The following is a 144,179-nucleotide window of genomic DNA, read 5'->3' on the forward strand; positions in this document are numbered from 1 at the left end:
TTATTCGACTAAATTGTGTTATTATGAGCTTTGATAATTTGTGAAATGGAGTTTAAATTCTTATTGACATTCACTGTCTTTTGAATTTAACTACGTTTTGATTACTGAGATTTATTGTGATATTGTGTTAAATTCCTTATGACATTCATTGTCTTGAATTTAACTATTGTTTACATATCCATCATTTATATGATTTATGAACTGTGATTTAAAGTTGTATTTGGTTAATGTTGTGCACCACTGAGACATTGTCTCAGCGATAGCTTTTCATTGCTGTCGCAGGTAGACAGATTGACAGAGCAACAGACTAGGCTGCTAGTACATTTAGCGAGAAATCATCGAATATATTGAGTATACCACATTTTGCATTTTGTACTGTAATGTATGTTCACTGTATGTATATATTGTTCTTGATTTTGAGCAGTTGTAAATTAAAATTGTACATTGAAGTTGTAAAGTAAATTATGAGATATTTTGACTTGTAAAATTTGTATTATATTTCTTGTATCTCAGTTTTTGAGAAATCACTGTGGATTTGAGTTGAGATTTGGAAATATATTGAAGTGCTTTTTACAGGTTTTCTGAAGAACTGTTTTATCCAAAATACAGATGGCACTCTGCCAAAATTTTTACAGAAATTCCAAATAATTTAAATGTGTTAGTTCTGTCACTTCAGTTCAAAAGGGTTTTTAACACCTGTAAATAGTGCTCACCACTGTAAAAGAAGTCAGAAAAGTTTTAAAATCCCTTGTAGTGTATTTAATGGGTTATCAGTAGACGAAGTTCGTAATTCATTAGGTATACTACGGGATCATGTTATGCCTTACAGAGGGTTAGGGTGTGACATGTTTTAGTGGTATCAGAGCTACTTTTTAAATTCTGTTTTCACCTGTAATTTGAATATTCTTTCTTCATAGTACAACTGCTCAATATCATTGTTTGATACATACAGTACATTACATTATAAATATGCACTAACGGGAGGAAATCTCCTTGTGTTATTTGTTCTGGAGATCTAAAATCCTCGCATTTCCATGGAAGAGGGTGATCGTTCAGTCGATAAATCTATTGAGGCTGAGGTGCAAGGGGATGCCCCAAGCCTACACAATGTCAGTGGTTCAGCAGCACCAGCCCCTGCGATACCGCAGTTTCCTGCTCAGTTCGCTCAGCAGATGGCTGCAATGTTCCAACAAATGGCTGGTAATGTGCCTACTTAAGTCCCAATACAGACACCAGTGGTACAACCACCCAGCAGAGGTAGAGGCAGGGGTGGAGGTAGCCCAGCAGACAGCCAAAGCACAGTGAAACATTCAAAGCAAGATAGTGCTCCAGTCAGAATCTATGCAATGAGACAGAGAGAAGAGGCTGAGACATCTGATGTTGTGGCTGGTACCTTCTCAACTTTTAATCAAGATGTGTTTGTATTATTTGATCCGGGTTCTACCCATTCTTATATGAGTGCTAGCATCATTGATTGCATTACTGTTCCATGTACAAAAATGGACTTTGAGGTGCTAGTAATAAGTCCGCTAGGACAGGAGGTCAAGGTTAATAGAATGTATAGAGATTGTCCTTTGGTGATCCAAGGACACACTTTCCTGTCTGATTTCATTGAAATGCCCTTCAGAGATTATGATATCATCTTGGGCATGGATTGGTTAGCTAGGCATCATGCCATGATTGACTGTAGGCTGAAGACAGTCACTTTTGGTCTCCCTCAGTACAGTGATGTGGTAATACATGGGGAGAGGCAGTTATTGCCATCAAACATCATTTCGGCTGCACTAGCCAGAAAAATGATCAGAAAGGGGTGTGAAGCATACTTGGCACATGTGGTAGACACCCAAGTGGGGAGTCCAGCATTGAAGGACATCCCTACAGTATATGACTTTCCAGATGTGTTTCCTGATGAATTGCCAGGATTACCTCTAGAAAGAGAAGTGCAGTTTGAAATTAATGTTATGCTTGGTGTGGATCCAATCTCCATAACACCATATAGAATGGCACCAGCAGAGTTGAAGGAGTTGAAGGTACAGTTGCAAGAACTACTTGAAAAGGCTTCATCCACCCTAGTGTGTCACCACGAGAGCGCCAGTATTGTTTGTTAAGAAGAAGAATGATACTCTTCGTTTATGTATTGTTTGACCTGGAGTCTGAATGCTTTTATGTTAGTGTTAGAATTATATGTTCTGTTGTTATTCCTTTACAGGGAAATAAATTTTGATGCATTAGTGATTAGTCCTTTAGGATAAGGATTGTGATAATAAGTGAAATTAGTTTTGGAAGAGTTTATCAGCGAAAAGTATTTTCTGACACACCATAAATTATAAAGCTAATTGGCGAGCCTACTTAATGTAAGGCAAGAGGACGTAAAAGTAAGATGCAGTAATGGAATTGCCCTAGATGAGGGCAAGGATGTTACTGTTAGTAATTGCTAATGGATATTGTAATCAGAATAAGTTCGGATATCAGTGAATTCGAAAAGGATAAAAGATAGGAAAGTTTGATCTATTGGAATGTATCGTAGTAACTATGCAATGTTCTTGATGTTTATACTGTAAGCTGCAGATTATAGTACTAACTTGAGATTATTGTGTAAAGCTACATACTACCCGATAGTACACCTAGATGAGAATAGTTGCCAACGGCATCTGTTTTGGTATAGTTATGCCAGGACAGAATTTAATTGTTAGGAATAAGTTTGAAAATCCTAATTAGGGATCTAAAACTCAAAAGTTAGAATATCGAAAGGTTATAATTCAGTACAAAAGGAAGTAAGTTATAGAATATTGACAGATAAAAAGAGTTATGGAAGTAGAGATTTGAACAGTTGATTCATATATAACAAAGAAATATTACGAATGTGAGGAAGACTATGGACTAGAATGGTCAGAGGACCAATGACTAGATAAATGATTCTAACATGACCTCAAGGGTCATTCAAAAAGGAACATGAACCGAAATATTAGACAGCACAATAGTAAGAGGAGATTGGTGTTATCCAAACAAATTAAACGTTGTATTAGATTGTTAAAAGTCTTATACAAATTTGAGGAAAAGAAGATTATACGATCATATAGAAAGGAGAAAATAAACGTATGACTATTGTAAGATGGCTATTGGGTAAAATTTCATGGACGAAATTTATTTTAAGGGGGGGAGAATTGTAACACCCCTAAGTTCGGTAGTGCGTTCTACCGTTCCGGTAACCAGTGTTGTCCGGACAGCTAGGATGCCTAAAAATACACTTCAATATGATTGAGGAGACATAAAATAATGAAATACAAGAAAATAATATACAAGAAAAACAAAGGAAAAATAATAGCAAAGAAATGTAACCAAGTTAAGCGAGCCGAGAACCCTAGCGGTGGGTGATCTTGAGGAAGTCACGGCGTGGACCGTTGACTAGCCCTGGACCGTGGGAAACCCTGAAAAATATTTTTAGGACTTAAAGAGACATCAATTGAAGTATAAATATCATTAGAAATATCAAAGAAAAATTAATAATTAGTACAAAGAAAAGTGAGAAATCGAAAAACGGACAAAACCCGGTGTTACCGAAAAATCGAGAATGCAACCCGAACAGGGGCATTGTGGTCATTTGACACCCCGAGTTGTCTTTTGACCTAAATGTCCATTGAAAATACATGATATTATATTTGGAAAATGTCATGAAAAATTAATTTAGTGGTACCTAATGTAAATAGCAAAAATGGAGTGTAAATGGAGTAATTAACACATTTAAAACATATAATATACTTTAATTGGTGAGTGGACCACTATGGAGTAAATTAAACACAAAAAGGGCAGGTGTAAAGCCACTACACAATCTGCAAACTTCATCTTCTTCATTTGTTTCATCCATGCCGAAATAAACTCCCAAAAAACCTCCATGGCTGAAACTTGAAGGAACCCCATCATCTCCTCCATTTTCACCTCCAAACACCAAAGCTTCTTCATTAATTTTGATCCCCACCTCACAAGGAAGAAGTAGATACCAAAATCAAGAAGTTTAGTGAAGATTTAGCAAGTCCCAACAATAGGTAAGTTTGAGTTTTTAATTGTTGCTTTGATAAAGTTTGTAAGGATGTTATGGGTGTTTGATTTATGGAGAAATTTTTGAGGTTTGATGTTGAATGGGAATGTGTACTTTTGACAGCCATGGAAACACTTTGAAGGTAGTATATTTTTTCTTGTAAATGGTGAATTAAATGATTGATTAAATGTATATTGTGTAGAAAATTGTTTGGGTGATGTATACTTAGTATATGTAAATGTGAAATAAAATTTAAAGCTTGGAAATTAATGGAATGTAAATGTACCATTGTGGCAGTTTGTTAGCTCTTGAAGAATGCTGGAATTCATGCTTGGTTTATGGAATAATGATGTTAATTTGTGATAGGGGTTATGGCAGTTTGAGTCCGTGTATAATGGTGTGAAGTTGGACATGTAAATGAGCATGAATTGGTGATTGAATTGTTGTAAATTGAGTTGGACAAATTCTGCACTTGTTGGTGCACATTGAATGTAATTGTAAGCTGCCAAAATGACCTATAATATGTTGTAAATTATGTTTAGGTTGTAGTACAACCAGAATTAGTTTGAATGTTGAGTTTGGTGAGTGTTAAAAGTGATCCTTGATGTGTATGCAAGAATTACAATAAGGCAGTTTGAGTTTTAGGCCTATAACTTTAAGTGTGTGGATCCAATTGGTATGAGACCAATTGGAGGTGAAACTAGGCACAAAATGTGCCAACTTTCATGAAGGAAGCTTGCCAAAATTCTGCTTACAAGGTAGCTTGAAAAATGACCAAATCCGGATTAAGTGCAATTGAGGCCTGAAAATTGACCATTTGGGCAGCAGTTAGTGTTTAGGCCATAACTCACTCAAAACAGGTCCAATTGACCTGAAATTTTGACCATGAATATTTAAGACCCATATCTACAAGTCTTATGAAGACACCAAAGCCCAGAAATAACCATAAGCAAGTCAAACAGCTTTCACAAGTTCGGGTCGAAAAACTGGCCGAACCTAAAATGACTTAAAGTGACCAATTTTGATGCATTTTGACCAGCAATAGTAAAATGACCATAACTTGGTCTACATAACTCAGAATGATCTGAAATTTTTCCCCGTGTGCAATAAGACATAGATCTACAAGTTTGTAGTTTTGACTGAAACCCGAAAACCGAGGGAACTAGGTCGTTAGACTAGGTCAAACTAGTATTCCGGAATCCAACAAATTGCAAGAAAATGCAGTATACACGAAAATAAACTTGGTAACATGTACCAACCCTAAAAGACTATCGAATGTGACATATTGGTAACCTTAAAACCTAATTTACCTAGAACGTATCGAGGGTCGATATATTAGGTTGATTAAGCAAATAATAGCATTTAGTGAATTACTTATCAAGCATTATCGTTAGAGACAGTTTAATTAAGTACTGAAACACTTCAAATTATGTTTCTCAGTTAGCAAAGACTTAGGAAAAGGGAAGGAAACACTGAGTCAAGGCCAGGAGACAGTTATCAGAGGTTTGTGCACAACAATTATTTCTTTTGAATTTTTCAATTGAAATAAATTATGACTATTTGTATATTATTGTTTTCAATTATGGAAATGTGTTTGAATGGATACTTGTTGCTTGAAAAGCATTGTAAATAGTTTGAAACTGTGAAAAAATTGATTTAGTGTGATTTGTGAAATTTTGAAGTTAATTATGAATTGTGTTGCCATTTTGTGAATGAATTTATGACTTTAGAAATTTATTGGATTCTCACGAATCATTTGAATAAAATGTTTGGAATTGATTTTGTGTTCACACTTAGCATGACAGTATCATATCATTCCTTCTCTATTTATGGGGTTGTGATCGTTTATTTTCCTTCTCCATTTATGGAATCGTGATTATTTATTTTTCTCCCTCTCTGGTTTACCAGTTGAAGTGATCGGATGAGTACTCATTATATAGCTAGCTCCCTTCCTCATTGATTTCGAGTAGTGGGGTCGTGATTGCTTTGTCGTGGTGTACAACACGGCATTGATCAGAAATTTGTGTCAAGGCTTAAGTTGTGAATGAATTGGCAACACTGTGTTCTTAAATTATTCGACTAAATTGTGTTATTATGAGCTTTGATAATTTGTGAAATGGAGTTTAAATTCTTATTGACATTCACTGTATTTTGAATTTAACTACGTTTTGATTACTGAGATTTATTGTGATATTGTATTAAATTCTTTATGACATTCATTGTCTTGAATTTAACTATGGTTTTACGTATCCATCATTTATATGATTTATGAACTGTGATTTAAAGTTATATTTGGTTAATGTTGTGCACCACTGAGACATTGTCTCAGCGATAGCTTTTCATTGCTGTCGCAGGTAGACAGATTGACAGGGCAACAGACTAGGCTGCTAGTACATTTAGCGAGAAATCATCGGGTATATTGAGTATACCACATTTTGCATTTTGTACTGTAATGTATGTTCACTGTATGTATATATTGTTCTTGATTTTGAGCAGTTGTAAATTAAAATTGTACATTAAAGTTGTAAAGTAAATTATGAGATATTTTGACTTGTAAAATTTGTATTATATTTCTTGTATCTCAGTCTTTGAGAAATCACTGTGGATTTGAGTTGAGATTTGGAAATATAGTGAAGTGCTTTTTACAGGTTTTCTGAAGAACTGTTTTATCCAAAATACAGATGGCACTCTGCCAAAATTTTTACAGAAATTCCAAATAATTTAAATGTGTTGGTTCTATCACTTCAGTTCAAAAGGGTTTTTAACACCTATAAATAGTACTCACCACTGTAAAAGAAGTAAGAAAAGTTTTAAAATCCCTTGTAGTGTATTTAATGGGTTATCAGTAGACGAAGTTCGTAATTCATTAGGTATACTACGGGATCATGTTATGCCTTACAGAGGGGTAGGGTGTGACAAATTTAGCTTGATAGTCCATATATGAATTGTTCTCCTGTGTCTCAGGATTACATAAGTTCAAGAATTACTCAATTTGAAGTTTTATAGGGTGAGTTATGCTCAATTAAGTACGTACTGTTCATTTAATCAGTTTCCCATATTCTAGTTTTGCATTGCCAGATTCTAGCCTTAATTGAGGTATCTTCCTGCCATTTTCAAGTCAAGTGTTCTCTATAAAAGTTTAGAATTTTGTCTTAGTTTTCATTTTCCATTGGTTTCACATCAATTGGAGTTATGTAGCTCAAGTTATAAGCAAATAACCTCACTGGATTCAAGCTATTCAAAATTCACCCTTAGGGCACAACATCAATTCACTTAATTTTCCCTCCAAATCTTTAATGTTTCTTAACAAATGCACCTCCAATAGTCATAATATAACCATAAATGCATTAAATATGTTTCCTACTGTGAAAACCCTAATTACATAAAAACCCTAATAGCCATCTTTCAATTTCAATCAAGTTTAATTTCCTAATCATGCTTACTACTTCATTCAAGCCAAGGAATCAAATTAATTGCATCAAAATACAAAAATCCCTAACTCCATAACCTTGATCGAATTTCCCTCTTCACTATCATACCCAATTTCAAGCAATTTCCATCATTTTCCATAACAATTTCTACAATAAAACTTGAATTTATAACTAGCTAAGTTCAATTTACAACTTACCTCACTTTCAATCTTCACAAATCTCCCAAATCACTTTGATTTCTTGTTAGCTTTCTTCAAATCAAGGCTTGATTTAGGGTTTTCTCTTGATTTTCTATGGAAATTGTGGAAGAATTCAAGGGTTTGGAAGCTTGGTTTAAAACAAAAATGGAGGTCTTAGAGAGAGAAGGGTGGACAGCATGAAGGGAAGGAAGAAGAAGATGAATTTGATGAGTGTTTAATAAATTTTGTCTTATTTATAAATATCTCAATTTATTATAATTATAATTATAATTATTACAATTTCCATAATTTCTCATATGTCCCTCATTAATTTTTATACTTCTTTTCATTAATTAAATTCCATTCTAATGCATCAATCCTACTTACTTTAAGTGACATGTAGATCAAAAGTTAACTCTTCAAGTAAATTGATCAAAATGTCCTTTATCGAGTTATAGTCCATTTTTTTTTTAATAATACCAATTAAGTTCATAATTCGATGGTCACTTCGATTTTTATTTTATTTATCTCAATTAATTTTTATTTTATTTTTAATTCTCAAATTGAATTTGAATAATACTATTTATAGGTCAAAATTAGCACTATTCAGAGCTCAAAATTTTCGGGACGCTACATCTTGATCTCCTAAAGTATCTATATCAGGGCTTTATGTGAGCGGAAGTTCCTAGAGCTTCAAGGTATTAAATGTGCTCAGTCAGCTATTTAATATCCTAGTCAACCAGAGTTCACTTGGGATAACAAGACACTTGAGTTGGGTCCTTTAGTACTAATGGATGTACTTAGGTTTCCTAAGGGAATTAGTAAAGCTGTATGTGAAGGGTCATGGTTGTAAAAAAAACGGACCATGGGTGTGTTGGGCTTGGCCTTCCCCCTTTAAAGGCCCAATCAAAATTCTATGATCATCCATGATGTCTCAATTCTGACACTGAGATTGTGATCGTTTCCTAAAATAAATGGCTTGATTTGAAGGGAAATATATTTTCCTTATATCAAAAATAATAAAGCCAAAACCTACATATATATTAAAATCATTTATAGAATTGAGAACTTTTGGGATTAAATTTCAGTCGAAAATCAATTAAAATAATTTTTATAATTTTTTTTTATTTTATTACTTTAAAAAGAGGAAAATGAGAAACTATGCAAACATTACAAATTTATTCTGTGTCCTTACACGCAAATTGACATGAAATCTAAAGAGTAACTATATATACGTTAGATTCAAAGACTTTAGCCTCTGGCCCTTGAAGAGCTTTAACCTTCAACTTAAACCTAAGATTCTGCAACAAAAAATAATAGTAACAACAATTAAGGCAAAAATAAATGATTTTTCATCAAAGTGAAAAAAATGTTAGCGGCAACTTTGAGAAGAAGAGAAGAGGCAAATGCATCAAATGACAAGTGATTGACACATGGAAAATTTTGGCATAGAAAGGTTTAATTATCCTTTACTTTGGAATAGGAGTTGTAAAAATAACTCATTTTATCCCCCTCAAAACATGCGGCCGTAGTTAGCTTAGGGCACATAACTTTCAACCAAAGAACTGCACGAGGAAGAGAAATGCAACAAAAAAAAGTAGTTGTAATTTTGAATCTCACTTCACCTTTGGACCGAGTCTTCGCTTCTCGAACCGTTCAAAATCACACCAAAAGAGAAGCAAAGAAAGTGAAAAGAAAAGAAAAAGTGAAAGAAAAAGTAGTGAACAGGGATAAGCTCCATGCTTTGTTTTGGCCCTAGGCTTGAGCGGAGGTAGAAAGAGAGAGAGACTATCAATTCAAGACAATTATTGCATCTTTTAAGTAAAATAGCCTTCCGAATGCTAAGACATTTCAATTACTAGATTAAAAGTAATTTTTAATAATGTTGTCCAATCTAATGTTTATTTTATGGTAATAAAATATCATGAGTTCAAATCTTGCAAATTTTTATATAACATAAATACAAAATTCCAATATTTTGCGAATTATTTGCTAACATGAGTATGAAAATCAGACTTCATTGAATTTTTTTTTTTTTTTTACAGTAGGAGTCCATTTATTTATGAAAAACAATTATTTGTTTAAAAACTATAACTTTTATTTTTCAATAAAAAATTATAAAAATGTATTCACCTATAAATAATAGAATATAATTCTCTAATTAAGAATTCTAAAATTATTTACATCTTTCACGATTAAAAAAATTATTATAAAATATATTTAAAAAATTATTTTACTTTTTTAAAATTTTTTGTTATATGTCATTTTTTTACTATGATTAATTTTTTTTATCATTATAAATTAATATTTTTAAAAATTATATTTAATTTTAGTTGTAAAAAGTTATAGTATAATTTTGATTGTAGAAAAATTTATTTTTTTTTTTAAAAAAAGTTAGAAATGGAATTTTTTTTATCCCTAGAAGAAAGAATTTTATTATAAAGAAAAATATAGAAAATAATTTAAAGTTATTTTTCTAAATCTTATTTAAAATTTAAAAAGTTAAAATTATTTTTTTAATTTTTTATTTTAAAAATTGGTACTCTGTTTTTTTTTAATTTTTTTAAATAATTTCCAGAAAACTTCTCAAATTTTTCACAAGTAAAACTTAAGTCATGATTTTAACTTGAAACTTCATTCATCATCTTAAAAATTACTATAATATAAATGAAAATCAAAATTCATTAGTTTATGTTGGTGTGATATCTATTAATTCTGAAGAATTGGGCTTGGGACCATCATATCAATCATGCATGATTCCAGCAATTATTGTGTACAATTTTACATTACCATTGCACCATTCAAGGAGGGGAAAACATTATGTTTCGACTAAAGAGCAACTTTAGCTAATGGGCAAATACTTTAGTTGGGGAGCACAAAGCAACTTTGAAAGGAGAAAAATCAATCCAACAAAAGGACGATATCTGAATACTATAATGTTACAAGCCCCTACTAATAACGTACGGATACTAGAACCTTTCTTGGACTCTGTTCCATTTTTTTTTTTCTCTTTTTTCCTTGAAAACTACAGCCCTATCCACGATCCTTCTTATCCTTCACAAAATATGATTAAGCAAGGCACACCCACATATCCCAAAACTTCAATCCTTCTAATAGTTTTCGTTCTGATTCTTGCAAAACCAATGAATCCTTGGAACCCTGATGTATAGTATAATAGATGATGCTTATTAAGTATATAGCGTATGCCTAGTTGAGAAATCAAGGGACGATCAACAAAATTTATATCAAAGTAATAATCACTCCACAAACTCCACAATATAAATATATGTGCACTCAAGAGTACCAAATCAGCCTCAGTCTCAGCCTCTGGCCATGCCAATTACAACAATTTCTGCTGAGAATATACACCTGATTTATATCTGATATATATCTTGTCTTGCACATAGTTCAAAGACTTTCAGTGATTCAGGATCGACCAGGTGGTTGCCGAGATTGAGATGCTCTCCTGAATAAACACACAAAAGAAGATATAAATATGAGAGAGAGAGAGAGAAAGAACTTAATATAGATAAAAATCCTGAATGATGATGCAGAGACTTCATCCAATTAAGCAAATAAATTAATATCTTATTCAAAGGACAAAATACAATATATGATAATTGTTGGTTACAATTACAGAACAAGGCATTTTATTCAATACTAAAACTGAATTAAAAGGCAAAAAAAGGGTTTGAGACCTATAGGAAAGAAAATGTTGCAAAATTTATTGAAGCTTATGTATAGGAGGGGGAAAAAAGGAGCTATATATGTTCCCTACACAAATGTAAGTGGTCTAGTACTTCCCCCAATGTCTTTCCTATTTCTTCCTCATAAAAATAAGAGAAAGATTGGTATTTTAAAGAAGCTTTTGTTAAAGAGCAACAATATCATCAGCTTACATTTATCAAAAAATATATATATATCATCAGCTTGCATGCATCTCAAATATGAGGTCATGAGTTATGATCTCTCTTTTACATGTCCAGAAATCATATTATATTGAAAAGGATACATAAATATGTTTTTCCTTTTCAACCCACCATCACACAGCCCTGCAAACCCACCCACCCCCACCCCCCCCTTCCAAAAAAAAAAAAAAGAAAAAAAGGGAGAAAGAAAAAGGATTTTATTTTCTTTTATTCTTAATGTGTAGAGCAATGCAGTTCACAACCAGGGTAAAAACTGAGATTGATAAAAAGATTGGTTGTATTTTCAATACAATTGTCATTAGCCAATTATCACATTTATAGGTTCACATAAAATTATAGTTCAAAATCCTTCAATGTGGCTTAAAAAATAAGTATTATGAGGTAGAACACCATTGTGAAGTTGAGGAATAAGAGTACCTGTTATGAATGGGATCAGGTCCATTAGGCACTCTTCTCTTGATCACATAATTGAGATCCAAGTCCTTATGACGAGGATGCCTTCCTCTTCCAATCAATATTGAATGCTCGAAAGTTCCAGTTGAAACAACTGTAGCTCTTCTTGTCATTCTTGTAGCATGGTTAGCCGAAATTCCAACACATAAGAACCAAATAACCCCCACAAACAAAATAGCTCCCAATAGAGCCCTCAAAGCTCTTCTGCCACTCCCCATGTTTTTGTACCCTCTTTGCACTAACACTTTACAACACAGAATAACTGCTCACCATTCAGAATGTAGACTAATGGGGAAATCAAGAATAAAACCATGCTGGTTTTAAGTGGATGAATGAAGCTCGACAGAACGCAGAAAAAAGAAAGGAAGGGGAAGCAAAGTAAGGCAAGAAAAGTATTTTCCTGGCCCTTAACTTGGCGGGTAAGAGGTGAGCGCAGTTGTATTTAAAAGAATGTAAAGCAAAACTATGTGTGTGTGTGTATGAGAGAGAGAGAGAGAGAGAGAGAGAGAGAGAGAGAGAGAGAGAGATAAAAATAAAATAGATTGATTACACTTAATAGAATGGGTCCTCCAGGCAAGCTCCCACTCTTTGCTTTGTTTTGTGCATGTTTCTTCATGCAGTAAACAAAGGGGACCTCACTAACTCTTATGTTTCCTTGGCATAAAAGATATAGGGGCTTGCGCACATCCACAACAATAAGGATGAAGTACCTATATTACTGTTGTAATCCAAGGCATGATCTTGGGGAATTTACCGTATAAGGGTGAGTTAGAAATAAAAATTACTAAAAATGGGTACGGTATGAAAAATTTACGAGATCAGGGTGAGAAAAGTCAAGAGCCCTAAAAACGCTAGTATCAATAGCGTTTTAATGTCCAAAACGCTATTAATAATAGCGTTTTGTGCGGATGGCATCCAAATTAAAAAAAAAATAAAAAAAAAGCTGGAAGCTACTATAAGTAGCGTCGACTTTTTTTAATATTTTAAATAAAATATAAATATTATTTTAGTAAATAATATTATAATAATTAATAATATATATTATAATATTTTTATTATAAAAAATTATTTTTTAATTTAAAATTAAATTAAATTTTAATTAAATAAAAAATTAAAAATATAAAATATTATTATAATAAAAAAATTTTAAAAATTTAAATGAAAACCTGGACACTACTGTAAGTAGCGTCCAGCTTCTTATTTAATTTTTAATTATTTTATTTTTACATTTTAAATAAAAATATAAATATTATTTTAATAAATAATAGTATAATAATTAAAATCATATATTATAATTTTTTATTATAAAAAATTATTTTTCAATTTAAAATTAAATTAAAAAAATATAAAAAATTTGTAATGTAATTTAATTTTAATTTTTAATTTAATTTAATTTTTAATTGAAAAATAATTTTAATTTTTTATTTAATTAAAAATATTATTTTAATAAATAAAATCATAATATTTAATATTATACATTATAATATTTTTATTATTATAAAATATTATTTTTTAATTTAAAATTAAATTAAAATTTAATAAAATAAAAAATTTAAGAAAAATTGGACGCTACTATAGGTAGCGTCCAATTTTTCTTTCAATTTTTAATTATTTTATTTTATATTTTAAATAAAATATAAATATTATTTTAATAAATAAAATTATAATATTTAATAATATATATTATAATATTTTTATTATAAATATTATTTTTAATTTAAAATTAAATTAAAATTTAATAAAATAAAAAAATAATTAAAAAATTTAAAAAAAATTGGACGCTACAGTAAGTAGCGTCTAATTTTTTTTTTAATTTTTAATTATTTTATTTTTTATTTTAAATAAAATATAAATATTATTTTAATAAATAAAATTATAATATTTAATAATATATATTATAATATTTTTATTATAAATATTATTTTTTAATTTAAGATTAAATTGAAATTTAATAAAATAAAAAATAATGGACGCTACAGTAAGTAGCGTCCAATTTTTCTTTTAATTTTTAATTATTTTATTTTATATTTTAAATAAAATATAAATATTATTTTAATAAATAAAATTATAATATTTAATAATATATATTATAATATTTTTATTATAAATATTAATTTTTAATTTAAAATTAAATTAAAATTTAATAACATAAAAAATAAAAAAAATAAATAAAAAGTTTAAGAAAAATTGGACGCTAGTAGCGTTCAATTTTTCTTTTAATTTTTAATTATTTTATTTTATTTTATATTTTAAATAAAATATAAATATTATTTTAATAAATAAAATTATAATATTTAATAATATATATTATAATATTTTTATTATAAATATTATTTTTTAATTTAAAATTAAATTAAAATGTAATAAAATAAAAAATAAAAGAAAAATAATTAAAAAGTTTAAGAAAAATTGGAAGCTATTGTAAGTAGTGTCTGTCACGACCCAACCTATGGGCCGGACCGGCACTAGGACCTGGGCCAGCTTAAAGCCCCCGAGGCCCGTAGTAAGCCTAACTATTCCTCAAATCCATAACCAGGCCCACAATTTAAGCCCAATATGCACATAAAATAATTTAAATTACACTGTTAAAATTATATTTCGGGCCAACTTAACCCAGAAATTATCAGAAACAAAAATTAGGGGAGCCCAGCTCAACCCTGTTACCTCATTTATAACCATTTAAAACTCATAAAATTTTTCTTTTCATTTATTAATACAAAAACTTGAATTCATACAGTCCCTGACAAGCTTAATGCTACTACTAGCACATGCGGAGTCCTAAATTACAAATTTAGAGAATAATAATACAATTAAGTAATCTTTTCATAACCTGAGAGGAAAGGGACAGGTTATTCTGAAAAATGTCTCCTCCTGTAGCCTGGAAAAATATGGTGAACAGGAGTGAGCGTTCGACTCAGAGAGTAAAATATCAATTTTAACCATAATCTCTATAACTATCTAAAACTAATGCACCCTGTAGAGTGAAATACAACATCAACATCGTTTTCACATCATAACATCAAAAAGGTAATTTGGAGCACTCACACACCCTGTAGTATCAATCATAACATATGGGAGCTGATCCCCTATACAGCTCTCTTAAATCCAACCTGGTGCAATTACTCAAGCTCGGACTTCCACTTAATAACCAAATCGAGTTTCCCTTCTAATTACTCAAGCCGTGACTACCCCTCGAAGGATCGGGTCCCAGCGAATTACTCAAGCCGTGACTACCCCGTCCTATCCATAGTCCACACCACATCATACGCACGCCAACGCACGCACACTGCTCCAAATTACCACAACAACATCCATGGCACATCAACAGTTATGAGTGCAACATAAATCGTGCCTAGAGTTTAACTACATAAATATATGCATATAAGTGATGCATGGGCATGCTTGAACATATAATAATATCGAAATTACAATTAAAATTAATATTCTACTCACAGACTTGACGACAATCACTGTGGCGGCTGGGCGGAGGAAGAAGGCTGTCCCGGCTCACCTGACAATTTTATTACAATCATTTAATAAATTTGACTCAATACAAACAAAGAAAAAAGACCAAATACGTCCTAAGTCGTGCCGAAAATCCGGCAGAGTCTCCCCTATACCTAGGACCTACCCAACCTGCAAAAAGGCTCAAATAGCACTTCTAAATTCTCAATTTCCACAACCACATCTCATCAATATCACATGGCCCCTCCTGGGCCCTCCAAATCAGACAATACTCAAAATATCAAAAATTACGTTTTAGTCCCTATAATTGACATTTTTCAAAAATCCACTCAAACAAGCTCTAAAAATTCTAAAATTTTGCCCTGCGGTCCTTAATAATATTATAAGACTATTGCAAAATGAATTGTAATTTTCTAGTCACCCATGAATATTTTATTCAAGAATTTTACTCAATGCCATAAGTTTCCAACAGCTAATATATTCTTAATTCAACCCGATTAAATATTCACATATTTAAACCTCCATCCTCAAGCTTCAACCAATTATATAAAATTTAATTATCTAAATTTCAAACAATCTTATATGCCCATATGCTAAAAATCTAATTAAAATCCATCCATATTTCTCAAAAATATTCTATAATCACTCAAAAATTCAACTAACACCGTAGAATATCTCCAAATAATTTTACTTTCATCATATATTTTTCTTAGAATTTTTCTCCAATTTTTCCTGTTTAAGAAACACTTTATTTATGCTCCACAGACAGAGAAATAATAGAAATTGTCTTACCCGAAGTTTATCTGTGTCTCAAAAATTCCAAAAATTTGCGAGGAAGCCTCTGGAAGTTGAACCATCTCCATAGCTCACCGGAGCCACCGCCGGCACCACCGCGCACGGTGGCCGGCCGCCGGTCGCCGGCAACATTTTCCGAATCTGATCATACCCCCATGTTCCTCTCCTCTTCCTCAGTCCATATGTGGTCTCGGATCGTCGATCCAACGGTCGGATCGTCGTAGATCTGACGAAAAAGCTTAAAAAAACCCGAAACTTCTCTCCTCCATATCTCACTCATCCGACCTCCATTTGCTTCAAAATTGGTATCAAAAGAAAGCTCTCGGAACAAGCTTTCCAACGCCACCGGAATCGCCTCGATCGGACGTCGGATGAAGCCGGAATCGCGCCGGAAAGCCGCTGCCCACTGTGCGCGCGTTTTCTCTCTCCTCTCCCTCTCTTGCCGCCGTTTCTGGTGGTCGCCGGAGGGTCGCCGGCCGGTGGGGAGCTGCTTGGGACGTCGCCGGCCGGTCACCGGAGAAAGGAAGAAGAAGAAGAGAGGGAAGGAAAGGGAGAGAAGAGAAATGGGGGGGGGGGGAGTTCCTCCTCCCGTTTTTGAAAAATTTTTTTTTTTTTTTTTTTTTTTTTTAATAAATGTTGGCAGTGACAGTGGGAAACCCACTGTCACACGCCAACAGTCAGATCACTTTCATTTTTTTTTTTTTTTCTTCAGGGTTGTTACATTCTTCCCCCCTTAAGAAAAATTCGTCCTCGAATTTTCGAATAAACAAGAAATATGGAAAAGAAGATTATCGGAACAAGTGCAATCATTACTCCTCCAGCTATGCAGAGATGGGTAAAACATTTATTCTTCAAACTCTTCGTATATTATATATGGCATTCTACCGCTCTCTGATTCTACTATAGTGTCCTATTTGTCATCATCTCTTTCTAGAGATGCTCTTATCTCGTAACTATTCATTGACCATTTTTCTGACATTTCAAGTATTCGCTATACCTCACTGTTCTTGACTTAATGTCTCATAACTTCAATCAACTTTGGTGCTTACCTCACTTTTATTACGCCCTAACGTGTCTCTTGGTGATTTCAGTCCTCATCCCTTTATTTCAATAATCTCTGTTTTCCCCAATGACATAACTTATGCTCCTTGTTTCATGGTATCCTATGAGTAGCTTTCCTGTAGCACCTAATCTAGGCATCTTGTTCGAGATCTTCACTCGTCTTATGACCTCAGTGGTCAATACCTATAAATCTTCTCACTCCCATGATATTTCAAATTTTTTAATCTCCTTTTGTGTCATTACTAAGGTACTTAGACCAACCTCTGTCCATTTTATGTAACTAGTCAGGTAGAGTCTCCTCCAGGGGCCAAGTGTATCATTTATCAACATTGGAAAGCAACCGGGTCCCTCCTTCCAGGTAACAAAAGTGTTTATATTCCCTGACAACTCAATCCATGCGACTTTATCGATTCTCACTCCTTCTCTGGAATGGAAATATCTAGACTTCTTCCTTTAGCTTCTTAGTATGTGGCCTACTTCTGACACATTGACACTCAGATCGAGGCTCCATTACTCCCTTAATCTATTATCTTATAATAACTTACTTTAAACATCTCTTAGTGTGGTCCTAGCATACCTATTCCTCCTTATCCTCGTCATTATAACTAGCTTTACAAGCTTTCTTCCTAACCTTTGAATCTCATCCACTTCCTTTTTCCTATTTCTGCTATTGTTGATATCCTTTCAACCTACTGCATTTATTCCTAAATCTTAATTCCATTTCACCCTTACACCTTTTTCCTTCAAGGATGTCCATCCCATCATCAACTTTAACTTTCATTTTATTTCTTAGTTTTATCTTAATTATCAGTTCTATTACTTTGAGAATTCCAACCTTACGATTTACTCCTACCAGCACATTCTTCACCTTATGTAACACTTATAATTAACCACAGAAAATTCTTTTTGTATTCCCTTTTTCCAACTTAACTATCAGAACATTATCATTCCCCACTAACCTCAGTAGGAAATTGCTCATCCTGGATGGATAGGAGCCCCTAAAACTATAAGTTCCATCTGAACTAACACGGCTGTGGGAAATGTGTACCATGCCTTAATTCTAAATAAAATACTTCATGTGTTCGTTCTCCTTAATATAATCACATATACTGCCTATAGCTTTCTAAACTTCAACCTCAAATTATCCATCAGCAACAATTTCATCTATTGAAACTCATCCATAAATAGTACTTCATCTAGCTCATGGTTTAAAACAGTCGTAAGCCTTAGTAGCTAACTCAATTTAACTCCTGCCATTACTCTGAACGTCCTTTCATACTTAACATTAGGTATGCACTTACTGTCATTCTCATATCAGGAAATTGTATATGAATTGGTGCCTACCAAACTCTCAAATAACTCGGTCTCCTTGACTCAGTCTCTGTTCCTTATATAACCTTCTAGAACCAAAAGCACAAGCTAAACTTGAAAAGAAAGAAAAATACCCTCTTATATTCAATTACGCCCAATTGTCCATATAACAACGTTTAACCTATGTTTCTTGGTCTTTCTCTTCAAATTTCGTCATCTCCTAGCATAATTGTCCTTTACCTATAAGATATCATCTGTATGAACCCTTTACTGTACCATCGTCCTTCCTGACATAATATTTTATAATTTATTAACTTTACTTATACTCGACCTATGATTCATATCTATCATCGTTTATATTGTGCCCTTAACCCTTGTTGAATCCTGAAAGATTTCTCTCGCTAATAGATTCTTCCAACACTAATTCCACCCTTATCTAGGGTCATTAATTTGATCCTTGAACTTTCTAGTGATTTATAATCACCCAGACTTGTCACTTTTCGTTCTACCCCTACTATTGTCCTATCGTTATTGCTTCACTACAAAGTGATTCTGTTGATCACACTAAAGACGTTTGCCTGACATTCATAACGAACCTCTAACTACCTTCTCACTATCTCAAAAGTCTAACCTAAAGCCTCTGTGTCATTATCTATCATTCTTTTCCTCTTATCATACCTATTTGATCTCTTAGATTGACTTTTATTCAACTTACTGCTTACTAACTTCTCTTTCTCTGCCTAATTAGATAGTCCGCAATATCATCGCACACCTTCTACTTTTTACTCATTATTATTGTATTCCATACCTCCATCACTATTCTTGCTAATATGGTCCCATTTTGGGTTCTCCATCCTTGTCATTCACCTTGCCAAAAATAACACTTAGCCTACCCTATATCTTAACTTTGTTCCTTTTTATTATGCGCTCTTTAGGTTGTCCTTTCATTTATTTCCTTCGTCTTACCCAAAATAGAACTTGACTATTCTATCCCTGGCTCCATTCTTCTTCCTAACATGACAGCTGTACCTGCTAACTATATCTTCCAGAGTCTCTATCATGTTATCACATATCTGTGTTACTCAGATTTGGTCCTTTGACCACTCTAGCTAGTACTCCCACTGGCATTTAGATTATATTGCATCTGCAATCAATTGTCCAAACTTTCATTCTGCACTTCCTCTATCCATTGGCTTTCTGTGATTTATCTTCGCTAATTTATTACTCTTAACACTATTATAATTAGATTATACTACTGTTTGAACAATATGAAGTCAGAAAGGAACTCAGGAAATTGCAGTCATACCTTTATCGTATGATTTCTATTCTTATCCTTTAGCTTACATAATACCCTTACTACCTCGAGAACTGATTCTGCAGTAATTTTATTTATTATTATTTTTATTATTATTATTATTATTTTCCATGTTTACTCAATTCAAAAACTTAAGATTTCGGGCACCCAAACCCGTCATCCAATTCAAAGGATTTACATCCATCGTGATATGATTATATATGATTCCTATAATGGAACTTGTATCCTCTCCAGGTACCCGAGCCAACTACTCTCTACCACACTCTACAGTCCCATCTAGGGCACTATTTTGTGGGTCACCATTATTAGTAATAACTTTCGATCCCTTCTGAAAAGATAGGACTATACCCTAACTTGCTGCAACAAAGGTACTACATTTACCACCTTGCCCAAAACCATGTCAAACTAATGTCTCTCTTATCATATCATAGCTCTGTAAATCATATATTCATAGTTTCGACCTTCTCTAGGTAGCAGGGTTGTACTTTATTCCATACTGATACACACAAGGTATACTATTCTCACTAAGCTCTAAGCAAAATGTTTGTCATACTGCAAAAACCATCCAAAATTCCATACCGAAGACTAGATGGTCTCACTCTATAGGTGTCACCTTTACTTTGCAACTCTTACTGTAACTCTAGCTCATGCTAGGGTAACCGAGTCACTGACTCTAGTTACCACCCAATTGTGACCTTCGATATTCTAGCTCTAAATCCCTAACCAGGAGTTCCCAACTCCTTTGCAGATATAGAACTCTGTTCTGGCATTACTGTACCAAAACAGAGACTGCCTGCAACATCCTCATCATAAGCACTATAGGAAAGTACGTAGCTCTACACAATAATCTCATGTCGGTACTGTAATCTGCAGCTTACAGAGCAGACATCGAGAACATTGTATAGTTACTACGATACGTCCTGACCGACTAGGTCTCCTAATTTCTTATCTCTCTTGAATCTTCTATTATCATAAACTTATTCTGACTGGGTCACCCACTGATGACTGCCAGCAGCGGTATCCTCATCTTTATCTAGGGCAACTGTACTTTCAAGACTCACTTTTATGTACTCGTGCCTTGCACGAAATGGGCACACCATTTAAACCCATACAGACAGAAACATAGCATTTCTTGGAGTACGTATCCTCATGAGGGACCTCACATGTCTACTAACTCTATTTCACATTTCTATGTACTCCACGAAAATCAAGACACTAATTGAGGCACTTTTACATTTCCTGAGGTATAACGCAGAATCTAGAAGTAAAGAATTACAGAAAAAGACAAAACAGAATCCTATACTCCGCATGTAACATCCTAACAAGACTCTTTTTACACTCCCAAGTATATTCTTTCCCATGAATCTAGAGCCTAAGCTCTGATACCAACTTTGTCACGACCCAACCTATGGTAGGACCGGACTAGGACACAGGCGACTTAAAGCCCCGAGGCCCGTAGTAAGACTAACTATTCCTCAAATCCATAACCAGGCCCACAATTTAAGCCCAATATGCACATAAAATAATTTAAATTACACTGTTAAAATTTTATTTCGGGCCAACTTAACCCAGAAATTATCAGAAACAAAAATTAGGGGAGCCCAGCTCAACCCTGTTACCTCATTTATAACCATTTAAAACTCATAAAATTTTTCTTTTCATTTATTAATACAAAAACTTGAATTCATACAGTCCCTGACAGGCTTAATGCTACTACTAGCACATGCGGAGTCCTAAATTACAAATTTAGAGAATAATAATACAATTAAGTAATCTTTTCATAACCTGAGAGGAAAGGGACAGGTTATTCTGAAAAATGTCTCCTCCTGTAGCCTGGAAAAATATGGTGAACAGGAGTGAGCGTTCGACTCAGAGAGTAAAATATCAATTTTAACCATAATCTCTATAACTATCTAAAACTAATGCACCCTGTAGAGTGAAATGCAACATCAACATCATTTTCACATCATAACATCAAAAAGGTAATTTGGAGCACTCACACACCCTGTAGTATCAATCATAACATATGGGAGCTGATCCCCTATACAGCTCTCTTAAATCCAACCTGGTGCCAGCGAATTACTCAAGCTCGGACTTCCACTTAATAACCAAATCGAGGGTCCCAGCGAATTACTCAAGCCGTGACCACCCCTCGAAGGATCGGGTCCCAGCGAATTACTCAAGCCGTGACTACCCCGTCCTATACATAGTCCACACCACATCATACGCACGCCAACGCACGCACACTGCTCCAAATTACCACAACAACATCCATGGCACATCAACAGTTATGAGTGCAACATAAATCGTGCCTAGAGTTTAACTACATAAATATATGCATATAAGTGATGCATGGGCATGCTTGAACATATAATAATATCGAAATTACAATTAAAATTAATATTCTACTCACAGACTTGACGACAATCACTGTGGCGGCTGGGCGGAGGAAGAAGGCTGTCCCGGCTCACCTGACAATTTTATTACAATCATTTAATAAATTTGACTCAATACAAACAAAGAAAAAAGACCAAATACGTCCTAAGTCGTGTCGAAAATCCGGCAGAGTCTCCCCTATACATAGGACCTACCCAACCTACAAAAAGGCTCAAATAGCACTTCTAAATTCTCAATTTCCACAACCACATCTCATCAATATCACATGGCCCCTCCAAATCAGACAATACTCAAAATATCAAAAATTACGTTTTAGTCCCTATAATTGACATTTTTCAAAAATCCACTCAAACAAGCTCTAAAAATTCTAAAATTTTGCCCTACGGTCCTTAATAATATTATAAGACTATTGCAAAATGAATTGTAATTTTCTAGTCACCCATGAATATTTTATTCAAGAATTTTACTCAATGCCATAAGTTTCCAACAGCTAATATATTCTTAATTCAACCCGATTAAATATTCACATATTTAAACCTCCATCCTCAAGCTTCAACCAATTATATAAAATTTAATTATCTAAATTTCAAACAATCTTATATGCCCATATGCTAAAAATCTAATTAAAATCCATCCATATTTCTCAAAAATATTCTATAATCACTCAAAAATTCAACTAACACCGTAGAATATCTCCAAATAATTTTACTTTCATCATATATTTTTCTTAGAATTTTTCTCCAATTTTTTCCTGTTTAAAAAACACTTTATTTATGCTCCACATACAGAGAAATAATAGAAATTGTCTTACCCGAAATTTATCTGTGTCTCAAAAATTCCAAAAATTTGCGAGGAAGCCTCTGGAAGTTGAACCATCTCCATAGCTCACCGGAGCCACCGCGCACGGTGGCCGGCCGCCGGTCGCCGGCAACATTTTTCGAATCTGATCATATCCCCATGTTCCTCTCCTCTTCCTCAGTCCATATGTGATCTCGGATCGTCGATCCAACGGTCGGATCGTCGTAGATCTGACGAAAAAGCTTAAAAAAACCCGAAACTTCTCTCCTCCATATCTCACTCATCCGACCTCCATTTGCTTCAAAATTGGTATCAAAAGAAAGCTCTTGGAACAAGCTTTCCAACGCCACCGGAATCGCCTCGATCGGACGTCGGATGAAGCCGGAATCGCGCCGGAAAGCCGCTGCCCACTGTGCGCGCGTTTTCTCTCTTCTCTCCCTCTCTTGCCGCCGTTTCTGGTGGTCCTGGTGGTCGCCGGTGGGGAGCTGCTTGGGACGTCGCCGGCCGGTCACCGGAGAAAGGAAGAAGAAGAAGAGAGGGAAGGAAAGGGAGAGAAGAGAAATGGGGGGGGGGGGGGGGGGGAACGTCCTCCGCCCGTTTTTGAAAATTTTTTTTTTTTTTTTTTTTTTAATAAATGTTGGCAGTGACAGTGGGAAACCCACTGTCACACGCCAACAGTCAGATCACTTTCATTTTTTTTTTTTTTTTTTCTTCAGGGTTGTTACAGTGTCTAATTTTTTTTTAATTTTTAATTATTTTATTTTATATTTTAAATAAAATATAAATATTATTTTAATAAATAAAATTATAATATTTAATAATATATATTATAATATTAATTATTATAATATTATTTATTAAAATAATATTTATATTTTATTTAAAATATTAAAAAAACTAAAACAAAAGCTGGACGCTACTTTTTTCTTTTTATTTTTTTTTTAATTTGGATGCCATCCGCACAAAACGCTATTATTAATAGCGTTTTGGATATTAAAACGCTACTGATACTAGCGTTTTTAGGGCTCTTGACTTTTCTCGCCCTGATCTCGTAAATTTTTCATACCGCACCCATTTTTAGTAATTTTTATTTCTAACTCACCCTTGTACGGTAAATTCCCCCATGATCTTACTCAACAAATGGTTAGTGTGGCCACTCTCTCTCTCTCTCGAGATGACACATCATTATAACTACAAATAAAGTGAACAAGTAAATTACCTTATATGAAAAGAAATTAAAAAGAAAAAGCTGCTTGTCTTAAGAAACATACACATGCAAATGATAGTAGGCGTGTATGTGTGTGTATGAGAAAGAGAAGGCCGTTTGGAAAAAAATAATATATATATATATATATATATATATATATATATATATATATATATATATATATATATATATAGAAAAGTCCATAAGTGAATTCCTCCCTCCCACTCCCTGAGAAAAGGAGCAGACTCAAAAGAAAAGCCATTTGTAAATAATTGTTTTGACCAGAGCCTTCATTTTCTTATTAGAGAATATTTCCATTCAACCCTTAATCATGTATCAGTTATGAAGTAGTGTGCAATTATCCATATAAATTAAAAAACATAAAATTTTAAAGTGATTTAACCTAAATCTATTCCACAATAAATTCATTAATAAAAAAATAATTTATATATACTAATTATTTTTCTCCTCGACAAATTACTCACAAAATAATACCTCACACGGCCTGGCTATTGCAGTGTTTCAATTGGTGGCACTAATGGGCTTCTACTGTCAAACTCTCACAAGTTTCAAAGGCAATTCACTCTCTTTGTGCCACTCACTGCTAATGTATTCCCCCTATATCTTTTTTTTTACTCATCATAATACTTCGTTTTTTATGGGCACACACGCAACAATCTAATCCAAGTCCCACATAGATTTGGACTTCAACACTTTCTATTTGAACAAATCATTACAATTTTCTCTCTTTTTTCTTTTTCTTTATATTTTCTTTTTCTTTATTTCTAACATAACTCTCTCTCTCTTTTCTTCTTTTATTTATTTTTAATAATATTCTCAATTTTCTTTTAAATATTTCATTGTACTCTTATTATTGATATTATCCTTTGCCTTCACTTATATTCTTTCAATCAAGTACTTCCTTTAATTTGTAGAAATTTTTTACATTAACTCACATTTTCCTGTCAAAAGAGCATATCGACTAACCCAAAACCAAATAATGCAACTTATCTAAGGAAATTAAGCTCTTTTTAAATTAAAAAACATATCTCACTTCATCAAATGATTTCACAAGATCTCAATGTAGTTTGATATTCACTCTACCAACACCTTTAATTTCCATCTTGTTGCTATTATCTAGCTTCTTTGTTCTCCTTTCTACTCTTCAATGGCATCAAAGCACCCATTTTTTGAGCAAAAATAAAATGGGCAAGTAAAATTCATCAACCACCCATCTTGCAATGGATATTTTGCCTTTTCCGTACCATCATCCATATTCAAAACATCATTGTCACTATTTTCATCACATGCAATTGCAACAGTTCCTTCTTTTTCATGACTCTTCTTGAATTATTTCAACTCTACAAGATTTCATTCATCTTCTTATAAATGTATTGAATGTGATTCTTCTCATGATAATATAATAGCATTTCTTATTTACAAGGTCTACTTGAGGTCTCAAGTTAAATCTACTATTTCTTCTCGAATTGTTTCATATGGATTGCTTCTGCCACAAACTAGTAATAAAAGTTCCACCATTATTGCCATTACACGGCTTCTTCATCTTCTCATCATCTAAAATAACTACAATAACTTTCTCCACCTTCATGTCTCATTATCAACTATTGGGGTCATCACCAAGTTTTTATAAGACTATGGGAGAGAGGTCAAAAGTCAAAGGAATTTATCTTCATCATCCACCTTTACAATGCTAACCAATTGGATAATTAGTTTATTTAAGGTATTGAGGTGATCTCTCACATCAATACATTCCTTCATTTTGAGTTGATACAGCTCATTCTTCAAGTACAAATGGTTTGTGAGTAACTTTGACATGTATAGGTTGTCCATTTTATTCTATAAAGCAATTAGCAAAATGCTTCACATTATTACCGTTATGTCAATCAAATCATATTCACTTCCTTTTGGTGAAGCTCATCCCAATTATCATTATTAATGATTGTCAGTTGCTTCTCATTCAAAACTTTGATTAATTCTAGTTGCACGAGAACATTCTTTACAGTACTTTGTCATAGACCGAAATTATTTTCATATCAAATTGTTCCACCTCAAACTTTTTATGCTCATCATTTTGAACCACAGTTCTGATACTAATTACCATGAAAATCATCCACACAAATTAAAGATACAAAATTTTAAAGCGATTCAACGTAAGCCTACTCCCCAATAAATCCACTAAAAAAGAAAAAAACACTAATTTATTTTCTTCCTCGCAAAATAATACCTCACATGGCTACACAATACTCAACACGGCACACCGATTTCATGCACTACACGCTATTGCAGTGTCTCAATTTGTCGCACTAATGGTCTTCTACTGCTAACTTTAACAAGCTTCAATGGCAATCCACTCTCTTTGTCCTACAGAACTTACTACTAATGCATTCCTTCTATATCTTTTTCACTCATCATAAAACATGGCCTTTCGAGAAATTATATAGTGAAACTGTAATACCATGTCAGCACCTTACATGAAATGGTAAAATAATGAGAGATGGACAAATATACAAATATAGTTACTAAAATTAAAAAATAAATAAATAATCACCTGATGGTTACAATTTTTGAGACCCACTTTACATATATATATATATATATATATATATATATATATATATATATATATATATATATATATATATATATATATATATATATTTGTTCATTATTGATTTGTCATTCCATATAAGTCATTCTACATAAATAACTGATGTATAATCCTTTCATGACACACACAACAACCTAATCCAAAGTCCCACGGGATTTGGAATTCAACACTTCCTATTTGGACAAATCAACGTGAATTTGAAACCATACAAATTTTCTTTTTTTATTTCTTCCTAATATAATTCTTCTTCCTATTTAATTTATTAACTCTTAATTCTATTTGATTTGGAATTCCAATGTAAAGCACTAAAATGGTACTTAGTTGTAATGAATATATAATGTATTCTACTAAGAGAAAATAAGAAAAATGATTGAACATAAAATAGCAAATAAACAAACTCTAAACTCTTCTTGCTTGCACAGTCGTTAGAATTTTTAACTGGACTTTTTTTTTTCCTTCTAATTGGCCAACCAAATAAAAAATAGACCAGATATAGAATTAAAACAGAACAAAATTTGATTTTAATCGAAAAATTGAATTAAAATATTTTAATTTAAATTTTTTATTTGATTCTGATTATCAATTTAAAAATAAATTATATTTTCAATTTGGTTTAGTTAATTCAGCAAAGAAAGGAAGTAAACAAATTTCAAACCCATTGACTATTTGCCAATATGTTGAATTAACTATGCCCATAGTTGTTTACCCTTAAGCCCCTACCCCAAGACTCAAGCCCACTACCTAAGAGGCCATGACCTATAGCTGCTTGAGTCAAATCCCTATCTCTCACAATTCAACCGAAACATAGGAAAATGAGTTTAGATAATATACAGCCAAGCTTGGTGCGAGTTTGTATTTAAAATTTAATATCTGTAATAGATTTAAATTTTTTATATAAATATTTTATTATTATAAAATATGTTTTTTATAATTATATTTATTAATTTTTATATTTTTATTTTATATAAAATAAAATTAAAATATTTTATGAAACTATTAAATTTTTAAAATATAAATTATTAATAAAAAATTATATAAATTATTAATTAAAATATATAAAATTAAATGAATTTAAGTATTTTTTAAATAATAATAATCGACTTTAAAACGGATTTGAGCAATTGAAAATAAATTTTAATCCAATTTAGAATTGAATATACTTTGAAAATATTAATAGAGTATTGTAATTTTTGCAATACGCTACCTGCTGCCATATTCATTTCATCTGTTCCTCTCTCACACTTTCCTCCTATTTTTCTCTCGTTTCTTTGCTTGCTTGTCATTTTCTCTCCCTCTTTGTCAACAAATTAAACTCTCAACGCCGCTCACAATGTCACCTATCCACACTCCATCAATTTGCCATTCACAAAATAACCGCTACAACCACCATTTCACCTCTACATCGCCGAGGAGAGCGATGTCGTCTACCTCTGAAGCTCGCCTCTCTCTCGTCTTTACTCTCATTGTAGTGTTGATTTCATGTAGCGACGCTTACTTTTTTTCAGTCATTTTAAAGCATTAATGGCTCTTTATCTCACACTTTTTGTTCAATTTAACAGATGAGACTATTGGAATCAATGAGATTTCCCCTTGATTCATATGATGTCTCGTATTACAAATGGTCGCGATTATGAGAAAATCATATATTTGATTAGTAAAATCAATGTTTAGGAGTGATTTATTGTTTATTGGTATCATGCCATATACATCTTATTTCTTCAATTATAAATGTGGACTCTCATATTCCTTGAATTTGAATTTTATTTTCATTGTGTTGCCTTTGATTGCGTTATCTCCTTTTAATTTCTTTGTTTTGACTTTATTGTTTAGTAATTCTTTGCATTGCTGTTTTTTATCGTTTACAATTGGAGAAAAATTCCGCATTATGTTCTGTAATTTTGGATTTGGGAGAAAATTTCTAGGTAAAGTTAATATACACAGAGACACACACAGAGACAGGTGTATATATATATATATATTGATGCATTAAATCCAAAAGTAATTATATTAGCAGGTTTTTTCCCCTCGAGAATGTCTTGCCAACTTTGAGGAACCTAATTTCCAAAGTCTCGTTGCCACAGTATCCAGATGGAAAGCATCAAACATTATCATTTTACAAGTATAAACGTCTTTTTTTATTAGCATAGACATAATCTTTAATCCAGCATTCCATTCAAAGAATTGTAGTTCAATGATTCTAGCGGGGCAATGCTTTCAATAATGTGGAGAATGTAAGGTCCACTAAAGGTTGCAGCTCTTTCTTCACCAGCTGCTTTCATATATTCTAAGTGATTCTGTCATGACAATTTTCTCCCTTTTTCCTTCAACAAGTTGAATTATGTGGTCCCTACTTATACAGTGATAAATAGTTCTTAAGAATATAAAAGAGGATATGAAGGGACAAAGAAAAAGAGAGTGAATCAACATAAGAGGTTAACAATAACAAGGCTCCAAAGTGTCTCATAACTGTGCATGAATTCAACTGACAAAATAAAAAAAAAAAAATCCTATCAAAGCCATTTAAAAAGACGTTTTGACATTACTCAGTTACTCAATTTCCCTGTCCAAACCAAAGTTTGAAGAGAACAAAGCAGTAATACTAGGTATCCAAATATTTTGAAACAAGAACCATAAACCAAACCTAAAACAATGAGTTTCAATACTAATACAAACTTGCTTAAATGTGAGACAAACGAGTAGGTCATCCATAACTGTATTTTCTTAATGAAATATGTGCAAACATCATTTCATATGCTTTCCTTAATTGATTACATAAATAAATAACACCGAAACAAATGGGGCACAATTCCTAGTATGCATACAGTACACAAGGATACCATGAGACCAATAAGAAGAATGATAAAATCAAATAGAAAAGATATATATATACTGTGTGAACAAAGTCCAAAAATGACTGAAGAGAGAGAAATAGAGAGGCCATGTAAAAAGACTCAAACTGCAAGTTTAATCTCAGACTGAGTGACTAACCCATAAATGATCAACAATTCCTCCTTGTTAACCGTTCATCACAGGGTGGAAGCATCCTCCACCTCCATGAATTGAGAGGAAATACTAGCAAACATATATGTCACACAAAAGAGCAAAATAAATCTACATAGAACCTAGTCGAAATTACTTTACAATCAAATAAGCATTCTAAGCTTTAAGGACATATTTGATGTCAATTGTATAGCTGAAATTCTTCCAGGTTTTCTTGTTCATCAGCAACCTTGTTATGTCTTCTAGAAGAATAGAAAAGTTAAAGGCTTTCTCCTACAATCTCAATATGATGGAAGGACAAAGGCAACCTACATGGGATGAGAGGACAAACACGTTGAGGGCATGCCACGTTCAATACATGTGTGTCTGTCAGTTTCATAATATAGCTATCCTTAATCCAATTGCAGTTTCGTTTTCTCTTTTTGCCTCCTAGGGTTTAACTCTTCATCTACTCTTTGCATTTGCAGCTTCAATTCTACCATTGAGCTTTAAAAACAGAGGTGAAAGAGCACTTACTAAAATGCATAAACAACAATTATTATGAAAAACAACCCACAGAGTAACTAAATGTATCTCATGCATGTGTGTTCAATTTTTTTCTTTCAAACCTTTTTGTTGGAAATGGCTTGACGTGCTGGGGGCATGTAAATGCATGTACTGAATGTCCAACACGGCATGCCCAATTAAACGCATTAGAGAGCTTCATAGACTAGAGATATCAATTGAGGCAGCCCTCCTTATATGGGAAAATAAAGATTGCATTCCCTTTTGTATGATTCTTACTATGGGCACTAACCTTAAATATGTCTCTTTCTAATTAAAGCACCAGCCAAAGCAATGACAAGTGATATATATAGTGTTCTCCAGGCACTATGTTTGCTTTATGCCATATAAACAAACAGATTGGAGGTACATTGCTCCTAGCATCAGAGATTACAACTGGGAAGGTCAGTTGAGATGCCTTTGACCTCCTTTCTACTACAGATAGGGATGTATAAGGTGGTCATACCCAATTATCTCTTAGCACAAAATGGGTTTAAGATTTTCTCTTTTTTTATATATATTAAAAAAAAAACCCTAAAAATCAAGATTTCAGCAGATCAACAAAAATTCCAAGTTGTTGAAATGTACATCTAATGATCAGACCATAATGTTGGTTCTCTTTTCAAGGTATAAGAATGTCCTTAATCAATGGAAGAATGTAAGTAGCATGGTTTTTCTCTCAGAGCTCTGAACACAATTACCTAGAAAATCAAATTGGGTATGAATTATTGTCTTCAAACATTAGCAATCTTTTCAAACAACTATAGAAGGAAGAGAGTAGAGAATCAGAGGTTCAACCAAAAGTGACCCTCTGTGAACCATATCGAAATTAATATATCATATTGCACACAGGAGCAAAAAAAATTTTTGAATAAGTAGTATGACTATTATTAGCTTCTTTGGAGCTGGAAGGAGGGCTTGATAAGAAATATGCCAGTTCTAGGGCCAAACTGCTCCTGCTTGCAAAACTTTGCGCTTTTTGGCTGGGTATACTAATTAACAATCCAACTGCTTGGTTTAACCAGTATTTGACCAGGTTTCTCATTTCCCATTCTCAATAAATAACCAAATCAGTAACCTACCCAGTTCCTAATTAATCCACTAGAACCAGCCTGCATAGTCTGGTTTGACAACAATAAGAACATAGTAATTAAGCATTTATGAAAACTTACAAGATAGAAAATAGGCAAGAAATTTGGAACATAACACATTTAGCATTGAAGAGTAGGACAAGAATAAATTATATCATTATAAACACTGTGCTTGATGCATAATAATAATAATAATAATAATAATAATAATAATAATAATAATAATAATAATAATAGAACAACAACAAAAAAATCAAGTATAGGAGTGTGTATAATGCACTTATAAGCTACAATTAGCAAGAGAAGCAAATAGACAATGAATACTGATATTCATATTTGACTTCAACAGCTGGCAATGATAGATAATAAATTGAATGCAATAAATTTATTCAATATAGAATTAGTTTAGGTCCTTACAATTATGAAACATCATCTTGATACACCAAGGCTTAGTATAAATATTATCGAACAAAATTTGAGCAGCCCATTATAAGAAAACAATGACAGCATGAACCTGTGATATAGAACAGAACACAAGTTTAGAAGGCAACGACATGCACAAAAGAAGTCAAAATTATACCATATGGCATTACCTAAGAACAATTATAGCTTGTTTCATATGGTCTGACGTAGACAAGGATGATACTGCAACATCTATTGATAGCAGACACAAAAGTGAAAACGCAAAACAGCTTTAAGCATCGGTTGCACCATTAGTGTTCAGCATGTAGACTTTTGGTCAAACTTCTACTATTCAAAGTGGCTTTTCTGACTTTCTTCTTCTGAGCCCACCTGGGTCCATAAATTGCTAAATGTGTCCGACCAAATCTTCGATCAGTTATCTGCTCTTTCATCATCATCATAATAATGATGATAATTAAAAAGAACATAAGAACTGTTAATATCATATACACATATATTACAAACTACAGGTTTTCTAAAATCTAAATAGAAATGTGTTTCTGAGTATGTGGAGAGCCAATTCAACATAAGAAAGCAACCCATAGTTCCTCGAGCATTTTACCAAATCTAAGTATAAAAATTAAAAAAAAAATTAAAAAAAAACACTATTTGCCAAATCAGGGTATATTTTGCCACTTAGGCAAAGTCTAGCATAAAATCAACATTATAACTATTGGTATTGAGTATAGACATTAATGGAATCGGTAACATAGTGGGAGAAATTAAAATAATCATATGCCAACTGTAATAGAATCAGTAAATCAGAGAATCTGTGTCAAGCTATGTAGCACGAAAACGGCAATACGGAAACGGACATGTGAAAACGGCATTTTCGAAAATATAGGGAACAAAAATGTGGGGAAAATGTGTGTGTGCATGTATGTGTGTGTGTGTGTATATATATATATATATATATATATATATATATATATATATATATATCCAACAATAAATAAAATCCAAATTTGAGAGGAATTTTTTAACCTTCCCTTTAAAAAAAAAAAATTATTTATGACAGCTCTTCAAATATGGTTTGAGAAAAACCTAATTATGGCATATATATTTAGAGAGAAAATTGCTATTAAATGTAACAAAATTGTGATTAATTCATGTAAATTTTTTGGTAATTTTATTTTAAAGAGAAACTGCAACAAGGAAAAAAATTAATAAAAAGGAAAATATTGAATTGAATGATACGCAAAAATATATATAATTCATATAAATCATTAACCAAATGTCCAAACCAGATTCAAAAACTCAAAACAATCAAAACCGATTCCAATATAAAATAATCAAACAATCAAGAAACAACTAGAGTATCACAATAGGCGAGACCACGAGGCAAGTAAGTCACTGCCAATGGAATGGACAAGGTGATGGAATAGAGAAGGTTAAAGGCGAGACCACAAGAGGCAGAGGAGAGATCCCTCACCTGCGTCGTCACTGCCACTGTTGTTGCCGTTGCTGCCATCTATCGCCGCTGCACTGCACTGCACTGCACTGCCAGGTAAGTCCTTTGATCCTCTCCTCCTTACGGGTGTTCGTCGCCAGAAATGCATGTTTGATTTCCCGTATTTTTGGAAATGGCCCAGAAACATCTCTAAGCCGTGTCATCTCGTTTCTATGTTGGAAACTTTTCAGACACTGGAAAAAGCTACCCAGTCCCATTTTCGTACATCACTTGTTACAAGTCATCTTATTGTTTGCGATTCTCTCTTGGCATATGTCAGTGTATATGCAAGTGGATACCATTAACTAAAGTATCAGCATTCTCTTTTAGAATCTCTAAAAAGAGAATCTCTGTGGTTTTTAGAGACTCGTCTAATCGGACTAGACATAATTGATATGACACCCAACCTTCTCTCACAAAATCTACTCACAGCCTCTAATCTCTTAGCATTTTATCGATTCTCATCCTTTCATCTCACATTTTACCCTTAATACCCTCAATTTATTTAAGGTAAGCAAATTAGATAGACAAATTTTTAATAGTATTTATTTAAACAAAAACCTTGATAATAGTATTATTTAAAAACAACATTGATAAAATTTTTATTTAATTAAGTATATTAATATGATAGATTTAGTAACAAATTTATTTAAGTTAAAAATAATAAAAATAAAATAATGTGATAAATTTCCAAATAAATGCCAAGTTTAAGATTTTTTTAAGTTATTAGACATTTTTATATTACACATTTTAATTAATAAAATTAAATTAATTAAGAGGAATGAAAAGCAAAAAATAATTACTTTAATTAAAGTAGCAAACATAAATAATAATTATCAATACAAGAACAATAAATTTATAACGTATTATAAATTAGTTAGATAAAAATAAATACGACTCTAATAATGATGCAAACGCCCTCTAGTGCTGCATACAGGACACCTCTTCTTATTTATTCGCCAGGTGTTGTATCGCTTCACCCCACCTTCATTATCCCACTGTTTTCAACTTGAGTAGTTTCCATCAATGTCATCGTTACGTTTAGATCCAATGGTTGGGATCTAACTCTTGATACTTCCCCAATATGATTGGGCATTACATAACTATTATTCATAGCAAAAAGTCCGAGCCATATAGGATAGATCCAAGATTTTAGTAATGGGACTAGAAAGGAACTCTAAAGCATTGCCAGAAAATATATTAGCTCTTGATTTGGAAAGAATATCTACAGAACATCTACAGAATGTCTACCAAATGCTTAGAACATTGCATCGCTTAGCGTCTGAGATTGTAGAATGTCTATAAAAACGTAAAAAGTCAAGTCCATGGCCAGAAGTCTGATCGCATACCCATTGCATTCGATGAAGATGACTGAAAAGGCATTGAAGAGGCAGGAGGACAACTGACCTTATTCAATATATGTGCAAAATGGGTAGTAAGAGACTGACAATGACACTGGATAGATTTCAGAGCTAATGCAAAGTATGGGAATCTCTTTCCATCTTTGTACTCTTAACTTCAGCGCTGTCGAGATGCATATTGTGCTACAGAAGCCTCATATGGATCAACAGGAATTGGTGTCAAATAGAGAAGCAAGTTATGGTTTTGGTTGTGGTGGTGGTGGTAACTGTGTAAATTACCCCTCTTCGTTTAGAGCAAATAAAACAACTCTTGCCCCTCCCTAAATTTAACTAGCAAATGGACCCTGAAGTTGCCCAACCTTAATAACTATGTCCTCTGCCTCGTCCACTTAAAAGCAATTAGTAGCACCACGGATCTCCATTCGTCCCATTCCTGCAAACAATAAACTTGAAAACCCTATATATCATTTTCCTAATATGATTCTCAAACTATCTGCGTGGTGTGTATAATAGTTGAATGACATATAAATTACATTCAATAATTAACAAAAAAAAAAATTAACCTCATTTTGGCTCATTCTGTTTATCTTGTATATGATTTCCACTAGCATGTGTTATCACATCAATTATTTGTTGTACTTGACTCCACCTGTAATGCCATATATTAATAATTTTTAATTAATGAAACAATTGAAAACCATTAACAATATAATAAGTCATTGTACGTACAAACTATCAAGTGGTGCACCTTCAAGCGGAGATCTAATAGTGATGGTGGAAGTGAGCTATTTAAATCGATCCAAGGTCCATATCTATAATATATGTAATACCCAACCAATTTATTGCATGTCTTGATTAGTCGCATGAAAAAACCCTTTATATAACCATCCGCAGCCTATGTAGCACGGAAACGGAAACGCGGACACGGGGAAACGCGGAAACGGACACTGGGAAACGGCATTTTTAAAAATATAGGAAACGGAAACGTAGGGGAAACGCGTAAATATAAAAAATATAGGGATATATTTATAAATAAATAATATATATATATATATATATATATATTTATTTATTTATTTGAAAGTTTTAGTTATAACAAATTTAAATATTAAAATAAGAAAAAAATAATGAAATTAATTAATTAATTTATTTATTTATTTATATATTTATAATTATAAATAATTGAAATAATAAATATATAGAATAATAAAATTAATATTAAAATGCTCAAAATAAAAGGTTGAGGGTTTTAATACAGTGAAAATTGAAAAAAAAAATTAAAAAAAAATCAAACAGAAGATTCGGGCAAGGAGCACTGGAGCAGAGCCATGAAGAAGGAGCAGCGCCATCAGGGGCAAGGGAGGCTGATTGGCAGAGCAGCATCGGACGGGGAAGGAAGCTCCCATCGCCGGCACGCTGCTCACCACCAGGTACTCCTTCTCCTCTTCTTCTTCTTCTTCTTCTTCTTTTTTCTTTGCCTTCTCCTTTCTTCCCGGAGGTGCGACTTTTTTTGTTTTTTTTTTTAAGAAACGCGTATCCGGCGAAGGAAACGCGTTTCCGATTTCAAGGAATTACGGAAATGGCCCGGAGACGTTTCCTCGCCGTGTCCTAACGTTTCCGGCAAGGAAACGTTTCCGGAACGGGGAAACGCTCCTGCCTCCCGTTTCCGTGCAACCTAGTCCGCAGCATGCTCCACCCAACTCTACTTGCCTGCTCTTTATAGATTAGCAAGTAGCGATAAGAACATCAATTTCACTCACAATGCATTCCTATCGGAAAATAATTTACCACCTATAATTCTAAGTATACAAGCTCTAGCATACCTTTGCACAGTAATATCCTTAGCATTTTGTGACAAATTTGAGAACTCTTGAGATAGGCATTGCAATTTAACAATGTTTCCCCTAATTATTTGAATTGGAGGTAATACTCTTAATAGTTCATTGTATACCAATTCCAAGTTAATTCGAGAATTTGCCACAATTGCTTTACTATCAATTGGTAAATCCAATATCAACCCCATATCCTAGAGTGAGATGGTAATCTCACCCTTAAGCATCATAAACGTGTGTCTCTAGGCGTCATTTCTCGATAAGTTCTGTGATAAGATGATGGCCAAGGGCTAGAGCATTTTACCAAAACAAAGTGAACTAAAAAAAAAATTCCATTTTATGTGTGTTGGGAGAACCCAAACCACGGGAAAAATTGGCACTGTTATGGAAAGTCAATCACTATATTATTTCTCTGTATGTTCTATATTCTGTATTCCTATTTAGGATTTCTTATTTAGGATTTCTTCCTAATTAGTAGAACACAATTATAGGAATCAATTGTATATATATACCCATATACAAATTAATTGAAATTAAAGAGAATCATCTCTTTCTACATGGTATCAAAGCAGGTCATCTATCTAGGGTGACTATTTGTTCTCACCACCCAGCTCAGGAGAGACCTTGGCCGCCGATGGGCCGTTTTGACTCCGATCAACATCGCCGGCGTCGCCTCAACCCCCTCATTCCACCACTGTGTGCTGTTACCTGATCCAATACATCATTAAAGGACTTCTCAGGGTTGGCTCTCAGATCCTATTTCGGTATTTGCTTGATTTGTGATTTTGGGTTATTTTACTGCTGTAAGCACTTTGGATTAGCGTTTAGGTCAGTTTTCTTTGTCTCAACAAATGGTAGACAATAAGAATGTTATTTCTGATGTGATTCCGATGATGACTAAGATCACGGAACACAAACTTAATGATTCGAATTACCTGAAGTGGAGTAAGACTGTTAGGGTCTATTTGCGTAGCATTGATAAGGATGATCACCTTACTAAAGATCCACCTACGGATGATACACTACAAACTTGGCTAAGGGATGATGCTCAGTTGTTTTTGCAGCTTTGGAACTCGATTCACAGTGAGGTAATTAGTTTAATTAATCACTGTGAATTTGTTAAGGAATTGATGGATTACTTAAATTTTTTGTATTCTGGTAAAGAGAATATCTCCCGTATTTATGATGTTTGTAAGGCATTCTACCGTGCTGAGAAAGAAGATAAATCTCTCACGACTTATTTTATAGATTTTAAACGGTATATGAGGAACTTAATGTATTGTTGCCTTTTAATTCTGATATGAAAGCTCAGCAGGCCCAACGGGAGCAACTGGCTGTTATGAGTTTTCTTGCAGGCCTTCCTTCAGAGTATGAAATTGATAAATCTCATATTCTCTCCAGTTCTGAGATTTCCTCTTTGCATGAAACATTCACACGGGTCCTTCGTACAGAGAGTACCCAATCTTCACAGCCTGCCAATAGTGCTCTTATTAGCCGTAATCCAAATGGACAACAGGGTAATAGAAAAGGAAGTAGAGAAGGAATTGCATGCAACAGAAGTAATCAGCGTAATGGAGAGACTAGTTCTAATCAGGACTCAAGAGGAGTCATTTGTTATTATTGAGCTTGACCATACAAAATATAATTTTCCGCAACTTTAGAGGAAAAATCAGCGATCACATGTGGCAAATATGGCAGCAGCGAATTCTACAGTATCTTCCTCTGAGAAAACTATTTTGGCATCTACAGAGGATTTTGTACAGTTTTCCCAGTATCAGGCATCTCTAAAGCCTACCAGTTCCCCTGTCACTGCGATCACCGAGTCAGGTAAATCTACTACATGCCTTGTGTCTTCCTCATCCAAATGGGTTATTAATTCTGGTGCGACAGATCACATGACAGGTAATTGTAGTCTTCTATTTGCTTTTCGTTATTTTGTTACTTTTATTGATGATTACTCTCGTGTTACCTGGTTATATTTAATGAAGAATCATTCTGAGTTGTTTTCTATCTTTTGTGCCTTTTGTAATGAAATCAAAACTCAATTTAATATTTCTGTGCGCATGTTAAGAAGTGACAATACCAAAGAATACTTTTCAGCACAATTTCAGTCTTATATGACACAAAATGGCATTCTTCATCAGTCTTCTTGTGTGGATACCCCATCCCAAAACGGCGTGGCCGAAAGAAAAAATCGGCATCTTCTTGAGGTAACTCGTACTCTTCTTTTTCAGATGAAAGTTCCTAAACACTTTTGGGCGGATGCAGTTTCTATAGCATGTTTTTTTATCAATCGTATGCCGTCTTCTGTCCTTAATGGAGATATTCCTTATACTGCTTTGTTTCGTACAAAATCTTTGTTCCCTGTTGAACCCCGCATTTTTTGTTGTACCTGTTTTGTGCGTGATGTTCGTCCACAGATTACTAAATTGGATCCAAAGTCTCTCAAATGTGTCTTCCTTAGGTACTCCTAGCTGCAAAAAGGGTACCGCTGTTTCTCTCCTACTCTTAATCGTTATCTTGTTTCTGCAGATGTCACATTTTTTGAGTCCACTCTATTTTTTTCGCAATCATCTGTGTATGAGAGTCAAGGGGAGAAAGATGATCTCTTAATATATACTGTCCAACCAATGTCTAGTCCTCTCCCACAGCCTATTCCTTTTGTCTCTAGACCTACTCAACCTCCCGTTATTCATGTTTATTCCAGGAGATTGGAGATTCCTGACTCAGATCCTCCACCAGCTACTTCGTTGGGAGATCCTGTACCTCATACTAATCATGATTCTGATCTAGACTTACCCATTGCTCTTCATAAAGGTAAACGTTCATGTACTTACCCTATCTCTTCTTTTATTTCTTATAATCAATTGTCTTCTTGATCTCGGTGTTTTGTTACTTCTTTAGACTCTGTTCCTATCCCTAATACTGTGGGTAAGGCATTGTCTCATCCTGGCTGGTGTGCTACTATGAAAGAGGAAATGGAGACTTTAGATGCTAATGGTACATAGGAACTGTTGCCTTTGCCCACTGGTAAGAAAGCTATTGGTTACAAATGGGTATTTACAGTAAAGGTAAATCCTAATGGTTCTGTGGCTAGGTTAAAAGCACGCCTTGTAGCAAAAGGATATACTTAGACATATGGAGTTGATTACTCTGACACTTTTTCTCCTATAGCTAAACTTACTTCTGTTCGCTTGTTTATCTTTTTAGCAGCTACATATGATTGGCCCATGCACCAATTGGTTATCAAGAATGCTTTCCTTCATGGTGATCTTCAGGAGGAGGTGTATATGGAGCAAGCACATGGGTTTGTTGCTCAAGGGGAGTTGGGTAAAGTTTGTAGGCTTCGGAAGTCTCTTTACGGCTTGAAACAAAGTCCTAGGGCCTGGTTTGGGAGATTCAGTGAAGCAGTACAGGAATTTGGTATGCAAAAGAGTAAGTGTGATCACTCAGTATTTTATAAGCAATCTGAGGCCGGTATAATTCTCTTTGTAGTCTATGTGGATGACATTGTCATCACTGAGAGTGACTCTGCAGGTATTTCATCTCTTAAAACCTTCCTCCAAACCCAGTTTCAGACCAAAGACTTGATATTGTTAAAATATTTCTTAGGTATTGAAGTTATGAGAAGTAAGAAGGGTGTTTTTTTGTCTCAAAAAAAATATGTCATTGATTTATTGATAGAGACAGGAAAATTAGGTGCTAAACCTTGTAGTGCACCAATGACTCCAAATTTACAACTGTTAGCAGGGGATAGTGAGTTGTTCGAAGATCCAGAGAAATACAGGAGATTAGTAGGAAAATTGAACTACCTTACAGTCACTCGTCCTGACATTGCTTATGTCGTTAGTGTGGTAAGTCAGTTTATGTCTTCCCCAACTGTTGCTCATTGGGAAGCCTTGAGATAAATCTTGTGTTATTTGAATGGCGCTCCAGGAAGAGGTTTGTTATATGGTAATCATGGACATTTGAATGTTGAATGTTTTTCATATGCCGACTGGGCTGGATTTAAGGTTGACAGGAGGTCAACTACTGAATATTGCGTTTTTGTTGGAGGAAATTTGGTGTCTTGGAGAAGTAAGAAGCAGAGTGTAGTTTCTAGATCTAGTGCTGAATCCGAATACAGAGCCATGGCACAATCAGTATGTGAGGTAATGTGGATACTTCAATTACTAGATGAGACAGGTTTTAAGACCATCCTGCCTGCGAAATTGTGGTGTGATAATCAAGCTACTCTCCATATTACTTCTAATCCGGTGTTTCATGAGCGGACCAAACATATTGAGATTGATTGTCACTTTATTCGTGAAAAGATTCAACAACAGATCATCTCAACAGGACACATCAAAACTGGAGAGCAGTTAGGAGATATTTTCACAAAAGCTCCGAATGGAATTAGGATTGACTACATTTGTAACAAGTTAAGCATGATTAACATCTATGCTCCAACTTGAGGGAGAGTGTTATGGAAAGTCAATCACTATATTATTTCTCTGTATATTCTATATTCTGTATTCCTATTTAGGATTTCTTATTTAGGATTTCTTCCTAATTAGTAGAACACAATTATAGGAATCAATTGTATATATATACCCATGTACAGATTAATTGAAATTAAGGAGAATCATCTCTTTCTACAGGCACAACGGATAAGCAAAGCACACAACCGATAGTATAGGTGTTGGCACCTAGGCACCTTATTAGTGTTGGCAAACAATAAAAAACTAGTTGAGAATCTCTTTGCCATGCCCACCACTCTGCCATGCCATGAAAAGAGGCATCGAAGAATTAGAATACTGACACTTTATGTATCCATACGGTAAGTTAGCGTGGGAATCTATCAGCTTGATGGAGACATGCCAACTTTATTAGAGTAGATTTATGTAAAATTTAAAAATCTCCTTGGTTGTCTTCCCACCTAAATACAAAAGAAAAACCCAATGGCAACCTCTATCAACACTCAAAACCCAGCACTCTCCCAACCCTCAACAAATCTCTACCTTCAACACCCTCAATCCTCAACCAGGTAAGCTACATTGTCAAGTTTTAAAATGGTCCTTGTTTTTTTTGTTTCAAATGAATATAACCCTATTTTTATTTTTTACATATTTTGCTAACTGTAAGAGGAAAAAAAATTCTATTGGAAAATAAGTGGGATAATCAATAAAAAGGTTTTTATCAAAAAAAAAAAAAAAAAAAAAAAACCTTAAGTTGCAGTGATTATTTTTATATAAGTAGATTTATTTTGTTAAAAATGAAAATGTCATTCATTTGATAGAAATAGTGAAATTCTATTAAAATTTATTTATATTATCAAAATTTGATTGTTGAATTATATTTTTATTATAATTAACATGAATATATATTTGAAACTATTTATATATTTTTACTCTCTAAAGTTTTTAAAAATTCATAACGTTAATCAATTAACACATCAAGAGTCGGTTGACACAATACAAAAGGAGAATTTCTCCCTTTTTTTAACCTTTTCTTATATTTATGGGAGAGGCTAATAACTATGTCTATTTGCAAGATTTTTTTATAAAAAAAATATTTTTTAAAAAAATAAGAATCTTGGTGAAGAACATTGGATTGCATTATAAATTCTTTACCTATACATGACTTTGGGCTTATTTGCTACATGTGTAGACAAACTTTAAATTATTAAAATATAAAAAAATAAAATAATAATTCAAGCCAATCTTGAAATATTTTTAACTATTAAGCTTTTTAATTAGTTCCCTATATATAAAATTTATAATTATCAGAATATATTAATTAATTAAAATAACAGAAAATAAAAATGAAATTAAAATGTGGGGCAATGTTTAGAAAGACGATCCAAAGCGGCATAGTAGTTAATTAATTATATGTATATAATTAAAAATGAAAATATGGACGGATGTTGTGATAATGCAAATTCTCTATTATAAAGTCATTATTCTTTCTACCTTAATTTGATATGATGAATGAATTCCTAGGGTTCCCGTACATCTATCAAAGCATTGAAAAGTTAATTGCATGCATGGCCAATGCCAATTTGAAATTAAAGAACGATCTCAAACAAATAAAAATCTAATTTGAATATCACTCGACCACTAAATCCTAAACAATAAATACACTAAATCCTAATACCCTAAATCCTAAATTCATAAACCATGACAGTGAAATATCAATTTTATTTATCTTTTTTTTTTTTGCATTACTACAAATATTTTATTATGTTAGTTGTATTATTTTTTATGCATCTTGTAGAAATGGCATTAGAAAGCTAGAGTTTTAGAGAAATACTCTAGAGTCAAAGGGATTTAAGTTAAGTAGAACGAAGACAAAATACATGCATTGCAAGTTTAGTGAATGCCGAATTGGTAGTAAGAAAGGAGTTAGTTTGGATGGAGTGGTACTGTCCCAAAGTAATCACTTTAAATATCTTGGTTCAGTCCTTCAAGTAGATGGGGAATGTGAGGAGGATGTTAATCATAGGATTAAAGCCGGATGGTTGAAGTGGAGACGTGCCATGGGACTTTTATGTGATCGTAAGATTCCCAATAAGTTGAAAGGAAAATTTTACCGTACAGCCATACGGCCGGCCATGTTATATGATAGTGAGTGTTGGGCATTGAAGGAGTCGTATGTGTCTAAGCTAAGAGTTGCGAAGATGAGAATGTTAAGGTGAATGAGTGGTCATACTAGACTAGATAAAGTCCGTAATGAGAATATTAGAGAAAAAGTAGGAATGGTGCCAATTGAGGATAAGTTGAGAGAAGGGAGATTGAGGTGGTTTGGTCATGTGAAGCGTAGACATACGGAGACTCCAGTTAGACAAGTAGAACACATTAGGTTAGAGGATAAAAAGAAAAGAAGGGGTAAACCTAAACTAACTTGGAGGAGAGTAGTACAACATGACCTAGAAGTATTACACATTTCTGAGAATTTAACCCAAAATCGTTTAGAGTGGAGAAAGAGAATCCATATGGCCGACCCCAAATTTTTTGAATAAAGGCTTAGTTGAGTTAAGTTGAGTTGTAGAAATGGCATCTAGACTATACATGAGAGAGTACATGCCACCTGATCAGTCAGTACTACGGCAACAATGAAGTCATAGATCAGAGGCGATTTGGTATGAGCAGGTGCAGGAGCAGGAACACGAAAAACGTCTTAAAATGCAAACATGTAAGATCATTTATGCACCATCAAGAGATTGATCACTACATCGAACCATTACTAAGAGCGAGTAGTTAGCAAGACTTGGATTTTGCCCTCAACCATCATCTTATCACAACACTTGTTGAGAGATGGTGCCCAAATACGCACACATTTATGATGCCTAAGGGTGAGATAACCATCACACTCTAGGATATGAGGTTAATATCAGGTTTACCGATTGACAATGAAGCAATTGTGGTAAATTCTCGAATTAAATTAGAATTTATATGCAATGAACTATTAGGAATACTGTCTTCAACCCAAATAATTAAGGAAAACACTATTAAATTGCATTGACAATGTCAAAAGTTTGAACATTTACTACACAAAATGATATTATTGTACAAAGACAAGTAAGAGCTTATATACTTAGAATAATCGGTGGTACATTATTTCCCAATATGAATGCATCGCGAGTAAACTTGATGTTCCTACCACTACTTGCTAATCTATATAGAATAAGCGAGTACAGTTTGGTTGGAGCATGCCTCAGATGGTTATATAAAGGGCTTTGTCGTGCAACTGATCTAAACGTGCAACAAATTGGTGGAATGCTACATATACTATAAATATGGGCTTAGAATTGATTTAAATCACTCGCTCTGACTATTGCTATCAGATCGCTACTTGAAAGTGCACCACTGAATAGCCGGTACATATGATGGATTATTATATTGTTAATGGTTTTTAAATATTTCATTAATTAAAAAATGTTAACATATAACATTGCAGGTAAGGTCAAGCATGACAAATAACTAATGTGGTAACACATGTGCTAGTATAAATTAGATACAAGATATACAGGATGGGCTAAAATGAGGTTAAAATTTTTTGTTGTTAATTATTGTCTATAATTTTTATTTCTTTCAACTAATATAAACACCATGTGTTCATCTCTTGTTGCCAATTGCAGATAGTTTAGGAACCATATTTGAACGATGATATACAGGATCTCCCAACTTATTGTTTGCAGGGAAGAACATGTGGAGATCCATGGTGCCACTCATTTGTTTTCATGTTACTAGGTAGCAGTAGTTGGACAGAGTCATGCGTCAATTTGAGCCTGAATAACCCATATCATATGACCCATTGCAAGACGATAAACTTTAATCCACGTCTTTACGAGAATCAAATACTAATTGGGGTATGGTGAATGCACGTTGAATCCAGTTCTAGAATTGTCACGCAAATAAGGTTATTTAAGAGATAATTAGCTCAACTTCACCAATTACCATTCACAGCATGTGCAGAGGAATCGGTGCATATCTCGCAAGTGGATACCACATAGAGGCGTGGTTGTTGATTTAGCGATAATCACTAGACAATACTATTTTTCTAATTAAATATTTTAATTACTATAACGATAATTTTACATCCTTCTAACTTTGCTTTCAGGTAGACGAGGCTAAGAATATAATTATTAAGACTAGGCAGCTTCAAGAACCACTGGCCAGTGAAATTCAGCGAAGGGCAAGAGCCACTTTATATGCTCAAATGAAAGGCGACTTACATAGTTACCAATACCACAACTTGCCCCTCTGCCAATACCTGATGATCCAGATGAGGTTTCTGCAGCACAACATGCATCTGGACAGCGTCACCAAAGGTCAAGGGCACAAAGACGGAGAGAGATTCTCATACCTTTCACTGCCTCTAAAATCTATTTAGTGCCACCGCCACTCTCCTACCACCCATTTGGCAAATACATTGAACATAGTCAGTCGTTGTCTATTCTAATGTAGGAAGCGATGTACATACACGGTAAACTGGTTGGATTGGTTGGACTCCTGGCCCTTTAATGCCTTTTCAATCATCTTCATCAATGCCATGGGTATTCGATCAAACTCCTAGCCATGGACTCACAAGAGCTTCGTAAGTTTTATGAACTCCATAATCCCAGACGCTAGATGATGCAATGTTCCAAGCATTTGGCAACCATTCTATAGCTATTCCTTCCAGATCGAGAACTAATCTATTTTTTGACGATGTTTCAAAGTTCCTTTCTTGTCCCATTACTCAGATCTTTATATTTATTCTATAAGGCCGAGGACTTTTTGCTAGGAATGATGATTTTATAATACCCAATCATGTTGGGGAAGCATCAAGAGTTGAATCTACCCACCGAATGTAAACATAATGATGACAACGATGGAAACTACCCAACTAAAAACATTGGGGGTAGCAAATATGGGTTGAGGCGATACAACACCTGGTAAACAAATGTGAGTTGGCTTCCTACATGCGACACTAGAGAACGTTTACATCATCATTAGAGTCGTATTCATTCTTATACAACTAATTTATAGCACGTTATAAATTTATTGTTCTTATATTGATAGCTAATATTTATATCTATTACTTTAATTAAATTAATTATTTGTGCCTTTTCATTTAATTTTAATAAATTAAAATGTATAATATAAAAATATAATAATTTGACACCAAAGTTAAAATATTTTTGCAATAATATTTTGATGAATAAATATATCTTACATATTTTTTTATTATTTTTATTAATGAAAAAAATGTTGTATAAGTACAAAATATAAATTTGCAAAATATAAATTTGGATTTCAAGTCTACTACTATATTTACTAGTCCTTACTGTTAACCATAAATATTATATAAAAACAAAACTTTAACAAGTCCAAACTTTTCTATAACAAAAATTATTTTATCATATAATTTTCCTCATTCAAATAATTTTCTTCAAACATACAAAACCATAAAAAATTAAAATTTATCACTATTTAAAAAAAAAAATTGATGACCAATATATGTGTTAAAAAATATATGTCCAATAACTTAAAAAATTTTAAACTTTGAATTTATTTGGAAATCTATCACATTATTTCATTTTTATCATTTTTAATTTTAATAAATTTATTACTAAATCTATCACATTAATATACTCAATTAAATAAAAATTTTATCAATATTGTTTTTTGATAATACGATTATCAACATTTTTTTTAAATAAATACCATTAAAATTTATCTAACTTGCTTACCTTAAATAAATTAAGGTGTTAAAGAGTAAAATGTGAGAGATGAAAGTATAAGAATCGGTAAAATGCTAAGAGGTTAAAGGGTGTGAGAAAATTTTTTGAGAGAATGTTAAATATCATAACAATTATATAACAGTTGATATGTTTAGTCCAATTAAACAAGTCTCTAAAAACCATAGAGATTCTCTTTTCAGATATTCCAACACTTTAGTTGGTTTTATCGACTTGCACATACACTGACACATGCCAAGAGGAAATCGCACACATACAATAAGCTGACTTTTCGGAGATTCTCTAACTAACCGATTGTATTACAATGGGCATATGATTATTATTTTTTTTTCCCCATTATGTTACTGATTCTATTGATGTCAGTACTCAATACCGATAGTTATATTGTTGGTTTTATGCTAGACTTTGCCGAGGTGGCAAAATTTGCCATGGTTTTGTTTTTAGACAATCTCTGCAATTAATTTTTTTTTACTTAGTTTTAGTAAAATGCCCCTAGTCTCAACTTCAGATCTGTTATGGACGATTTTATTCCTACTTAGTATAGGATTTATATTCCTAAATAGAAATAATATGTATTCCTAATTAGTAGAGCTACTTAATTAGGAATATAAATCTCTTATCTTAGGAGATTATATATATATGCAATCTTTTATTTTATAAAATTAATGCGAAAAAGGTATAGCCCTTTGAGTTATTTCTTTCTCTTCCCTTCTCTTTCTTTCTTCTACTTCCAATTCTTAAATATTAACAAGACCTAATATTCATCCCAAAGATTTCACAGTAATATGCTTAATAAAGCTTGGACTAGTAGCGATTGGCAAGGCTGGAACAGTGGGACATTATGCCTGATCCTTAATAATAGAAACAGAAATAATAAAAAGAAATTAAGAGGCTAGGGTTTGATGCTTTTAAACCTAATAATATAAATATGCTTACGAAGTTTAATGCAAGAAGACATATTCTTGTGAGACAGACCTTTACAAGGCATCCACACAAATCCATCATGTCAGTTCTTAGAGGATATTCCACCACCTAAGGCATGAAATTTCACAAGGCTGAAAAACTGTGGAAAAACTTAACCATATAAAATCAAATAAAGGAAAAAAAAAAGTGAATATATGATGTGATTGCTACTTACAATAAATGTATCTTCTCCAACTAGGGCTGATTTTGAAATTTGATCCATCAGTATCCCATAGTCAACTTCCGCATATGGAGGTGTGACGCTAATGAAATCAAATTTTCTATGCCTTCCTACAAACAACAACATTTATTATTCACAATAATGTTATGCAGTGAGGTCATCAATTTCTAAACTCTAGATTAACAGAATTTCATCACTTTTCAATGGTGTACAGCTCAAAGCCACTCAATTTGGATAACTCTGCCGTTTATGCTTGCAAGACATGAACAAATATGCAAGAATGGGCCCATTTTAGACAAAATCTCTAAATGCTTATCCTTTATTGATTTACTAGATGTACATGCTAAAATTATTAATAGTAGAATCAATGTATTTAGGCTTTGACCATTCACAAAATTGCGGCACATCTATTGCTTGGTTAGAAAGGGAACCTCAAATTTGCAACACTAAAACCATAAACCTTACACCAAAATGGGAAACATTATCCAAGAAACTCATCTAGAGCTTTTCCTTTTTTTACTCCTATATAGGAAGTCTCCAAACAAATTAGAGAATTTTTTAAGGAGTTTATTTATGGTTTCTTCCTATCTAGTGTGGTTTACAAATTCCACTGTTAGTGACAACTAATTATTATCCCTAATGGGACAAGGCATTATGATGTAGAACATGAAAAACACAAAGGGCAAAGAAACAAATTCTCAAAACTTTATTAATTTTCAATGTCAATAATAATAATAATAAATTCTGCCAAAATACCTCAAAGACAGATATTTATAGTAGTATTCGTAATCCTACTAGCACTAGGATTTGGAATCCAAAACAAGAAAACACTAAACAAATTCTAATTAGGAATCCAAAACCAACTTAACTTCCTAAATTAAATAAAATTGTACTTAAATAATAATTAAATCCTAAATTGTTGAAATATGTGCCTTGTGAGAGAGGACACGAGATTTTCCAATCTCAGTTGGATTACACCAAAAATCAGCTGTAAGCCCTTACCTTTTTACATTAGTTTTAGATGAATTGACGAAACATATACAAGAGAGTATCCCTTGGTGCATGATGTTTGCTGATGTTTGCTGATGATATAGTTCTGATAGACGAAACGCGAGAAGGAGTCAATAAAAAGCTAGAGCTTTGGAGAAGTACTCTAGAGTCAAAGAACTTTAAGTTAAGTAGAACGAAGACAGAACACATGCATTGCAAGTTCAGTGAATGTCGAACTAGTGATAGGGAAGGAGTTAGTTTGGATAGAGTGGTACTGTCCCAAAGTAATCACTTTAAATATCTAGGCTCAGTCCTTCAAGTATATGGGGGATGTGAGGAGGATGTTAGTCATAGGATTAAAGCCGGATGGCTGAAGTGGAGAATTTGCCACGGGAATTTTATGTGATCGCAAAATTCCCAATAAGTTGAAAGAAAAATTTTACCGTACAGCCATACGACCGGCCATGTTATATAATAGTAAGTGTTTGGACACTGAAAGAGTCGTATGTGTCTAAAATAAAAGTTGCGGAGATGAGAATATTAAGATGGATAGGTGGCCATACTAGACTAGATAAAGTCTGTAACGAGAGTATTAGAGAAAATGTAGGAGTGGTGCCAATTGAGGAAAAGTTGAGAGAAGGGAAATTGAGGTGGTTTGGTCATGTGAAACATAGACATACGGAGGCTCCAGTTAGACAAGTAGAACACATTAGGTTAAATGATAAAAAGAAAAGACGAGGTAGACCTAAACTGACCTGGAAGAGAGTAGTATAACATGACCTAGAAGCATTACACATTTCCGAAGATTTAACCCAAAATCGTTTAGAGTGGAGAAAGAATTCATATAGCCGACCCCAAATTTTTTGGACAAAGGCTTAGTTGAGTTGAGTTGAGTTGAGTTGTAAGTGGCTTGTGAGAACAAGTCTCACTTCAGTGGTATACAAGAAAATTAAAGGGCATATAAGTGTTGACAACCAACTGATGATGAGAGCCTAGTTCAGTATGGAGGCCTGACTGTTTATTATTTCACTCCTAGACCCTTGATTTCAACATCGTATCATAGCATCGAAGCCCAACGACCACATATGCAGCAGGGCCCAAAAGCATGGTGGACTGAGTCAATATGAGCCAAACTCCTAAGCTAAGTTAATCGAGCCAAATCTAAGCCAAACCCAGTTGCACTTTAATGGGAGGAATGTTGAAAATATATGGCTTGTGAGAATAAGTCCCACATTGACAATTTATAAGAAAATTAAAGGGCATATAAGTGGGGGCAAACCAAATGGAAAGCTCAATTCAGCATGGAGCCTGTTTATTAATCCACACTCAGCCCTCGATTTTAACATAAATATATAAACTTCCTAATTAATAGAAACCTGAAATTCCTAATTTTAAGATGAAAACTTAAATCAAAATAATACCTAAGTTGTCTTCTTGGATGCATCACATTGTGTTTGCTTCATTATACATGCTAATATAACATGGTTTATTTCTTAGGATTATGATTAGTGGGATGGGATATCAATTAATTAAAAGTATTTTATTCATAAAGACCAATGATTAGTGAATATGAGTCCATTATGAAAGGAATGCATGGCTACTGTATGATAAATCCTCTCACAAGCATATGAGTTCCACCCATGAAAAAAACTTATGAATATCACATCTTTATGAGAGGAAGGTGACAAGGAGTACTATTTCCTCCTCTTACAAATCCCGTTGGTTTCTAAATCATAATTTTGTTCTAGATAAACAAGAAAGTTAATGCCTAATCCATAAGAGTTTACTAGAAAACATCAGAATGATCAACCAATTCACAAAAAAATGTATATAATCCACACGAGTTAGTGTCTGGATTTGAAGCAGTTGCCAGAACATGCACTCTTTGGGCATGTAACCATGTGACAAGTCAAAGCATGAAATTAAGATGTTGATGCTGTACCAACAATCAGTTCCTTGTCATTGCTGACGGCATGCAACTATCCTTTTAGGACTTCTTATAGGAGTTAGAATGTTCTAAGCAGCTCTTTCTAAAATGATTAATGAGCAGGAAAAAATTGGCCTCATCTCTTACCATTCTGGATCAGACCTTGTCGTCCCAGCTTTGTTATGATACTTTGATGTAATGAAAGACCGATGTACCCAGATTATGTTAGAAGACGGCACAAATTCTCTCTCAAAAGGATTTGTCCCAATCTTTCATCTTAATGAGTATGCACTTCATGTTGTGCTATGAAAATGCTAACCCTGATAAATTCTCCTATTTTGTTTTAATTGACTATCAGTGTATGGTATTCTAAGAAGTGAGACAAATACTGATCTAAGCATATTGAGATTATAGTGATATTACTGTTAGCATGCAGACCTTGTGTCATCAGAACTCATTATTTAATTGAAACTCCTTCTAGCATTTTTGTACCGGACTTAAAAATGAAAGAAACAACATAAAAATGAAAGAAACAACATGGACAATTCTAGAGGAAACTCAATTATATTTTATAATATTCCCACTATAACTAAGTGTGTGCATATTTGTCACATCACAGGTCCTTGGGGCTAATATGACATTCAGATTGTGCGACACCTAGATTTCCCCAAATCTAGGCCAGCCCAATTCCAGCCAAGCCAGTATCATCCAAGCTTAGAGGTTTGCAATTATTTCAACCATCACCAACATAGACATCTCTCAAGAGACAAGATGTCACCTCTCATCACATCCAACCACAAGCCTCTTAGAGTATTGCTGAACAAAGCCAATACTCTATACTTCCTTCCTTTATGCCACACTACATAATCCTATATACTAATCTTGGGGACCAGAGTACACACAGAGTTTCTCAGGCCCTACTTCTTTTCCATAGGGAAAACAGACTCATCTTGCTAGAGAAAATGCTCATTTCTAATCTATTGAAATAGGGACCTCACTAGTCTATTGGCCTTAGTATGATGGAGAGCCAACGCCATGCTTTCCCCTATAATATATTATAAGGAAATTTCATCCTCTAGCAAGTGGAGACATAATATTTAAGCCATCACACACACCCCCTTAAGCTATTTCATATTTATGAAACTACTTGCCAAACCATACCATCTTATTATTGCCTCAATCATACATCCATTGGCCTACGGCTTGGCCTTACACCACCTGGGTCATAATTCCCACTACATCATTCTCTCCCACTTCGACTAATCTATGTCCTCACGGATTGAACCTCAACAAGACAACAGCCCTTGTTACCTCCACACATTCTCAAACTCTTTCATTATTTCTTCCGTATTCTCATAACGTATTATAATTTCATATCATAGTCTTCTCTTTTAATGCATTTATTGCATTCTTTCCAACTTTTGACTGCTATGTTTTCAGCAATAATACATCTGTCAGAGAGAGAGAGAGAGAGAGAGAGAGAGAAGGCACATGCCTATAAATTTTTCTGCCCGTTCTAGAAAGTTTTCAACTCGAACTATATGTATAACTGAAACGTCAAGGAACCCAGTTGACTCCAAATTTGGTTGTAGAACGTTTGAAACAACCCAGGGATCCATCTCAACAAAATGCACCTGGGAATTGACAAATACATACAACAGGATCTCAATGAAATATACAGAATTAAAGGCAAGGGCAGTAATGTTATCAAATTGAAGATCTTATTGGAGACTAGAAGTATTACTTTTAAATTCTAGCCATTACTTCATAGATCAAATTATATCAGGGAACATACGAAAAGTTAGTAAAAATACCTCAGAACATCCTCGGCTGATAGCTTCAATACCAACAGATCCTGTGCCACTGTACAAGTCCAACCAGCAACCTGGCCTTAAGGATGCAGGACAGCCACCAGCTGCCTATGGAAAGCCATGTAAATTATTGTTAGGAACATACTAGTCAATTAAAAAAACAAAGAAACAGGAGACACACACAGTAAAATTTACACATCAGATTGACAACTAATATCAGACATCAAATCACACCAATCTGCACATAGAACCACCAAAAAGTTTTAACCTGCTTATAAATACAAAATGACAGCATTTAGGCATAGGCATTACCTGCAAGATATCAAAGGCAGAACCTTTTACAACTTCCATCATTGGCCGCACATCCATTCCTGCTGGTGAAAGCAATTTCTTTCTTTTAGCCTTTCCTCCAAGCACCTAAAATTGCCAAACGTTTTTTCTTCATTAATCATGTATATAACTTTCTATACAAATAATAAAAAAAATTAAAAATAAAATAAAATAACACCATGTTATTTGATTGTGATAAGGCCAAAAATGCAGACTGCAGTACCAAACAGAAATGCAATCAGCCTATGTATGGTTTAAAAATATGATAACATCCCTATTGACTCCAATACCATGAATAAGGCCACCATGGCACATGGCAGAAATTGTTTAGAAGATCATAAAAATTTTTACATCAAATACTACCAAAAAAATATTTAATGAGCCCATTAAAAATGATGGGAATGGCAACCTGACATGTCATGTATGGATGCAATATTCCATCAGAATTCTAGACATGCCCCAATATAATCTCTCCCATCACCATCAGTCTATCATTAACAAGAAAAAGCCCCTGTTATTTGGGCACACTTCAATCAATTCCCAAGCTTTTCTAAATCTGAAAGTCTCCTGTGCTGCTTGCAACATTTACCTTGAATCATTCTCCTAAGATACGCACAAACTTAAGGAATCCAATGAAAGTGCTCTAGATTCAACATCATTTCTCAAACATTCTATTATATCAGCATTGGAGTAAAACAAAGTGTCAAATAATTCTTCATTTCTTTTCCCTAAAAATAGTAATAAACTTTTGAGTCAAAATTAAAAAGTACCATACGCCAAGTAGACTTCAAGCAAAAATGCATACCTGAAGCAACGTATGCGTGGTCCTCGGTGGCTTAGCCTCCTCTTCAGGGACCCTGACTTGTTTTCCTCTTCCTGTCTTTTGCACTTCCTTTTTTCTCCTCGACTATAAGAAGACCAATTCAAAACCCAACAAATTCAAAGGTTAAAACTAACCCAAAGTAAGGCTTAATTCAATTGAAAAACGAAATCCAAAAAAAATTACAAAATCTCAAACCTTTCATCACCCACAGCTCCTAAATTAATTTCTCACTTTCCAATTATCAAAAACAACATTAAAAAAAATTAAAACATTTTCCTTTGCTTCCTCAATTTTCTCAGCAAACACCCATAAAATTAGAGAAAGAAAGAGAGAGAACCTTAGGAGAGGGTTCTGATAAGAAGTCATTAGGATCGAGACCGTATCGTTCGAATAATGCTTTCTTATCTCCACTAGTCAATCCACTCCCTGATTCTGTAGAAATCACGAAAACTCTGGCCTTGGTTGAAGTACCGATGTCAAAAAAATAAACAAAAGAAAATCATTCAAATTAACGAGAAAATTCCGAGGATACTAACTCTGAGAGCAGACGATAATGGTTGAAAGGCGATTGGCAGAGTTGTAGGAGACGTTGAAGAGAGGGAGAATGGAAGAGGAAGCGGCAAGGTTGGAGTTGATGTTGATGCGTAGTGGAGAGGAAATTGGGGACGCTGAAATTGCCATTGTTAGAGACTTTAAGCTTTTTCAGTCAGTTGAAGGTTGAAGCCTGAAGCCTGGAACCTGGAAGTGGAAACGGGAGTCCGGAGAGTGAAGTCCGAAATAAAATGTATTTTTTTGTCCCCCTCCGGTTTAAGATTAAGACACGGTTTGTTTGGGAAAGTGAAAAAAGGCTATTCTGAAACCGGAATGAGAATATTTTGGTCAAATACTCTAGTCAACTTAACATTGTGTTTAAATAAGAGTCTCTCATTGTGATTATTAAAGTGAATAGACAATAATAAATTATTAAAAATATAATTTTAGAAAATAAATAAATTAAATATAATTATAAAAATAATAAATTAAATATAAAAGTAAATAAATCAATTATAAAGAAAAGGAAAAAATATTATAACTCGATAGCTGTTTATAATAGTGATTCATTATACCTAACAAAATTTTGGGTCTCGTACATTTGCTCTATGCTCAGAAATATCAATGAGCTTCAATGAAATTCTAAACTTGCAGCTTAATTTGATTAAATTATATGGCCTATGTGTTCGCATGGAAAACTGTTAATTTTTGGTGCAGGAAATATTTGAAAAGGGGAGGAAGAAAGTGCCGGGAGTTTTAGTTTGATACCTAAGCTAGAAACTGTGTAATGAGAGAGTATGCATAAGATCAAGTTGTGTGATACGATGTTGTAAGTCATGATTTTATGCATACTAGGAAGTGTATTCACTGTGGAATAGTTATAATCCTTGAGAGGACTTCCATTCCTAATTGAAGTATGCTATTACCCTTTAAGTGATTTATAATAATATATGGATATAAATGATTCAATTTAACTGGGGATTTTCAAGAAGAAAAGTTTTGTACATTGAAGGATTCCAACGTGTCAACATGCTAGGACTGTATTTTCAAATGTCCCTATTGTGTCAATTTTCAATTGATTGGGTCTCCTAAGGTGGTAGTCTTAGATAGACTGAGATTATGATTTCTCTGTTTAGCTATCATTACTAATATCGAGAATGGAGCACATATTATGCTCTTTTTTGTTGTGGTTGAAAATTGTACTGGATACCCTTGTATAGACTGTTGCTCAGGCATGTTGATTTCATTAGCCGAGGATCTTTGCGACATAAACAAGCTAATTCTGTGACTAAGGTTGCACTCGGCGTCTCCATTGTGTAGGCATGTTGATTTAATGACCAAAGCTTTGACTCAGCGTTATTTGCCGCGTAGGGTAAGCTTTGCATTGGTTGCTTAGGCATAGAGAATATAAAGCTAAGCATAATGTAACTAGGTTGCCATTAATGGGGCCATATGAGATGTAACCGAGTCTTTGTTTTGGTTTTTGTCATTTTAGAAAGTAATGCGCTATATGAGATGATGAAAAGCTTTCATAATATGACTTTCTTTGAAAGCTATTATATATTGGTTATGCAATTGATTCTTTTGGAAAACACACATAATTCTTGCCTCTTTTAAATTGTTTCTCTTGAGCTTAACATTGAGATCATTTATATATTAAGTTACAATCAGACCTTAATGCTCTTCATCTTCTATGGCTTGAGAATTTGGTTTGAGTATGGCATAATTCATATACTTGGAGAATTACTGCTTCGCAATCTTTAATGTGCCATGGTTGACCACCCTCTCTTGACTAGCTTGCAATATCATTGGTTACCTTGGATTATAAAGGAGATGTTTCCCTATACTTGGCAATAGAGACGATAGAATGGAGAAAAAAGCGGATTTGAGAGGTTTAATACATGTTTCATGTTATAAAGCGTAGATATTTTATCAAATCAAAGGACATGTGAGGAGAAGTGCTTTAAGATGAGGAGAGAGGCGTTAGTCCAATTTGATAAATAAATAATTTTTTAATTATTCAAAATTTATCTGGACATGCCACATAAAGCAAGTCAGTGGAAGCAAGCACAGGAAAACAAACCATAATGATAGAGATGGACCTATGTCGGGTTCAAGGGGAGCATTGGGCTCTCTAAAAATTAAAATTTTTAAAGGTATATTGGAAATTTTTCAAAAAAAAATTAACCTCTTTTATTACTCTAACAAATTTTTATGGGAGTTCTGGACTACTTGAGTATTTTGAAAATGATCAAAGTTTTCTAATATATTTTTACCAATTTAAAATTTTAGTAGTTCTTTTTCTCATAATTTCATTGTCATTGTTAGAATCTTTCCCTAGTTGAAATCTCTTTATATATATATATATATATTGCCTTTTGATTGTTTTGAAAAAGTTAAATTAGAGATAAATTGTAAAAGCTTTTAAATTTTAGGTCATTAATATATTTTAAGTTGAATAATTTATAATATTAAATATTCATTATATTTTTTTAATTAATAGTCATTGAATTTTTAGTAATTTAATTTTATTAAAAAAGAATTGAAGTGTTTATTTTTATTCCTATATTTATAGTTATATGATGATTTTATCAGCGTAGTCATTTCTGATTTTTATCTCACTCATCCTATACTTGAACTATTTTTCCTGATCTTATCCCGTCCAATATTTTACAGGGTTGGAAGAGCTTTATCCCGTCTCGAATCTCCAAAATTCATTTTGATAATAATATATTATTTTAATATATTTAAGTACTTACTCTATATATATATATATATATATATATATATATAATTTAAAATTTATATTTATAGTTTATGTACTTTTTTAATAAAAATTTTATGTTATATAATGATAAATTAAAATAAAAAATAAAAAAAGAAAACATTTATTGGAAAATTTTCTCCAATCCTATCCTGATCCTCCACTATATAACGATAGGAAAATTATTATAGTTTCCACTTCACTACATTGTTATCCCTAAAATTTAAATAGTTATATAATTATTATTGTAATATCCTCATATTAAATAGTTTGAACATTCTACTGTTCTAATGACTAAGGTCTGTTCGGGCAGCTAAATTGTCTAGAACTATACTTAGATCACATAGAGAAACCATAAATAAAATTGATAAAGATCAAATGTAGTAGGAAAAAAAATAAGAAAAATAAAGCCTAAATCGGTTAAATAAGTTAAGGTCCCGGCGATGGGTGACTGACCCGAGAAGTGATTGCGAGCTCAGTTACTACCCTAAATTCATATGGGATCCAATGACATCCTAGGCCAAGGAATAATTGCAAAACTATTGGGAACTAGAAAACCATATAAAAGAAAAGAGAATAAGTTCAAATAAGTGAATCATAATGTAAGGACTCATCGGACATTTTTAAAAATATGGATTATAACCGATGAGGGGTATTTTGGATAATTCACTCCTAGAAATGACTTTTGACCTAAGTGTCCGTTAAATTGTGTGAGATTAAAATATTGGAAAAAGGAATTAAAAATAGAGATGTGTATGGAAAAGGAAAGAAAAATAAATGAAATTTCAAAATTTTAAATGAATTATGACATTATAATGACATATTGATGACACAATTAAAATTATAATTTTTAATTTACTAAATGTAGAGATAATTATAAGCATAATAAGAGGACAAAATTAACAAAAATCAAAATCATTTTTCTCTCTTCTTCCTCACTAGGCCAAAACACACTCTCTCTCCACCTATCTCAAATTCCTCCATTGATGACCATTTTAAACTCTTGAAACCCTAGTTCTCTTCCATAAATTACCTAGCTACCAAAGTAAAGCCTTGTTATATGACCTTGGTAGAAAGTTTGGGAGCAAGAAAAAAATAAGAAAAGTGAAGATTGGGAGGACACAAAATCTGCTTAATAAGGTGAGTCCCTCTTTCAACTTAAGTTGAGGTATACTCATAGAAATAAGGTTGAATAAGTTGAAATAACATGAGAAATTGAAAAATTATGCATGATTGGAGGAGGAGAGAAATTCGGCCAGCATGAGGACTTGAGGGTTTGATGTGTTTTTAATTGAATTGATGAGGAATTTTAGTTTAAGTGATGATGTATGCTGGATTGGTGTATTGAAATTGTATGAGTTGCATGAAATTGGGAAGATGGAAGAATTAGGGTTTATGGAGAAGTGGTAGTGTTGAATTAGTATAGAATTGATGAATGGAATTAGTACATAATTGATTAATAGAATTGATGAATTGGTAGTGTGCAATATGCTGGAATTTTGGACAGCTTGGGTCCAGTCCACTTAGATGGTTATAAGTTGAGTTATATTGCTTTAATTAGTGTGAGGCCAATTAGAGATGAAACTTAAGACATAGGATTAGAATTTTCATGAAGAGACCTTATCTAAAAACTGATCATAAGTTATCCTAAAATTTGCTTGAATCTAGAATTAGTGTTCTGGACCTGACTAGAAATGACCAAATGAACAATACATCTTTAATTAGGCATAACTCACTCTAGACACCTCCATATTAGGTGATTCTTGAACCAATGGAAACTTGAAACATATTAGAACACTTCTTATGAAGATCATAAACCCAAATTATGACCCTAACTTGGTCAAATTGCTAAGCAAATTTAGTCCATCAAATCTGCCTGATTCTAGACTAACCTAGAAATCCTGAACAAATGGCCATCCGACTAGTTTTGGTAAAAATACCATAACTTGGGCTATAAAACTACAAATGTAGTGATTCCAAAGCTAAAATATTTATAACACATAGAACTATAATTTTTGTGTTTTGGCCAGAACCTATATCCTAAATTAACTTAGGGAAATTGTTAGGAGAAATTAGGACTTTCCAATCTAGAATTCCTACACTGGAATCATTTTAGCTATTTGACCCCAGGACAGTAATTAGATAATAACTTTCAATAGAAAATTCCAAATGGGATGAGCCAAAATGATCTGAAAACTTAAGAATTAGGGCTAAAACTTTTGTTCAGGAACCTTACTCAAATTCTAGATGTAAAATCCCTTAATGTTAAATGCAATAGCTGACCTAAACTTGAAATCCTGAATGTATAGGGTTTATGAGTCTAGGATAGTTAAACTGCCATAACTCACCCTATATAGCTTCAAATTTAGTGATTCTTGAACTTGTGTAACCATAAGACATAGGGGAACAATTCATATGAAGAACACCAAGCCAAATTATAACTATAACTAGACCAATTAGCTTGACAAATTTGAGTTCCAGAATTTACCCTAATCTAGAACAGTATTGGTCATTGGACTAATACTTGGTAAATTGACCATAACTAGAGCTACAAAACTCCAAATGGAGTGATTCAAATTGGAAAATAAAACTAAGACATAGAGAAACAAGTTTCAGGAAGAATATCTCACCAAATTATGACTAGAACTAAGTTGAAATTAGATTCTAAAGTCAAGGTTCAAAACTATCCAAAACCCAAAATTAACTAGAACTTGGGAAGTCATTAGAATTTTGTTTAGTTGACTATAAATGGGACTTAGAATGAGTATTAAAGTTTGGTAATTGTGTGATTTCAGTGGACAAAGAGACTTTCAAAGAAGGGAAGGCTTAGGACAAATAAAGAGATCTATTTGAGGTTTGTGTACAACTAATTCTTTGCTTTGTTTTTTTACTTTAAATTTGATTTAAATGAGCTATTATGAATGAGTTTGAATTTTCCCCTTGCATTTTGAGAATTTTGATTTTGTGAAATGAAATTTTGATCTTGGAAAGGTGAATGTTGGCCCTTTTATATTATTGTAGTATGGGAGTGGGCCGGTTTTGAATGAAATTTGAAGTGTTTTGAGAATTTGTATGTTGCTAACCCTTTTGGGTACTTGTTTTGAATGAAATGTGATTGTGAATATGGTTTGAAACCATAGTTGACATGACTATGTAATTTGTATTCCTTACTAGCTTGCCTAGTTAGATGAATTGGATTTGTTTTCCCTCTCTGGTTGAAGTATTGAGGTGTGTTGCCAGTTGAGGATGGATTGAATGAGTACTCATATTTGCTAGCTAGCCCTTGTATTCCCCATTAGCCTTTAGTTATTGGGATAAATTGGAAATTTGTGTCATGTTATAAACTGTGTGGTTTTCAACAAACTTGTGTTTTATGATTGTTTGGAGTAAAATGTGATTTTATTAAATGATTCTTTCGATTTGGAAAAATTGTAATATTTTACATGTATTTGAAATTATGATTGATTAAGTTTTGATAAATTATGATTTATATTGAGCTTTAAAATTTTAAGTTGTGCACTACTGAGTGTAATACTCAGCGATGGCTTGTTCATGGTGTCGCAGGTAAGGAGATAGACAAAGCAGGAGAGTGAGCTGCTTGTAACGGTGATTAGAGCTACATTTAGACTATCCTCGGGTATATCAGTTATACCCTTTGTAAATTTTCTTTTTGATGTAAATTGATCTGTATGTATATATAGATAGATGAGCAGTTGTACAAATGAAAGTGTAATGATATTGTATCCCTTTTGAGTTGTAAATTGAATATAAACTTTATTTTGATTTGTATATGAATTGAGCACATTTTATGAGAAATTGTGAAATGAAATGAAATGTTTGAGTTAAATTGAATTCAATTGTGTACAAGATATTTTATAAATTATTTTTAACAGGTTTAAAAGAACTGTTTTCTTGTATTTTTAGCCGTAACCACACAAAATTTTCATAGAATTTTAAAAATAATAAATTATTTCTAAAGAAATTCTGTGGCTTTTATTGGATTTAGAAATATCTTAATAACTATTTAATCACCACGCAATATTTAAAAATAAAATAGAATTTTTTAAAAATCCTTTGTAATATATTTAATGGGTTATCGGTGGATGAAACGCGATAATTCGTTAGGTGTACTACATGATCATGTTATACCTTACATAGGGGTAAAGTGTGATAATTATAATTAATAAAAAAAATTATAAATTATACTATTAGCACACAATAATTAACATTCAATTTTTTTTTAATAAATCATACAATTTATTAATTTTAAATAAACATATATAAATAGTGGGCCAAAAATCCATTTCTTTTAGGGTTTTGCATGATTTTTCTCGGGAGTTCTTCTTGTAACACCCCTATATTCAGTGGTGCATTCTACTATTCTGATGACCGGTGTCTATTTGGACAGTTAGAATATTGGGAATTTTACTTAAATGTTAGTGATGAGACATAAAATGATGAAATACAATAAAAAAAAATAAAGGAAAAATAAGAGTAATAAAATGTAATTAGGTTAAACGAGCCAAAAATCCTAGCGATGGGTGAACGCACAAGGAAGTTTCGGCGAAAATCGTTGACTAGCCCTGGACCGTAGGGAACCCTGTGAAATATTTTTGAGATTTAAATAAATATCTATTGAGGTATAATTGACTTAGAAAATGTCAAAAAAAAAAAAAGTAAGTCAATATAAATAAAAACGAAAATTTAAGAAATCGGCGGGTCAAGGATTTAATCGGTGTTACCGAAAAATTAGAAATGCAATCCGAAAAGGGGCATTTTGGTCATTTAACACCTAGAGTGGACTTTTGACCTAAATGTCCATGAAAAAATAAATAGTATTAAATGTTAAAAATGCCATAAAAATTAGAAGTCAAATATATAGAATAAATAAAGGAAATCTAAGGGGCATGATTGAAATTAACTAAAGTTGATTATTATAATGCTAATGAGGATTAGTGGAGCATAATGGGATTATATAAACCACTAAGTGGACATGTGTATAACCATTTCTCATCTTCTTCCTCATCACCTTCATTTAGTCGAAGTGAAATTCCCTTGAAAACTCCATTGTTGTCCCAAGCCAAAGCTCCATCTCCACCATGAATGAGCCATAACTTTCTCAAGTGCCTTCATTAAAAGTTGTTTATAAACCTTGGGCAGCATATTGGGAGCAAAAAGGGAAGGATTTGAAAAAGATTTAACAAGCTTCAAAAATAGGTAAGTACTCATTTCCTCTCCCTCTCTTCATTAATATTTGTCTTAGTGTTGAGATGAGTAATTTGGTGAAGAAAATTTGAAGTTTTAATGAGTTATTGTTATGTGCCATTTTCGGCATGTAACACCCCCATTTGCATAGCCTGGTATATTTCACTATTCTGGTGACCGGTGTCGGTCTGGACAATTAAGGGGATTAGAATCACACTTAAGACAACTAGATAAGCTATAAACATAAATAATTAGTAATTGTCAATTAGTTAAGTATGAATAAGAAAAACAGAACATAAGAAGTTAAATGAGCCGATAGTCACAGCGATGGGTGACCTTCTCGGGAACGACTGCGAAGTCGATTTAAACTCAAATTTCAAACCGTAAAATGTGACCCCGCGGTCCTTAGGACCATTATGAACACAGTGGAAAAGATAAAATCATGAAAAAGAATTGTTAAGTCAGTCAAATAATTAGGTCAGGGATCCAGAAGAAATATTGAATTATTTACAAACCGGGTTGAACTGGCGAGGGGCAATTTGGTCAATTGACCTTAGAGTGACTCTGAACTAATCACAAATAAAATCAGAGAAAAGAAAATTTCGGAATCAAGAATTAAATTAAAGAACTAATAGAAAAAAATTAAAAAAAATGAAAATGAAAATGAAAAAGGTGTAGGGAGATGACATCATGCATGACATCATGCATGATGCCATAAAGAGCATAATTAATAAATTTAATTAAATTGATTTTTGGGTCTTCCATAAGACAAAAGATATAAAGAAAGAAAAAAAAAATCCAAAGTCTTCTTTTTTTCCTAGTTGCCGTCTCCCATATCTCTCTCCCTCTCCATTGTTAAACCTCCATTAAAGCTTGAGTTCAAGCTTTTAAATCCCTACTAAACCCCAATTTCTTCCATAATTATTTCATAAAAACTTGTTTTAGTCACTTGAGAAGAGGATTGATCACCAAAGAAAGAAGAAAAGAAGAAGGAAATTAGAGAATTCATGTCCTAGTGGAGGTAAGCACCCTAATTTGAAAATTTGATATTTATTAGTTGTGTTTATAGCCTAATTAACTAAGAAATAAACTTAAAATGAAATAAAAACATTGTTGAGGGACCAAGCTGAATTTCAGCCAGCTAGGGTTACTATGCATATGTTTGAGTTTCGATTGAATTTAATATGGTAGGCAAGCTTGTATGGATGTGCTAATGAGATTGGCATGCTTATATGTGGTTAAATGCAATAATTTAATAAGTTAGGGTTTTGGGACACTTAAGGTTAGAGACAAAAATGTGAAAAAATTGGTAAAAGATGTCTTGGAACTAATTTGAAGTGGGAAATGGTCAATGGTGACCAAATGAAGTGTGTTGAAAGTGTTGGAGTTGAAACCAAATTCAGATTCAATGCCAGCAGCATGACCAAAGTCCCTTTGAGGGACCAAAAATGAAAATTTACAAGTCCAATTGATATGAGACCTATTGGGAATGAAAATAGACACTAAATGACACAATTTTCATTTAGGAAGCATGCCCAAAAAGTGACCAAAACCTAGTGAACAAATTGACCAAACTTGGAAAATCTCAGTCTGCCCTGTACAAACTGACCAAATGAGCAGTGCTTGTTCATTTGGTCATAACTCGAGCTAGGCAATCTAAATGACCTGAAATTTTACCAGTGGACAGTTGAGGAAAAGACCTAAAACTTTCATGAAGAACATAAACCCAAATTATGCCATTAACCAAGTCATTTGGCCACCCAAAGTTGGTGACCTAAAATTGCCAGAACCAAATTTTGCCCAGAAATCTGGGTTAAGTCCAATCTGGCAGCTATGGTTCAAATGGCTGTAACTTGAGCTACAAAACTCCAATTGGAGTGATTCAAAAAGGAGAATTTAGTTAAGATAATAGGGAACATTTTCTATGAAGGAAGTTCTGCTAAATTCTAACAGAAAAGTGACTAATAGAATAGTGCAACTTAAGACACTAAAACTGAAAATTTACAAATTTGCCTAAAAGACTTAGAATTTCAGTAAACAGCCAAAACTAACAAATTTAGTGACCAAAATGTAGTATGTGGGTGAAGTTGGAATTTCCATGCCTATTAAACTTTAAAAAGTCAACAATTTGACTTGAATAATATAGTGAATAGTAACCCCATTTTACTGAAACACTGTGAAATTGTGTGTTTCAGTTGAGAAGAACACCGGGAAAGAACTCGAGAAATCGAGTCAAAGCCAAGAGGCGACTCGCTTGAGGTTTGTACACAACTAACTCTTTTGTTATTTTTCAATTCCAAATTGATTTGAAATAAATTTATTGTATGATTTATGATTTTTGTTGTGTTGAGAATTTTAACTTATTGAATGAAATTGTATAATTTGAATATAAATTTTCTTATGCATTTAAGTATTTATTGCATTGTTTTGAGGATTGTAAATTTTAAGTTTGATGTATTGCCAACCTTGAGCATGAATTTATGATGATTAAATATATTGATGATTTGTAAACACTTTGTAAATAGAAATTTTTTTGAATATAATTTGAAATCACAGTTGACATGGAAAAATTTGTTGTAAATTCTCATTAGCTTGTCTAGTGAGATATCTCCTCCACTAGATGGGGCGAGTTACTTCCTCTCTAGCTTGCCAGTTGGGGAAGAATTTGAATGAGTACTCATATATACTAGCTAGTCTTTGTTTCTCCCTTTTAGCCTCGGTTATTGGGAGAATGTGAAATGTCGTGGTGTACAACACGGCACCTATTTGAATTTTGGGTCATGGGATCAACTGTGTGAATTGTTGGCAACACCCTTTAAATTATGCATAATTTGATAGATTGTGATTGAAATAAATAATTTGTTAGTGGTTCAAAATATTTTTTGTATTGTTTCGGAATTTAAAAGAAATGTAAATAAATAGTTATTAATTGATCAAAATGTTATTCAAATGAATAATTTGCATGAATAAAAATAATGATTTTTGTATGTCATGGATTTTGAAGAATTTAGAAATTTTAAATTTTTTTTCATTATGAATTGTTAAGAATAATTTGTATTAAGTTTTAAATTATTAGTTTGTGCACCACTGAGTTCACCACTCAGCGATAGCTTTGTATGCTGTCGCAGATATAGAGACTAGAGGAGCAGCAGATTGAGCTGCTGAGGACAGGGGTGCTACCTGCTTGAAGTTATCGGGTATAATTTATACCCTGACTGTAAATATTCATTTTTATGTATGTATTGCACGTAATTGTATGGACATGTAAAATCGGTCTTGAGCAGCTTGTACAAAGTTTGTATAAAGTTGTAATAAATTTTAGTTTGGATTTTCTTAATGTAAATTTCTAGTATGATGTATATATAAATTATTTTTTCATTAATGAAATATGATTGGTAGTATTTTATTTTAAATTGAATGAAATTCATTAATGATATTTTGATAATTGTTGGATATTAGAAATGGTGAATTTAAATTTTGAAAGTTGATAAATGTCTTGAAATTGATTGAGATGATTGTGACTTTTGAAGAAGTTGTTGAGAAAAAAATTATTGGAAGTGCTTTTTACAGGAATTTGAAGAACTGTTTTCTCAAAATACAAACAGCACTCTGCCGAAATTTTTATAAAATTTGCGTAAAAATAAAATAGGCCAAAAATTTTAACTAGTTTCAACTTCGAATAAATGATTTTAATACCTATTAGAAAATGCTCACCACTTATCAATAGTAAGAAAATTGTTTCAAAATCCCTTGTAGTATATTTAATAGGTTACCGGTAGACGAAGTACGGTAATTCATTAGGTGTACTACGGAAGTATGTTACATCTTACGAGGAGTAGGGTGTGACATGTTTTAGTGGTATCGGAGCAAAGGTTTTAAAGTAAATTTTGAACTGTGAATTTGAAATATTTTTTGATAAGTACAATTGCTCGAATGTTTCATACATACAGTACATTTACATCATAAATATGAACTAACGGGGAGAAATCTCCTTGTGTTGGGTGTACAGGAAATAAAAAAAAGAAAAAAAATCCTGTGAATAGATATGGACAAGAGGGATAAAATGGTAGAGTAGTCTGATACAGCTAACGTACAAAGAGAGGCCCCAGTTTCACAGAGCGTTGTAGGTCCAACTGCACCAGTCCCTCCTATACAAATTACCGCGCAAATGGCCCAACAGATAGCCATGTTCTTTTAGCAAATGGCTGATAATATGTCAACCCAGGCCTAAGTACAAACCCAACCCCCTCAAGAGCAGCATGAAAAAGAGAAAAGTGGGAAACCCATCGGTCAAAGTTCGAGTAGTAATTTGGGAAATAGAAAAGATTTTGAAGGACCCCGAGCTCCTAAGTATGACAGAGGCGGATCTTGAGGGCGGAAGCAATCAAGAACCATTCGTCAAAGAACCAAAAGTTCCTACCCTATCTGTATCTATGATGTTTGTGGAAAATTTCATGGGGGTATTTGCCATAGGGTCACTGGAGCCTGTTTCAATTGTGATGGAATTGGACATTTCGCCCGAGATTATACTAGCACATGTCGATTTATGCCACATACTACACCAGAGGAATCAGTTCAAGATTCTGATTTTAGAGGCTCATTAATAGTTAGTAGGGGCAGAGGTAGAAGTAGAGACAACACTTCGGGTAATCCTCGCAGAATGGACCAACCCGAGCAGAGGAATACATTAGAAAGAGGGAGCGCCATACATCGAAGGGAAGAGGCAGAGACTTCAGATGTAGTTGCCGGTATGTTCTTAACTTGTGAAAGGAATAATTATGTACCATTCGATTCCGGCTCTACTTGTTTATATGCTAATGCCAAAATTATATGTTCTACTGCTATTCCCTTACATGGAGATAAATTTTAATGTGTTAGTAATTAGTCTTTTAGGATAAGAATTACGATAATAAGCGTGATTGGAATTAATTTTGGAAAAGTTTCTAGTGAGAGACATCTCCTAGACTACGATAAATTATAAAGTTAATTAGTAAACCTAATTAGGTAAGGCAAGAGGACCAAAAAGTAAGTTATAGTAATATATCTACCCTAGATGGAAGTAAAGGTACTACTGTTGATAGATGTCAGTAAGTACCATAATCAAAATAAGTTTAAGATATTAGTGGATTTGAAAGAAATAAGACATGGGGAAGTTTGATCTATTGGGATGTATCGTAGTAATTATGCAATATTCTTGATGTTTGTGTTGTAAGCTGTAGATTACAGTACTGACTTGAGATTTATTATGTAGAGCTATATACTACCCAATAGTACATAAGGATAAGAATAGTTATAAATGACTTTCGCTCTGGTACAAATATACCAGAATAGAGTTTTATTACTAGAACTGAGTTTGAAAATCCTAATTCGGGATTTAAAACTCTATAATTAGAATATCAAAAGATTATGGTTGCAAGGTAGTGAGAGTTAAAGACTCCGTTACCCTAGCATGAATTACAGTACATTAAGAATTGTTATGGGACTAGAGATTTTAGCATGGTAAAAATTTAAAAATAACACCTATAGGGCTAAGCCATCCAGTCTCTGATATGGGGTTTATAGTTGTTTTGATATTGCAATGGATCTTTTGCTCAAAGTTTAGTAAGGAACAATATTCTATTTGTGTAGCAGTAAGACACAAAATATAATTTTGTTCCCCTAGAAGAAACAGGATGCTATGGATGATAATTATAACTTATAAAACAATTAAGAAATGATATTATACTGATAACAGTAATTCGATAGGAACTAGTTGGCTAGGTATTCTTTAGGAAGAGTGCAATTTTATTGTGCAGATCATAAGGATTAGATTAGAATTCAAGCGAAACTTTTGAATAGCATGGGAAACAGGAGAGTCTGGTAGACTCCCTTCTTAAGATTAAAGAATTGTTTATGGTTAAAAAAAAAAGGGTAATGATCGCAAACTAGCAGAAAATAAGCTATAGAATATCGGTAGATAAAAGAAAATATAGAAGTAAAAATTAGAATAGTTAGTGCGAATGTAATAAAGAAACGTTATGAATATTAGTTAAAGTGTTGAGAAAAATGGTCAGAGGACCAAATCAAAGTAATATTGAAGTATAGTGGATTTATTAGGGATGATAAGAGGTGTTAAATCATGACTCGACAGTCAAGTTAAGGAAGAAGATTAGATTAAGAAATAAAATAATTAAAGTTAAGTTGTGGAATGAAAGAAGGAAACAAATAAAACATTAAGAAATGAGAAAAACCCTAGATGAGGAATTGCCACCAAGGCAAACAACTTACTTAAGACGCGTAACGATATCCCGAACTATTTTATTAGGAAGAAAATAAGTTAAACAAAATCAAATAAGATAGTGCAAAATAGCACATAGGCCTTGGTCATAAATGGAGATGGTAAGATAATGGTTATAGACCTATGGCCAAGAAAGAGATAAGCAGTTCATATATGACCAACAAGGTCATTTAAAAAAAAAAAAAAAAGACTACGAAGGAAAATAATTGCTAAAACAATAGCAAGAAAAGACTAAAATAATATAAACTAAATTGAAGGCTACATCAAATGATCAAGAGATTTGATAAGAAAAGAGTAAAACTAAATTTTCACCCATAGGATCATATAAGGTTCTAGAAAGAGTGGATCCACTAGTACACAGATTTGCTTACCTCTAAAATTAAAATGAATTTCAATCTAACTTATGATAGAAGCACATAAGAAACTTGGCACACGAGGCGAGCAATCAATGAGTAAATAGTATTGGTTAAAATGCTAAGGAACCATCATTCAGGCCAGGAAGCTACTTAAAAACGTGAATAGGATATAAGGAGACAGAACCCATAACTGTTCAGAGACTGATACCAGGTAAAATTTTGAGGACGAAATTATTTTAAGGGGGGAGAATTGTAACACCCCCATTTGTATAACCTGGTATATTTTACTATTCTGGTGACCGGTGTCGGTCCGGACAATTAAGGGGATTAGAACCACACTTAAGACAACTAGATAAACTATAAACACAGATAATTAGTAATTGTCAATTAGTTAAGTATGAATAAGAAAAACAGAACATAAGAAGTTAAATGAGCCGAGAGTCACAGCGATGGGTGATCTTTTCAGGAACGACTGCGAAGTCGATTTAAACTCAAATTTCGAACTGTAAAATGTGATGCCGCGGTCCTTAGGACCATTACGAACACAGTGGAATAGAGAAAATCATGAAAAATAATTGTTAAGTCAGTCAAATAATTAGGTCAGAGATCCGGAAGAAATATTGAATTATTTGCAAACCGGATTGAATCGGTGAGGGGCAATTTGGTCAATTGACCCCGAGAGCTGACTCCTGACCTAACTGTCAAATAAAATCAGAGAAAAGAAAATTTCAGAATCGAGAATTAAATTAAAAAACTAATAGAAAAAAATTAAAAAAAAATGAAAATGAAAATGAAAAAGGTGTAGGGAGATGACATCATGCATGACATCATGCATGATGCCATAAAGAGTATAATTAATAAATTTAATTAAATTGATTTTTGGGTCTTCCATAAGACAAAAGACATAAAGAAAGAAAAAAAAATAAATCCAAAGTCTTCTTTTTTTCCTAGTTGCCGTCTCCCATTTCTCTCTCCCTCTCCATTGTTAAACCTCCATTAAAGCTTGAGTTCAAGCTTTTAAATCTACTAAACCCCAATTTCTTCCATAATTATTTCATAAAAACTTGTTTTAGTCACTTGAGAAGAGGATTGATCACCAAAGAAAGAAGAAAAGAAGAAGGAAATTAGAGAATTCAAGTCCTAGTGGAGGTAAGCACCCTAATTTGAAAATTTGAGATTTATTAGTTGTGTTTATAGCCTAATTAACTAAGAAATAATCTTAAAATGAAATAAAAACATTGTTGAGGGACCAAGCTGAATTTCGGCCACCTAGGTTTACTATGCATATGTTTGAGTTTTGATTGAATTTAATATGGTTGGCAAGTTTGTATGGATGTGCAAATGAGATTGGTATGCTTAGATGTGGTTAAATGCAATAATTTAATAAGTTAGGGTTTTGGGACACTTAGGGTTAGAGACAAAAATGTGAAAAAATTAGTAAAAGATGTCTTGGACCTAATTTGAAGTGGGAAATGGTCAATGGTGACCAAATGAAGTGTGTTGAAAGTGTTGGAGTTGAAACCAAATTCGAATTCAATGTGGTCATGCTTGAGGGACCAAAAATGAAAATTTACAAGTCCAATTGATATGAGACCAATTGGGAATGCAAATAGACACTAAATGACACAATTTTCATTTAGAAAGCATGCCCAAAAAGTGACCAAAACCTAGTGAACAAATTGACCAAACTTAGAAAATTTCAGTCTGCCCTGTACAAACTTACCAAATGAACAATGTTTGTTCATTTGGTCATAACTCGAGCTAGGCAGGTCTAAATGACCTAAAATTTTACCAGTGGACAGTTGAGGTATAGACCTAAAACTTTCATGAAGAATATAAAACTAAATTATGCCATTAACCAAGTCATTTGGCCACCCAAAGTTGGTGACCTAAAACTGCCAGAACCAAATTTTGCCCAGAAATCTGGGTTAAGTCCAATTCGACAGCCATGGTTCAAAGGGCAGTAACTTGAGCTACAAAACTCCAATTGGAGTGATTCAAAAAGAAGAATTTAGTTAAGACAATAGGGAACATTTTCTATGAAGGAAATTCTACCAAATTCTAACAGAAAAGTGACCAATGGAACAGTGCAACTTAAGACACCAAAACTGAAAATTTACAAATTTGCCTAAAACACTTAGAATTTGAGTAAACAACCAAAACCAACAAATTTAGTGACCAAAATGTGGTATGTGGGTGAAGTTGGAATTTCCATACCTATTAAGCTTTAAAAAGTCAACAATTTGACTTGAATAGTATAGTGAATAGTAACCCCGAAACACAAAATTTAAAGAACGCCAAGTTTAGCACATTAGAGCTAGGTAAAAGTGAAGTTAAATTTATTTTTGGATTTATGCTAAGTTATGGTACTGAAATACTGTGAAATTGTGTGTTTCAGTTAAAAAGAACACCGGGAAAGAACCCGAGGAATCAAGTCAAGGCCAAGAGGCGACTCGCTTGAGGTTTGTGCACAACTAACTCTTTTGTTATTTTTCAATTCCAAATTGATTTGAAATAAATTTATTGTATGATTTATGATTTTTGTTGTGTTAAGAATTTTAACTTATTGAATAAAATTGTATAATTTGAATATAAATTTTCTTATGCATTTAAGTATTTATTGCATTGTTTTGAGGATTGTAAATTTTAAGTTTGATGTGTTGCCAACCTTGAGCATGAATTTATGATGATTCAATATGTTGATGATTTGTAAACACTTTGTAAATAGAAATTATTTTGAATATGATTTGAAACCACAGTTGATATGGCAAAATTTATTGTGAATTCTCATTAGCTTGTCTAGTGAGATATCTCCTCCACTAGATGGGGCGAGTTACTTCCTCTCTGGCTTGCCAGTTGGGGAAGAATTTGAATGAGTACTCATATATACTAGCTAGTTTTTGTTTCTCCCTTTTAGCCTCGGTTATTGGGAGAATGTGAAATGTCATAGTGTCATAGTGTACAACACGGCATCTATTTGAATTTTGGGTCATGGGATCAACTGTGTGAATTGTTGGCAACGCCCTTTAAATTATGCATAATTTGATAAATTGTGATTGAAATAAATAATTTGTTAATGATTCAAAATATTTTTGTATTGTTTCGGAATTTAAAAGAAATGTAAATAAATAGTTATTAATTGATCAAAATATTATTCAAATGAATAACTTGCATGAATGAAAATAATGATTTTTGTATGTCATAGATTTTGAAGAATTTAGAAATTTTAAATTTTTATTCATTATGAATTGTTAAGAATAATTTGTATTAAGTTTTAAATTATTAGTTTGTGCACCATTGAGTTCACTACTCAGCGATAGCTTTGTATGCTGTCGCAGATATAGAGACTGGAGGAGCAGCAGATTGAGCTGCTGAGGACAGGGGTGCTACCTGCTTGAAGTTATCGGGTATAATTTATACTCTGACTGTAAATATTCATTTTGATGTATGTATTGCACGTAATTGTATGGACATGTAAAATTGGTCTTGAGCTGCTTGTACAAAGTTTGTATAAAGTTATAATAAATTTTATTTTGGATTTTCTTAATGTAAATTTCTAGTATGATGTATATATAAATTATTTTGTCATTAATGAAATATGATTGGTAGTATTTTATTTTAAATTGAATGAAATTCATTAATGGTATTTTGATAATTGTTGGATATTGGAAATGGTGAATTTGAATTTTGGAAGTTGATAAATGTCTTGAAAACTTTTGAAGAAGTTGTTGAGAAAAAAATTATTGGAAGTGCTTTTTACAGGAATTTGAAGAACTGTTTTCTCAAAATACAAACGGCACTCTGCCGAAATTTTTATAAAATTTGCGGAAAAATAAAATGGGCCAAAAATTTTAACTAGTTTCAACTTCGAATAAATGATTTTAATACCTATTAGAAAATGCTCACCACTTATCAATAGTAAGAAAATTGTTTCAAAATTCCTTGTAGTAGATTTAATGGGTTACCGGTAGACGAAGTACGGTAATTCATTAGGTGTACTACGGGAGCATGTTACATCTTACGAGGAGTATGGTGTGACACGGCAACCATGGATATTGAAGAAGTTTGAATTGTTTTCACTTGAAATTGATGGGTAATGAGGTTAATTAGAGTGATTAAATGTATAAGAGTTTGATTACCATGTGTATAGTTTGAATTGTGAGTTTATGAATTGATAATGGAAGCTTGATGTATATGTGTAAATTGGGTAGCCTTGATGTCCATAAGAAGACCTTAATTTTATGTATATTTAATGTTGATTTAAGAACAATGGGATGTATGTTATTGATCTTGGTTAGTTGGATTAGGTTTGAGCAATTGAATTGTGTATTGGAACCATTGAAATCTTAGGGTTTTTGGAAGAAATTATAAGGGCTTTGTGAATTGATCAATTCGGCAGCCTCGTGATGCATGGTAGAGTGTTTTAATTCATGTAATAGTCTAGTGAATTATGGTACCAAGGATGGCAGAATGTGTATATAATTATTGTTAGGAAATTAGATGTGTTAATGAGAGATATTCATATGTATGTATTGTTGAAATTGGACTTTGAAATTCTGAGTTGTAATAGGTGTATTGTGAATTGTTATATTCTGCCCAAGTTGACTAAAATGTGATGTGTTGAGTGGTTATAGTTTGGTACCAAATCAGAATTTAGTATGAGAGGTTTAAATTTAGCAAGTAAATGTGTATGTGATTGGTGTTTGAGAAAAGTATAAAAGGGCAGTATACAAATGAGCCTATAACCCTAAATGTGTGATCCCAATTGGTATGAGGCCAATTGGAGGTGAAACTGGGTACAAAATGTGCCCACTTTTATGTTAAAAGCCTACTAAAATTCTATCTGAAAAGTGACACTAAAACTGATCCAATCCAGAATTGCAACATTGTAAACCTAGAAATTGACCATATGAACAATAGTTAGTCTTTTAGCCATAACTCACTCAAAACATGTCCAAATGACCTGAAATTTATTCCATTGGAAAGATTAGACATAGGGCTACATCTTTTGTGAAGGTCACAGAACCCAAAAATGCCATTTACCAAGTCAAATTGCTTGCATAATTCAGTCACAAAATCTGCCAGAATTGACTTGACCTAAAATTGACCTAAAAATTGCAATAAGTAGGCAACCTGTCCAGCATTACTAAAATGACCATAACTTGGTCCAGAAAACTCTAAATAATATGAAATCAGTGCTAACATGTCACTAAGATATAAACCTACAATATTGCTCTTTAGACTAGGACCCAAAAATAAAGAAAAATAAGTCAATTAGCTAGGTCAAAGTAGTGCACCAAATCTGCAAAATTGCAATAAAATGCAATAAGCTTTAAAATGAAATTGGTAACATATACCAACACTTTAGGACTATAAAATGTGATATATCGGTAATATTAAAATTAATTCACCTAGTTTGTATTAAAGGTCAAGATTATAAGTTGACTAGTGAAATGAATGGAACTGAATAATACCAATAAAATTTAATTATTGAACTTTATTATTAGAAACAATTTAACTGAGCACTGAAACACTTTAAATTATGTGTTTTAGTTAGAAAAGACACTGGGAAGGGAAAAGAACCACTGAGTCAAGGCCAAGAGGTGACTCATCTGAGGACTGTGCACAATACTTTATATATTCACTGCTTTTATTAGAAAATTTATTTGGAAAAATGAGTTGTGAATTTATGGCTGCTTTTATTAGAAAATTTATTTGGAAAAATGAGTTGTGAATTTATGGCTTTAGAAAATTTATTTGAGAAAAGTTTATTGCCTATTTTAGAAATGGAGATTTGAAATGAGGTTTGTTTGATTGCTGCATGAATTACATTTGAACATTATAGTTTTAAATTTTGTTTGTGCACAACATTTTAAATTCATTGTTTTTACTGAAAAAGCTAATTGAATAAGAGTTATGAATAATTTTTTATTGTTTTGGCCTTAAGAATTTTATTTGAAAATTTGTGTGTTGCCTATGTTATAAATAGAAATTTTGAGATAAAATATGATTTGTGGTTTGTATAAAATATTTAAATATTGTGAATTGAAATTATTTTTTATTCACACTTGGCATGGCAATATCACTATGTTCCTCCTCCATTTATGGAGTGAGTATGACTATATTACTCCCTCTCTGACCTGCCAGTCTGAGGTGAGTATGGATGAGTATTCATTATCTAGCTAGCCACCTCCCTCATTGAATTCGATTAGTGGGGTGAGTATACCTTGTCGTGGTGTACAACATAGCATGTTTGGAAAATTTTGTGTCATGACCTAAGTTGTGTTTTGATTGGCAATACTGTATTTATTAAATTGTTTGTTCAAATTTATGTTATATGAGCTTTAAAAATTGTGACATAAAATTGTGAATTATTTGAATTGTGAATTAAATTGTCAATAAATATTTTATATACCACTTTTAAATTTTTATTGTGCACCACTAAGTAAATTTTACTCAGCGATAGCTTTTTCATTGCTGTCGCAGGTAGATAGACAGATAAAGATAGCTTTTTCATTACTGTCGCAGGTAGACAGACAGATAAAGTAGCAGAGTAGGCTGCTTGTGACTTCGCTTTGGGATTTTACTGGGTATATTGAGTATATCACTTTCTTGTAAATATTATTGTAATGTATGCGAACTGTATGTATATATTATACTTGGTCTTGAGCAGTTATAAAATAAAGTTGTAAATTATTTTACCCTATCAAAATGTTGTATTACAATTCTCTTATTTCAGCTTTTGAAATACTCAGTTATTTTGCATTTATTTTTTTGGAATTGCTGAATTTGAGTTTGACTTGTGTTGTGAAAATTGATTTGAGTTGAGCTATTATTAGAGTTGGGGATTGAAACAAATATATTGGAAGTGCTTTTTTATAGGTCTTTGAAGAACTATTTTCACAAAATACAGACAGTACTCTGCCGAAGTTTTTATAAAATTTATGGCTATTTCAGACCTAATGTGTGATTTAACTTCGATTAAAAAGTTTTAACACCTGTCAAAAGTGCTCACCACTTTAAAAAGAAGTAAGAAATTGTTTAAAATCCCTTGTAGTGTATTTAATGGGTTATCAGTAAGCGAAGTTTGATAATTTATTATGTATACTACGGGATCATGTTATGCCTTATGGAAGGGTAAGGTGTGACACTTCTTGTCTTATTGCATTTGTCGTCTTGAACTAGTTATAGGTTCATTGATTTGTCTTCCTTTTGTTATATATTGTTCTTAAATCCCTTCATTCCCAATAACCTCCTTTTACTACATTCTTTCAATCCAAATTCCTCACCCTAAATCACTGTTATTTCTCACTTCTTTCCACCTTAACTTCTACAATTACTTTGCCCTCGCTTCCATCTAACCTTATTTATGGCTAACTCAAATGCTATGGTTACTGAGCTAATTTCTAAAGCTCAAAATCTACTGTATGAAGATCAGGTCTTGCAACTCAACTCAGATAATCCTCGAGCTATGGAATAGAAGCAACGGGCGTTGGTTGGTAAGATCATTTCAATAAGAAAGTTTAGTCTATCAATAGTAAAAGTAATATTAGAGAAAGCCTGAAAAACTCATAAAGGGTTCAAAATTAGCATCAAAGGTGAACACTTTTCTCTTTAGCTTTGAACATGAAATTGATGTGAAAATTATTCTAGAAAACAGACCTTGGAATATACAAAATCAACACTTAGCCATCTAGGAATGGCCACCAGATTTGAGTTTTAAAGAAATAGTGTTTACACACTCACCCTTTTGGATGCAAGCACATGGCCTACCGCCTAACCAAGTTACTACTTCAAATGCTCATATAATCGGCAACACACTAGGGAAGGTATTGGAAGTGGACTTTAACTCAAGGGGGGTCTTATTGGTTACCCAAGTTTTCTGAGAATCAGAGTGGAAATTACAATTGATAAGCCTTTCCCTATCAGGTTTCATAACAAAAAGGAAGAGGGCAAAACTCAATGGGTCAGTTTCAAATTTGAGAAGCTTCCTGATATATGTTTCTCTTGTGGAATTGTGGGGCATATTAACAAAAATTGTTCTATGACCGAACAAAGGAATTAAAAAGGGAGCTCATTGAGTCTTAATAAAAAAATATGGACCTTGGCTATGGGCTCTTCCCATTAGCCTTAAACTTAGCTTGTCAAATGTTCCCTCTACCACTATCTCAACACAAATCAACAAGAACCTGCCAACTGAACCCAATCCAAGGCTTTTGCACAACACTTTAGTGTGTCCTTCCCAGCTAATGACTTCCACAACCATCTCCAAACCCATCCCACTCATAACCCACCCACAATCTATTTTACCATCGCAAATAGATACACCCTATCCAAGTCTAAACCAAGAAAAAAATCCCAACCTCAACATCATCCCCTTAGTCATAAGCAGAAAATTCAAGCTTTATCTTCAAAAGTAAACAGCCCATCTAGCCTTGACCACTACAACAATTTTTTTTGCTGGGATAACCTCGAGTAATGCAAATACCTTGAGCTATGAGCCCAAAAATGTAGACTCTTTGTCTCTTGACCAAACCCCTCATCATCTGCCAATATATCTTACCAAATGTGGAATCCATGATGTTAATACCACTGTCTCATTAGAAAATTTTCTTTTTTAACCTTACCTTTTTCAATCTGGAGCATTAATTGCTCTGCAAGACCGCCACAGTTCCTCTTATTCTTTCCCAGTTGATCATGATGACAGAGATGAACCTTTAAATTACCAAACTTTGGAAATTATACAAACCTCTAAGCCCATTAGTTACATGGTATTAGTTCCTCGCAAAACAGGCCCACCTTTGAGCTCCTATCCAATGCAAACTGATCCATCTACTTTAAGCCCATCTGGACCTCCTTCTAAATCCAACCTACTAAGCAAACTTACAATTTCGGAGCCTAACATTAAGCTAAAGAAGTTAACATCTCTTGATACTAAAATCCAGCTTATCATCAAGCTGTTTAAACCAGTTGCAAAAACCTAACCCAAAATTATAGCTGAGCCCCTTCTTTCATCAGTTACTGCATATCCTTCATCTCCTTGAATTGTTGTGCCACCCGAAGCCACTACAAAGGGAACATCAAAATGGAAAAGGCTTGCTATAACCAAGAATTCAATGGTGAGAATTGAGGAAATTCAGGCTTCAGCAGAAAAGGAGGAAGATGGGACTGAGCTTACAAGTGTTCTAGGTTCTGAGAAGAGGGTGAGACAAGAGGAGATGGAAGATGGGGAATCAAAGAAGATGTGTGTTAATGAACCAAATTATGAACATGTGGAGGTAGCCAGCTTAAAATGGCCCCAATTTGATCAATGAGGCTATTAAGTTGGAATTATTAGGGTGTGGGGAACCCCCTGATAATCCATACCCTTAAAGGAATTTGTAAATTCCACTCCCCTAATTTAGTTTTCTTAATGGAGACAAAGAATAAAGAGGTTTTTGTTAAGAAGTAAATGAGGAAATATAACCTTCACAACTTAGTTACAGTAAAACCATGTGGAACTTCGGGTGGTTTATGTTTGGCTTGGGATGACATTGCTGATGTGAAAATTATTTTGTCCGATGTTTTCTTCATCCATGTAAAAGTCAAAATTCCCAATCTTCCTATGAATTAGGATCTTTTGTTTTTGTACATTAGTTGTGAGGAAGATATTATGAAAGATCAATTTGCTTGTCTCCTAGACTACAGCTCTCATTTTCTGGATGCTTATTTATTAATTGGTGATTTCAATGCCATCTTATCTCCTCATGAAAAAAGGGGCAGTAATAGTAATACTTGTTCTAAAACTAAGGTGTTCCAGAATTTTGTTAATAGGATGGGAATTATGGACTTGGGATTTAATGGTCTTGCTATGACTTGGAACAATAGGAGGAATGGGCATGCTTATGTACATGAAAGAATAGATAGAGCCCTTGCTAGCATTTCATGGATTAATCTTTTCCTAACTCTATTGTTTCCCATTTGGAGGATAAAGGATCAAACCACAGGACTCTCCTTCTTCAATTACAGCATCCTGCTCCTAACTCGAAGAAGAATTTCTTCTTTGATGCTAGATGGTCTTTGCCCCAAAATGTATCTGACTTAATTTCTTCAGTTTGGGAAGGTAACCATCAAGCTAGTGATTTGTCTCAATTTTATTCCAAGCTAGAAATATGTAAGAAAGCTCTTTGGGAGTGGAACAGAAGACACACATATAACTCCAACATTTGTATTCAAGCCTTACAAGCTCAATTAGATGGAGTAAAGAAAAATATGTCAGTGTGGAATGGTAAGATAGTACGCCAGCTTGAAAAGGATTTAATTGAAGAACTTAAGAAGTAAGAAATGTTTTGGGCCCAAAAGGCTAGGCAAGATTAGCTTAGAGCAGGTGACAAGAACATAGCTTTCTTTCATGCAAAAGTTGTCCAAAGAAGAAAGAGATATACTATAACTGCTCTTCAAGATAAATTTGGCATTTGGAGAAATAATTTTAAAGACATTAAAGCAATTGCAATTTATTATTTTTAGGGTATTTATGCCTGATCCAATCCAAATAATAACAGTCTTCTTCAGGTGACTGATGAGTTCACTACCCGAGTAACTCCAGAGATGAACAACTAACTCGTTAAACCTTTCACCAGGGAGGAAATTCAATGAGCAGTGTTTTCCATCCATCCTAACAAATCCTCTAGTATTGATGATATTACTGGTCTACTTTTTCATAAATATTGGAATACTAGTGGTGATGATATGTAACATCTCGAAAATTTCCAAGCTTTGAATAGTACTAATTTTGGTCTGTGAATAGTATTATTCAAAGACTAAAAATGAGATAAAAATTAATTGGAATAAGCAAGATAAAAACCTAAGTGACCATCGGTTATGGACTTAAATGGTATTATTGAAAAAAGATGGACTATAACTCGATGAAGGGCATTAGTCAATTCACTTAAAAAGTTGACTTTTGACCTAAATATCAATAAAAATGAGTGAGATTAATATATTAAAATAGGATTTAATTAAGTGATAGGTGTACGAAAATTTAGAAGGGACATAGAAGGAATTACTAAGATTATAAAAATAATAATAATTAAAATTAAATTGGGATAATTATATATATAAGACAAAAGGAAACAAAAAAAAAATAAAACAAAATTCATCTTCATCTTCCTCTCTCTCTTTGCCGTCCCCATCCCCTCACCCAAACCTCCATTTTTGCTTCCTTCAAGCCCCCAAACCCTATAATTCCTCCACTAATTCTATATAAAATCACAAGAAAACCTTCATTTAGTTCTTGATTTGAAGAAAGTGAGCAAGAAAATCAAAGGAAATTGAAGGATTATGAAGATAGGAAAATTGGCTAAGTGAGGTAAGTAAAGAATTATGTTTACTTTGTTATGAATTTAAGGATTTCCAAGTTTATTTGTGAAAAATTGCTATAAAATTGATCAAATTGTGGTTGCTATGGAAGAAAGGAAATTTGGTCATGATGGTAGAAGTTAGGGTTTATAAGATTTGATATGATTAATGGGATTTGTAAGCTTGAATGAGGTAGTAGCATGATTTAGGAACTTGAATTGGTTGAGTTAGAAGATGAAAGTTAGGGTGTCACAAGTGATAAGGGTTCAAATCCTATTTAATTCCAATTGGTGAAGTGATAAGGGTTGAATCCATTAAATTCGAAGGCCACCCATAGTGAGGTGATATGGGTTCGAATCGGGATTAACTCCACCGATTTGAGTTGAAGGCTCACTAGAGGGGCTTGGGGTGTGACATAGGGTTTCTTATGAAATTAAGGTTTTTATAGTATGAAGCTTGTTTAATGCTCTTAAGGTTCTATTATGACTATTTGAGATGTATTTAGTGAGTTACAATGATCAATTGGTGAAGGAATTAATGAAATAGATAATGTGCCATAAATGCTGAATCTGGATAGCTTGAGTCCAGTAAGGTTATTAGCTCATAACTTGAGCTACATAACTTCAATTGAGGTGAAACTAACTGAAAATGAAACCTAATACAAAATGCTAAAACTTTATGTAGAATACTTGATTAGAAAATGGCCAGAAGGTACCTCAATTAGGGCTAGAATTTGGCAATACAAACTTGAAACCTGGAAAATTAATTAAATGAACAGTACAAAATTAATTGACAATAACTCACCCTACAAAACTCCAAATTGAGTGAATCTTTAACTTGTGTAATCTTGAGACATAGGAGAACAATTCATATAGAGACTATAATGCCAAATTATGGTTGTAACATATCCAAATTAGCTAGACAAAGTAAATCAAGAATTCTGCCCTGATTTTGGAACTAACCTGGAAACCTGACAAATTACCGCCTGAATAGTTTTGGCAAAATGACCATAACTGAAGTTACATAAATGAAAATTAGGTGATTCCAAAGCCAAATTACACATAAGACATAGAACTACAACTTTCATGTTTTGACCTAGACCCAGATATAAGGGCAAAGTGGTTAAAATGTTAGGGTAAGTCAGAACTTCAAAACTGAGAGCAACTCAGCAATTTTGCCCTGTGACCTCTGGGTAGTAAATAGAGCATAACTTTCTTTGTACATCTCCAATTGAGGTAATACAAAATGATTTAAAAACTTAAGACAAAGGCCTAAAACTTTATTTTAGAGATCTGGCTCAAATTCTGAGCATAGGGTAAGACAACCAGGAGCAGTACCTAATAATTTGACCACAACTGATGATCTAGACCTCCAAATTGAGTGATTCAAAATGGAAATTAAAGCTAAGACATAGAGGAACAACTTTCATAAAGATCAAATTATTAGATTATGGTTGTAGCTAGGTTGGAATTGAATTTTACAGTCACGTTCAAATGCTACCCTGAATCTGGAAAAGTTGGAACATGTAGTTAGTTTAGGAATTGTACTAAAGATTTATTTGATTTGGTATTGGGGACATTAGAATCAATATTGAGACATTTGAAATTGTATATTTCAATGGAAAAGGATACTTTGAAGTGAAGGGGAGAATTAAGCCCAAGAAAGAAGTTTAAGTTAAGGTTTGTGCACAACTTTGATTTTCTTCTGTTTTAAAATTAGCAAATGAAATGAATGGACTTTATATAAGTCAAATATGATTTTCTTTTGCATTTAAGAATTATTTATATTGTTTTGAGAATATTTGAATCTTGAAGTGAATTTACTATTGTGTTGAAAAGGCGGATGTTTGGCTAATATTTTTATTGGTCGGATTAAATGCATTTTAGAAGTGTTTTGAGAAATTGATGTGTTGTCAACCCTATATATGGATTTGTGATGATTTGAAATGTGATTATTTGATTTAAAATGTGATTATTTGAATGAAATTTGTTTTAAATTTGTTTTGAAACCACAGTTGGCATGGCAACTTTGATTGTCCCTCATTAATTATGGTTAATGGGGTTGAGATTGATTATATGAATTTCCTCTCTGGCTTGGTAGTTGAGGTTGAGATCGGATGAGTACTCATATTGCTAGTTAGCCTTTGTCCCCCAGTAGTAATTGCTATTGGGGTGAGATAGTTTTGTCGTGGTATACAACGAGGCGTTGATCGTAAAATTTTATGTCATGTCCTAAATTATGTGATTGATAGCAACACTAATGATTTGTGAATGTTTTGATAAATATGTTGTTGAAAACAAATGATTGGTTGATGATTGGAAAATGTATATTGGTTTCATGATTCATGGAAATTTGAATATCTCAAATCCTTTGGTATGGTTTGATAAATTGTCTTTTATATCGAGTTTTAAAATTTATAGTTGTACACCACTGAGTATTGTTACTCAGCGATAACTATTTTTATGCTGTCGCAGGTAAAGAAAAAGAGAAAATAGTTGAGTGAGCATACTAGAAGTTGAATTGAGTTGACACATGGGTATATTCTAGGTAGAGCCTTGTAAATTATATTTTGATGTAAATTATGGCTATATATATGTAAGAATATTTGAGCAGTTGTACAAAAGCATTGTAATATATATTTTTTGTGACTTTAAAATAATATAATTTTGTAATATTTTATTCTTTTGGTTGTGAATGAAAAAATGTATTTTATGAAATGTTGGTTTGATGATTTATTTATTTGATGAAAGTTTATGATCAATATATTTATTACTATAGGTTTTTTCACAAGTTTAAATTTTGAATAATTGAATCTTCAGTCGACACCACGCCAGTTTTTTGCAAAATTTTCTTTTAAAAAAATGCTTATTTTTCCTTGATTAATTTTCATAGCATTTTCTTAAACCTTTGTATTACAAAGTTAACTTAAAAAAAAAAGATTTGAATTCGTTTAAAATCCCTTATAGTATATTTAATGCATTATCGGTAGACGGAATGCAGTAATTCATTAGGTATATTATGGGATCGTGTCAAGTTTTACGGAAGGGTAAGGTGTGACATAACATATGCAGATCAATTCAACATTTCTTTTAATATGAGGAAATGCTAAGGGATGTCAATCACATTCTTATCTCCCTCATACCTAAGGTGGTTGAGGTAAAATCTATGAAAGACTTGAGACTTATTGGTCTTTGCTCAGTCTTTTATAACATTATTTCCAAAATGCTAACCTTCAGGTTACAACCAATCATGCCTTCTATCATTAGCAATGAACAAAATGTGTTTACTAAAGGAGATTGATTTCTGATAATATTTTAATTTGTCATGAGGTGATGCATCATCTTAAAATAATAACTAAAGGTAGAAAACATGGGATGTCTCTCAAATTAGACATTAGCAAGCATATGAATGTGTTGAATGGTCTTATTTGACTCATATTATGCAGAAATTTGGCTTTCATGAGCAATGGATTTCTTATGTTTTAAAGTGTATTACCACAGTTATATACACTTTGCAATTAAATGGCCATAGAGTGGGGTGCGTTCATCCTTCAAGGGGTCTTAAGCAGGGTGATCCCTTATCCCCTCACCTTTTTCTGATATGTGTTGAAGGGTTATCTCATTTGTTTACTTCTTCCAATTTGTAACGGATTTCAATAGCAAGACATGCTTCGCCAATCACCCACCTTTCATTTGCTGATGATTTAATGATTTTCTCTAAGGCTACCACTAGGGAAGCATACCAAATTTTGGCCATCCTTAATAATTGCACTCAAGCAAATGGGCAAACAATCAATTATGATAAATCTTCTTTGTTTTCCAGTAAAAACACTTCTCATGGGGTTAGAATGGCCATTTCTCAAGTGTTGCATGTTCAGAATGTGGGTGGATTAGATAAATTCCTAGGTCTTCCTTCTATTGTTTCCAAATCTAAAGCTCAAACCTTTTCAACCATCAAAGAAAAAGTCAAAAGCAAATTGGCAAGATGGAAAGAACCATTGTTGTCACAAGGTGGAAAAGAAACTTTAATTAAAGCTATTATTTCAGCAATTCCAGTCTATGTTATAGCTTGTTTCAAGCTTCCTCTCTCTCTGTGCCAAGAGATTAATAGAATGGTGTCCAACTTCTAGTGGGGTCAAAGAAAGGAGGAAAAGAAGCAACATTGGGTCTCTTGGCAGAATATGTGTATGGGTAAACAATTTGGAGGGTTGGGTTTCAGGGACCTTAATAGCTTTAACCAAGCACTCCTAGCAAAACAAGGATGGAGGATCTTAAATGAACCCAATTCTCTCCTGGCTAGGGTTCTTAAAGGGAAATAATTCCCTTATTCTTCCTTTTTGAAAGCTTCAACTGGAGGGAATGCTTCTTGGGGTTGGTAGAGTCTTCTGTGGGGTAGAGATATTCTTCTTCAAGGGACTAGATGGCAGATAAATAATGGCTCCTCAATCTTATGTAAGGAGGATAGTTAGATCCCAAAGTCCTTTCCTAATCTCCCAAGAGTCAAAGATAATGCAAATCTGAATTTTAATTGGGTTGTTCAATTGATTGACTGGATCAATTCCAATGGAATACTCAAGCTCTACGTTCAATCTTTCATGAGGAAGAGATTGATAACATCCTCTCAATCCCTATCTCTATGATTAACAGGGAAGACAGAATCATCTGGCACTTTTCTAGAGATAGAAAATATTCAGTAAAATCTGGATATCACTTGGCTTTGTCCAAAATAGCTCAAGCAACTGCCTCCCTTATAGGTCCAGGTCCAAATTCTATAGATAACAATGTGTTATTTTGGAAACAAATCTGGAAGCTCTAACTCCCACCTAAGTTAGTAGTATTCTTGTGGCATTTTCTCAAAGAAAAACTTCCAGCTAATGATCCCCTTAATAGGAGTTTTCTTGATATTCTGAATATCTGTACAGCTTGTGGGGATAAAGAATCCTTAAAACATTTGTTCTTTTCATGTCCAAGGGCAGTGGACGTGTGCTAGAACTCGCCCCTCATATTGCAATCATCCAATCTTAGTAGTAGTTCTATGATTGATTGCTGGTAGGAAATTTGCTTAGGCATTGGTTCTCACCCTCAGAAAAAGAAGCTTATTCAGTTGGTTGTTTTTCTTCTATGGCAAATTTGGAAGAACAGGAACAGACGTGTTTTCAATGGAGATCCAAACCTTCTTCTCAATGGATTGTATCTAATATTCATAATCATGTATGGACTCCCCTTCCTATGGGCATGGTTAAAATTAATTTTGATGCGGCTTCTTGCAATTAGAGGAATTATGAGACTATTGCCACCATTGCTAGAGACGAATTCGGCAGGCTAGCCAGTTGGAGTTGCAAGAAAATTCAAGGAATCATTGACCCTCTTGTTTTAGAATGCATGGCATGTCGAGAAGCTATCTTGCTAGCGAGAAGCTATCTTGCTAACGGGAAGCTATCTTGCTAGCACAAATGGTTCTTCTATCCCTCAAAGCATTAGTGAGATTGTAAGTGACATTTTGTTTTTAAGTAGGACTCTTAATTCAATCTCCTTTCATTTTATTAAAAGATCCGGAATCCTATTGCTCATTCCCTAGCAAGGAAATCTGTTGGTGATGATTCCTTTTTATGCAACCCAATGGCTTAAGTAGCCTTTGTCTCATCACTTTGGCCTTTTTAGGCTTTTAATGAAGTTTTTTATTGAAAAAAAATAATTTTAAATAAACAAGATAAATTTAATAAATAAGGTTCATACTACACCAAGTTGAAGCAACTAATTTTAATAATATACATATTTAAGCAATATTTTAATAATATTCATAAAAATAAACTACCACCTCGGCGTTTTAAGAGCCACCATCCATACTCGCTGATAAACATACTTTAAATTAAAAAACTTTTACAATATAATTATTCCCATATTAGACTAGTTATACTTCATCAATTAAGAACCTACTTTACATTATAAAAAAAAATACCATCAATTAATCACCTATGAATTTACTATCATAATTATTTAAAAAAAAAATGTTAAGGGACAGACCCACTTATTTATATCCCTAATTTTAGAACACTATTATAACATATATAATTTTTTTAAAAAAAAAAAAGGGGGATGGGGCATAATAACTTTTAAAATTGAGGGACCATTAGTATTATCGGCCATGTGTGGGATTTGTGTTGACTTCCATATGCTTTAACGTGTTCTTAGCAACGAATTGAATCATTCATCCACCACACTCAATCACAGGCTAAAAAAAATTGCAATGCAATTTTCTGTTTCCGCAGTAAATATGACCACTCATTCAACAATAAGGTGCTATGTGTATGCACATTTAATAGATGATTTTCTGCAAATAATGCATAGGAAGAATCTTTGTGTATCTCCTGAAAGTTTCTGTTTCTCGATACATACACACACACACACCCTTCAATATGTTTGCTAATAAACTATATAATCAAGAAAATAAGAATAAAATGGAGGAACTGATGAATATTGTTTGTATTGAATGTCCATATAAATTTTGTAGTATGGTAATAGAATCCCCAGGTCAGTGGCATACAATGACAGCTTGTTCAGCTAATTACAATGCTTCCAAATTAATACAAAGCGGCTGAACTCAAAAGAGGCAAAAAAAAAGAAAGTATGCTGATGATTTTACACGGACGATGATAGAGGAGGAAAAGGAAAGAAAAAAGAAAAACTAGGGTGTAGGAGATCCCATGCAACTCCTAAATAATGACAAGACATTGCACCTTTGATTCTTATTTTCTGGTTTAGAAGGTGCCATTGGAGATGTGGAGGAACTGGAATTACTAATATCCTCGTCTTCCTTTCCTAGGAAGGCTTCTTCTCGACCTTTTTCAATGTTTTTGAGATGCAACTCTTGGCTTTTATCAGTGGACATTCGTATAAGTGGTCCGCTAAGCGCTCCGCTAGCTTTCCGATCAATGTGAAGGTTGTCCCAGACACGGCCGGAGGAGCCCTGCCGCCGGAAAGAAACTGATGATCTCTGCAATGTACTAGTCATGGCGCGATCTTTCTTCCACCAATACTTTTTCTCCTTCCTGGTTGGTTTCCCCCTCCTTGATTTGCTTATCCTTTAAAGTATCAAAACGTTTTTCTGTTTGGGAGCCAAAAATTGTTTTGCTGGTTGGGTGACAGAATTTGGTTAATTCTCAACCACATTCATCACATTTAGTCCTATAAAAGAATAGCAAAAACAAATGTTGCATCTGATGGAAAAGAAGGTATATGTATAGGTAGACAATTTTGAAGACTCCATAAGATTAGTAGGTAATTAGTCAATCAATGGGTGGATAATGATAACATAGAATATATATATATATATATAGACAACGGTATTAAAATTATGATAGGCCACACATCTTCCATCTTGTCATTGCTATATTTAGGTGTTAACAGATCTAATCAGTTGATTTTAGGATGTTTCTTAATTTCCCATCCTTTATTTTTCTGGTATTAGAGTAGTTTTAGGATATTGTAATTCCTTTCTGTTAGTGGAAAACTCATAATTCCATGTATATCTCTCTCCATTTCTTTCACAATCCGTGTCATTATAAATTTTCTCACCAAATTCATAATCATACATGTCTGCAAGTCAAAATTAATCTTTCATTAAATCTCCTAAATCAGTACTTATTTCTGTGGTTAAAATTCTCAGTACTCAAAAGAAGGATATAAAAGTTCGGGAAATTGTGATCGCATTTCTCTGTCCTTATCCAAGATACCATCCACAAATGAACTTGCAGAAGATGAAGATGCATCAGTATAGTTGTTTGTTTGATTTCCATTTATTCCCCTTTGATCATATAATCCAAAATCCTCATTCCCACTAGTGAACTTGCCTTGGAATATATCATTCTGTGTCGAGATTGATGACATTACCCCATGAGAGTCTTGCTCTTGTTGCTGCTGTTGAAAGTCAGAGTACCCTAGAGGATCACTGTCACTGATGAGAAACTCACTCCACAAACAAGAAGAAGAGGGTTTTATTGGAGGTTGAGATTGTTGGCAGGTATAGGATCGTGGCGAGTTTAATTGTGTAACAGTAGTGGAAGAAGAAGACGAACAAGAAGAGCTAACCTCATTAAACAAATGTTGTTGCATAATCTCATGGTTAGTTACCTGAAACTGGGGCAGAAGTTCCCATGAACAGCTGTTACTAGCAAATGAATTTTCTTGAACTTGTTCAATGGGAGGCTTCAGGGTTACATTATTGGAACTTGAAGATCCAGTTAAGACAGGAGAGGATTCTGGTTTGGAAAAGAGATTTGAGTTCAAGTTTTTATTGAAAGAAGCAATTTGGTTTCCAGTATTTGATATCCAATTAATGTTACCATAATCAGAAAGCATCTGAGAGAAGGGTTTATGAGTTACAGGATCAATTCCCATCTTGGAAAGCTTCTTCCTAAGCTTAGTGTTCCAATAGTTCTTGACATCGTTGTCTGTTCTTCCTGGAAGCTCCCTTGCTATTAAAGACCACCTGTATCAAAGACAATGGAGTTTTATTGGGTTGGAGAGTTTCATTAAATTTGTGCATTAGTAACAGAAAACATCAAATGGGTAGTTGGACAGCTGCAAATGTGCAGTTGGTAGTTGGTTTGGTTAGGATTTCACGGGAAATTTTAGCACAAGTCCAAGAACTTGTCCACATGAAGAGAAGAGGAATATCTATCTAAGCTTGCATCATGATATGGTTAAGCAGATGCTTTCCTGTTAATGCCTATGAGACGTTTAAAAAATTATTACTGAAAGGAACTCTGCTTTTATAAAATTGATCTGTTTAGATTCACCAGCAATTGATAATTTGATACAGATGATTAAGTCACAAGTACTGTTTTGCCTTTCAAATCTTTCCTCATAATATATAATCCAATTTTTTTCCCTTTTTGTGTCGGTAAAATATTTCCCACTTCACACAAATTGTCCTTAAATAGATTTAAAAATAAAAATTCAAGGGTGACTCAAAATAAACTTAACAAGCTTTTGCTTTAAAGTTTTAGGGGTTTCTATATTATTCCTAATTAAAAAGAAAGAACTTGGCAAGGCAAGTCCTTGGAAGAATAGAAGATCAAAAGCTAAGCAGTTTCGTGATTGGCAAACATTGATGATGGGTGAAGATCAAAAAGCTGCAGGAAGATTTTGAATGAGTTCCTATTTGCTCACAGGGACATCTAAAACAGATAATGAAAAAAAAATAAAAAAGAGACAATTGAAATGGAAGGAAACAAAAATGGGAACTGCAAGAAACCAACCTGCTGCCTATAGCCTTGTGAAGATTAATAATAAGCTCTTCTTCTTGAGGGGCGAAGTTGTCATGCTTGAGGTCGGGCCTCAAGTAATTAGTCCATCTCAGCCTACAGCTCTTCCCACATCTATTGAGCCCTGCATTCAAAAACTCAAGCACAAAAGTTACTCTATCATATAGTGTTAAGAAACCACTCAATCTAAAACTTAACGTGCTTGCCACTGAGCAAGCGCAAAATCACTTTGCTTTATGTTAAAATATTTAATTAATAACTGAAGTTGTCAAGATACGAACTCTGTACCTTTTGCTCTAAGAAACTCATCAAAACAAGAGTTGACTCTAAATTATTAAACCTATAAGCTCAAGTTTGAAGGGGAGGGATTCAAAAATAGTTTTATATCTCTAACATATAATAAGTTCTGAAATTTCCGAGGAAAAAGGGAAAAAACAATTAAGCAAAAACCTGCTTTCTTAGGCACCATTGTCCAGTTGCCAATCCCATGGTTGGATACATGGGCAAGTATCTTTGCATCTTCCTCTGCAGTCCAGAGACCTCTTTTCACATTGGATTTATCGCAGCAAGGAGGTCTCCCCATTGGCGAAAATGGTAAAAGTAAAAGAGGAAGTATGCAATGGTGATGCAATTTCCAATCTTTTTTCTTGCAAGTACACAGTGTAATTAAGAAGAACTAGAAAAAGATTGAAGCAAACGTTTAACTAGTGATGGAGAGGCATGAAAAGCATGAAATTGCATCCAAATTAACAGCAATTGCATGATTATTTTCATCTTCTCAAAGAAAACGTTATTTTGACGTGAGCTTTCACCCCAATATCATGCATGCTTGGCTTCATCAACAGTTTATACAGGTTCATTTTAAGTGATTGAGTTTATTGAGCTAATATTGTTAATTTTTCTATTATTTGCTCCGCCAGTGCAAACGAATGAGAATCTCACATCATCTGCATGCGCCTGTTATTACTACCAGAGAGGTCTGCTTATTTTTTGACCTTGAATGACCTAGGTTCAAAATAGGTTTCCACTTGGGTTATAATTTTGAAGAACTTGTGGAATTCACCAAATATGCAGACTCCTTGCACAAGGTTCCCGCTGAATCTGAAGCAATTTTGCAACCACAAAGTTATCCTTACATGAATTTCAAAAAGTAGCAATGCGTAACTAATGATGACAAAAATGAAATAGAATAAAACCAAGTTAAAATTAGAAGAATAGGTAGATATAACTTAAATATTGACAATTAACTTTGACATTACCACTGATTGCTAACAAAGTTTTTATAAAGATGTTTAATAATTGTGCCACGGCAGCACAACCAGTTATCTACAGCTTTAGTGTATGAATCGTCACCCTGCAAAGAACTAGTAAGTGAAAAATGAGAAGAGAACATCCTATGATGTGCACACATTGCAGCTTTTCCTACAATAGCCATCAGCACTGTCACCCACCATATAGAGAGGGTTCTTCTCACACTCGCCCGCCTTTGCCCATAAAGGGCAGTTCTCATTCTCATCAACACAATCGCCATTTCTTGATTGCTTGAGAGATTTCTCAAAGGACCTGACATGGATCCATTTGGTTGCTGACCACTTCTCACCCTCAATAACTGGGCAGCTGCCATGCAAGCTGTCTGGGTCAGTAGTTGCATTAGGATGAAGACTGAAGAACAGCAAAGCATCACCCTTATAGGCTTTCACTGCAAGCACATAGAGTAGATGTTATCAGGCATCTATACAATGGGGATTAAAATCTAACAGTTGTTGGATGACAAAATGAAAATTCAGCAAGACAGTTGATTCCATAGAAGGCTTTGCAAAAGCATCTCACTTGTCCACCAAGTTCTCAGATTAGATAACTGGTGGATTTTGATAACAAGGTTTGAAACAATTTTATTTTCAGGGAATAACTTGCAAAATAATACTACGTGTGAAGTCAGGACAAAAACAGGAGACACCACAAATAATACAGAACCAAGTTCCAAAAGAAGAAGGCAAAAGTTGAGGAAAAAGCACAACAGAAAACTTCAGATCAGACAGTCCAAGATTGTCAAATCAAACAATCTATAACAATAACAACAACAACACCAACAATTAAACCTTAATCCCAAATTAGTTTGGGTTGGCTTTATCGATCATTTTTCGTCTAACTCTATTTGAGACCAATTTCACATCAATTCAAAAATTATAGACCTTTTGATATTACTTCCATCCATGTCATTTTAGGTCTTCAGATCAAATGATCTATACTAAATAAAAATCCACAGCACAAAAAAAAAAAAGATGGGTACAAGGCAACCTGTTTCCATCTTTAAAAAATATACGTGCTAAAAGCCATATAAAGAAGAGAACACAAATTGCTGTACCAGGGGGACGGGGAGGGGGGTAGAAGGTGGTGAAGGGAGAGAGAGAGAGAGAGAGAGAGAGAGAACAGCCTGAAATTATAAAAAATCCAATATTGAACCAGATCCGATTCATACATGATACATCTGATTCATATGATATGTTCATGCGAGTCTTGATCTTCCAACAAGAAAATATTGCAACAGGTCTGAATATATGGTGTTAAACATTATAATATATGTAGAGTTGTGAGACTACATCTGGAAAACAATACCTGCATAGCCATTTTTAGCACAGTCAGATATGCTATCATCCTTTGGCTGAGACATTTTTCCCTGAAGAAGACATGCAACATGCAGTTAGTTTGAGACAGAACAAAAAAGATAAAGTACCAAAACACATCAGGAATAACAGTATCTATTAATTGAGTACCTCTGAGTTTGGGAACACTGTTTCCCCACCCCTCTCAACATTTGACAAATACATCAGAACAGTTGCAACCCGGTGGCCACCCAGCTCTTGATTAGCCTTGTCATGAAAATAATCAAAATGGGGTTCGTACTTCTGACCATGCTCATAGTGCAGTATTTGGATGGATTCTCCATTTTCTGATCACAAAATTAGGTTCAAGAAAGATGAAACAAAAACTTTTTAGCACATGCATCATTAAGTCACAAACGGCAAAAAGCATTTTAAAAATTACCCTCCGGAAGGAAAGTCCATGCAGCAATCCTAGCCTCAATATCAGCAACAATTTTATCCTTCAAAATATTTGAGGGGGAAAACAGAACATTTATCAATGAATATTTCAGAACATAATAGATTTATTGCATTTATATACACAGTCATCACACAATGTTCCACTCCACCTTAAACATAAAGAGAAATAAACACAGCATGGAAAATGACAAAGTATTTTCTTTTTTTTTTTTTATGGTGCTCTTGTGGTGAAGAAAAGCCTTATGAGTTATATGAACTTGATATTTCATAAACAAGTTTGATACCCAACCAAGAGGGTCTTAGAAGTATAATACAGGCTCTTGGCTTGGGTATATGGTTTTTCTTCTCTTCACAGAGATGCAGACAACTCAGCGAATAAACAGCCTTTTATAATTGGACATAGATAAGAAGGAATCATAATAAAGTTGCAGCTGGGCCCTTTACTTTCTAAATTATTGAGGTAATCATTAGCAGCTACTTGGAAAAGGTAAACTAAGCTACAAAAGGCCATTCATCAGTAGTAGTACTGTGAGCAAGACAAGCTGGGCCACACTTTGGCTTATTCAATATTTGGCTTGCTAAAAGCTTATTGTGTCCAAACACATTAGCTGGTTAAGTCTAGCGAAGTAAGAGTTCATGAACTTCTAAGCCAAGGTCAGGGGAAAGTTCGAACAGTTTTGAGATACCTGTCTGAATACCTTGAGGGATATGTTGGCTAAGAATTTGGCTTATATGGAAATTTACTGTAGTAAGAGATTCAAAAAGGACAGAAATATTCATTATAATCATTCCTAAAGTTATTACATTATGTTAATGTTGATTATTAAAATTAAAAATTTTAGAACATTCATCAGAATATATCAAAAATGAAACATTTATAAGCCATATTAATTGTATTGGTCCAACTATAACTAATTAATAAAACCAGAAAAATGCAATGTTCATTTATCATAAAATTATGTTGGTACAGGTTACAATCTTACTTATGTCCCTGTAGACTTTTGTAAGAAGTTGAAAAAGATTTTTTTTTTTTTTTTTATTCCTTTCAAGGCAAATATCCTTCATGTTTAACCCAATTTAAATAAACAATAAAACAAATTCATAAACAAGCCTAATAACAAATACATTTATTATATTGTTTTAAAGCACATTCCCAAATCTAAAAAGTTAAAGTTTGGCTCATTTACTGGACAATTTTGAAAATTAAGCTAGAAATGGAATTCTTTTGATGCCATTAATAAACAGATACAATCAAGCTATCAAGCCAACCTTCAAATCATTCACATATTGCTTGAGCCAAAAGAATAGCACAAGAAATTTATATTTGAGAACAAAGATTTCTCATTTTTTGAAGTTGCACATAATGAATAAAGTTTCTCTAAAAAATATCAAAAAGAAACATCTATGAAAATATCACTTACTGTTTGCCAGAATTTCCAGATGAAAAATTAGTGAAAAAATGCATGATTCTACTGAAAAGTCCATTAATGAAGGATAGGTGAGGTGGGGACCCCTTCACCGCATGTCTCAGGATGAGAATTCACTTTCACAAATAACACATTCTTCTACAAACAGCATCAGCTTATCACTTCAGATTTTACAGAGAGAAGGCAAGCCTTCAGCCCTGCTGGATTTGGACTTGAAACAGTTAAGCTTGGTTTTTACCATATCTCATGCAAAAATAGCCAAAGTTTTCATTTCTGGAAGAGCATCACTAGAATGAAGATTGCATTTATTGTGCATTCTACATGGAGAGAGCACGCTAAAATTATTGACAATGGACTCTTTCCAATGTAATTGCAGCCATCAAGATTTGCCCAAATCAAGAACAGTAAGCATGACCAACCTAGTGAAATTCAATTAAAACCAATGTTGTCAAAGGCACACCAGGCACAAGCCTCAGTGCCTCCAGGAGAAAAAGGAAAGCAATGATCAAGAGGCATGTCTAGCACCAGGTTCACCTCAGGCACATTTAGCTCATCTGAGTGTGTTTGTGTTTATTATTATTTTTTTTTCTCAGTTTTAAGCTAAGTACCAGAGGGTAGCTTTGGTGTGAATGTAAAGTTACTCCATTTGTGATTTGGAGGTCATGAGTTCGCGCCATTGAAACAGCAACACACTCTTTGCAAAGCAAGGGTAAGGCAACGTAGATCAACTCTCTCTAGCCACAAGTGTGGGATGCTTTGGGGTCACCTTTTTTTAAGCTAAGTACAAACCACACCCAATTCACTCACTGTCTGCTGTCCATAGAGATGGACACACCACTTTTTTTTTTTTTTCTTGTTCTTTCCTTCTTCATTTCCTCCTTCTCTCTCTCTTTCTCTCTCTCTCTCTCTCTCTCTCTCTCTCTCTCTCTCCCCTCCCAGATGGGTTTTGCTTTGATTCTTTCCCATTCTATCGTTTCCCTTTCCTTCTGCTTTCATTCTCTACTCCTATCTCTCTCTCCCCATCAGCACTCAGTTTTTTGGTCTAGGGTGGACTGCTGCTGCCTGCTGTGGTACTGACTGTTTTAATTTCATAGTATAGTTTTATTTTATTTGGATTGCTAAAATACTGTTACTTGTCCATTTGAGTGTTAAATATTTTATGGTATATTGGTATTAACATAAACAATCGTCTTGAAAGATATATTATTCTTTGTTTGCCTCAAGTCATTTAGGTGCACGTCTGCGTTAGGAGTGACAATTTTGGACACGACCCGCGAACACGACACGAACACAATACGAAAATATAGGGTTTGGGTTAGGCTTATTCGTGTTCGTATCGAATTCGTGTCGACCCATTTATAATACGGTTATAATCGTGCCATGTCACGAGTTAACCCGCTAACTCGCCTTGACGCGTTTATGAGACGATTTAATATTCGTGTCATGTGTTGACGTGTTGACCCGTGACTCACTAAACCATTTGACCCACTATGATTCATGAACCCCCTTATATGTGTTAAATGGGTTAAGTCGTGTCAAACCGTATTAAATAGGTTATTTCATGTTAAATGGGTCGTGTCATATTGAATACATCTAATACAATTTAATATTAATTGTGTCGTATCGTGTAATCCGTATAATAAAAAGGTTGTATTCGTATTTAAATTTTTGACACGATTTGTTAATCTTGTCGTGTTTGTGTCGACTTTAATCGTATTTGTGTCGCGTGTTGACACGATACGAACACGACCCATCAACCAGAATTGCCATCCCTATTGTGCGCCTTGCACCTAGATTTGCACCTAGACCCAAGACCCCTTTGCACCTTTGTGCACCTTTCACCTATAATAACTAGGGTTGAAACACACACAATAACAGGTGTTATTGTCCCAATCCCATTAGAAAATTGTGTTGAGCAAAGGGTTGTTGCAGGCTTGCCATCAAAGCCGATCAACATTGAAGATCTATAACAAACAGTTGGAAGTTTTTAACTGAAGAGTTTCTTGACGACATATAATCTTCCCTGTTCAGTCAATACTAAGACCAACTTATTCAATTCTTAAATCCTTTCAGACCAGTATTAACTGCCAACAAAACCACTATTTACCATCATTAGAAATAATGCATGGAATTTTGCTACTTTTCACCCATCAATTCATCAATTTCACTGTAATTGTGTCACATTGAAGCTGAAGAAGCAATTTTCACATACCTGAGCTTTGCTAAGAAACATGCCAGAGCTTGTCCTTACTTCACTCTCCATACTCTTCCCAGATTCATTATCAGCCACCATTGATTTCTCAAGCTTATCCCTAGCCTACTCACCCAAAATCAACACAAAAGTGAAAAACATTAACAAAATAATAATCTAGACACAATTATCTCCAAAGTCATGCATAAACTCGCTTAAATCTCTAACATAAGTATAAGTTAGAAGTGTCAAACTCAAAAGTAAAACCCAAATTAAATTACACAATAAAAAATTGATACTGACCAAATTTATTAGATGATCACACTCGTCATTTGATAAAAATCCCTTGTAAATGAAAGCCCTGATAAGTTCAAAATTCACAATAACAAAATAAATAAATTATAAAAATTAATTAGCATATAGCGACACACAGTTTATATATTTAAAAAGATAGCTACCTGGGATGCCAAGATAGTTGAGTTACTCCAGTGGGATCAAACGCATTAGAAAATACACCTTTTTTCAATCTTTAACACCGACCCATGCCATCAAAACCCAACAAATCCATACATTATGAATACATATAATTTTAAATATATATATATATGTGTGTGAGTGTGTGTGTGTGTGTGAGAGAGAGAGAGAGAGAGAAAGAAATTGAGAAGGGAGACTTACATTCTGTTTTCACCGACCCATCTGGGGATTTGAACGGCAGAAAAGGAAAAACGAGGGAAAATTACGAGGAAACAAAAGAAAAGGACGATGAATTTACAAGATTTCATCGAGAGAGAGAGAGAGGGAGTGTGTATGGTAGTTTCTTTGCAAGGGAATGAAGTGTTTGGCCGGGAAGAAGAAGAAATCAAAAAAAAAATTGTGGAGAAATTGAATTGAAATCAACGCAAAATTTCGCATGGGTTTAAAAGTCTACGGAGAGAATTGCGAGAATTTGTTGGGGATTAAAGACAGAGTAAATGGGCGCCCACTGGATTTGGTAGCAGTCTGTTGTTATTCGTAAAATGTCAAAATCAAAGAAGAGGGGCATCTGCTGTTTTGGTTAGCAGAAGCTTCCTCAAAGGGACTTGAGACTAGTCCCGGGCCAGTCTGGTATGAAATTGGATCGAGTCGAGTTTGATTAAATTTACATTAAGATCTCATCAACGGTTTATAGCTCTGAATTAAATTAAAATCGAGATCATGAAAACTTAAATAGGATTGGAAATCGGTGATTTAATTCATCGATCCAATTTAGCCTGACAAAAAATATTAAAATAAAAAGATATTCTGTCTTCACCTGGGCATGTCATATGAGGGGTGTGCAGAGGTTTTAGAGATACCAAATTGAATTAAAAAACTGTATTAAATTGATAAAAATTATATCAAACAAAACTTATTTATTGTTTTTACTTTGATTTTGATTTTTTTTTATTAAGAATCAAACTAAAATTATATATAGAAGTTTTCGACTCTTGTTCTTTGTTAATAAATTTTTACAGTATAGCAAATGAAGTGGGATGATGATGGAGGTGGTTTAGTTTTCGATGATCCATTTGATGCTATTGACTTTGTGGGTTCTAATCCCAATTGGTGTTTAGTGGGCAAGTTTCTGACCACAAGGAAAATCAATTTTCTCCCAATGAAAAATACTCTTGCTTCCATTTGGAGATCAGTAAAGGGTGTTAGCATTTACAAGTTTGATCGAAATTAATTTATGTTCTAGTTTTTCCATCAGTTATGTTAGAAGAAAGAATACAAGTAATGAAGAAAAGGATTGTGTATTTTTCTGTGTCACATTTACAGAGATATTACATCTATTTATACATGAGAATATGAACTAATTTGGACAAGAATAATAATTGCTATAATTATGCTACACAAATCTCCTATAATCATCTTGATTCTTTGTAATTATGTTACACAAATCTCCTATAATCATCTGATTCTTTGTAATTATGCTAACACCCCCTCAAACTCAAGGTGGTATACAGTGCCAACTTGAGTTTGCTTAAGAGATCTGGCGGCGGGAGGATGCGTTTTGGTGAATATATCGGTTTGGTATCGGAGGAGATAGGAATCAAACATATGGTGCCATGAGCAACATGATGACGTACAAAATGACAATCAATTTCGATGTGTTTGGTACGCTCATGAAATACATCATTATGAGAAATCTGTATGGCACTTCTATTATCGCAATGAAGTATTGTGGCGAGAAGAATGAGTGACACCCAAATCGATTAATAACCACCGTAACCAAAGTAATTCGGATGTAGCATCGGCAAGAGCACGATATTGATTACGTGCTAGAACGTGCAACAACGGTTTGCTTTTGCTACGCCAAGAGATAAGAGAATTACCCAAGAAGAAACAATAACGGTTGTAGAGCGGCGATCCGCCGATCACCCAATCGGCATCGAGTAGCGGATAATACTAGGGAGGAGGTAGCGGAAAAGTGCAAACCATGAAAAAGAGTGCCTTTGATATAACGAAGGATTAAATCTGCAGAGAAATGAGTTGAGCGAGGAAGCGGACATAAAGCGGTGACGGATGAACGACATATGAAATATCAGTCGAGTAAGCGTGAGATAAACAAGACTCGACAAGTCGATATAAAGTAGGATCATCAAGAGGAGTGCCATCAAGAGGTGTAAGTTTGCAATTGAGCTCCAATGGGGTTGATCTTGTTTTGCTATCGGTGATGCTGCTCGAGAAAGTAAGTCGGATGCATACTTGGCTTGAGATAGATAATAGCCATCGAATTTTGAGAAACTTCAAGGCCCAAAAATAGTGAGAGAACCTGTGTCTTTCATTTCAAAATGTTGATTGAGATAATGTTGTAACTCTAAAATACCGGATGAATCATCTCTGTTATTATCATATCATCAACATAAAGCAAAGAAGAACAATACCAATCGATTCGGCGAGTGAATAATGCAGAATCATGTGGACTAGAGAAAACCAAGTTGAGCAAGAGTGGAACTAAATTTGGCAAACCAGCCACAGGAGCTTGTTTTAATCCATATAAGGCTCGTAGAAGTTTGCAAACCTTATGAGGAGAATGATAACCGGAGGAGGATGCATATAAACCTCTTACGTTAAATCACCATGAAGAAAAGCATTTTTAACATCCATCCGGAAAAGTTTCCATTTACTGACGCAAAGAATAGCTAAGAGGCTGCGAATAGATGTTAATCGGACCTTTGGAGCAAAAGTTTCCTCATAGTCGATACCATACTCTTGAGTGTACCCTTTGGCTACTAAGCGAGCTTTGTAGCGTTCAATAGTTCCATCGAGCGGGTCTTGATTTTGTAAATCCATTTGCAACCAATAGGAGTCTTGTTTGGTGGAAGATCAACTAAATCCCAAGTATGAGTTTTCTCTAAAGCCCAAGTTCATCACCATAGCTTGTCGCCAAAGAGGGTCGATGCTTGCCTCACGATAAGAATGAGGCTCATGAAGGGTTGCAATAGTAGAGTAACAATGAAAATCGAAAGATAATGAGGAGTTTCTCTTACAGGTAGAAACGACGAAGAGTAGTGCTAGGAGGAGATGCGGTAGCAGTCTTTGGATCAACAAGTCGATTCAACGAGGCGAGTGTAGTTGGGCTAATATTGAGCACATCACAATCACTGGATCAGGACTTGGAAACGACTCTTTGGAGGAGTCGTGAAAAATAGAGAGTCGGTATTACAGAGTGATGAAATTTGGAAAGAAGAGAACATAGTATTTTCCCAAAAGGTAACATGACGAGAGATCGTAACTTATTAGAAAGCAGGATCCCAACAACGATACCCTTTGTGTTCAATGCCATAACCAAGAAAACAACATAGACGAGCACGGGGTTCTAATTTGGTATGTTCATGAGGTTGTAAAAGAACAAAAGAAACACATCCAAAAGGTTTAAGGATGGAATAGTCGGAGGTTGTCCAAACAACTTTTCAAAAGGAGATAAATTATGAAGAACCAAGGTAGGAAGGCGATTAATAACATAAACGGCATGAAAAGTCGCTTCTCCCCAAAATTTTTACGGACATGAGGCGAAAGAAGAAGAATCGTCTGAGAATCAAGAATATGCCGATGCTTGCGTTCGCTCGCCCGTCTGTTGAGAGGTGTGAGGACAAGAACGTTGAACAACGGTGCCTTGTTGACTAAGAAAGAAGCAAAGAAGAATCCGATATTCCATGGCATTGTCTGCTTGGAGAATTTTAATGTCACAAGAGAACGAGTTTTAATCATTTTTGCAAATGTGATGTAAATTTGTGATAACTCGGATCGATGTTTCAAAAATATATCCAAGTAAACGAGAATAATCATCAATAAATATTACAAAATAACGAAAACCATTTATTGAAGAAATAGGAGAAGGACCCCAAATGTCAGAATGAATTAAACCAAAAGGAGTGTCTGAAGTAGTATTATTATGGGAAAAAGATAATGCAGGTTGTTTTGCAAGCTGACAATTTAAACAATTAAATGACTCAAACTTAGTAGATCCTAATAATCCACTAGAAATTAAAGGTTGAATTTTACTGGTAGAAGCATGACCAAGACGAAGATGCCATTGGTGAATGGAGGAATTAGGGATTGTAGCTGAGACACAAATCTACGAGGAAGATGTAAAGATGTAAGCTCAAATAATCGAACAACTCTGCGACCCTCCCCAAGAATCTTTCCAGTTTGTGGATCCTGTACCTGGACACCATGGTGAGAAAAAATAACATTTAGTCCTTTTTCACACAACTGACCAACAGAAATAAGATTGAGTGCCAAATTAGGGATATAATAGGTGTCAGGGAGATGAAGATTTGAGGTAGACACATGACCAGTATGTGTGATGTTCATTTTAGTACCATTTGCAATATGGATTGGTGGTAAGGAAGATACGAGTTTTGAGAAGACAAGAATTTAAGATTAGTGGTCATATGATTACAACATGCAGAGTCAAAAGCCAATAAGAATTACGGAGTGGCGGACATGGCGGCAGGAGAATTAGAAGAGATAACTGTTTGAATAGTGCCTCAAGATCACTCATGGTGATGGCGGTAGAGCCCTCGATGCAGCGGTGTGAGAGGAAGATCCAGGCTTTGAGACATTCTTGAATTTAGAATGCCCTCCTTTTGATCTTGGAGGGCGTGTGGGACAATGTTCAAGAATATGACCGTAACCATGACAATATCTGCATTTTATGGTAGGACAATATGCAAAAGCATGACCAATTTGATTACAATTCTTACGAGTTGATTGCGATTGATGTGAGGATCGAGTAGTTGCAAGAGCAGTTCAAATTGAGGAGTTTTATCCAAACTGAGACGAGTCTCTTCAAAAATAATCTCTTGAATAGCAGTTTCCAATGATGGGAGTGGATTTCGATGTAGCAGGGGCCTCGAGCGGCCTCATATTACGATCGAAGAGCCATTAGAACTTGAATGAGATGAAGATGATCTTCACCGATTTTGGCACGAGATATTTGATTCCAAATAGGTTGGACTGGGCAAGAAAATCATTCACAGTTGACTGCTTCTTGTTTCAGATTATGAAGAGTAGTCCACTCGATAATAGTGGGCAAGTCCAGTGGTGCGATATCGATTAGCCAAAAATCGATTTCTTTTGCGAGTCATAATTAGCAAACTGGATGTGGATGGGCGAGACAGAGGTATTGCGAAACGGTGATGATCGATGATTTTTACTATCCCAATCCTCAAGGCGGTCGACAAATTTTGCATCGTTTCATCGTTCTCTCTTGTCGGCGTAGTGATATCTCCGGTAACAATACGCCAAAGCTTGCGACCTATCAAAAACTTTTCATTCCTTGAACCCAAAGATTATAGTTGGAACCAATTTGCAATAGGTTTTGAAATATCAGATTTCTCCATTGATAACAAGATGAGGAGAAAAAAAAATGGTATAATAATAGGTAAGAAAGAATTAACCAGAACAGGTTGTAGAGAGAGCAGAGAGACCCCAAAAAACTAGAAATAAAAGTTTTATGGCTCTGATACCATGTTAGAAGAAAGAATACAAGTAATGAAGAAAAGGATTGTGTATTTTTCTGTGTCACATTTACAGAGATATTACATCTATTTATACATGAGAATATGAACTAATTTGGACAAGAATAATAATTGCTATAATTATGCTACACAAATCTCCTATAATCATGCTGATTGCTGTAATTATGTTACACAAATCTCCTATAATCATGCTGATTGCTGTAATTATGCTAACAAGTTAGAAGTAAAGCGAGTTTGTAAGAATGGGCCATGGACTTTCAATCAACATGTCCTATTGTTTAAACAGTTGCAATATGGGGATCAACCTCATCGATTAGAACTACATGAGGTTGAATTTTGGATCCAAATTTATGATTTTCTTGTGGGTTTTATGTCTAATAAAGTTGGAAAAGAGATTGGTAACTACATTGGCAAGTTTGTTAAGTTTGATTCCAACAATTTCACTGATGTTTGGCGTAACTATATGCGGCTTTGAGTCACTCTAGATGTTCGTCAACTACTGAAGCAAAGCATGTGAATAACAAAATGTGAGAGGCAGCTTAGTTTGGCTACATTTTAAATATGAGTGCCTTCCACAATTTTGTTTCTTTTGTGGCAAGGTTGGACATTTTTATCAGTTATGTGAGAGTTTGTTTGACACTCCAAAGGTTGATAGATCCAATTTTGCTTTTGGAACATGGTTGCGTGATCCTACTTGGAGAAGTATTCAACATGGGGAACCTTGGTAGCGTATTGAGTCAGGATAGCAACAAGGAGGTTTTTGGCCCGAAGAAGATGTAATGTCAGATTTCGATGGTGTTCTAATGGAGCATGATCCTAGTCCAAAGGCTATGGGGGGTAGTTGTGAGTTAAGAGCAGTTATTTTATGAGATAAAGTTAGGCTTTTTACCAGACGTGTGTAATGGAAAAATAATAAACCTAAAGGGGTAAGCTCGTGCTTAATTATCAAAGTAAAATAATTATGCTTAATCAAAAAAGTTTTAAGAACGAGACATTAATTATAATAATATTTAAAAGAGATCGAAAAGGTACTATGAAAATCTTTCATATAAAAATTATTAAATAAGAACGAGACGTTAATTATAATAATATTTAAAAGAGATTGAAAAGGTACTATGAAAATCTTTTCATATAAAAATTATTAAATAAAATAATTAAAAAATAAGAAAGCGGGATGTTGTGCTTTAATTTTTTTAATTAATTGTTTAATTTTATATTTTTAAATAAAAAATAAATATTATTGTAATGCTCCGAATTTACAAACCATATTCAGTGTATTTCAGTAAAAATATCGAATAATGAATATGGTGTGTAAATTAGATTAAATGAAAGGGTTAAATTAAAATTTTGTAAAAGACACCTGTAGACCTCATTGCAAAGTTAGTAAAGTTTTTGGGATTAAAATGGAATATTACCAATTAATTAAAATAACTAAGATTAATTAAGCTAATTAAACTCACTTAATTAGCTTAATTAAGGTAGCAAATCAAGCCATAAATTTGAGACAAATGGCATAGGAAAATTAACACATGGTAAGAAAGGAAGGAGAGTATATAAACAACAAAATTGACAAAAAAAAGTTTTGTCTTCCCTTCTCATTCAGCTGAACCTCTCCTCCCCTCTCTTTTTCTTCATTTTCTTCTTTCATACTCTCATGCAAGCTCAAATTCATGAATGTAAGCTGGCTATTTTGTGATTGGATTGAAGAATTGGATGAACCAGCCATGAAAGCAAGGTGAAAAGAGAAGGATGAATCAAGAATTAGTGAGTTGAATTCAAGTGGAAAGAATCTGAAATTTCAAGAGGAAAACAGCTAGGGTTGAGCTCCAAATTTAAGGAAAGTGAAGTTAGGGTGAAGTGAAGCCCACGAGTTCAAGAGGGAAAGTTAGTGTTCTTGCTTTCTTGAAGTTGGCATGGGGAATTCAATCTAGCAATTGCATGGAGGTGGAGGAATTGGTGGGAAAGTGAAGTTGAATGCTAATTTGGTGAGGCATAAATTGTTGGTGTGGATAATCAAGACCTACACACTGAATTAGACTTGGAATTTTTGGGGAAAAGTTGCTACACTTGAGAGTAAATCGCTGGAACTAAGTTGAAGTAAGTGCTTGTCTAAGCTTATTGGCAAAATTGCTACATTGAATCATTGAATTGTGAACTGCTAGGATTAGTAAATCCAACGAGCAGCCTATACTAATTTGTCTATAAGTCAAGTTAAAGAGCTCCAATTGAGATGCAATTTGAACTAAAATTTTTTTAAGACATACACCTACAATTTTTATGTTTTGACCTGGACTTAATTTTGAGGGTAAAGTGGCTGAAATTTTAGTGTAAATTGGTGTGGCAAATCTGAAATTTCAGGAATTTCAGCAAATTTAGTCCTATGACCTTTGTGTAGTAAATAGGGCATATCTCCCTCAGTGCACCTCCAATTGAGGTGTTACAAGATGCATTGAAAACTTAAAGACATAGGCTTAAAATCTTGCTTTAGAGATCTTACACAAATTCTGAGTGTAAAGTACCTGAATATTGAGTGCAAACTTGAATTGGTAATATGGAAACCTGAAATTTTTAGGAAAATGCATCCGAGAATAGTAGTTGATAATTTATCTATAACTCATAATGTAGGCCTCCAAACTATGTGATTCTTAAACTGTTGAAAACTTAAAACACGTAGGAAGATATCTTATGAAAACTACTTTAATTGAATCTGTCTTTAAAATAGTTAAATTAACTTATAAACAGGAACTATGAATCCTGTTTATAGCCAGAATTAGTTAGGTAAAAACTGGACAGTATATAGAAATTGGAGCATAGCTTGAGATTTAGACCTTGAAATGGGATGATTCTTGATTTAAATGAAAGGTAAGACCTCAAGCTATAAATTGTATGAAGACTATAAAAGTTAATTCTATCTTTAGGGGACTCAAAGAATTGATGAAAAATAGGGTATCAAATAGGCATTCCTCCTGAAATGGTAACTTGCTTTTTTGAACAGTTTGTAAATGAAGGGCTATAAATGAATTCCTACATGTCTAAATTGGATCAAATTAATTTCTAATGAAAGTTAAGACATAAATTGACATGTTTTATGAAAGGAATTAATCTTTAAAATGTCTTTCTCTAGGTCTAATTATAATTGCAAAATGAGTTGGGAAATATGCCTTATTGGAAAGTAATATGATTGATTCTAAATGCTATGTGATAAGATGTCACTACTTGGCTTAAAAGAAATGACATATTACATGGTTATATCCTTCTTCTAAACATGCAATTGATTATATGATGATGGCAATTGGTGTTAAAATGATGAATGTCAATCATTTATGGATATAAGAATGTTGGAAATATATATGATCATGTTATAAGATTGTTAAGGTCCAAAGTTCCACCTTGATTGAAAATAGAAACTAGATAGTTTAACATGCCAAATAGGAAAATAAGTTAGCGGATCTGAAAATCAAATTAAATCTATATCTACAATAATTTAAAGATGGCATCTGAAAGACGATGTCGCAATGTATGTTCTAATTTTAAACAGGGCACGTAAGATGATACCTCAAAGAAAGTGTTGCAGTGATAAAAAGGACACATAAGATGATATCCGAAAGAAGATGTGGCAGTGGTAAAAGAAAATGTAAGACGACATTTAAAAGAAGGTGTGACATTAAAACCCTAGTATCCGGAATAAGGAAAGTTATACTATGCAGGAATTGGGCTATTAATGGAAATGTGAAAATAATAGAATGACAAGCATCCACGTTAGATAAGTTTTTCAATTGTTTGAAAATTTAAATAATATTTCTATTAATGGATAACATGTTTCTATATGCATATTTCATGAGCAAGATCAGTTAATTTCAATTAAATAACTACAGTGGAATGCTTTATTCATTTTTGCAAGAGTTGTTATGAATTATTACTTGCTTGAAATTATTTTAATTAATTGTTAAATGCTTACAGTATGTATAATTATAGACAACTATTAATTGGTCGTCTAAAGCTAGATATGCACCACTAAACTATATGCTTAGCACGGTGGGTTTTACCTCATGCAGATATTAAAGTCGAGGGTGCAGAGAGAGTAGATTATTAGAGTCTGCATCAGAGGAGTAGTGATTGTTAGGGGTTAAATTAGGGTTTGCTTTACCTTAATCTTGTTAATAACTTTTGTATAAGTTGTATAAGTAATTAATGATGAAAAGATGCATCTAAGTAAATGACATGTTATGTAAAGTTGTATTTTGTTTAAACCACTTTTGGTAAAGTTTTTATGTGTAAGTGTGGATTGTTCATATGAAATTAAGACATAGTCCTCATTACAGGTTGGGTTAAATTGTTGGTAAAGCTTCCGGTTCAATTGTTATGCTGCCGAATCGGGGGTTGTTATAATTATTTTAATAAATATTGTTATAATAATTAATATTTTAAGCCATAATATTTTTATTATAAAAATTATTTTAAATTAAATAAAAATTACAATAAAATTATTTTAAATTAAATAAAAAGTTACAATTTAAAATGTTTTCAATTTTTTTCTAATAATTATTTTGAAAAATAATAAATTATTATATAAAATGTTATTAATTTTGTTTTAACAATTATTTCAAAAAAATAATAAATTACTAATTGTAATTAAGCATTATTATTAATTTTTTTCTTATTATTAAATTTTAAAAAATAAATAATTAATATTTATTTCATAATATACTAATTAAACCAAATTCAATTCCAGTTGAATTTTAAACCTTAAAAACCTTAAATTCATGTCTTCATCGGTTTAATGACCGAAACAAGTTTAAAAACTTTGTTTGTTTTAATTAATGTGTGCATTTGGTTAATATTAATTTTATTTAATTAATTTTAAGTTAAATGACAAAAAAAACCTTTATGTCAATTATTAATTTTAACTAAATTTGATTGAACCTAACGGGACAAGTTTGGATGGTATATAATCAGATTTGGATTAAGTTTAAATTTGAACAGAGAGATTTTCGCAGGTAACTTACCTATTACCATCTCTAATTTTAGCCAAACTTTTTAATTTTATTAATTTAATCATAAACTTTTCATATTATTTTCAATTTTAGCAATTATATTTAATTAAAAACAATAAACTCATCGATTTACAAATTATTCAAATGTTTTCATTTATATATTACCAGTTTTAGCTCATCTATTTAATTTTATTAATTTGTTCAATAATTTTAATATTTTTATTAATTTTAGCAAACTTCCTATTCATAAAAAAATATAATAATTGAATAACATATTTAATATTGTAATCTTAATTTTAATTTTTCTTTCCTTCTTCTATTATATTTTTAATTCATATTTTTCTCATTTTTTTTTCTCAAATTTAAGACCAAACAAATGAAAAAAAAATCAAATATTTAAATATAAAATAGTAATAAATAATATAATTAAAATAAATCTAATTATAACTTTCAAAACAATAAGCATTTGACTCAATGAAATATTATTTTATTTAATTTATTTAAGAATAATAATAATGCTTAATTATAATGAGTAATTTATTATTTTTAAAAATAATTTAAAAAAAAAATAATGGCATTTTATATTTAGTGGTTTATTATTTTTTGGGATTAATTATCAAAACAAAATTAATAACATTTTATATTGTAATTTTTTATTGAATTTATAATTTAAATTAATATTAAATTAAAAAATAAATTTTTATAATAAAAATACTATGATCTAAAATATTAATTATTATAACAATATTTAGTACAATAATATTTATTTTTTATTTTAAAATTATAAAATAAAACAATTAATAAAAAAATAAAGCCGGATGCTGCCACTTTGCTTTTGTTTTTAATTATTTTATTTAATAATTTTTAACTGAAAAAATCTGCAAGCTATTAGCGTCTGCCCTTCAATCCGCATCCTGTCCCCCATAACTTTCTAGTTCAGCACATTTTCACTCCCTTTAATAATTAAACTTAAATTCACCTCCATCAGGTATATTATTTTTTCTGTTACACTGTTGTGATAAAAATAGTCATAGGATATTGGATGATGTGAGGAGGATGTTAGTCATAGGATTAAAGCCGAATGGTCGAAGTGGAGACGTGTCACGGAGTTTTATGTGATCATAAAATTCCCAATAAGTTGAAAGGAAAATTTTATCGTACAGCCATACGACCAGCTATGTTATATGCTAGTGAGTGTTGGGCACTGAAAGAGTCGTATGCGTCTAAGATAAGAGTTGCATAGATGAGAATATTAAGGTGGATGAGTGGCCATACTAGACTAGATAAAGTCCGTAATGAGAGTATTAAAGAAAAGGTAGGAGTGGTGCTAATTGAAGATAAGTTGAGAGAAGGGAGATTGATGTGGTTTGGTCATGTGAAGCGTAGACATACGGAGACTCCAGTTAGACAAGTAGAGCACATTATTAGAGGATAGAAAGAAAAAAAAAGGTAGACTTAAATTGACTTGGAGGAGAGTAGTACAACATGACCTAGAAGCATTACACATTTCTGAGGATTTAACCCAAAATCATTTAGAGTGGAGAAAGCGAATTCATATAATCGATCCCAAATTTTTAAGATAAAGACTTACTTGACTTGACTTGAGTTGAGTACTGTTGTGATAAAAAGTTTAATAGTTCACGTTGTCAAGCACGTAACCAAACCTGATGTGCATGGGCATGGCACAGGCGTTGCTTTGCTAAAGAATGTGAATGAGTACGATGGTACTAAAATTGTTCTCAATGATATCAAGTGTCGTTATAGTAGCTCTCAGCAGACTGGGTCAGAAAACGTAATGGAGGCACGTCCCAGTGTCTAGGCCCGCCTAGAGCCATAAGTATTTTGGGTTGTAACTGTCGTGGGATTTGGAACCTGTATGCAGTTTAAGAGCTAAAAACAATTGTTTCTGAAAAGCAGCCCAACTTTGATTTCTGAAAAGTAGCTCAACCCGACAAATATCTATTTCTTCCTTAATGGGTTTTTGTATTAAAATATTTTTTCATAGATACCCCTCTGCAAGAAAAAAATTTATTAACCCTGATGTTTCAGAAATCATTAATTTTAAGGGAAGGTGCGTTGAAGCATTATAATAATTAAAAACAATTTTCCAGGAAAGTAAATGTGTAAATTTATCTAATCTTCCAAACAATTCAAAATTGATCGAGAGAGAGCAGACTATTGAAAAAGCATCTATAGATCTTGAAGCAAAAAGGAATGCCAATATAAAAACAATTAATAAACTCCTTTCATTGGATAGTTATACAAATAAGGTATACAAGGTTAAATATTTATAATTGTTTTTCATACATAATTCATAAATAAACTCTAGATTTTTTTTATTAAAAAAAAAGAAAAAAGATAAAAAGTTCACTTGCAAAGCAACAATTAAGAATATAGATGCAACAACGGGCTAGTGGCATAGAGGGTGCCCCCATTGCAAAAGCAGTATACAAAATTACAATGAATTTGTTTGGCGTAATAATAAATGTGGCATACTTAAAGAAGCACCAATTTATATTATAATATGCATTTTAAGTTTATTGATCCTACAATTTTTTTTAATAAAATTTCCAGGTATAAATTATCTGTAATAGTTGAGGACAGTATTGGAATTGCGACATTTGTGATATTCAGTCGCTTAGCAGCTGACCTCATTGGTCTTTTCTTGCATCCATTTCGGCTCACAAGCCAAGGGACAAAAATTCAATACCATCAATCATGACAAGAATATTTGCAGCTGAAAAATTTTTCGATGTGATCCTGAGTTCTTGAATCGAACTTGCATCAGAAATTTCTTTTAGAATAACTCAACTTTTAAAAATGATGATGAGTCTTCAGAATCACAGTTCCATCTCAAAGGCCTGTGTTTGTATAAAGCTCGCTCTCTGAAGGCCATGTGCGAAAGGCAGTTCATTTTTAGGCCTCTGAAGACAACAAATCATTGATAGCACTACATTCACATCGCTATCACAGTCGGAGTCGCTTTTTAAATCATAAATATTTGAGACCATGACTTCGAGCCAAATTGTATCAGCGAAAAAAATTATAAATAAAATAAATTATTACTTATTTGCTTTTAATACTTTTTAATAATCAATCCCATTTCCTTTTATGTTGTTAATGTAGGACAAAGAAAGAAAAAAGATTTGATAAGATTTGATACTTTATATATATATATATATATATATATATATATATATATATATATATATATAGTCTGCAACATCACGAAGACACTAATCGATTATGAGTATAATTATAACCACATCATGAATAAAAAAATTACTTATATACATAAATAAATGTTCTTTTATGTTAATGAAATGCAAGTTTACATAAGCAAATCATAAAAATTAAATAAATATTATAAATATAATAAAAGTATTAAAATGAATATATTTTATTAAAATTTTAAGTAAATTATTAATAAAATTCAACAATTTTAATACAGTTAGTTAATTTTGCAAGAAATAGTTACAATAAAATTTCATATCACAATAAAAAGTTATTTGAGTTAATAAAATTTAAGCCAAATTGGTAATTTTTATTTATAAATATAATTAGAATAATCAAAACTATTTTCAATTATTAATAGAATATATTATATTAAAAAATCAAAATTAAGTAATTAGCATAATGGCAAGAGATATAATTATTTTAGTTCATATAAAGGGATTAATTTCTCTCTCATACAAATTATGTTAAAAAAAATAGTAAATTAGTGAATATTAAATGAAAAAAAAAAGTTAGAAGTTAGCGGATATAAAATTTAGTAAATTGGTGGCGTCGGCTATATGGCCCATTGGCCAAGCTGAGCCTATCCTCTAAATGTATGAATTCGGATTAAGATCTGGATCAGTATAACTGAAGGTTAAATTTTAAGGCTTGTTTAAATAAATAGTTTCAACAATAATAATAATGATAATATAAATGATGATTATTTAAAAAACTTTCCGTATAAACGCCAACAAGACATATTAATTAGGGAAATTTTTACCTGGACAATTATAAATTCGTTTTATAAATATATGAAATTTATATATTTAATAAATAATTTTTACTTATATTTTATATGTTAACTTTATGATAAATTAATTTTAAATAAGAAAAATTATATTAAAAAAATAAATAAAATTGCAAAGAGTTTTAGGTTATTTGAATTAGAGACTCAAAAATTAGGAAAATAATGTTATGATTTTAAATTTCAGTTAATATTTAATTAAAAAAATGCATACTTTTCTGTAAACAAAAGAACCAAGTTTTAGATACATGCCATAACACACACTAAGTTTAACATTATAATAAAATAATGAAAAATATTTTTCTGATATATACAAATTATTTTTCACAAAAATATTTTTTATAAAAAAATATTTTCTATACACATTATTTTTTATAAAATAAATGAAACTTTAGAGTCCAATTTATCGGTAGATTTAATAACAATGCTTTGGACTAAATAATAGTTTTAGTCTCGTAGGTATCTTCTAAAGTTTACGAGATGAGTGATTTTAGTAATAAGAAAAAAATTAAGAGGAAAAAAATACAATAAAATTAATAAATGTTGAAATTAAAAACTAAAAATTAAAGGAGTACTTCAAACATTTAAGGAAAAATAGTGATTGTAGGTCTAAACATTTTTCAGACATTAGCTAATAATTTTTACGTAAAGTTAAGAATTGCAACCAACTATCAAAAAAATCTAATTTTCTTAGAAACATTTTCTTTTTTTTTGCAAAGCAATTAGAGCCTTAAAAGTAGTATGAATTTCTATTTAACAATAATGCTAATAGGAGAAAGTTTTTGAAGGTAAAAAATGTGGTTTTTAGCAAAAATTTTTACGGAAATAAGATTTTTAGAGGTTTCAAAACATTTAAAACTTCTATCTTTTCAACTCATCAAATTGATGGGTTAAAAAAATTTTGATATATATCTTAACTTTCCTTACTTTATTTTTTATTATTTTATCTTTCAAAAAAAAAATTACACGTACTCCATTCAAACATAATATTAAAAACTCCAATAAAGAAAATTTCTCAAATATATAAAAAGCCATAGATTAAAAAGGTTCTTATGTTCCTGTATATCCTATGTACATATCCAATTTTTAACATTTGAAAACTAAAAAGAATTGTGCATTTTAGATCGTCTAATGATTTAATTAGTTTATAGACACGATTTTGAGTATGTATTTGTGAAACCCCTAATAAATACTGAGTCCTATATATTTATATCTTGAATTCATAATGAACTTAATTTATATAATAATTTTCCTGTATAAGTGATTTTGTGATAACTTTGATTAATTTATCTCTTATTTGCCTCTAATGAAAGAAGATGTTGCGATAATTTGTCTATTTTGAAATGTCAGATGTCATTTTCTTCCATTTGAGAATCAATGGCCAAAGAAAGAAGATTACGATCAAAGCCAAGAGTGTGCATTTTAAAGAAAAGCCTATTCACTGCACAGGAATTTTTATTTATTTATTTTTTTTTATAAAGAAACAAAAAGCAGCTTCATATGAAAGAGCAACACTAGGTAACGGACACTAGGCAATAATTCAGAGAAGCAGAATCTCTTATACAACTACTAATGAGCTTCAGCAATCTCTAGAACCTTAAGTTCTCAAGTTTGAGCAGTCCAATGATAAAAAAAAAAACAAAAAACAAAAAAGTCATACATAGTTATCCAATCGTAGAATTTTATAGAATGGAATTACAAACACTATGAAAAGCAAATATAAAAAACCAAAGGGATCAATATGATATGATATGGACATCTCACCACCGCATTACCAGATGCATCCACGGTTCCAAAGCTTTTCTTTCTTCCTTTTTCTTTTTTTAATCAATAGATATACAGATTTTATTGTTAAGCAGGTTTATAGAGGCCTGAGGCTCAAATATGAAAGTATTGTCCAAAAACAAAGCCCACTCATAAGAAAGGCTCCCAACCCACAAGAAGAAACCCTACACTACAATGGATATTCGATCCACAGACCATGACACAACTCAAACAAGCATCCCAACGCAAAATGCGCCGTCACCAAGAAGAAGCACAGTTGATCACTAGGGACGCTTTCTGTAAGCCAAGACTAGCGTAAAAACATATGTTCTCCCATCCTTTAGTTGCCATGCATGGCTTGAAACCACAACTGAAAATCAAAGGAGACCCTTCTAAAAATGAAGTCTTCCGAAGCTTCATGGGTTCGAATAGTCGACTAATCCCGGGCCAAGGACAACAATTAAAGCTTTTCTAGTAGTTACTCAATGTCAATCTCTTTATTAAAAGATCCTCCACAAATAAAGTCTTAGAGAATAACCAGGTCAATGTAGGTTTCAGACAGGCAATGATTATTCAAAAGTTGGGGATAAATGAAACTACCTAAGCCAATTTTTAAATAATTTAAGCCCTACTTGTTATATTTTTTATAGGATCGCTCTTGATTCGAGTTCAATTTAAACTTTAATATTATAGCTTAAGTTCGGTTTATTAAAAATATTTTAGACTCCAGCTCGATTTGTCTCAAGTTCATTTATGAAGTAAACGAATTAAACTTGAACTTGACTTGTCTCAAGTTCATTTATAAGTTCAATTCAAACTCTTTTATATTATTATATTGCATTATATTTTAATTTAAATTAAATTAAAATTAAAATATAATTTAAATTCAAAAATTAAATTTAAAAACAAAAAAAAAAGCTAGTTGGCAACATGTGCCAAGAACTAATATTTTGGGAGGGCTTCTCTTTCATAGGGAATCTAACACCCTTGATTTTCCTTTTGAATGGACCTCACTTTTCTTTTTAGGAAAGAGTATACTTAAATGCTTTATAATTTATGCGTTTATTAAAAGGGGGCATAGAGTATTTATTTATGTTGTCCCAAAATAGTCCAAGAGGGGGGTGAATTGGACTTTAACAATTTTTCGGCCCTTGCTTATAGCCTAATGAAAAATTGTGGCTTTGTTCAACTATGTGATTCTTCTATATAACGAGAAAGTAATATGTGCTTCAACAATGTGTTTCTATGTTGCAATTCAATTCTCAATCAATGTATATGGCAATCTCTAATAAAGCATTTATCAACTAATTTTCTCAAGTCTCTCAATATGTCCACAAATTTATCAACTCAATCTATTTAACCAACATTCACTATCATGTATATGAGAAAAGAAATTTAAATTGCATAAAAGTAAAGAGGTAAAGGTTAGAGAAATCAAACACAAGGATTTTATAGTGGTTCGGCTTAGCTAGCCTACATCCACTCTCTCAAAGAACCCTCTTTGAGTCTTTTCTCCACTATTTGCTCTTTTGAAGGCAAGAGACCAAAAGCCCTTTACAATTTCTCAACACCAAGCTTTTACACCAAGGTAGCTTGAAACCTCCACAAGTGCTATCACAAGCACTTACACTTCCAAGCTTCAATAGGTGCTTGTACAACCTCTCTTGAATGCAATTCAATATTTCAACACTCACTCTTACTCAATACAAATCAAACTATAAAGAAGAGATGAGTTGATTTGCCAATGGAAGCTCAAAATCTTAAATGCTCTTGAATGAAAGCAATAAATGAAAAATCAATGTTGGAGTTCAAATGTAGGCTTTCATTAAATTGTAAATGAAGTAGAGAAGGTGTATATATAGTCCCAAATTATTTTAGACCGTTTGAAACCCTTTTGGAACGTTATACACACTGCCCAAGACAAAATGGCCGTTATTTTGTCCTTTTGTGCGAAGTTGAGCTACGGGCGATTTAGCAAACTAATAAAATTTTAGGAGCGATCAAGAACTGGTTAGCAAACTAATGTTTTTAGCAAACATATTAGCAAACCAAAAATTTTAGCAAACCAGTTAGGAAACTAAGTCAACAGCTGCATGTCTCAACTTGCAATGTAAAATGATTTAGACCTTTGAAAAATGTTTCAATGGTTGTGTTCAAGGTCATGATGAGAAAAAGTAATCAGAAAATAAATTTTTATTTTTGAGCTCCATATGACTAAATTCTCATCTATTCTTTTTCACAAAAAGGCCTAAGACTCTAACACTATACTCTTCATACCTTTTCTTTGAGTCTTGGCTTCCATAGTCTTTTTCTCATTTTGGATTTGTCTTGGAATGCCTTTGAGTATCTTTTCTTCTTAGATGCAACTTCAAAGGTTCTTTATGCATAAGACAAAGAATCTACACATCACTTAAAGGTTAGGTTAGATAGATTCTCTTTGAGTTTTGTTATCATCAAAATCAATGCTCATTTTGAGCTACACGGGGTCAACAATCTCCCCCTTTTTGATGATGACAAAACTCAACTGAATCAACAGTAAAAAAATAAAAGTGTGTGAAAATTTATGTGAGTATGTAAGTCCAAGTGTAGTATACCGAAAAAGCTCCCCCTAAATATATGCACACAATATCCAAGAAATCCATTTTCTGTACATAAGCTCCCCCTGAAATTATGCTATCAAACATATTCACACTTCACAAGTATCAATCACAAGTATAAGCATATATTCAGCAACACAAGTATCATCACATATATATATCTCACAAACATCAACACATATTCACATATCATCACACTTCACAAGTATATCAACACATTTCCATAGTCTCATGTTCATCAACACATATTCACATTTCCAACCATTCTCCCCCTTTTTGTCATCAATCAAAAAGGAAACAGGAGAAAATACCCAAAAAGAATCATGTTAGCCAAAATGGAAATGCAGTAAGGTAGACAGTAGCAAACTAAAAACCAAAAGTAGCACACAGACTAGTAAGCTAAAAATGCAATCAGTAAACTAAAAATTCAGATGAGATGCTATTTAAGTCTGTTACTCCTGCGAGTGGATTTTGAAGGCACCATTTTCTTCCTAGGCAGTTTAATAACAGGAGCCGGAGGTGCTTGGTCAGCCACTTCATCATTTTTCTCGGCCTCATCATCTTCAGAAGGGGGTTGAAGAGCAGCAGCGAGGGTCTGGTACGGATTTGATACGGTTGACTTGTACCTTTTCGTACCTTTCTTGGTTGCAGGGACAGCAGCTGCAGATAGCTGAGTTTGAGCACTGGCTTGGTGGTCTTTAAGGGAAGGTTCCTGGTGCTGTGTAGGAGCAGCAGCAGGCTCAACTAGTGGAGCAGGAGGAGGTTCAACTAGTGGAGCAGGAGGAGGTTCAACTAGTGGAGCAGCAGGCTCAATGGGTTCAGATTCTGGAACCTTTTCACTTTCCTTGGGTAACTCACTTGCAGCTTCTACAACCTTGGGATCATCAAGTGCAGTGGGTACATCAGCTGTAGGATCAATCTTAGGTGCATCATGGTCACTAGCTTGCGCATCAGGGGCATCCACTACAGGTTCAAGTTCTGCTTCAGCAAGTTTACCACTTTCACATGCTATATCAGCAGGAGACTCTTCAACTTTGTTGCTTTCTCCCTTATCAGTAGAAACCTGAGTGCCAACCTCAACTTTAGTTGGAGCTGCAATTTCCTTGGCCTGCTGAAGGTCCATTATCAACTTCTTTAACTCCTCATTTTGAGTGAGTAGGTGACTCACTTTATAGTCAACAACATCTACAAATTTTCTGAGAATATCAAGAGATTGAGTTGTTGAGCTAAAATGGTCATTAACAGCAGCTCTTAGCCCTTGAATTTCATTCAAAACTTCATTACCAGAACCAGAATCAACTTTAGCAGTGAAAGAACTACCCTTTTCAAATCTGGTCTTTCTCCCATCAGTGTCTGAATGGATTTCTCTAAGCACTATCAAGTCAGCCCTAGAGCTTTCCTTAGTGACATTCACCTCTAGCTCTTTAAACACAGCAGTCAACAAGTGTGCATAGGGCAGTTTACCAATTCCATAGGCCTTGCACATGTTTTTGAAAATTAAGTAGGCTAAATTTAACCTAACTTTACTCACAATGTGCCACATAATACACATGTCCAAGTGACTCAGATAGCCATAACTGCCAGATTTCGGACAGAACACATAGTTTACCATACTGTGAATAATTTTGATATGCTGGAGGGCTTTGGTACTGGTGGATTTCTCATTTTTGGTAGTGCTAGCAGGAAATACCTCATTTTCAAACTCAACCAGATTAAAACCTGCTACTCTAGCAACATCCTTATGCGTGGAAATTCTATTTCCATCATTGGGCAATTTTAAAGCCGTGGCTATCAATTCAACAGAGACACTATATGTATTTGTATTCAAAATGACTTCAAATCGATCCTCATCATCAACAGTGCGCAAGGTTCTATAAAATTCTTGTACAAGCCTAGGGTAATATTCATTTGCGCATTCACAGACACCCAACCAACCTTGAAATTCAAAAAGCTCTTTAAAGTGAAAGTTTACCTGATTAAAGTTCTCCCATTTGATGAATTTGCAATCCAACAGTGCTTTATCCACTGAACCCGAAAGCTTTGCGATACCCATTTTCTTTTGAGCATCCGTCCCTTGCTTCTGTACCGCCTTTTTCTTTTCTGGTGTGGATTTAGGTGTTTCGACACCTTTGGACGAGTGAGAAGACTCACTAACCGATTTAGATTTCGGCATATTTTGCTTACGTTTCATTTTCTTCCGTAATGCCGCGACAGGAGCATTGTCGGATGCGGACGAGGAAGATGAAGCAGCTGCAATAGCAGGGGATTTTCGTTTGGTGCGAGCCATGGAAACCAAAATGAAATTGGGTAATAGTGGTTCGGTGAGGTAAGGGAGGAAGAGGAAAGGAAAACTCGAAATTTTTTGGTGAGTTAGGGTTTGTTTCGCCTGAAGAAAGAATCGGGTATGGTGTTTGGGGATGTCGGAAATCGAAACAGAGAGAGAGAGAGAAAATGTGAGGTTTCGTGTGGCAGAGGATTTAAGTCCTCTTGAGTCCCGCGCTTTTCAGTGTCACTGTACTTTCAACTGAACCAGTTTTTCCCTTTTCTTTCCCCCTTTTTTTTTATTTTATTTTGCATTTCAAACAAGTCTACCTATACCTATATACACAAAAAAAAATTCTACATGTCTGACACATTACTGAGAGTATGATATCAAATGTGGAAAGATAAATGCATTGGTGAACACGTAGAAAACTTCAAGAACAATCACCTTTTGGTTTGAAATTTGAACAGTGCTTAATATAGCAAACTAATTTTCGTCACGCAATATTAGCATACAACCTAGTAAACTAATTTCGCGAGTACACAAACAAGTTAGCTAATATGCTTTAAAGATTTTTCAACAAACTAATATCACAGCAAATCAGTTACACTTTCAATAAAATGTAGATGACTTAGATTTCAAGCCAGTGATTCACACATACCAATTTCCCTTCTAATTCTACAAAAGGTTTCTTCATTAAGAGGCTTTGTAAAAATGTCAGCAAGTTGATTTTCAGAGGCAACAAACTCTATTTTGATATTTCCATTTTGAACATGATCTCTAATAAAATGATGTCTAATCTCAATATGTTTAGTTCTTGAATGTTGGACTGGATTTTTGACCAAGTTTATGGCACTTGTGTTGTCACACTTAATTGGAACAAGATTATATTTTAAACCAAAATCTTCCAATTGTTGTTTCATCCATAAAATTTGAGCAACACAACTACCAGCAGCTATATATATTACGCCTCAATTTGTAGATAAAGCTCATGAAGTTTGTTTCTTCTTGTGCAAGAAACTAGTGCATGACCAATAAATTGACAAGTACCTGAGGTACTTTTTCTGTCCAGTCTACTTCAATAAAAATAAGAGTAAATATAGCCAACAAGATTGAATGATTCGCACTTTGGATACCATAAACCAATTGATTGTGACCCTATGAGATATCTAAAAATTCTTTTAACTGCACTTAGATGAGATTCTTTTGGACATGATTGAAATCTTGCACACAAGCAAACACTAAAGTGTATATCAGGCCTAGATGCAGTAAGATACAAAAGAGAGCCAATCATACCTCTATAAAGCTTGGTATCTACTTCTTTACCTTTTTCATCATCTGTCCATTTTAATTGTTGAACTCATAGGAGTGCCCATGCTCTTCAAATTTTCCATCTTAAATTTCTTTAGCATATCCTTGATGTACTTTGATTGATTTATGAAGATGCCATCTTTCATTTGTTTAATTTGAAGTCCAAGGAAGAATGTGAGCTCACCCATCATGCTCATTTCAAATTCATTCTGCATAATCTTAGAAAATTTCTTGCAAAGAGATTCGTTAGTAGCACCAAAAATTATATCATCAACATAAATTTGCACAATGAGCATATCATTATGATGCTTCTTAACAAAAAGTGTTGTATCCACTTTCCTCTTTGAAAATCATTTTGTAAAAGAAATTTACTAAGCCTTTCATACCATGCTCTAGGAGCTTGCTTTAAACCATATAAGGCTTTAGTAAGTTTATAAACATGATTTGGATGCTCATGATTTTCAAAGCTGGAGGTTGTGCAACATACACTTCATCATAAATATAACAATTTAAAAATGCACTCTTGACATCAATTTGATAAAGCATAAAATCCTTGAAACATGCAAAAGCACACAACATCCTAATAGCTTCAATTCTAGCAACCGGAGCAAAGGTTTCATCAAAATCAATCCCTTCCTCTTGGTTGTATCCTTGAGCCACTAGTCTAGCTTTGTTTCTAACAACATTGCCTTTTCATCCATTTTGTTTCTAAAACCCATTTAGTACCAATAATTGAATGATCTTTTGGTCTAGGTACTAAATTCCAAACTTTATTTCTCTCAAATTGATTTAGTTCTTCTTGCATAGCAAGAATCCAACTTTCATCATTTTGAGCATCTTCAAAACATTTAGGTTCAATTTGTGAAACAAAAGCAACATTACCAAAATATCTTCTCAATTGTGCTCTAGTCATCATCCTCGAGATGGATCATCAATAATGTCTTCTTGAGGATGGTTTCTATGGAATCTCCAATCTTTAGGTAAATCTTCATGTTGGGGCTCATTTACTTGTAAATCTTCCAAATTTGGCATTTCTTCATTAGTTTGATCTTCATTGGCATCATGGACATCTATTGTAGTTTCTCCTTGAGTTTCCTCATCTTTGTCATCAACTTGTTCCAATTCTTCACTTGATATTATATTCTCTTTTCCAAAAACCTGCTCATTTTCATCACAAGCATTTTTTCTTCTAATAGAAGGGTTAGTCTCATCAAACAAAACATGAATAGTTTCCTCAATAACCAAAGTTCTTCTATTGAACACTCTATAGGCTTTACTCTTTGTTGAATACCCAAGAAAGATTCCTTCATCGGATTTAGCATCAAATTTCTTTAGGTTATCCTTCTTGTTATTTAACACATAGCACTTACAACCAAATGCTTTAAAATAAGAGATATTTGGTTTCCTTCCTTTCCATAGCTCATAGGGGGTCTTTTTCAAAATTGATCTAATCAAAACTCTATTCAACACATAACAAGATGTATTAACAGCTTCAGCCCAAAAGTACTTTGGTAAATTATTTTCACTCAACATAGTTCTAGTCATTTCTTGCAAAGTCCTATTTTTCCTTTCTACTACCCCATTTTGTTGTGGTGTTCTAGGAGCTGAAAAATTATGATTGATTCCATATTTATCACAATATTTCTCAAACAAATGATTTTCAAATTCAGTTCCATGGTCACTTCTTATAGATGAGATGCAAAAGCCTTTTTCATTTTGAACCATTTTACCAAAAGAGGTGAATTTTTCAAAAGTTTCATCTTTGTGAGCAAGGAAAAAATGTCCATGTATATCTTGAATAGTCATCAACAATAACCAAAGCATATGACTTTACACCAAGACTAGTAGGAGTTACGGGTCCGAATAAATCAAGATGAAGCAATTCTAATGGCCTAGTGGTAGACACAATATTCTTAGACTTAAAAGATGCTCTAGTATGCTTTCCTAGTGCACATGCTCTACATTGAAATTCATTTTCATACTTAATCTTAGGAAGACCATTAACAAGTTCTTTCTTAGACAGTTTTGAGAGTGTATGCATGCTTGCATGACCCAGTCTTCTATGCCATAAATAACTAGAGTTATCAAGAGATACTAGACATGTACCATGATTAGTTTCAAAATTATTCATGTCAAGCAAGTAAACATTATTTGATCTATTGGCAATGAACAATGTGTCATTATCTAAACTATTGATTATACATAGAGACGAAGTAAATTTTACCTCAAAGCCTTTATCACACAGTTGGCTTACACTTAGCAAGTTGTATTTCAAACCTTCAACAAGCGATACATCTTCAATACAAGGTTTGGTGCCAATTGTGCCATTTCCAATTATTTTTCCTTTCCCTTTGTCTCCAAATTTTACATATCCTCCATCTTTCATTGCAATTTTTGAAAACTTGTCTTTTTCACCAGTCATGTGCTTTAAACAACCACTATCTATATACCATTTATCACTTTCCTTCATTCCTTTGCAACAAACCTGAAATTTAATCATTTAGCTTTAGGTACCCAAGCAACTTTGGGTCCTTGGGGGTTAGTGACCTTAGGTAAGGTTCCCTTTGGTACCCATACCTTCTTTGTCTTAAGATGACCTTTCCTAAATGCACAAGAGCTAATCATATGACCTCTTTTATTGCAGTAATAACATGTAACATTAGGCAAGGAAGATGTAGATGCTTTAATGAAATGATTCTTATATTTGTCATAGTTCATGAAACCATCAAAACCAATTCCATATTTTTCACTCGGAATTCTTTGGTTTCCAAGAAGTACATCTAGAGTTTCTTTTCCTTTTGTGAATTTTGCTAAATCATTTGTCAAGGACTCTACCTTAGTTTCAAGAACTTTATTTTTCTCAATGAGCATCTCACATGTTTCTTTTGATATTTTCAACTCTAAGTCTAATTCTTTAAACAAAGCAATTTGTCCTTTGTAAAATTCATTTTCTTTATACACATTGGACATGGCAGTGTTTTGTGATCTCAATGATTCAATCTCTAAATTCATTTTAGTGCATTTTCTCTTGTAATTTCTATACTCATCATATACTCTAGCAAATGCAAGTTCAAGTTCTTCTACATTAGGGGATTCATAAGAATTTACCTCATTGTCGCTTTCTTCATCTTTTTGTGAGCTCTCAACTTTCTCCTCACATGCCATCAAACAAAGAAGAGCAGCCTCTTTGTCACTTGATTCATCATTTGAAGATTCTTCACTGTTGCTCCATACTACTTTCATTGCTTTCTTGCTCCTATCTTCTTTTTCTTTCTTCTTCTTGAGTAGTGGACATTTGGGCTTGATATGTCCAGGTTTGTGACACTCATAACATACAATTTCTTCTTTTGAATCTTTGAAATGTTTATCCTTGGGAGTATACTTCTTCAAGAATTTCTTGTATTTGCTTCCACCCTTCTTGAAAGCTCTTTTAAATTTTCTTGCAAGCCTGACCATTTCATCTTCATCATCACTTGAAATACTTGAGTTGTCACTTGAGTCAACTTTAAATGCAACACCTTTCTTCTTATCTTCATCCTTGTTTGACTTGAGAGCAATGCTTTTCTTCTTCTTTTGCTCATTTTCAACTTCACCCTTTTTGTATACCATCTCATGTGCAATAAGAGAGCCAATGAGTTCATCATAGGTGAAAGTCTTAAAATCCTTGGTATCTTGGATAACTGTAGTCTTTGCTTCCCAAGATTTTGGAAGTGATCTAAGAATTTTCTTCACAAGTTCTGCTTCCTCAAATCTTTTACCAAGCGCTTTGAGAAGATTCACAAGATCAGAAACCTTGTACTCATATCCGCAATTGATTCTCTGGCCTCATTTCAAACGACTCATAATCTCGAATAAGAAGTTTTGATTTGGACTCTTTAACTATATCATTTCCTTCATAAGTCTCTTAAAGCTTATCCCAAATTTCCTTAGCAGATTTACATCATTAAACACGATTGTATTCATTAAGGTCAAGTGAACAATGCAAAATATTAATAGCTTTAGCATTTATAGAGATTTTCTTCCAATCATTGTCATCATATTCATCTTCATGTTTTGGAACTTTTGTAGTTCCAGTACCATTCTTTTGAGGAACATGTGGACCATTTTTAATAATTCTCCATGCATCAATATCCACAGATTGTATGAAATTTCTCATTCTTACTTTCCAAAATGAATAATTAGTGCCATTGAAAAGTGGCGGTCTAGTGATTGAGTAGCCTTCAACTAAAGGTGCAGGTATACCGGCAGTATTACTAGATGAACTAGCCATTATGGATCACTCTAAGGTTGTAATACCCTAAGCAAGAGAGTCAGGCTCTGATACCAATTTGTTGTCCCAAAATAGTCCAAGAGGGGGGTGAATTGGACTTTAACAATTTTTCGGCCCTTGCTTATAGCCTAATGAAAAATTGTGGCTTTGTTCAACTATGTGATTCTTCTATATAACGAGAAAGTAATATGTGCTTCAACAATGTGTTTCTATGTTGCAATTCAATTCTCAATCAATGTATATGGCAATCTCTAATAAAGCATTTATCAACTAATTTTCTCAAGTCTCTCAATATGTCCACAAATTTATCAACTCAATCTATTTAACCAACATTCACTATCATGTATATGAGAAAAGAAATTTAAATTGCATAAAAGTAAAGAGGTAAAGGTTAGAGAAATCAAACACAAGGATTTTATAGTGGTTCGGCTTAGCTAGCCTACATCCACTCTCTCAAAGAACCCTCTTTGAGTCTTTTCTCCACTATTTGCTCTTTTGAAGGCAAGAGACCAAAAGCCCTTTACAATTTCTCAACACCAAGCTTTTACACCAAGGTAGCTTGAAACCTCCACAAGTGCTATCACAAGCACTTACACTTCCAAGCTTCAATAGGTGCTTGTACAACCTCTCTTGAATGCAATTCAATATTTCAACACTCACTCTTACTCAATACAAATCAAACTATAAAGAAGAGATGAGTTGATTTGCCAATGGAAGCTCAAAATCTTAAATGCTCTTGAATGAAAGCAATAAATGAAAAATCAATGTTGGAGTTCAAATGTAGGCTTTCATTAAATTGTAAATGAAGTAGAGAAGGTGTATATATAGTCCCAAATTATTTTAGACCGTTTGAAACCCTTTTGGAACGTTATACACACTGCCCAAGACAAAATGGCCGTTATTTTGTCCTTTTGTGCGAAGTTGAGCAGCTCTGGACAGTTAGCAAACTAATAAAATTTTAGGAGCAGTCAGCAAACTGGTTAGCAAACTAATGTTTTTAGCAAACATATTAGCAAACCGAAAATTTTAGCAAACCAGTTAGGAAACTAAGTCAACAGCTGCATGTCTCAACTTGCAATGTAAAATGATTTAGACCTTTGAAAAATGTTTCAATGGTTGTGTTCAAGGTCATGATGAGAAAAAGTAATCAGAAAATAAATTTTTATTTTTGAGCTCCATATGACTAAATTCTCATCTATTCTTTTTCACAAAAAGGCCTAAGACTCTAACACTATACTCTTCATACCTTTTCTTTGAGTCTTGGCTTCCATAGTCTTTTTCTCATTTTGGATTTGTCTTGGAATGCCTTTGAGTATCTTTTCTTCTTAGATGCAACTTCAAAGGTTCTTTATGCATAAGACAAAGAATCTACACATCACTTAAAGGTTAGGTTAGATAGATTCTCTTTGAGTTTTTGTTATCATCAAAATCAATGCTCATTTTGAGCTACACGGGGTCAACAATTTATTTATTTTTATTTAAGAGTTATAGTATAATATCATTAGCTTTTAAGGAACAAAGTGACTAATAGTGCCAAACATGCGCTAACATGGTAGACATGTGCAAATGTATGTGTCTTTGACATAGCAAAGTGGTGTCGTCGTTAGTGTCATGTCAGCAAATTTAATGCTATTATTTATTTTGAGACTTAAGTGTAAAAGGTTAAAAATTCAAGTCTCTTGGAATGCCTTAAAAAAGAAAAAAGAGAATGCTCATGCTTTAAATGTTGAAAATTTAAAAGTAAAGGATGCTTAATTATATTTCTCTCTAAAAAATTTTGAATACCTATTTCAAATTCTTATTATCCTTTTCCTTTTTGAGAATTCTCCCCTTTCTCTTTTTCGTTTTTTTCTCTGACTAATCCACATTGTAATGCGTTGCTATTATCGATTCTAAAACACACTATATAGTTAGGCAAGTCACGTCCTTATGAATACTTTTCTCTTTACCTCCCTTTTCGATGTGTGACAATTCTTTTCTGCTACCCTTCACCTAAAAGCTTACCATTTGCAACCAAGTTTTCTTCTTTGACTGATCCACACTGTAATGCATTGTCATTATCAGTTCTAAAAGTTCCCTATATAGTTAGACAAGTCACGCCCTTATGAATATTTTTCTATTTTCCTCTCCTTTCGATAAGTGATAATTCTTTTCTACCACCCTTCACCTAAAAGCTTACCATCTGTGACCAAGTTAACGATCCTTTGGCTTGGCTACTATAAGGGATTTAGGCTCTTAAATGTGGAGTTAATTGCATCAATAGTTCCTTAATTTAGTTAGTTGTTTTAATTCAGTCACTAAACTTCAATTTATTGACATAAAATTTCTAAAAAAGATCCTCACCTACAATAGCAAGTTTTTAGGTTAGAAAAAAAAATATTTTACTCTTTTTTCTTAAAAAAAAAAAATCACCATTTACCCATTTTACTTTTCTTTCTTCATTTCTCTTACATTTTTAGTTTCCTATGGTTAAATTAATTGATATTTATTTATCAATAAAATTACTTTATTTTTCATAAAATTATTATTTATTAATTTATTTTTTTATTTGCTTTTAATTTTTTTATAATTAATTTAAATTTTACTAAACTTTAAATTTTAGAACACTATTTTTTAAAATTTTATTTCAATTAAATAATTTAATTCAATGACCAATTAATTTACTTGTCCTCTTTAATTTTAAAAAATAATTTTTTTAAATATAATTTGAATCAAACAACTAAATTCAACTATCAATTTAACTAGAATTATAATTACAATTTTAATTTGTTTTGAGCAAAATAAATTATTTTTTTAAATATTAATGGTAGTTATGTAATTAAACCATAATGGCAAACCCTAAATTTTAATCTAGATTATTTATGGATTTGTCATTATGATTTTTTTTTTCATATTCTGAAATAAAATTATTAATATTATAATTTAATAATATCTAAATTGTATGTCAATTTTAAATTCTAAATAGAATTAAATAAAAGAAAGGTGCATCTTGAAAACTTATAAGATTTCAAGGGAGATAAAAAAATAGAGTAATTCATGAACTTTCATAAATTTTTGCAAAAATAAGTTAGTTTTTGAGATATGTTTTTATGAACAAAATGGTCAATTTATTAAAATTCATCATTAATCAACTATAATGAAGCAGTTAATTCTAACTTAAAAATTTAAATTATTATAAATATTAAAATTATAATAACTAAATTATTATAAAAAATGAAATGTGATAGATTAAATTTGTATAATTTTTAGTCTATCAATGGTAAATTTTAGTGAAATTATTATTTTATTAATAAAAATATATTTGAAAGACTAGTTTATTTTTCATAAAAAATAAAAAATTAATTATAATTTTATCATATTTCAAAAATTAAATAATAAATTATCTAATATAAAATGTGCTTTACACATGGCCATAACTTTCTTAACCCAATTGATGGGGTACTAGATGTGAAAAATGATGTTAATTCTAGCATTTTACAGATGGCCGGCGGTCATAATCTCCTCCCCTAAAGCAAAATTGACATTGCATAATTACATTTGGAATAAATTATTTATAAAAATTTTTTATATAATTATATTTAATTTTTATTTATTTAAAAATAAAATTTTTAATTAAAAAATTAGATTTTTTTATTTTAAATATAAAAATTAATAAAAAATTAATTAAATTAAATTCTTATAAAATTTTTGGTTTCAAATGAAGGTAAAGGTATGTGCAGGCGTTAACGTATTTATAAATACTCTTGTCACCTATTGCTTGTTAGTTTACTTTTAAGGAAGGAAAAATGATGAAAACATATAATTAATTAATTAATTAATTAGTGTAGCTACTTTCTTTCTTGTTTGCAAAGATTTATCATTATCAAACCTTAAAGTGCAATGGAAGATTACGAAAATGAAATTATCTTTTCCAACATCTTCTTCAGCTATAAATAGAGTTTCTATCTTTTTGATTTCAACAAATTTCAGACAAAATGAAGTTGCAAGAGAGCAGTGCTTCTTTCTCTCTCTTCTTGATATTACATTCTTTCTTATCTGGTAATTTCTTCACATGGGCATTAATTATAGTTTTCTTTTTTTTTTTGTCTGAATTAATTATAGTTATCTTCTTGTTTATTTTATGTTCTTTCCATATATTTATTTAGGATTATTTTGGAATAAATTATTTAAAAGAAAATAATTTAAAATGGTTTTATATAATTATATATTAATTTTATTTTTTTTAAATGAATTATTTTTTTAATTTTTAATTTTTCATTTTATGAAATGCGCTTATTAAGTTGTTGTCTGATCATCGCATTAATGCTGACAAATGAATTTTTTTTTGGACAAATTTATATTTTTACGTGTAGATCAAATCAGGGGTCAATAGAATTTGGTTTAAACTAAAAAAAAATCAACTAAATTAATTTAATTTGAAATTCAATTGAATTTTTTTAGATTAATTCAGTTTTTTTTTTTAATTTGCATCTATTCAATTTAGTTTGATTTGACTTTCTAAAGAAAAAAAGTAAAATTGAACTAAATCAAATAATTTATTTTTAACTCCAAAATTAGAGTTGAAAATAGGAAATGCAGCTAACTTGAGATAAGTTCAAAATAAGTCCAAAATGGTCATAGATGAAATTCAAATAAATGAATCAAATCGAATCCAATTAAATCTATTTGATTTGATTTAATTTTCTCTTTAATTTGATTTGATTTGGTTTAATTTATTATAAATATTAGTTTATTTGATTCTTTGTTATTTTTTAACATGAATGCCAAACGATTCTCAACCTTAAATCAAACCAATAATTTTGAAGATTTTAAATATTATTTAATTATTTATGTTTTATCCTATGATGCTACTTTTTTAAATTTAATTGAAGACATGTCACTAGATGGACCTATTAGATCTAGCCTAGATAAAAAGAATATACATGATCAATTACCAAAAGATGCTTCAATATCTTATATGTGCTAAGATAATTTTTTTTTAATTGTTGTCTTATTAAGATTCAAATTTATACTAATTATAATTTTTTTTTCATAATTTTATAATTTTGCAGAAAACTCTATAATACAACTGAGTTAAAAGTTTATTAATCCTCCATGTTGTAATTAATTTGCTTATGAACAACATTGCAGGGCCTGCATTTGCACATCAAGTTACATTTTATGTGCACAACAAATGCCCATTTCCCGTATGGCCAGCAACAGCAGCCAACAGAGGCCATCCGGTAATCGCAGACGGTGGATTCTACCTACCCTCAGGTGAAACTCAACGCATAGTTGCTCCCTGGGATTGGAACGGCAGAATATGGGCTCGAACAGGCTGCAATTTCAACTCCAATTGGCAACCTGGCTGCGAAACAGGCGACTGCGATGGACGCCTGGCCTGTAATGGGCTAATAGGCACACCTCCAGTCACTCTAGTGCAAATCTCTCTCCAAGCAGACAAAAGCAAGCCAAATTTCTACGACGTGAGCTTGGTTGATGGATACAATCTTCCTGTTTCTGTCACGAATAGGCAAACATCACCTAAATGCACCATCGGTGGTTGCTCTAAAAGCTTGAAAAATTGGTGCCCACATGAGCTTCAAGTCTTGAACAATAATGGCGAAGTTGTGGCTTGCAAAAGTGCTTGCTTGGCTTTCAATCTTGATTCATTTTGTTGCAGGAATGACTATGGAAGCCCTGAGAAGTGCAGACCAAACGTTTACTCAAAGATATTCAAGGAGGCTTGTCCAAGTTACTATAGCTATGCTTTTGATTCACCTCCTCCATTGGTCAATTGTGCAGCCACAGAATACTTCGTAACTTTCTGCCCTTCTTCGTGGGGCGGTGAGTACAAGTCTACATAGCTATGTGAAGGTGATGGTATGCCTAATTATAAATAATTAATGTCGGCTTTAACTAGAAACTAAGGAATGTTGGGTCTTGTGCAATGATGCTCTTTTTCCAATAATTAATTAATTATATTAAGCTTCTATCAACTTTAAACTTTGCTTAATTATATAAAACACTAATCATATATTAATACATCGTATCTGGCATGCACACGCATATACATATATCTATACTATTTATAACATATACATATATCTATATTATATATAAATATGGAAAAGAAAAACATTTGATTTTGTCAAAAATATTCTTATTTTTTACATTATTTATAATTATATTTTTTTGTTATTTAAATTTTAATTTAAAAAAATTCTTAATTAGACTAAATTATCACGAGCAAGGTTTCCAAACTCAGCTTAATCATTAAATCGTTGAAGACAGAGGAATAAGAATTTAAGGTTCAATAGTGCCGAATCGAGGTTCAAATAGTATATTATTAAATGAATATTATAAAATTAATAATAATACTTTATTATAATTAGTACTTTATATACTTTATAAATAATAATTAAAATAAATTTATATAGACTTGGAAGCAGCATTTTGATTTTGATTGTGGATATATATCGTAGGTGTACCCCTGTAATTTTCTTTGGATGTATTTTATACCTATATGTATAGATGTACGGACATTGAGCAGTTAGTATTTAAAAGCATTGCATTGCTATCACATTTTGAGTTTGTAACTATTTTGTATTTTACTTTGAGACTTATGAAAATGTAACTCTTGCAATATTTAGTCTATCATTATTTCAAATGAATGTTTTCATGGAATTTTAACTATTTTCATGTAGTTTTTCGCAGAAGAATTGATAAGATAAGAAGTTATGATTTGTTTTAAAATCCTTTGTAGCATAACTAATGGGTTATCGGTAGGTGGAGTTCGGTAATTCATTAAGTATGCTACGGGAACATGTCATGCCTTAACAGGGATAAGGTGTGACATTGAAGCAGTTCTAAGATTGGGTTTAGTAGTCTTAACTCTACAATGTCCATTGCTTGTTAGTGGGCCTAAGTGTGATCCTTTAGTGATAAAGACTATCTATTATGCCTGTCTAATGATAGTGGAGGATAAATGCTTTCTAGCTGACCTGGTGGTCCTAAAATTGACGGATTTCATATCATTCTCGAGATGGATTGGCTCTCAACCAATTATGTCAACTTAGACTGTAGGAACAAGGTAGTAAGGTTTAAAGGATAGGATGGGTCAAAGGTAATTTTTCAGAGAGATCATACATCATCAGTAAAAGGGATGATCTTCTTGATGCAAGCCAAAAAGATGCTCCAAAAAGGATGTATAAGGTTCCTAGTCCATGCTAGAGAGGTTGTGGATAATAAAAGTGGATTAGGACCAATTCCTATGGTAAGAGAGTTTCTAGATATATTTCTAGAGAAACTACCTGGTTTGCCACCTGAGAGGAAGATAAATTTTGAAATTGATCTAATGCCTGATACTAGACCCATATCTATTACTCCTTATAGGATGGCTCCTGTAGAGTTAAAAGAGTTGAAAGAACAGTTGTAGGAATTAGTAGATAAGGGATTCATTCGATTGAGTACCTTCCCTTAGGGTGCTCTAGTATTGTTTGTAAAGAAGGATGGATCCTTGATGCTGCGCATTAATTATAGGCAATTAGACAAGATCACTATAAAGAACAAGTACCCTCTACCCTGTATTGATAACTTGTTTAATCAGCTAGCCAGAGCTAATTATTTTTTAAAAATAGATTTGAGGTTTAGATGTCACTAGTTAAGGATTAAGGAGTTCGATATTCCAAAGACTGCCTTTCAGTCTAGATATGGGCATTATGAGTTTCTTGTAATGCTGTTTGGGTTAACTAATGCCCTAACTACATTCGTGGATCTCATGAACAAGGTGTTCAGGCCTTATCTAGATCACTTTGTGATCATCTTTATTAATGACATACTAGCATACTCTAAAAATCTTGAAGAGTATGCACAACATCTAAGAATGTTTTTTCAGACATTGAGGGAGCATTAGTTATATGTCAAGTTTTATAAGTGTGAGTTCTTACTAAAGAGTATATCATTGTTAAGACATATAGTGTCAGAAAATGGAATTAAAGTGGATCCTAAGAAGGTTGAAGCAGTGACAGATTGGCTAAGGCCAATTATAGTGACTAAGATCAAGGGTTTCCTAAGTTTGACGGGTTATTATAGGAGATTTGTACCTAATTTCTCTATGGTAGCTGCTCCAATGACTAGGTTAACTTAAAAGAATAAGAAGTTTGAATGGAGCGATGAATGTGAGGAGAGCTTTCAAAAGCTTAAGGAGTGTTTGATTTCAATACCAATACTAGCCCTGCCTAAAGGCAATGAAGATTTCACTTTTATTGTGATGCCTCCATAGTGGTTTTGGGATGTGTTCTTATGCAAAATGGAAGAGTAATAGCTTATGCTTCAAAACAGTTGAAGAAGCATTAAGCTAATTATCCCACTCATAACTTAGAGATGGCAGCCGTACTCTTTGCCCTAAAGATGTGGAGACATTATCTTTATGGAGTAAAATGTGAGATCTTTACATATCACAAGAGTCTCTACTACATGTTCAAGTAGAAAAGGCTAAATCTTAAATAGAGGAGATGGATAAAACTACTCAGTGATTATGATTGTTTAATCTAGTACCATCTGAAAAGGCAAATGTTGTTACAGATGCCCTCAGTTGGAAATCATTTGGCAATTTGGCTTATATATCTGTAGAAAGGCAGCCTATCTTAAAGGAGTTGCACCAACTGATTGTAAAAAAGTTACAGCTGGAGTTATTAGCTAAGGTTACCTAAATAGCTCAGATGAAGGTGATACTAGTGTACCTAAGGCAAATAGTAAAGAAATAGCATGAAGACCTTGAGTTAGTAAATATAGTGGAAGCGGTATAGAAGGGTAAAATCAGTGAGTTTTGTTTCTACGGAAAAGGAGTGTCATGGTATGGCAACAGGTTGTGTGTACCAAATGACATCCAACTCAAAGAAGACATTATGAGAGAAGCTCATAATGCTAGGTATAATGTGCACCCTGGAGCCACCAAAATGTATCAAGATTAAAGAAGATGTATCAAGATTTAAAGAAGGTGTATTGGTGGCCTTCTATGAAAAAGGAGATTACACAGTTTGTGCCTGCTTATGAGGTCTATCAAAGAGTGAAGCTGAAGCATTAGAAGTCAGCAGGAATGCTCAACCCACTACCCATTCCCTAGTGGAAACGGAAAAATATGGCTATGGACTTTGTTGTGGGGTTACTAATCGCCTCTAATAGACATAACTCGATATGGGTTATTATGGACAGGTTGACCAAAACTGCTCACTTCATTCCTTTTAGAGCTAACTATTATATGGATAAGTTGGCTCAGGTCTACATGGTAGCGATATTAAGGTTGGATGGAGCTTTAGTGACAATAGTCTCTAATAGAGGACCACAGTTCACATCAAGGTTTTAGTGCTGTCTTTAAAAAAAGTTAGGCACCGTATTAGACATCAGCAGGGCTTTTTATTCTTAAATAGATGGACAATAAAAAAGGGCCATGCAGACTTTAAGGATACACTAAGAATGAGTGTACTTGACTTTGGAGGATCGTGGAAAAATTACCTTCCCCTAGTTGAGTTTGCATACAATAACAACTATCACTTTAGCATCGGAATGGCACCATATGAGGCTCTATATGAGAGAAAGTGTAGGTCTCCTGTGCGTTGGGAAGAAGTAGGTGAAAGAGCTTTAGCGGGAATAGAGTTGGTGGAAATTAGTAATCAAGCCATGACTTTAATCAAGGTAAGGTTGAAGACAACAGCCAATAAACAGAAGAGTTATGCAAATCTCCGTAGGAAAGAAGTGATTTTCGAAGAAAGGGACATGGTGCTTCTAAAGGTATCTCTAATGAAGGGTGTCATTCGGTTTGGAAAGAAAGGCAAACTAGCTCCGAGATATATTGGACCATATGAAATGCTGCAAAAGGTAAAAAAATGAATTTCATAGGTTAGTTTTGCCACCATAAATGGAGAAAATCCATTCAGTGGTCCGTGTTTCTATGTTAAGGAAATTTGTGTCAGATCTAAACAAGGTTATGAGTGAACCAGGCATGAAAATTTAGGAAGATCTTTCTTATGTTGAACAACATATTCGAATCATTGAATAGTGCATATGGAAAACTCATGAATCCATGATACAATAATACCCCCTATCACACTTTATCCCTGGTAAGGCATGACATGTTCCCGTAGCATACTTAATGAATTACCGAACTACACCTACCGATAAACCATTAAATATGCTATAAGGGACTTTGAACAAATGATGGCTTTTTATCTTATCATTATTTTTGCGGAAAACTGCGGGGTGACAGTTAAAACTTTAGCAAAACCAAAATGTATAACCTCCAATCCATTTCACAAGCATAATAAAAACTCATTTGCATTTCAAGTAAACATTCATTGGAATAATAATAAACTAAATGTTACAAAAGTTACATTTTCATAAGTCTCAAAATAAAATTTCAAATATTTACAATCCCAAAATGCTTTAGCAATGTAATGCTTTTTAATACAAACTGCTCAACATCCGTACATCCATACATATAGTTACAAAATACATCAAAAAAAAATTATAGGGGTATAACTACTATATATACCCACAATCAATACAAAATGCTGCTCCCAAGTCTCTCACTCGGTAGCCTTCTCCTTTCCCTTACCTGCGATAACATAAATAAGTTATCGCTGAGTATATCACTCAGTGGTGCACAACTAATAACTTTAAAACTTAAAATAAAGCACAGCTTGTCAAAACATAGTAAATCATAGTTTCCATAAGCATGAAAACATCACACAAAAGTTCTAAGTCCATAAGAATCATTTATGGAAATCACCTTTCAATGAAAAGGTAATAATTCGCAATCACAGATCATAAGTGTTGCCAACATTAACACAGTTTAGACCATGACACAAAATTTCATGATCAATGCCGTGTTGTACACTATGACAAAGCAATCTCAACCTCACTGATCATTATTAATGAGGGAAGGGCTAGCCAGCTAATGAGTACTCATATAGTCTCATCCCACTAACCGTTATTAATAGGGGACATAATCATAATCAATTATCAAACCGCAAGTAGCCGTTACTACTGGGGAGTTTTGAAAGGGACTGTCATGCTAACTGTGGTTTTAAAATAATTTCCAAAAGTTTCTCAAATAATAATCACATTTGCAAATTAATAAACACATTCAAATCATCATAAAACCCATATAGAGGTGGCAACACACGAATTTCTCAAATGTAAGAGAAAAATCATATCTCATTCAAAATAAACTCATTCAAATCAATTTACAAGGTTAAAACAAAGAAAAAGGTTAGTTGTGCACAAACCTTCAATGAACTCCTTTCTCTTTACTTACTTCTCCTTGTCCGTCCCAACCTCTTTTTCTACTATAAATACACAAGTAGAATGTCTCAATATTCATCTTAACTATTGCCAAAAACTCATTTCATAAATGTCTAATGCCTCCCTAAGTTAGATTTGCAAATTTCAAAGAGTTTGGAACTTTGGACAGCTTGGTGTCCAAATTTTTAAACCCAATTTTTACCTAGTTCCAATCATAATTTGGTAAAGTGTTCTTTATGAAACTTGTTCCTCTAGGTCTTAAATTTATTTTCCTTTTTGACTCATCTAATTTATAGTTGTGTAGCTTAAGTTATGACCAAAATAGTATTTACTATTCACGTGGGTAGATTCTAGCATATTTGGTGACTTAATTTTGCCCAGCAATTTGATTGAGTTAAGTTCATAATTTGGCCTTAAGTTCTTCATATGAAATGTTCTACTATATTTTGGGTTTCCATTGGTTTAAAAATCACCAAAATTAGAGTTTTCTAGAGAGAGTTATGACAATGTAAATTTTACTATTTATGTAGTTCAAATTCTACATATTTAGGTTCTAGCAGATTTATTGACTTAAATTTACTTAGTAATTTAATTGAGCTAAGTCCATAATTTGGCCTAAAGTTCTTCATATGAAATGTTCTACTATTTTTTAGGTTTCCATCAATTCAAGAATCACCTAAATTGGAGTTTTCTAGAGAGAGTTATGACCTTGCAAAGTTTACTGTTCATATGGTCATTCTGCTAGTGTCCAGATTCTAGCAGATTTATTGACCCAATTTTGCTCAGTAATTTGGTTAGGTTAAGTTCATAATTTGGTCTTAAGTTCTTCATATGAAATGTTCTACTATGTTTAAGATTTCCATCAGTTCAAGAATCACCTAATTTGGAGTTTTCTAGAGAGAGTTATGACAATTCAAAATTTACTGTTCACGTGCATAATTTCTGCAGGTTCTAGAATTTCACTTCCAGTTTCAAGGTTCATTTAGGGCAGCTTATGGTCATTTTGTAGGTAGGGTATCTTCAAGAAAATTCTATCCATATGTCTTAAGTTTCATTTCCAATTGGTTTCACACAAATTGGAGTTGTGTAGTTCAACTTATGAGCTATCAAACACACTAGACTCAGTGTGTAAAATTTCTGCCATATGGTTCAATTGTTAATTCCTTCAATTACTCCCACTAACCAACATCAATTCACATTTAATTCATCATAAATGACCATAATTTAACATTAATACATCCATAACACTTCATAGCACAAAAACGCCCAATTTTTCAAATCCCTAATTTGTAATTTCTCTAATCCATACCATTTCATTACTTCCATTCATCATATAAATGTCAATATAAACTAAAGAAACTTCAAATGACCATAATTAGGTTTTATAAACCTCAATTGCATAGCACCACATAAAAGCCCTAATTTCTTATGAACCCTAAACTCCCATTTTCTAATTTATGAAATTCCCATGAAATTTCACTACCCAAACATGTATACTACTTCAATTAAACTTGAATTCATCATCAATTTAGCTAGAACACATCAAATCCTAAGTTTTCCCCAAATTGGCCAAAATCACACCTCTTCAAACATGCATGATTTTCATGGTTTCTCATGTAATTTTTATCAAAATCTAACTTGATTTAAAGTTTGTATAACTAATTAAGCAAGGAAAGAAACTTACCTCTCATGGAGAGTTTTCCAATCTTCTAATTCTCTTCCCAAAACTCTTGTTCTTCTCGCTTCAATCCCTTAATCTAAGATTACTTAATGTTCTCAACTAATTAGATGGAAATCCTATGGATGGAATGTGGGGGATTAAGTTTTGAGAAGGGATGTTAATGGAGGAAGAAGGAAGAAGAAGAAAGAAAGAAAGAAAGAGAGAAGGAGAGAAAGTGGGCGGCACAATGAGGAAGAGAAGGAGATATCTCTTCTTTTTATATTTATCCCAAATTTTAGATTTATTTAAATTCATTAAATTGAGTTATCCAAAGCCCATTGGTCATAAAATTTTAATTTTGTCATAAGGGTAATTAAACATAAGTTTTTCTTTCTATTCTTTTTTTTTTTTTTTTTTACATTTACACTTAATTTTCCTCAAAATTTTTTTCATAATTCAATATATTATTTTCATTTAATTTAATTGACATTTTGATCAAAAATCAACTCTTGAAGTGAATTGACCAAAATACCCCTCGTCGGGTCATAATTTTTTTTTTCATAACACCCGATAAATCCTTAGGTCTTTGGTTCGCTTGAATTTTTATTGTGTCTATCTCAATTAATTTTCCTTTTATTTTCGGTCCTCAAGGTGTCTTTTAATAGTACTAGTCACAGACCAAAAATAGTACTATTCAGAGCTCTGAGGTTCGGGGTGTTACACCCCCCATCTTTTTTAGGTATGTTATGTATGTTATGTTTGTTTTGTTATATTTTTATATGTTTTTTTTTAACATTCAAGGATGAATAATCTTAAGGGGGGAGAGAATGTAATACCCACTATTTTCTAATATTGGAATATTTATTTTTGATAAAATATTTTGGTGAAAATTAAAAAAAAAAAATTCAGTGACAAGAGAATGGCAGTAAGATATGAAAATATATTTATGTATGTGTATATATGTGTTTGAAATGTTCAAAATGTATTTAAAAATGAAAATATTTAATGATTTTGATCAAAGAAAAGTTTTTAAGAATTTGTTTGGGCAAAAGGAACTCTGGTAGCCGAAGGATGGACTTTAGGTCACCGAAGTCCTTTTTTTGGCTTAAATATCTTTTTGGACAGAACAGACTCTAGCAGCCAGAACTGAGGCTTCCTACAGCCGAAAATTCCTCGATCTTGAGGGTATAAGAGGGACCAAAGCCCGTTCTTCTACCAAAACACTTGGGTTTTCTCTTTTTCTCTCTCTCTCAACTATTGAAGCATACAAGGAGCTTTTTGAAGAGATTTCCTTAGGTTTTTTAAGATCTTGAGGTGGATTCTTCCATTTAAAACTTTGAGAGAGTAGAATCAAGCTTTAGGGCTTTAAATTTCTTACCTCCAAGATCTAAAAAAAGAGATAACATTCTTTTCTTCTTGATCTAATAGGTAGATCTAAGAAAGTTGATGAAAGATTAGGTTTATATAACTTTAATTTCATGAAAAGTTATTTTTAAAATGAGATTTGGGAAGTTTACACATGTTAGAGTTAGGGTTTTGTGATTTATGTTAAAGTTGCATGTTTTTATTGTTAGTTAATTATGGTTAAGTGTTATGGGCCTTAAATGGCTAGTTTCCTTTGATGGATTGAGGAAAATCCATGTTTATGTTATGATGGGTTTGGGGAAACCTAAGATTTAAGTTTTTGATTAATGTTTGCGGGTATTAGGCATGTTTTCAAGTTGTTTTAGGCCTTAGAGATGTGTGTATATGTTTGGTTTGAGCTTTGAAACTTTGGAGTGAGTTTGGGTATTATTAGGAGAAAGATTTTACAGGTTTTCGACTTGGGAATTTTGAAAATTCTTAGGTTCAGCTGCCAAAAGTCATAGGTTCAATAGTTGAAGCATGCAATTTCTTAAAAAATCTAAAAATTTTCTAGGTTCGGCAGACGAAGCCCTAGACTTTGGCAGCCACAGTGGCTATTACCCAAAATGGGCACTTAATATTCCAAGGTTTGGCAGCCGAAGCCTAAGACTTCAACAACTAAACTTGGTACTGCCCACTTTATTTCTCTTTCGATTCCAAGGTTCCAAAACCTAATTTCATTGTTCTTAGGGCTTAGAATAAGATGTTTAGTATGTGTATAGAGTTTTAAAACCTCGTATAACTCTCTAGGGTTAGATTTTATAGGATTGGGCTTGAGGGACTCGGAAGGCTAAGGATCCAAGGATAGCTACCGTTCAAGATAGGAAGTTGATAAGCTATAAGATATGAGTAATTCTAACCTCAATGAATGTAAAATATTAAATTTAATTTATGATCATCCTCATTCATCATGTCATACTTATTTAGGATGTATGTATCTAGAATATGAAGATGTTGCATAATTGCATAATTATTATTGATGGATTATGGATGATCCACTGACTACACTTATGTTTATGACTATATTATGTTATGAATGTTATGGATCCATAAGTAAGTCCTATGGGGAGGTCTTTACAATGCCCTGTCAGGGAAGATCTCTAAATTGTCTCGGTGCATGACACATGTTTGTTAGCAGTATGCCCTAGAGCATATCATTTAGTATGTATCTTGTACATGTTTTATTAATAAAAGGCATTTTCACTTTTCCATTTACATAATATATTTATGTGTAATACAAAAGGTCTATTGATATTTTTTTAGAAATTTTATTCTTGAGTTGTTAAGAATATGAGTGATAGTATTTCTAGCACAAAGTATCATAAATTGGTTCGCAATCGAGGATACTTCATACAGGACATGACTTATCCAGAAAGATTTTATTCATGTTTGTTCCCAATGTATTTATATGAGATATAAATAAGATGGAATGGTGAGTCTCATGCCATCTAACAAACATGATAGGCACATATGCATGATAAGTAGGTCGAACTAGTGACATTTATGACAAACACATGGAGTTTACTCTTGTCAATGCATTGTCATAAATCATATCAGTGCATATAATCTTTAGACCTGAGATAGCATAGTTATCTTGTATATAGATGGTTTGAGTTTGATACTGCTTTCATACTTGTACTGTGTATGGGTATATGGGCATGTGTTGGCTCCTACTAGTTATATATGGAGGTAGATATTGATCAAGATAGAATCTGTTACCCTAAGTAAATAGGGATAAAATCCTATGTTCATTTAATTATTGTTGATGTTTTAAGTTCCTGGCCAGGACAGATAGATTTAATCAGAAAAGAGTTTTTGATGAGAAAATCTTTTTAATCAAGAACTGGAATTAAAAGAGAACATAATATTCATAGCAAATGGGGTTTGACATAAACCATGACTCCAGCTCGAATTGGGATTTTGTAACAGAGATATTCTAGTGCATGGTAACATATGATTATAGGTTCATTTAAGGTAAACCTTATTACTGATTGGGTGGCCATGGCATGCTATGCTAGGTGTTAACCATGGTCTATGAGGTGCATAAAATGATTTAGAGAAATCATTTATGGTAAGAAAGAGTTCTGATGATATTAAGAGTTGATATCATATCTCATTACCAATTAGTGATAAGCCTAGTGAGTCACACACATACACAAGTAATCACCAAGTTAAATGTGATTTAATTAATTAGTTAAAGAGTTTAATAGATTAATTTAATAGGTTTGGTTTACAATTAGATTGCAAAGTCCCTAGCATGGCTTGAAACCAAATCTAGGTATTGGATGTATAGTATAATTTAAATTTATATTTAAAGTATTTAAATATGAATTTAATTATGAGAAATTAATTAATAGAGATTAATTAATTAATTTATATTCGATATAAATTGATTAGAAGAAGAGAAATAATTATTTTGGATTGAGAACTCAAAATTAAGACATAAGGGTGATTTGGTCATTTCACATAGTGACATGTGGCACTATGAGATGGTGACACATGACACTACACATAAGCTTACCATTTGTCTTTTAATCATGTAAGATGATCAAAGTCAAGATTAAATCTAAGTTTGACACTTGGCACAATGTGATTGGGTCAGTTAAACTAAGAGCCAATCAGAAGATGACATGTGGCAAGGGTTTTAAGTGGTGATCTAATTATATAATGTGAGGTTATGAAAGAAATTAATAACATTCTGATTTTTGTCAAAGGTGCCGCCACCCTTGGAGACCTTTTCCTCTCTTCTTCTTCATCTCATCAATTCAAAGAGAATTGCTAACATTTTCTTGAATTAAAATTGCTAGAAATTGTTTCTAGTGTCCTATATACATCTGTAATATCTCTAAAGGCAAAACCTGAATTTCTAATTGATTGGAAAGGCTTAAGAAGCTGTTCAAGGGGCTACCATTGGTGATCTTGGTGTGGACAAGCTAGAGGGACAGCATCTGGTGTCCTAGGTGCATCCCAAAGGTACCAAACACAACTATAGTGCATCAAAAGGTTAGTGCATTTGTTCTTGATTTAATCTAGGGTTCTAATAAATTAATCTGTTAATTCTAAAATCTTAAATAGCAAATGTAGATGTAAAAATATATTAAAAGTGTTTTAATATGCTGTTTATCATTGAAATCAAATAGATAAATAATGAATCTTGCATGATGCATGAGACCCAAGAAGAAAAGCTTTGAATTCAATGATCTAAACTTATGTTTTTCATGCTTTCGCTCCTTCAATTGGTATAAGAGCCACTATATTTGCCATTTAGATTGTTGAATATATGATTTAATTATGTGATTTGATCATGAGATGATTGATTCATTGCTGGTTGCAAAGAAGAGGTGGGGGCATGAAGATGAACACCATTGGTGCGCATGGTTTGGCGCATCCAACCATGCGCATGGCTTTTAGGCTTGAATGTGGGCTTGGATTCAAGGCTCATAATTAGGCCCATGACTAATTAAAGTGTTTAATTAGGAGTTTTAATCACATAATTAAATTTTGATTCAAATTTGAATTTTTAAATTTGTTTGAATATGATTCAAATCTGAATTTTTAAATTTGTTTGAATGTGATTCAAATATGAATTTTTAAATTTATTTGAATCATATTCAAATTTGAATTTTTAAATTTGTTTGAATCATGTTCAAATCTAGATTTTTAAGTTGAATATGAGATATTCAATTTAATTTAAGTATGTATGTTTTATTTAATTATTAAATAGTGATATGCAAGATGGATGATCATGGACAATAAAAGACCAATGTGATTGGATTTATTGCTTTTATATTTCTTTGGGTTGTAAATTAATTAATTTATTTTAGTGGCATGTATTATAAAGGTTGTAATATTTTTGGGTTGTAATTTCATTTATTTAGTTCTTGTAAATTCACCTTGGTATGCCAAGGATTACTATGTAATTGGATTACAAGAAAATTAAGGAGGTCAAGAGCATTGGTGGGACCAGTGGGAGGAATTCAAGGTCAAATGTTGATTATGTACTCCTTCAGCAACTCTTGTAATATGAATGAATGAAATGCACCTAGGAATGCCCTGATTCAATTCTGGGTGGCTCAAAATTGAATCCCTTAGAAAATCCATGATCATACCATATTTATTGTTTATCCATGAATGCATGAGATGTATGGGATTGTATGCAAGTATATGATATATGCATGCTAAATGGATAATGTGCAAAGTGAGACCATAATAGTAATTAAGACGACCACAAAATCTTCCAAACAAATGATTAAGTTGGAAATGGTATAATTAAAGTAAATATAACATGGGCCCTCCATTGAGGCAATTATTTAAGAAATTTTAAAAACTTACATATGATGCAATTAATTTAAGAGATTTTCTTAAGAATAATTGTTAAGCATGAGATGTTGTAAATATGTAAATGGTTTGGTGGCCAATAATGAATGTGCCTAAGGGCATTGAAATTATTTGCATGTTTACTGGCTCAATGGGATCAATTTAACTAATGCAAGATAAGTAAATAATGGATGTGCCTGAGATTTTGAGCATTAGGGGCTAGGTAAAGGATTGAACCTCACATGAGATATGATGGGCAAGAAGTTGCTTACTTATAGTTTATTGTAATTCCAATAATGGATGTGCCTGAGGATGATCAATAGGATTATAAGAATTCAATCACCCACTAGAAATCCATCCAACTAGGATTTCCATTTTCTACTTTGGAAGTGTAGGATTCGCTAAGTTAGTAGGAGGACCAATTTGATTAAAAGACCATAATCATTTTGGTTAAATACATGATACATTTACTAATTAATCTGGTTATATTTTGCAGTTAATTTTCTGATAATAATGAGCACACCACAACCACCACCATCCAATATCCTTACAAGCATACTTAATCACAATAGGTTGACAGGACCTAATCTATCTGATTGGATAAGAAATTTGAAACTTGTCCTGAACCTTGAACATATAGGATATGTTCTAGACTCAAATGTTCCTGGTCCTAGACTCAAATGTTCCTGGTCCTTTACCTCCAGAGGCCACTCAAGAGGAACATGAAACTTTGGACAAATGGAAGGAATATGATATGAGAGCCAAGTGTTACATGCTTGCTTCTATGAGTAATGAGTTATAGAAGCAGCATGAGAATATGCAGAGTGCGAGTGACATCCTTCTTCACCTATAAAAGTTGTATGGTGAGCATAGCAGGAATGCTAGGTATGAGATATCTAGACAGCTATTCCGCATGAGAATGTCTGAGGGATAGAATGTTGGGGATCATGTCCACAAGATGATTCGGCTGATTGAGCTGCTGGAACATCTTGACTTTAACATAGATTTCCAACTGCAAACGGATTTGATCCTTCAGTCCCTTCCTGAATCATTTGGGAATTTTGTGACAAATTTCCATATAACTAAGCAGGAATACACCTTGGATGGTTTACTTAACATGCTTGTTATTGCCCAAAAGAATATGCCGGGCAATAAAGGAAAAGGGGTAGTTTTGATTGCATCTTCTTTGTAACACCTTCACTGTAGCAATTCCGTACATTCTACTGTTTCGATGACCGGTTTCGGTCCGGACAGCTAGAACATCTGGAAAAAAAAGTAGACTAGATTAAGGAGTCATAAATAACTCAAATATTAATAAGAAAAATTTAGGAAAAAATTTTAGAAATAAAATACAACCAAGTTAAATAAGCCGGTGCCCTAGTGATGGGTAACCCAGTGGGAAGTTGCGGTCTTCGCAGCTAGGAGCCCTAAAGCAGAGTGAAAATTTATAAAATAATTTTTGAAACTCCAAAGAAGAGTCATTGAGGTTTCGATGGCATTAGAATGCCAAAAAAATGCTTAGAAAAATTTTTCGATCGGTACAGACGATTTTGGCTAAATAAGCCAAACAGAGGGCATTTTGGTCATTTCGTCTTCGGAGATGGTTTTTGACCAACTTGTCCAGTTAAGTAAATAATTATTATGACATAAAATATGAATAAATATTGCTAAAAATTAAATTAAAAATGAGTAGTAAAGAAAAAAAAAGAAAATGAAAGAAAAGTGGAATTATGACATCACATGCTGTCATTAGTGAGGTCTCCACCAATCCAATTTCAACAAGCACACTTAAACCAATTAAAAAGGAAAAAATGAGTCAAAATTGAGAAAGAAAATTCTGATTTCTTCTTCTTCTCCAGTCGAGACCCATTTCTCT

The 144,179-nt window shown here is 33.0% G+C and overlaps 6 protein-coding genes and 1 long non-coding RNA gene across 15 annotated transcripts; 1 reads left to right on the forward strand and 6 right to left on the reverse strand.

Moving 5' to 3' along the window:
• Positions 1 to 10,425: 10,425 nt before the first annotated feature.
• Positions 10,426 to 12,490, reverse strand: LOC110640247 (CLAVATA3/ESR (CLE)-related protein 25). The gene is made up of 2 exons (XM_021791483.2): positions 11,993 to 12,490; positions 10,426 to 11,112 (listed from the first exon to the last, which is right to left on the reverse strand). The coding sequence occupies exons 1-2, from the start codon at positions 12,244 to 12,246 to the stop codon at positions 11,073 to 11,075; spliced, it is 294 nt and encodes a 97-aa protein (XP_021647175.2). The 5' UTR covers positions 12,247 to 12,490; the 3' UTR covers positions 10,426 to 11,072.
• Positions 12,491 to 14,553: 2,063 nt separating this feature from the next.
• Positions 14,554 to 16,883, reverse strand: LOC131173991 (uncharacterized). Its single transcript, XR_009144341.1, has 3 exons — positions 16,286 to 16,883; positions 15,482 to 15,539; positions 14,554 to 14,906 (listed from the first exon to the last, which is right to left on the reverse strand). It is a non-coding gene; the product is annotated as an uncharacterized LOC131173991 (long non-coding RNA).
• Positions 16,884 to 29,949: 13,066 nt separating this feature from the next.
• On the reverse strand, positions 29,950 to 54,813 carry LOC110673849 (uncharacterized). Of its 6 annotated transcripts, none has more exons than XR_009144066.1 (11): positions 54,533 to 54,802; positions 54,334 to 54,428; positions 53,979 to 54,080; positions 53,156 to 53,260; positions 52,847 to 52,951; positions 52,528 to 52,666; positions 48,110 to 48,225; positions 47,947 to 48,003; positions 32,235 to 32,483; positions 32,059 to 32,155; positions 29,950 to 30,493 (listed from the first exon to the last, which is right to left on the reverse strand). XR_009144066.1 is itself a non-coding variant. In XM_058135895.1 (9 exons), the coding sequence occupies exons 1-9, from the start codon at positions 54,675 to 54,677 to the stop codon at positions 32,396 to 32,398; spliced, it is 918 nt and encodes a 305-aa protein (XP_057991878.1). In that variant the 5' UTR covers positions 54,678 to 54,813; the 3' UTR covers positions 32,007 to 32,395. The 6 variants fall into 6 exon arrangements, 2 of the variants coding, with proteins under 2 accessions (XP_057991878.1, XP_057991877.1); XR_009144067.1 differs by lacking the exons at positions 29,950 to 30,493; positions 32,059 to 32,155 and adding exons at positions 33,536 to 35,347; positions 35,478 to 35,563 and having other exon boundaries at positions 32,345 to 32,483; positions 54,533 to 54,813; XR_009144065.1 differs by lacking the exon at positions 29,950 to 30,493 and having other exon boundaries at positions 32,007 to 32,155.
• A 33,249-nt stretch (positions 54,814 to 88,062) lies between these two features.
• On the reverse strand, positions 88,063 to 90,786 carry LOC110673859 (transcription factor MYB35). Of its 4 annotated transcripts, XM_058135882.1 has the most exons (5): positions 90,182 to 90,786; positions 89,726 to 89,855; positions 88,808 to 88,953; positions 88,596 to 88,723; positions 88,107 to 88,402 (listed from the first exon to the last, which is right to left on the reverse strand). In XM_058135882.1, exons 1-5 carry the CDS (start codon positions 90,312 to 90,314, stop codon positions 88,352 to 88,354), a joined length of 588 nt encoding a protein of 195 aa, XP_057991865.1. In that variant the 5' UTR covers positions 90,315 to 90,786; the 3' UTR covers positions 88,107 to 88,351. The 4 variants fall into 4 exon arrangements, with proteins under 4 accessions (XP_021692778.2, XP_021692777.2, XP_057991865.1 ...); XM_021837086.2 differs by having other exon boundaries at positions 88,063 to 88,723; XM_058135881.1 differs by having other exon boundaries at positions 88,596 to 88,953.
• Positions 90,787 to 90,931: 145 nt separating this feature from the next.
• LOC110673861 (probable prolyl 4-hydroxylase 6) lies at positions 90,932 to 97,575 on the reverse strand. Its single transcript, XM_021837088.2, has 8 exons — positions 97,087 to 97,575; positions 96,870 to 96,938; positions 96,715 to 96,772; positions 96,433 to 96,537; positions 92,777 to 92,834; positions 92,506 to 92,681; positions 92,348 to 92,408; positions 90,932 to 91,430 (listed from the first exon to the last, which is right to left on the reverse strand). The coding sequence occupies exons 1-8, from the start codon at positions 97,191 to 97,193 to the stop codon at positions 91,126 to 91,128; spliced, it is 939 nt and encodes a 312-aa protein (XP_021692780.2). The 5' UTR covers positions 97,194 to 97,575; the 3' UTR covers positions 90,932 to 91,125.
• An 18,659-nt stretch (positions 97,576 to 116,234) lies between these two features.
• LOC110632735 (uncharacterized) lies at positions 116,235 to 118,082 on the reverse strand. The gene has a single exon (XM_021781064.2). The coding sequence runs from the start codon at positions 118,080 to 118,082 to the stop codon at positions 116,235 to 116,237; it is 1,848 nt and encodes a 615-aa protein (XP_021636756.2).
• Positions 118,083 to 127,602: 9,520 nt separating this feature from the next.
• On the forward strand, positions 127,603 to 129,617 carry LOC110673852 (thaumatin-like protein). The gene is made up of 2 exons (XM_021837079.2): positions 127,603 to 127,677; positions 128,770 to 129,617. Exons 1-2 carry the CDS (start codon positions 127,614 to 127,616, stop codon positions 129,483 to 129,485), a joined length of 780 nt encoding a protein of 259 aa, XP_021692771.2. The 5' UTR covers positions 127,603 to 127,613; the 3' UTR covers positions 129,486 to 129,617.
• Positions 129,618 to 144,179: the final 14,562 nt, after the last annotated feature.

This window comes from Hevea brasiliensis, chromosome 15 (assembly GCF_030052815.1).
Source record: "Hevea brasiliensis isolate MT/VB/25A 57/8 chromosome 15, ASM3005281v1, whole genome shotgun sequence".
NCBI lineage: Eukaryota > Viridiplantae > Streptophyta > Magnoliopsida > Malpighiales > Euphorbiaceae > Hevea > Hevea brasiliensis.

What these genes read in the sequence shown, in the direction of transcription:
- LOC110673849 (XM_058135894.1), bottom strand. Translation starts at nt 54,677, where the DNA reads ATGGCAATTTCAGCGTCCCCAATTTCCTCTCCACTACGCATCAACATC. An exon ending in TATCAGAACCCTCTCCTAAG is followed by an intron (nt 54,081 to 54,333) that starts GTTCTCTCTCTT and finishes GTCTTCTTATAG; the next exon opens with TCGAGGAGAAAAAAGGAAGT. An exon ending in CCACGCATACGTTGCTTCAG is followed by an intron (nt 53,261 to 53,978) that starts GTATGCATTTTT and finishes TGGCAATTTTAG; the next exon opens with GTGCTTGGAGGAAAGGCTAA.
- LOC110673861 (XM_021837088.2), bottom strand. Translation starts at nt 97,193, where the DNA reads ATGAAATCTTGTAAATTCATCGTCCTTTTCTTTTGTTTCCTCGTAATT. An exon ending in TGGGTCGGTGAAAACAGAAT is followed by an intron (nt 96,939 to 97,086) that starts GTAAGTCTCCCT and finishes TCGGTGTTAAAG; the next exon opens with ATTGAAAAAAGGTGTATTTT. An exon ending in ATGGACTTTCCTTCCGGAGG is followed by an intron (nt 92,682 to 92,776) that starts GTAATTTTTAAA and finishes TTTTGTGATCAG; the next exon opens with AAAATGGAGAATCCATCCAA.
- LOC110640247 (XM_021791483.2), bottom strand. Translation starts at nt 12,246, where the DNA reads ATGGGGAGTGGCAGAAGAGCTTTGAGGGCTCTATTGGGAGCTATTTTG. An exon ending in CCTGATCCCATTCATAACAG is followed by an intron (nt 11,113 to 11,992) that starts GTACTCTTATTC and finishes GTGTTTATTCAG; the next exon opens with GAGAGCATCTCAATCTCGGC.
- LOC110673852 (XM_021837079.2), top strand. Translation starts at nt 127,614, where the DNA reads ATGAAGTTGCAAGAGAGCAGTGCTTCTTTCTCTCTCTTCTTGATATTA. An exon ending in ATTACATTCTTTCTTATCTG is followed by an intron (nt 127,678 to 128,769) that starts GTAATTTCTTCA and finishes ACAACATTGCAG; the next exon opens with GGCCTGCATTTGCACATCAA.
- LOC110632735 (XM_021781064.2), bottom strand. Translation starts at nt 118,082, where the DNA reads ATGGCTCGCACCAAACGAAAATCCCCTGCTATTGCAGCTGCTTCATCT.
- LOC110673859 (XM_021837085.2), bottom strand. Translation starts at nt 90,314, where the DNA reads ATGGGGAGACCTCCTTGCTGCGATAAATCCAATGTGAAAAGAGGTCTC. An exon ending in AATGGTGCCTAAGAAAGCAG is followed by an intron (nt 89,856 to 90,181) that starts GTTTTTGCTTAA and finishes TTTTGAATGCAG; the next exon opens with GGCTCAATAGATGTGGGAAG. An exon ending in CACAAGGCTATAGGCAGCAG is followed by an intron (nt 88,954 to 89,725) that starts GTTGGTTTCTTG and finishes TCTTTGATACAG; the next exon opens with GTGGTCTTTAATAGCAAGGG.